The 144,179-nt window shown below is 39.9% G+C and overlaps 1 long non-coding RNA gene across 1 annotated transcript; it reads right to left on the bottom strand.

The window, feature by feature from the left end:
- Positions 1–33,666: 33,666 nt before the first annotated feature.
- Positions 33,667–140,904, bottom strand: LOC136371380 (uncharacterized). The gene is made up of 3 exons (XR_010745333.1): positions 140,837–140,904; positions 118,738–118,828; positions 33,667–33,757 (listed from the first exon to the last, which is right to left on the bottom strand). It is a non-coding gene; the product is annotated as an uncharacterized lncRNA (long non-coding RNA).
- Between the last annotated feature and the right edge of the window lie 3,275 nt (positions 140,905–144,179).

Genomic DNA, 144,179 nt, shown 5'->3' with positions numbered 1-144,179 from the left:
GCTCCTTTGGTGAACACTCAGTGTTCAGATGGTCTTACAGGAAACAAATGGCCAGTATGTCACAGGCTGGAGATTGCTGCTTTGTATCAAAGTTGACCTAATTATCTAGTTTTAACTTCTCCAAGTAAAGGATTTTGTTGTATCCAAAATCTCTCTCTATATTCTTTCTCTTTGTGGCCTGTCGTGTTTACAGAAATCAAATAGATATAGAAACTCTCTATGAAAAGACACACACACTTCAGCATTGAATGTAACTACTTTGGTGCTTTTTTGGTTAGGAGTCCTAACCAGAAAATGACATGTTTTCATTCAAGCATTCCCTCAGGGCTTTTCTATGACTTCATTATTGTTAAACATTTTTGCAAAAGACCAAGACAGTATTTTGAAGAAATAGTATTGCAATGTATTTGGACGGGTTTTCTGAGTTGCTCTGAGATATTTTTATTATAACAGATGAATTGTCTCTAGATTCAACTTTTTCATATTTAAATATCTCAATTCTAGTGAGTTTGTCAGCCATGAAGGTGATAAAGTAAAAGCAAAATCAGGAAAACCACAGGCATTTCTACCAATATAGTCAGAAAAATTGTATCTGATTCTGTGGTTCTAGCTGTCTACTTCAAGATAACTGTCCTCTCCACAGTCCTTTTTCTTTTGTGGAAAATTGTTTTAAAATCAAATACACTTATTTCACAAATAGAGAAATTATTTAAGACATGAACCCCTTGTCAATCCTGTAGACATTTTTATTCAAAGCAGTGTTTTAAAAACAAAATTACACAATGCTCTGAATGGTTTCCTTCACTGTTTTTTGCTGTTATTCAGGTACTGACATTTAACAGGTGACACAGATGACCAGAAACTTTTACCTTTGGTGGAATGTTTTCTGGTATATACACAAATTTTCCTTTGGAGGCAGGTTTTACAACACATTACCAGCAATTCTAAGCATTTAGTGAGACCAACAACCAAAGGTGTGATTCCTTCCTAAACATCACGCTCCCAAAGCAGGAGATCAAACTGGAATTCCAGCATTCATTTACAAAAGGAATAAAAAACTATTTACATATCTAGATACTACAGTCATAGAGGAAAGCTGAAAATCTTGGCTCAAGGCAAGAAGCCAGACAAGCACAACTGCTTGCTAATTAGTTCTTTTGTGCTGGCAATGCTTCGGAGCGCAAACTCATAATTTTTTAAGTAGCTCGGGCTGACAATACCAGTTTTGGGATACAATATAAATACAAGTGTAAGGACTGCCTGCACCATCATGTTCTGGTTATGTTCATAGCAGCATGGGCAAAAAAAGGGAAAGTATTTCAGTGTTGAGAGTTTTTGCATCGTAGACTGAAACATAGTTTGGGTGTGAGTAATTGCCGTCGGAGGCACAAGGGGCCAGGGTAATAACCCAGAGCCCTAGTGGGTTAAACCAGGGACATGCACAAGCCATCTGCTGTGCAGATGGGAGCAAGGATGGGCCCATGTCCTGATCTTCCACAAATTGAAGACTGTCTCTGGTCATTGAATAACAGATGAAAGGATGTGCCTGTAGGTCTGAAACCCACTGCTTCCATAACCCACAATAAATCTTATATATAAAGCACAGGTAAGGAATGCTTCCCAAAGACACCTGTCTCCAAAAAGGAAGAGAGAGCAATCCAGCACAAGGTCATATGCCCATTAGATCTGGGCTTCCAGCTCTAGTTTACATCAGTAGCAAAGGATCCAAGATGCCATTCCTAAGCCTTCTGTACCCACTCCAGGGCAAGCAGCAAATTTCTCCAACTCTGCAGACCTGAGTTTCCTGGTCTAAAATGAAGGCTGTGATAGTGATATAAATTCTTGAGCCTCTTCTTTGAAAGAGAGGAGCTAAACACGTGCATAAGAAAATCTAAATAACAGGGAAAACACTGATGAGAGAGCATGGCTGGCAACAAGGCAGAAAAGTTACGAGTGAGGATAATGCAGTAGGGAAATCTGCAGCTGTGAGAGGGAGGGGAGTGTGTGAAGAGAAGATAGCTTTTATTTGAAACACATGTGAGTGCTGCTTAATCATGGCTGGAACCTGGGATCGGGTGAGATTCTGTAGTGGAGAAAGGGTGGTAGACACAGGGAAATTATTTTTTATTTCAAACAGATGTATTAACAATGGCCTTATGCTGATGAAACTCAATAAAGAAGAGATTTAAAAAGGGGTATACCATGATGGGAATTTGTAGCTGGGAGGCAGAAGGGAAAATGATCATTTGCAATAGTGTGTAATCACTGTGTGCTCTTGGTGCTGGGAGGAGGGTGGGACTGCAGCTGCCAGAGCAAGTGAAAGGAAAAGCCTGACTGCTGTTACAGCAGAAAATGGGAAGAAGGGATAGATAGGCTGGTCCAGTAGGAAGGGAGGAGGAAACATGTGGTAGAGAATGTACACGTATATTTATAATCGACTCCTCATCAAGCTAAAACTCTTAGTTTAATTTGCCACATTAAAGAAATGCTCTGCTAAGTCCTCTAAATCTTTTCTCTCTAATTGTGGGATGTCTTATGCCTCAGCATTTATAGATCTATGCCTGAACATGTTTTCATAAATTCAGGATCTTTGTCACTCAATGTGAAGTTAGAATTTTGCTTCCTCTTCACATTTTTTAATTTGCTTCTTTTTTTTTTTTTTTTTTTAACACTGTGTTAGAAACTCATGCTCCTAATTTGGCTTAAGGTGAAAGCTGTTATGAGTTTTGCTTCCCTGGGGAATCTCCAATCACAAGCAGCAAGAGATTTTACTTATAAACATAAATGCATATTACAATGCGAGAATGAAAACCAAGTTCAGTACAGGAAAGATTTGGATAGTATACCTATGACTGCAGCAGAAAATTGGTGAAAACCACAGTTATATAGGTAACACGTTGAAAACTAAGTAAATAACTACACATAATTTAAATTTTAACTTTGAGAATGCTAGCAGGCACAATGGAGGTGAAAAAATCTTCTCCAGTTTCAGGGGGTTTCCAGATGAGTGCAAGGAGTCTCAGCCTTCATGACCATCAGTGAAGATCTCATCAGCAGTGCCACTGCAGAATAGGGTGAGATGCCATGCCACCTGTAGGTGTTTAGGTTAGGATGAAATGAATCTCACTACATCCCCTTGACCGCATTAACTTTTGCTTTCTCACAAAGCTGTGTTTTGTAAGGTAGGAAGACACACAACCCTAACATTTTTCGGCACCCAAGGTCTCAGTACCCAGTCGAGTTTCAATGACAAAGAGCACAGGCTCAGCTACCGTGGCTTGGTGTATATGATGATGTGCTAGACCTAGAAAAGTCATTGCAGCTCTGTCATAAAAACAACTGCATTTTCAAAAACTTTCAGACAGGCCGCAGCCATAGAGCTGCACAAAAATAAAATTGTGATCCAATTAACACTCCTTTATTCTCGTGCAAGGGTGAAAAGTGCATTTTTCCTATGACTTGCCACTGACTCAATAAAAAGAAGGAGCTAGAATTGCATGATGCTGGGCTGCCCTGGAACAGGAAATAGCTGCTCTGGCCCACCAGGGTGCAGACTCCAACTTTGGGGGGCTCTGTTGTACTCCATGCTCTAAAGAAAGATCTCTAAAGACTTTTATAGAGACAATTTTTTCCCCAGGCTTTTGGGTATCAGAGAAAAAGTACAGCGTACAGAAAGAAATTAGTATTTAAAGGATATTTCTGAGTTTCATTGTTTTCCTGCCTTTTTCAATAGTGCTGCCATCTTGCAGCAGAAGGCAAAGTACAGACCATGGGAAAGCAAACTAAAATTATATTTGAGAAAAACTGTTTGGTATCAGCTTCTGCTGGTTTCAATCCACTGCATGACTAGAACAAGGCCATTTTATGCTCTAGGTTTTCCTTTCAAAATCCAGACACAAGGGAAGTGCTTGTCAAAAATTATTAACATCCTTAGCAGGGTTTACTATAGACAAAGACATTAAGATTTGTTCGAAAATGCCCATATATGTTATAAAAGTTGAAGAAATGTGCTTTTTCCAATGTTCTTTTAGGACAGAAATGAGAAGTGTGCATTGCATGTTTCTCTTGGGACAGATTCACCAGCAGTGATTTGAACTGAAAGAAATCTCCTTCACTTCTGCAATCTATAATGAAGGAAAACTGAGCTGTTAGTTAAAGATGAAGGTAAAAGCCTGACTCCAATGAAATTAATGGGAATTCTGCCATTGATTTCAAAGTGGACAGTGTTTCAACCAAGATATAAACTTTGTTTTGTTCTGCCTCATTCTGGGAATTACTCAGGAGCAGTGCTGTGTAGGAAATTAATGATTTTTTTTTAATGCTCTGCCCAAACTGAAAAATTAGAAAGAAAATAACCTTCAGTCAACCAAAACCCATTGTTTATTTTGCTAAACCAACAGAAACTCAGAATACATATTTTGTCAGCAGAGGTATTTCTTCAAACACAAAATGTATTGTTTGTGCAACTCAGATCTCTCAGTCTTCTGTCTTCATTTATTATCAAAAACAGTTTTTCAAGCAAAACCAAATAAATGTCTTTGTTTAAAGATGTCAAAACAAATTGTTTAGGATTTTCTAAATCTTTTGTCACCCAATGCTTTTGTCCAAAACCACTCACTAATATCAAAAGAGATTCTTTTGAGTTCTTCAGGAACATCACGTTTTTTGAATAAACTCCGTTTCTGGGAACAAACCAAAATAAAACAAAACAAAACAAAATCTCTTCAGGATTACAACATGGTCAGGACTGCAAAGAGAATTTAAATCAAATTTGAAAGAATGATCATATTAAAACTACTTACCTGATAATTAATTGCAAATAATATTTTTAGTATTAAAAGTTGACATTTATTTTTCATATGAGCCCCAAATAAGAGAGGGGAGTGGATGAACATTTGATGCAAACACAATCAAATACACTTGAGATGATGGTGCTTCTAGTTCTGAAAATATACTCTACTTCTAATTACATTAAAAACTTCCATAAAAAATCTCCCATTTCATTCAATTATGGACTTGAAGGAGCAATGTCACGGTAGCAGATGGACATGCACAGGGTCATAGCATCAGTACATAACCCAACTTGCAGATATGTGAACTGGCATGGGTTCAGAGTTTGGGACTGACAGGGATTTTTGATAGGTTTTTGTTTTTTTGTTTTTTTTTTTTTTTTTTTTTTTTTTTGTATGTCAGAATAATGTAAGTTTGAGTAGTTCAGACTTTACACAGCTCTAGTAGAAATGGAAAGTCCTAACCACAGATTAAATCATCTGTATTGTATTATGAATAGTCAGCTCTGTTGAGAAAGGACATTTGACTTTGCAATGTGGTAGATATTAGCAAACACTTAAGAGAAACCACAAAACTTCATGTATTTGCCTGGAGTAAGCCTGCAACATCTGCTTGAACCCTTCTGGGTCTACACTGTTAAGAACATAAGTCAGCTTGTTGGTCATTCCTCTGAACTTGAAGCCAGATGAGCAAATCCAAGCCATTTCATGGTACAATCACTCTAATCATTTCAGCATGGTTACTAGGGTTTTTTGCAGAGGACATGAGCTTCAGAAAAATATTAGGCAGCATTTGCAACACTTCGCTCCCTTACAAAGATTAAGTTGTGTGAGTTGCAGAGCTCTGAGGAAAAAGCCTCTTCTTATCTGTCTGTCTGGTTTGTTATTCATTTATTAGGTCACATTCCCAGGCCTCGCAGTTCAGTTTCATGTATTTAGCACCACTGACTTTCTCCTTCATGACCTGAAATTGCCCACTTTACATTTTCACCCAAAAGACTTGCACATGAATTACAATTTATGAGGATATTTTCTTATTGTAGAATATTTTTATAACTGCTCTAAGAGTACAGATATCTCTGCTGGGTGGGACTGGATTTTTCCAGCTGGCAGGGTCAGTCCTAACAGGTGAATGAGAAATGTTTCCTTTGGCTGTTGGTGTTTGTTGGATGCTGTTTCTAAAGTAACAATGCAGACATAGAAGCCAGAGACCACCACCCATAATGACTGTGAACATAGAGGCAGCCATAATCATATGGCCATATTTATGCAGAATTAATGATATACGTGTCAACCTGCAAAATTTTAAAGAGAGGCTCCGGTTCTGCATATCTCACAGTCAAAAAAGGACAAAGGGTGGTAAGAGATGATCACAGCCAATGATGTATGGCAGGAATGAGAGAGATTTCCAGGAGATAAAAACCAGATTTGTTTTATATGGTTTCAGTTGTCGTCTTTGCTATTGTTCAAATCTACCCTTTTAGTCTATTTCTTTTGGATCATTTATGTTTCTTCTTCACACAAGTATAAAGTATTGGTAATGGGAACAAAATTTGTTGTCCACTAAATACAAAAAAAAGAAATTCTCTGACAAAAGAATGATAAGTTTTTCCAGTTCTTTGTCATTTTAGAAATAATATTTTTCATGTGTCTACACACAACTTTCTAGTTTGAAGTAAGGTAGGCAAAGTGATGTTATGTTTCTTGAAACCTGAGTATTGATGATAAATTCTTGGGGGAAATTTTAAAATCTGATCCAACCACTTTATATGGGAATTTGGTCAAGGTTTTTACAGGCACTGAAGTCAAATTAGAATTTGATTTGTCAAGAAAAATCTTTCTGTATGAAGTAAAAATTCAAAACTCTCCTTAAGTTTTCTTCTAGTGCAGCAAAATTGAGAAAATTAAAAATGCCTTTATTTGTCCCAAAAAGGAAAACTAGGAGAGGAAAAAGGAACAAAAAAATTTGAAAACATATTTTAAAATATGTTTTAAGCATTCTCTTGTAACTAAAAGAATTAAGTTAATTTATGTTTCAAAAATGCTTTTACTCACAATGACCACTTTTGGAGCTTTGCAAGCAAGTGGATGTCTCATACAAGCAATAGCAATGACTGAGTATGAATGAAGTAGAATAAAAATTGTCTCTTCAATGTTCATCAAAATCAAAAGGAGTTCTTACAAAGAATTTGATACCTTTCAGTAAAGTAAGAAATCTTATATTTTCCAATTATCCTTTGCCAAAAAGAGGCAGCCAGGACCATTTCTTTCAATATTTTCCAGAAAAAAAATGGTTTGGACCCAAGTCTAAACAAAGGGATTTTGCTGAAAAGAAATCAAGAGAAGCTGTGGTTATATGAATATAAATTTGAGTTAAAAGAGATCTGGTAAACAATTATATCCTTATATCACTGCAGTTAGTGACAAAAATTGAAAGTCTCAATAAGTACAAACTAAGGATCAGTATGATCAAAAGGGAAGATACAGAAAGACAACAAAGATCCAAATGCTGGCAGTGTTTGTGCTGGAAAGAAACAGCAGCAGAACCATGTGTTGGAATCGTGCTGTTGAGTGACATCCTGCCAAGCACAAACCTTCAAGAGAATTTGCACATTGTAGAGATAAAAATAGTGCACTGGTGGCTTCTGTGCTGCAGCTGCCCTGGGAATGCCCCACAGGAGCAAAGCTCTCCCAGAGGAGAGGGGGAGCAGGTCCTTCAGAGCCCACAGGGATGGAGAGTTCCTCCAGGCAGTGCCCGGCTGTGCCACAGAGGTGGCCAGGACACATCACCTCCTCCCTGGGGCATTCAGGAAACATCAGAAATGGGGAGAACTTGGATTTAATCTGTCAATCCTGCTGGTTTTGCAAGAGTCTTGCGTGATTTTTCCAGAGGAACATCTGAAGAACTGAACACAGATGCACACACCTTCTGGTCGGTTTTGAGTTCAGTTAGATGTTTTCTTTTTTCACATCTCGTGCCCTATTTCTGCCAGCTGAGAGAGTATATTTCAGCTATTACTATTGATCCTTTACCCTTCCTGACTACAGGAGGAGGAGAACATTTGAGCCCCACATCATTCCCTGCAGAAGGCAATTCACCTGGAAATTGTGGAATAGTCTGTTCCATGTCCTTTTGATAGTTTCAGGAGACCTACACTGTTAACTTGGGTTTTTCCTGCACAGGAAAAAGATACAAAAATACAAATGATCAGCTCTTTACTGTCCAGCTCTGAAGGCAGCTCCCAGTTTATTGCTCATTGTTTCTGGACCACTTTTATCTGTTCTTATCGCCCGTTCAATACCACAAGGGAATCACTGCAGACAGCAGCCACAACCCATATTTTCCGTATTCCTCTCACAGCTTCAAATAAAGCCAATTCCTAATAGCTAATAATGAAACCTTATAAAGAAACATCTTCCTCTGATGAAATGATCCTTAAATGCAGGTACTAGAGCTGGAGGTCTGAAACAGAAAGAAATGTAAACTTCCCCCAGGAGGCAATGCAGAACCAGTGCTTGATGATAAAACAGGGTGGATGAGCAGCCTCAAGATTAGTGACTGGATTTGCTCATTGATTGCAGATAGCCACAATATGATGTGATGATGTGCTCGTGTGAGCAGCCCACAGCACAGCAGGGTAAGAGGGAACATTGTGCACGTGTGTTTCGTGCTGCAGGAGTGAGTTACAGGCCATCTAAGCATCCCACAATTGCTCTAAAATTAATGGCCCTCCTGGTCTCCTAAGGGCTCCCCCACTTTGGTTGCCAGCCACCATCTCACTCAAGAGCACTAAACTGAAGTTCCTTTAGCTCCAGGAGGGGTTTTAAGGGTACAGTCCCCTTCCAGTTCAACGTGATTATCTCATCAGGTCTCAGTTGAATTTGGCAGATCTGCTCTTTTTCAAAGAAAATAAGGAAGTTAACCACTGATGAGCTGCTTTTCACAAAGCAGACTATTCACTTAGAAAAAGACTGGAAATAGAGCTTGCATACATGAGGATCAGGCACCACCTTCAGCACAGGTCTCTCTCAAATAAAGGACAACATTTTATAAGCACTCAAAATCAGTGTAAGACATCATTATGGAAATGTTTAATGTATGTTCAGTTCTTTCTTTATTTTTCTATTTTTTAAAAAGCCAATACAAATCAATCACTCAAACAACCAAACAAAAGCCTAAAAAAACAAAACCACAATTTTGTTATTCTTCCCCTCCTTCAGAATGAAGTTTTCAATGACTGGTTACCAGTCACATGAAGCTTCCTACCTGTGAGGACAGGAATACAAATCCCCACTTAAGGGATTTTATCACTGACAGATTATTCAGCAAATGCTCTTTTGTAGAGTTGGCATTGCCTGTTACAGGAAATGTGCCTTTAAACAGAACATGTTTTCTTCCATGTGTATTTCTATATATTTTTCCTTTTTTGCAGAACAAAACATATTGAGAAGTCATAAAGACACTGCCTGAAAGGTTTCAAGGTCTTTTGCGGTAAATTAACCAGAAATCTGCTTCTCTCGGATATTTGAAAGTTAAGTGTGAAGTTAATGCCTGTGTGCCCTTCATAGCCAGCAGAGGAGGAATGGCCTGCCAGTCTCCAGAGGGAGAACATATGCCAAACTTATAGATCAAGGCCAGATCCCACCCTAGATTTCCAGTCTGATTTTAGCCCAATGCAGAGAGCTCATACATTTTTAGGATACAATTAAAATCAGAACTTATCCATTTTTTTGCTTCATGATCCATGTATTTTACCTTGCTTGTAAAAGACAAATGCATCACCTTCCATTTTCACAGCATTGAAAGCCACCAGATACTCAGAAAACTTAATGAATTTAAGCTTTTTTAAAAAAAGGAAAACCTTGTCTGAGGGACAGTGAGAAATTGTAAGCACTGAAAGTCTCTGTAACTTCATCCCTCAAGTTACTTGTCTTACAGAAAACAATCAGAATCTTCTTAATAGTCCAGTACCATGAATAATTCATGGTAAGAAACTTGTCTGAACCCAAACTACTGTTTTCAACACACCCTAACTTTGGCGGATTTTTCAGTCCAACTGATCTCAATGTCTGGTTTTGTCATAATTCCAGTGGAATACATCCAAATTTCCTTTTCCAAAAGGTTCCAGGTTACATTCTGAGGTTTAGGCTGCCTTTCTAATACCTATGGCAGACTGAAAAATACCAGACTAAAAATCAGATTTCTTTAGGGGCAGACACGATATAACAAATGTTTAGAGAAATTGATACCTGAGCCAGCAACATGGGTTTTACTTAGCAGTTGCATTTCGCTTCTAAACATAAAAGGAATTTAGGAGAAGGTCTGAAGTGAGACTATGGTATCTAAAGCAGTAGCCAGGTAGACTTTTTAGGTGCAAAAAGCCAGACTGTTCAGAAATTCCCTTCCCAGCTGGTTCTGTGTTAGCTACTGCCTTTGGCTGACCTGAGAGCATCAGGTCTGTGCTGCTCTGCACCACCTCATTCTCCGAGTCCTCTCTGGGGGCTGCTCCCAGACTTGGGGACACAGAGGAAAAAACACCTAAAAATCAGGTTCCTCCAAACCAACCATCATACAGCCCTAGTCCTTCTCGCAGTGAAGACTGCAGAGAGGCAGAACAAACAGTAAGTACTCATTTCTGAAACCAAGGCAGTCCTCTGTGTTTGGCCAGGAAAAGTGGGAATACTTTCATTGGCAATGTAGTGCAGTGAGCAGGCAAAACGCTTCAAGACCTTCACAAGTATTCTCATTAAAAGCACTGTCTGTAAAGTCCTGGTGCTCGTCAGAGCTGAGACTCAGCCTTTGAGATACCATTCATCTTCCAAATACAAAAGTCTCCAACCATTATTAGTTAGTCCTGTGCCAGCAACTGAATTGGAGACACCTCTGTGCACTGGGAGCTGCAGCCAAAGGGGCAGCCAAGCCAGGCCTTTGTACCTGAAAAGATTTTCATGAGGAATTGAATTACTCTTGGACACATTTATTTGCTTTGACTAAACAGTCATGTTGTGCAATTTCCCCTTTCCAAATGCAGTTTCCATGTACAGCCTGTTATCAGAGAAGTGCTGACACAGTTTCTGTTATCACAGATTCAGAGGAGGATTCAGTGTTGCATGTACATAAAAACAGTAATTTCCAACTGGATTGGTTGGACTTTCATGTAACAGTTAATATTTAAATAGTGGTTCTCTTTACCCAGTCACTTGTAAGTATCATAAGGGTCCTCTTGATGAGTTTCATCATTTTAGGTAGCTCTTTTCAGAAAGTGATTGGGTTACATGTATAAACCCTGGGAGCATGGCAAGTACTAGGCATGTGTTCATTTGTTAAGGTTTTATACTTGCTTTAGAAGAACCAAGAGAATATCCACACATAAACTTCCTTGAGAAGTTTACTTTTTTTCTCCCTCCCCCAGGCTAATGAAAATCTACAAATGTTCTGACATGTTTTCTGTGTGAGAAATTATTTGCTGAGATCCAGGCAAAGATAAACCTTTTATGTATTGGGACCATACCTGCAGTTTTGATAACCATAATGATCAGTACAAGGCTTAACAAACCTTCTGCTTTAGGACTTAAATTAAGTGGCTCAGTAAAACCATCTTTTAATTAATTGAAAATATTTCTGGTAGTTTCAGATGGAGTTGTTTAAGTCCAAGCCTGGCAAAGACTTTTCTCCTCAAATGAAATTATAGCTGGGCTGGAGAGCAGCTTTACCACAAGATAATATTTCTTCATTTAGAATTACCACTACTGATTTTTTGCTAAGTGTCATAGAATGAAACAATGGCCCTATTCAATGAAACATGTTTTCTAAATCAGAATAAGAAGATTTTAACTAAGGTAAGCTATGAAAATGTATCAAGAAATAAAGCCATTTTCTATTTCATGGCTTAACTTTTTGGTAAAATATTTATTTCCCATATATCCCATATATTCCCATATCAGAAGAAATAATGAGTAAACAAGAAAATTGCAACAAATTTTGAGCTGTGAATAATTTCTAGGCTAATCTAAAATTATAACCTTGTAAAAGAATGAACTACATTTTTTCACAGTGCTTGGTCAGTATCATTGGAATAGGAAATAATAGTATTTACTGGTCAAATAAGATCAAATAGTTTCATTAGTGGTCTGTATTTTTTCCAGCTACACTCTGATCTCTATTAATGGCAGTAGACCATACAAAGATGCTGAGGGTGTTGTTCCTGGGGATCCAGGAATAGATGTGGGTAAAACATAAGGTTACAGAAGAAATAAAAGCTCTTCAACACAGTCAGTTTCTGGCAGTGTCCATGTCTGGCTTATCTCTGTTTCAAACTGATTTAAAATTTCTGTGATTGCAACACATGTTAATAATCCAAGCACTGCTGATGAGTTTCCTGCCAGAATAGGAAAATGTTGCCTCTCTGCTCGGTGTCAGAAAAGCAGACCTTACCAGAGCACAGGACCCAGGCCGTCAGCCCCAGGCAGTTCATGCTTCTTATCAACTTCTACATAGCCCTGTAATACTAAAACTAACCTTTGGAAGACATTAAAAAGGGTTGATTTCCTGGTTTTTCTTCTACATTCAGTACTGCAATTTTTTTTCTTTGACTGATTCAGATCTGAATTCTTGATCAGCTTGAATAGACATTTAATTTCCTTATAGGCCACAGTATGCTATTTAAAAAAAAAAAAAAAAAAGATAGAAAAAAGCAGCAAAACTGAAGGAAATAGAAAATGAAAGTTGCAGATGAAGCTTTTCACATTAATTAAGATTCATGATCAATTGCCCTGTAAAAATAAGTTAATCATCATGGAATCATAGATTCATCAAAGTTGGAAGAGATCTACGAGGTTGTCCAATCCAACCCTTCACTCAGCACTATCACTGTAACCCCTAAACCACTAAACTATCACCCAGCACCAGATCCAGACACCTTTTAAACATCTCCAGGGATGGTACCTCAGCTACCTCCCTGGGCAACCTATTCTAAAGCCTGATCACATTATATTGTCCACAGAATGACAGAGTATACTGCAGGGGCTGTAAAGTCCTCCTGATAGGGTAGGGTAGGGTTTGTCACTGATGTTTGACCAACTTTTTTCTCTGGATTCTTTTGAGCAGAATGTAAGATGAAATGAGTAGCATAAACTATAGGAAGCAATTTATATTTAAAAGTTTTTTTCTCCATAACTTAAGACAGAGAATAGCAAAAGAAATTCAGGATTTATCATTATAGTGTTTGCAGGCACATCAGAAGCCAAAATAATCTATCTGGATGGATCTGTGCATGCATGCAACTGATAAACCAGGATGTCTTCTGAAATTACAATTTTTGTAATCCCACAGTTTCTACCACAATGGTATGTGAGCACCTCCTAAAGTAGTTTTACATCCAGAGAGGTGGAAAAAGGCAATCTTCGTTTCTAGTGTGGGAAACTGCAGAACAAACAGCTACTTTCTTAAAGACTCACCAAGCTGATACCCCCTTTAAAAATGTGTATAATTTTAGGGCAATTAGCTGAATATTTCCAAGAACACAGTGTGCATGACATGGACCAGGAGCCATATGTTTTAATTCTTGACCATTTCCCTAGAAATTATCTTTATGAGGTGAGTCTAAACCATGCTGTATTAACATCTCTTAGCTCTCTGTCACATGAAGTTACTGATTCAACAAGATATTTTCAAATGATAAAATTATTCATTACATTCATGATCCCAGATGACGGTATTTCCAGCCAAAACAAGTAAGATTTCTATCAGCACTATACCTTAAGAAGCTCATGCCTGAACAAGATGAGCAGGAACCAGGCATGTTCTCAGGAAGTGCTGTTACAAACAATCTTTGTCAACGCAGACCGTTCTGCCTCTAGAATGGCTTCTGCTTCCTCCAGTCAGGACACTTACAACGACTTCTGAGATCCTAAATATAAAGAGTATAACATTATTAAGAATTTAAGTACTATAGAAATTCCTGGCATCTTAAATATTAAGAATAATTCATAGTAACTCTTTAATATCAAAACTGAAGTTCTAGTCAATGATGCCAATGTACTGGGGACATTGGTCTCTGCATTTGAGTGGCCCAGACACATTGGGAAGAATCATCTCCAAATGGTTATGTACAACATGAATGTATTTCAGTGCCTGACAGATTTTTGGTGCTGCTGCCCAGTGAAGAGTCAGACCCAGAGCAAAGCATTTACTTACACAGACTCTGAATTTGGTCCCAAGACTCTCTCAAGCACACTTAAAATTTTTTTACAGCAGTTTACCAAAAAAGAATCAACAACAACAAAAAATACCCCAGAAAACCAGAACCCTCAACGCTGTAACTAATCAAATCAAATGGAAATTCAAGAAGATGAATTACTTTCAGATTTAAAGAAAATGCGGGCAGACAAAAATCCAGGCTCTTTTGCCTGAAGGCAGGGGGTTATTCATCCTCTGCATTTTAATGACAATTTCAATGAAAAGCTAAGGAAATTATTGGTTTTCAGGCCCTCTTCTATAGTACTTTGCAAAATTAGTATAAGTTTTAGAAATTTTTTAATTAAAAAAACCCTGCCTGCCACAGCCAGAGTAACAGCCACTTTAACAGACTCACAGCCTGGTTACTGTCAATTTAACCACTTGGAAAAACAACCATCTAATATTAATTATGGATCACCCTCAAATCTTTGTGGTATGAAAACAGAAACACACTTATAGTCTGTGCTTGCTAATATCTGATTTTATGTTCAGAGAAAAAAGAGTCAAGGGAGTTCCCCCTTGTCCCTGGTCTCAAAATGGTAATAAACTGCACCACAGCAGAACAATTACATGATTTTTTTTCACTTTTAATTGGTTTTATGAAGTTTACCTGGATAGATTCTGGGAAGATATTTTTTCAAAGGAAGTGTCCCATCTGGTAAGAGTTTTCAGGAGGGAAATCTTCTGTGTTGTTCTGCTTCTGTCGCACTTGTCTGTGTTAAAATTCTAACTGTGTTTCAATTTTGTGCCATGGTGTAAACCCTCATCAGTTTCCTGCATGAGTAGAGAACCCAGTGATTTGGGATTTTACAGAAATAATTATCCACAGAGAGACTTCCCACACATTTTCAGGGTCACACCCTGAAAATTTTTGGAGACTTTTCCTTTTATACCTATGCTATTCTAGTTTCCAAGCAGTGGTGTTTAACCTGTGGCTGATCCTATGGTGAAAGAAAATGACACATTTTTTTCAGACCAGATAGAAGTGATATTTATCTCATTTAATATAATGTGGACTTTCTCCATCACCTTAAAATAACTAGATAATAATTTCTTGCTACAGACAGTGTCTCTCAGTTGACCCTTTCCCTCCTCCTTCCAAGCTATCTTTATAACTCCATAGTGTGAAGTAGTTAAAGTGTCTTTTCATCCCCCTTAGCCACTAGGATTTATTTCTACCTCTTTTAGGTGCTAAAGAGATCTCCTTAAAGAAGTGGGGATGATGGAGATGACAAAATGGAAGCAGTGGGGAGCTCCTCAGGTCCCTGAAGAGGAAATCTTGACAGTCCAAGATGCATGGAAAAAGTGCAGTGCAGGCGACCTTCAGAGACACCAAATGCAAGTGTTAAAACCTTGGTTTTAACTGCTTTAACTGCTTAAGAACCATTATTTCCTCTGGCAGGCATAGCCAAGGTAGATCAACTAGAGCTCAGGTGTTTCTGTGTTACAATTTGGATTGTGCTATGTAGATAAATAAAAGAAAAAAAAAATCGTCTTGGAGATGGATTTTGAACCAAGACGAAAGTAAATGTAAGTCTTAATTTCATGATTCACAGGAAACCTTCTACATGAATTTGTGCAAAAATTGGTGCTGGACTTGAGGAAATGGACACTGCCTAACTGTAAGCACTAGTAGATTGTTCTGTAGGTACTGGCTACTTCTCCTTCTGGTTGTCGTTGTAACCTATGGAGACTTTACAAGGCCCAAGACATTCTCATATTCGAAAGCACTCAGAAAAGACGTGCCTTCACCCAAATGCACTGTGGGATCTGTCCTGCAGTTCAAGAAAACCATTTTCACTGCTTGGTGAAGGTTTTGAGCACTGATAATAGTCACCACTACATGTTTTCTTTTTCAAGCAAAATGCGACTTCTCTGCTTCGCTTTTTTCCGGCTTTGATCATCCCTCCCACTATTCAATACTTTTTTCCACAGGTTCAGCTAGTGAACTACATTAGACATAAAATTTTTACTCTTCTTTCAGTGGATCAGTTCAGTGTTTTGTCTTCTCCTGGGTCCTCAGTCATAGAAGCAGTAAAAGCGTTTTTTTTTTTGAGCCATATAAACACAAAAAAACCCAAAACCAGGTTCTTAATATCATCATGGTTTTGAGAATTGCAGAGAAACAGCTGCTTTCCACCAAAAGTAGGCAATTGACATAATAATAGTATAGCAGAACATGTTAAGTCTTGCTTGTTTTACACAAGTATTGGTATTGAACAGCTAAGAGTATCTGTAAAAAACCTTTCCAAACATGCTGAGACAGCTGAACTTGCACAATGCACTCTTTACTTGTCAGTAAACCCAACAAATGTGTAACATTCAATATGGAAAGGCAGGTCTCATCTTAACCAGCTGGCAAGCCAAAGCAGCAAAAAGTCTGTTACTGCCCCAGGACATAATCTCAGCTTTCCCCCAGAACTGTGCTGAGGCCAGGGAAGCATTTGAGAAAGCCCCTGCACCCACCCACAGTCACTCTACTGATGTCTTCAATCCATGACATATCTGAGATCTCTTTTAACTACCCTGTTATGTAGAAGCCATGGACTTTCATTCAAAGAGAGAGAAAATACAGTCATCAAAACATTAAGCTCACATAAAATTTCCATTTCCTTACAGGAAAGCCTGTATGGGATCTGAACACTCTCCAAACCATGCAGCCGTTCTGGAGTCACACTTGAACATTTGAGCTCAGACCTATCTGTCCTTGTTGAATATTTTATGTTGACACAAACCACATATGTTATGTATCTGCCTCCTTTTTCCCTTTCAAATTGGTTTCTCTGATCAGTGGAACAAAGATACAAAAGGAAATTAATCTGCTGCACATGAATGTCCTTCATGGTATTTAAAGTCTTTCCCAGATCTTACTCTGAAAGGGCATGAAGATAAGCCCAACATGAACTGCAGCATACAGATTTGGGTGGAAAAATTATGAGAAAAGGAAAACGTTAAATTTTTTAACCTTATTTGCAGAAAATGAAGGTTATCAGCTCAGATATGAATATAAGGACATATTCTTCACAATATTATTTATAGTCATAAATCTCAAATTAGAGGTACAATTTATTTTGTTTGGAAATAAAAATTCTGAACAGTCTTTTATTAAAAATAAGTTAGTTTGGTTAATATTTCTGTATTCATTTCATATTTGTTAGGTTTTGAAATTTTTATGCTTGGTCTATTTTCACAAGAATTTTCAATTCCAAATCCATCATGAAAGATAAATTCTGATTTTCTCCAGTTTTTTGTGAAGCTGAGGGTCAAAATAATTATTTTAAAATTTGAATTAATAGACAGAAATTATTTTAAAGACCAGAAGTTTATTATAATCCTTTTTTAAAGGATGAGGGATGACAGATGAAGAACTGAAGCTGATACTAAAGAGTTGCAAGAACAGTTCTGATGATTCTTTGCTTAGAGTAAACATGGAGTTAAACACAGGAATGTCTGTACCTGATATAGTCACTGGTTTGAGCAATTATTGAAGGATTTGTTAAAATGTCTGCAGGTAAAACTTAAAATGCTTAGAGGTTGTTGAAATTTAGATGGAAGTTGTTGCAGAGATCTTAGAAATATGTGGAGTCACTAAATAAGCCAAATCAACATTCCCTAATTACAGATACACATCAGTGACTGGAAAGAAGTGTTTTTCCTGTAGTTTCTGAAGCAATAATTTATTTAGAGACATTTCTCTTGGGGCAGTCTACTACTGCTTTGGTGCTAGTTTGTCTTTCCCATTTGTGAAAAATTAAGAATAAAATCAGATAATAAAGGTAGAAAAGTATCACGTATGTGATGAAATACCTGTTCTGTAATTTTCCACTGTTGTGGGAAAAAGCAAAGCTCCAGTCTTTGGCAAGGGAGATACAATTCACAGCACATAACTTTTATTCTAATGCATTGACTGTTAGAATCACAGAATCATTATATTGGAAAAATATTTCCAAGATCAAGTCCAACTGTTGAAAACCACCATGACAACTAAACCTAAGTGCCAGGTCCAGTCACTTCCAGGAATGGTTGGAAGTGTCACTTCCCTGGGCAGCTGTTTGAATGCTTTATAACCCTTTCAGGGAAGAAATTCTTCCTGATGTCCAACCTGAACATCACCTGCCACAGCTTTGAGGCCATTTCCTCTTGGCCTGTTGCTAGTTGTCTGGGAGAAGAGGTTAGTTACCTAGGAGAAGTCATGGAGAATGCAGGGAGTGCTTTGATTTATTTATTTATTGTGCACATGATGATGCCCATTGCACCCTACATTTGCCAATTTACCCATGCAGACAATAATTCAGTACCTGCACATAATTTTCTAGCTCCTGACAATTGTGAGTGGATTTATGAAGATCCTGAAACTTTGGTCAGGCTACAGAAACAGGTTTTCGGTGAAACCACAATCCTGGAAAATGTCTTCCAGCTTCTGAGACTACTACATAATAGCAGCCCTTGCTGAAACATCGTGGCTCTTTTTGACCAAGGTGGGGCAGTATCCTTGGGGCAAACCATGAACCTTGTCCAGGAAATGGGAGTGAGGACATTTGCTAACACATTATCTGAAACATCTTCAGAAAACTATAGAGTAGTCTAAAGAAAGCATAAAGGTTGTTCCAAAGCTGACTTCATGGGCCATGCAATAGTGAGGAAAGGGTATTAGAAGAACATAAAATAGGCAGATATAGACCCATTTGAGGTGAGGATGACACCAAGTATAGGGCCTCAAAAATGTGGACTGATAACTGGACCTATAAATGTAACTACAGGCTGTGGCTTATTTTCTTGGCACATCTTCTAGAATTTGGGGTTTTCATATTTATTGCTTAACACACTGCAGATAATTCATCAGCATCAGCTATTTCTCCCCTTCAGAGGCCCTACTAAATGAATCTGTTTAAAGTTAACAAAAGGAATTCTCCCTAGAATATGGAAAAAGCAGTTTCTTGCTTATAAGGAACAAAATTATTTTTTATATTCCAAGTAGTCTATTTTCTGTTTTCAAATTGGCATGCATGAAGTTGAAATTATATTTACATAGGTTATCTTTAACTGCAGGAGTTTGGAGGTATTTCATTAGGGAAAAGAAGACCAAAGTAAATTAAAAATTTATTAAATAGAAGCTGTCCTTGTCTACAAGAGTAAAATTGGAGACAAGTGTGAAATAAATATCTGTTTTGTAAATAAGCTCATAGTTATATAATGGGTTAAAAAGCACATCAGGAAACATAGGCTATGAGCTTTGTTACATTCAGCTCTTCTTATTCTTGTCTTACAAGTAGGTACAAGCTCTACTCACCTTTGTACTGAAAAAAACCCCAACTCTATTAAAACTAAAACAAGGAGCGGCCCCGCAAAAATATAACTTCGCAGTACTTCTTAAAGGAAGGGTTTTTGCAGTTTTACACTAAGAATGGTGAACTCAATCACCATGGCTAGGACACTGGGTACATAGAAATATTTATATTGGAAAACACCTGTAAGACCATCCAGTCCAAGCCTTAGCCCATCACTGCCAAATTCACCACTAAACCATGTCTATAAGTGCCACATCTACATATCTTTTGAACATTTGAAGGAATGGTGACTCTACCACTTCCAGTGCCTGACCACCCTAACAGTGAACCTATTTCTCCTAATATTGAAACTAAACCATCCCTGGCACAACTGGAGGCCATTTCCTCTTGTCCCATCACTTGTTACCTGGGAAAAGAGACCAACCCCAACCTGGATTTAGCCTCCTTTTGGGGAGTTGTAGAGAGCAAGAAGGTTCCTCTGAGCCTCCTTTTCTCCAGGCTAAACACCCCCAGCTCCCTCAGCTGCTCCTCACCTGATTTGTGCTCCAGATTCTTCACCAGCTCCATTGCTCTTCTCTGGACTCACTCCAGCACATTTCTTGTCATGGGGGGCCCAGAACTGAACACAGGATTTGAGGTGTGGCCTCACCAGTAAAGAGTACAGGGTGATCACTGCCCTGGTCCTGCTGAACGCATTATTGCTGGTACAGGCTGGGATGCCATTGGCCTTCTTGGCCACCTGGGCACACAACCAGCTTGGGTTCAGGTCCTTTTCATCCAGGAAGATTCCCAGACACTGGAAATCTGTGCATTTGTAGATGCTGCATAGATGAGTACATCTGCATGCTACATAGGCTCATAGTGACAGGACAAGGGGTAATGGTTTCACATTGAAAGAGAGCAGGTTTAGATTAAGTGTTGGAAAGAAATTTTTTCCTTCAAGGGTGATGAAGCACAGGAACAAGTTCCCCAGGGAGGCTGTGAATGCCCCATCCCTGGAAGTGTTCAAGGCCATGTTGGATGAGACTCTGAACAACCTGATGGCAGGGTTGTTGAAAATAGATGATCTTTAAGGTCCCTTTCAACCCAAACCATTCCATGTTTCCATGGGGTTATTGTGGCCCAATTGCAGGACCTGGAATTAGCCCCATAAAATTGACCTCAGCCCATTAATCCAGATTCCTCCATGGAGCCTTTCTACCCTCCAGCTGATCAGCTTGGTGCTGGCTGCAAATTCACTGAGGGTGCCCTTCATCTCCTCATACAATGCAGATTGTTGATAAAGATATTGTTTAAGGCTGTCCCCTGTACTGAGCCCTGGGGAACACCACTTGTGACCAGTAGCCAACTGGATTTAACTCCATTCACCACCACCCTCTGGGCTGGGCCATCCAGACAGGTTTTTGCCCAGAAAACAATGCATCCATCCAAGCCATGAGCAGCCAGTTTCTCCAGGAAAATGATATGGCAAACAATGAAACACTACCAAGCAACATAAGCAGCTAAAACAACCCCTGCAGATCCTGGGTTAGATGTCCTTTATCTGAGTATTTGTATATACAGCAATTAATTTTCTTATTAGTCCTCCAACATCTTCATGTTCTCTTTGACATTTATAATCTTTTGTGTGTACAGGAAATGCCCATAAAGTGTGTATTTATAGATGCTGGGTAGATGAGTACATTTCCATGCTATGCAGCTTTCCCTCCAGTATGAGCAATTGTCATCAAGTAAGAGAACAATTGTTAAACATTAACAGTGGGATTTCTCTGATCAAAAATTGATGGTTACATTTGCATTACTCTGCCAGATGGATTTTATTTAATACCAACAATATCTAATCCTAAGTAAAGGATATTTGTTTAAACTTAAAGAGAGTTGATTAGGGCTAGATATAAAGACAAAGTTTTTTTACTGTGAGAATGGTGAAACACGGCAACAGGTCTCCCAGAGAGGTGGTAGATGCCCCACCCCTGGAAACATTCATGGTCAGGCAAGACAGGGCTCTGAGCAATCTAATCTTATTGAAGATTTCCCTGCTCACTGCAGAGTGTTGGACTAGATGAACTTTAAATGTTCTTTTCAACCCAAACTCTCGAGTCTATAATTCTACAGTAGGTCAGAAGAAATGTTTCGTAAGAGAGTGTTGTCCCTATGTGGACGGCACAGATCCCACCAGAGACAAGCCAGATGTGGAAAGGTACTTTGTAGGTAACCAAAATAAAGTGAGATTAATCCTTTATTGCTGAAAGTAGTGCATCTCAAGTCAAGATTTGCATTAACAGAACTGTAAAATTAAAATTTGGACAAGTATAGCTTCTAGAAAATCCAGTCTGTTTCTTCCTGAGAAATCCAGCCAGTATTACTAGACACTCTTTAACTTATCAAGGGTTTAATACAACCAGTTCCTTCTATAAACTCTACAATGAGTTCTTAATCTCTTGAGCACAAGAAAGAAAAAGAAGGACAATATCCTTTATTAAAACTGTCCATGTTCTCTGCTCAAGGTCTTTCAGGAAGTGATCCAGAGGATGACCCAAAATGTTGCTGTACAACAAAATGTTGCCTGTTCCCTACATGTGCTGAAATTCACCAGACTTTTTCAGTGGCACCAGACTGATGTGTTGGTAAAGGTTCAGCATGCAGGAGACTGAGACAGAATAAAAAATCATGAGAATATGGTTGAGACTGCAAAATAAGATAAATACTTAATATACTTATTTAGCAGTAGATCTTTTGAGTTTACAGTTCTGATTGAAGAGCAAAATCAGCAATTGTGGCAGTGATACCATTTTCCTGGGGCAGAGAGGCCAAAGACCAGAGTGAAAAGGACTTTCTGCAGCATGTCAATGGACAGCAGCTGGCCCTTGGGTACTGAAATACTGTCCTGAGCACAGGCAATAGGAATGCATGTTCTCTTAAGGCAGAGAGTCCAGAGGTGGCTGCTTCTGCCCCAGGAAATGGACCATAGCACATGGGAATCATAAGAGAGAGATCTTGCCCCTCTGGAGAGGGTGAAGACAACTACTGGTACTTCATTCAGATGTCACTTTCACTGCAAAGTTCAGATTTAAAACAAAATGAGCTAAAAAAAAGCAGACTGTCATAACTTTACTGATGCATTTTGGTGCTCCACAGTTTTGTCCTGCCCCACTGAACTTGCCAGTTCATGTTCCTTCAGTTTAAAACACTTCACAGTTATTGTATATAGTGCCTTTCATCAAAGGACTATGAGTTACTTTGCAAACACTGATTATGCCTTTCAGCCTTACATGAAGAATAATCCTAGTCCAAAGTAATGAATTAGTCAATAAGAGAGAGAGAAATATTGTCTTGGTTCCCAGACTCATGCATCAGATGCTACTTAAGGTCATATTCATCATTTAGACCTGAAGGAAGTAATAAGAAAAAGTATTCTTGAACACAGCACAGACTAATCAATGCTGATGTTAGATAAGAGGAAAATACTTTTTAAAAAGAACAAAAGCTGACTGATTAAAAGTCAAAATAATACCGTATTACAACTTGTCAAATAAAGACAAATGAAACAAAGAAATGCATCTTGGTGGTTTTATTATTGTAGCCTTAGACTCATTAGATATCAGAAGCTGAAAGAAATATATATGATTTAGAAAAGTAGATTAATGATTGGGTTTTTGCCAATGTGCCACAGGAAAAAATGGTGCTAGCAATATAGCTGAAACAATATAGATCTCAATGTATGCCAAGTATTTACCGTGTTTTTGCAATGAAAACTATGTCTAAATTAATGTATTTTAAACATATCTGTGTACTAAATAAGATCTGTATTCTAAAAAGAATTTTGAGCATTCCTACATGGTGTGAATTATGTCATTTCTTATTTTCTAGAGGAAAAAACTAGTTACATATTGCCTTGAGTGCATGTCATTTTTTGCTTAAAAGAATTAGAGGAAAGTAGGTCATCATTAGAAAGTGTAAAGATTTCCATCTGACCCCCAGCAGACTTTTCATTCCTGGATTTCTGCTCCAAAAATAAATCAAGTGTAATGTGTACTATGTCTCTAATCCCTCAATTTTAGCTTCTTACATTCACAGGGCAGTCATTCCCCTTCAACTTACAACAAAACAACTTTTCATCATCATCAGGACTATCTCTTGTGAAAAATGGAATGGAGCTATTCATAAATCTAAAACGGAATTTTGCCCACCTTTCTACCAAAAATATCACTTCCATATCACATGCCACACAATGAGCCCACTCTTTTGGGTGAGCAGCTCCCCTGCTGCCCAAAGGCTGTCAAAATTTGCAATTATGATGCCAGTAGGGCAGATTCCAGCTGTAAGTTCCTCCTGGCCAGATGTGGACTCCTGCATATCCCCTTTTGCATGTCCATGATTATCTGAGAACATATCGTCCAAATGCTATTGAAGCACAGTCGAAGTGAGACGAGTGGTAAAGCAGAGTGTTTGTGTTTTCACACTATGTTGCTAAGGAATGTCAGAACTAGGACTGTTATCTAAGCAGTCACTATGTTTACAAGGAGAAGAACAAAATGATTGAGGTCTTTCTCCCAAGTACCCTAAAAAGACACGATAAGAAATTACAATGGCATTGTTTGCTTTCAGTACATTAATCTCTCTAATGTTACATAGACATTATAAAGGTTATCTTCGCTGAAATTTACCATTTCTGTACCAACATTATGGACTTGGTGAAAATTTGGTCATGAAATTGCCATTTTCTTTCAGTTACCGTTACTTATTTAAAGCAAATTAAAATTTATAATACATCTTTTTCAAATGCAGGTCACTTCAAAAAGATATATTGATTTGCAACCTGAAACATGATGATCTGACATCAGTATTCAGGCCCTTTGCATTCCAAAGCACTCCTTTTTGTGTTTAGAGACCTCATGATGTTATCCCAAGCCATAGACTAAACATCCAATTTTAAATTTAAAAAAGAATGACATATCAATTCATTTGGCAATTTTAACCTATAAATCTACACATACAATCTGTAGTCCATAATGGAAAAATAATCTTGTGATCTTTTGGACTAATTCCTAAAGGCAAAGGTTTTTGTTACAGATGAGAACAATAGAGGACACAGTTCAGAGGGATTAATGAAGTTATTGTTTTGTACAGATGTGAAATCTATGAAAATCTTCATTACATGCCAAAATATCAATTAGTGACTTTCCTTCTCACTCTTTTCCTCCCCTTCATTGTACATAATACTTTCCCATGTTCTCACCAAGTTTTTGTCCTAGCAGAGCTAGAGAGAGGGTGGAGCACCCTTTGCAAGGAAATATCCAAACTGTAATATTATGTGTACGTAATATTATGTGTACAGCTGGTAGCACATAAACACTGGAGGTCGTATGCAGTCCCTGTATAGGTAACCTCAGAGCATTATCCAAAGCCCTTTCACTGACCCCAGGGCATTGGCTGGTGAACTAAAGCATAATTATGAGTACATAAACTTCTGCCACCCACCCTTTGGCCAGATTTGACTCCTCAAGGCATGTTTGACTCCTCACACAGGTCTCACCCAAACGTCTGGAAGCCAAGGGAAGAAACAGTGTAAGTAAACACACATCATGCAAAGCTGATTCAGGTGATTTTCACTTGGATTTTCAGGAGGAAAGAATCAAGAGTTGTATTTGCTAACTAGCTTGCACTGTGTACTTTACAAACAAAACCTCAGCCAAACTGGTCATTTCATAGGACAATAGATAACATTGGCCCAACAGGGCTCATCTCTTGAGAAAAGAAGCATTGACTAGATGAATCTTTTCTTACACTGTGGAGACACAGGGTGGACAGGGAACACATGAGCTCTTTAACCTTCCCTCCTGGGCAACCACAGAATAAAGGCACCAGAGACCTCAGTTTATAACAAACAACTCCTCTGTATTACACTGCATCTAACAATACACCACACACACACTGCTGCTGCTCTGAAATGTCATTATTGGTTACAAGCCCAAATCCCTCTGTGGGACCTGACCATCTGTTACAGACAGCAGGACACAGTTTGATGCACAGTGTTACCTACGGACAGGAAACCAAAAGCAGCAACAGCAGGATGAGGTGGTGCATAAACCATGTGGTGCCTAAAAAAGCAGGGATGTGCCTCATTGTTCTTTCATTTCTTCACCTTTTAACTGCAAAGGGGAGATTCTTGCCCATGTCCTCAAAAGGAGCCTGTGACATCTTTCAACATTTGCACCCAACTTATGTCAGCATATCCATATGTCCAAGTTTTTCACTTTCCCAGGCTGTTATTCAAATCCTTTGATGTGCAACTGGTACTTTGAGAGGGCACATCCTCTTCCAGAGCTACTCCAAACTCATGAAGGCAAGTGAGGTAGAAAAACATCTACGTAAGTTTCAGGCAAAATTCATAACTACTTCCTTTGGGTCTCTGGGGAGAATGGAAAGGAGGTAATGGTACAGCTAAGCTTGTTGAGTTACTGAGTTGCTTTCTATAGCTTAAATCATGAATTTTAGAAGTGACTTTGTTACAGTCATCTTTAACAGACTGGCAGCTTTTGAAGACAAATGAGTAACATTAGAATAATTTTAGGAAAATTGACAAGCAAATTTCTCTCTTGGAAGAAGAAGTGTTGACTTCGAGCAGTTTCTTCATGTAAGAAACAAGAAATCAGATTTCCTTGACCACATTTTCAAGGATATCTCTATACGATTTTTCCAGTTCATCTAAAGAGAAAATTGCAAAACCAGAAAAGTGTTATCCAGTGCAAAGCCAAGATAATGGGATGTGGAATTGCATCCAAATTTTGTGATAATTATGACACAATAAATGTCAAATATGATGAAGTTTTACCATCACTAATTTGTATCACTCAACATGAAAATAAAATATGCAGCTGATTCATGTGGAATAAAGAAACAGCATTTATCCTTCATTTTTGTTTCATCAGGTTTGAAATAATTCTGCTTTGTTCTGTGTCCATAACCAGGCTGAACTCTGTTTTCAGCTGATTTGAATTTTTTAATTCATTATTTTAATTTGACATTACATATTCATTCCATAGCATATTCAATATAGCTATACTGCTTGTGCAAAAGCTGTCACAGACTCTCTGATAGTGTATTTTTGAATAGACCCTCTCTAGGCAGGCTGCAAATGTTCGTCAGCCCTCCAAAACCTACCTACTAGAGAACAGCATTCATTGGCCTGCTTTAGACATGTTGTGCATGCATTTTGAAATATCTTTACTTCCTCTGTTTCAAACCTGCCCTTTCTAATCTTACCCTTTCCTATAGCAAAAAGGCAAGGAAAGTTCAGAGCCCCTGCTGGCCAAGGAACCTGCCCTAGCTTCCCCTACCACTGCAGGACTCCAGCCTGTCATCCAGCCCAGGAAACACTTGTGAGCCTTAAAAACACAATCCATATCCCTCTACTCATGTCACAGGATTCATTCACACTCTGGCAGGGGAAGGGAGGTGAGGTTGAGCTGATAGCAACAGCAAAGTATTGCTCCCACTGAGTATGCATTTTATTTATACAGGCTGTCACAGAAGGGGAAGAGTCCTTGCTTGATCACAGTTCTGCTTACCTTACATTTTTTTCTTTATTCTCTTTCTTTCTTCATCTTCATTCAATCAAATTATTAAACATAAACTTGCAGAAAAGCAAGACAACAATGCTGGGTGAATGCTTTCCTTCCTACATGAGGTATTCAACTCAAATAGCAGACATTAGAGTGGAACGACAGGTTTATAATCATTGCATTACCTCACTGAACCCTTCAGAGTCTCCAAATTTATTTAGAGCCATCTGAAGTCTGTCACCTGTGTGATATCCACCTTTTGTGCAAGTAGGCCAGCTCTTTTCAATCTTGATTTTTAATTTATAGAATCACAGAATTATAGAATCCTTTATACTGGAAAAGACCTCTAAGATCACCAAGTCCAACCATAAACTTAGCACTGCCCCACTAAACCATTCCCCTAAGTGCCACACCTATAGATCTTTTAAATACTTCTGGGGCTGGTGACTTCATCACTTCCCTGGGCAGCCTATTGTAATGCCTGATCACCCATTCAGCAAAGATTTTTTTCCTAATATCCAACCTAAACTTTACCAGCTGCACCTTAAGGCAATTTCCTCTGGTCCTGTCACTTGTTATTTGAAGGAAGTAAAAACCTGCTCAAGATCAAAATAAACTATTGATATACTGATGGCAGAAAGCAGCAATCATTTGAGAAATATGGATGAAGACTCAAGAGAAAAATCACAGCACTGCATGGTTAACCCTGGCTGTTAACCACCTCCACACTGCTAACCACTGGTGTAATGAGCAGAAATCGATAGCAAAGACACACACCCACCTCTGCACACCCCCTGGCCATGGAGCAGCAGGAGGTGTGAGTGCTCCTCCTCTGTGTGCCCACATCGACCCCACAACCTGGCAGAGGAGCCCCAAGAGGTCATGGACGTGGGTCCTCATGTGCAGCCCCATCCCACCACCCCGTCAGCTGGGTACAGAGTCCTGGCAGTGTCTCACAGGAGGGTGCTGTGTCTGGGCAGGGCAGCACTGTGACACTGCTACCCCATGGCAGCATGAAACCAAGTGCTGCTGCTGTTTCCTTCACAAGGATACTCTCCATACCAACCCCCTCCCCCCCAAAAAAACCCAAACAAACAAAAAAACCCAAATCATCCTTATTTCTTTTCGTGCTGACTTCTCCTTTGTTTAACAAAAAACCAAAACCAAAAAAACCCACGTTGTATTTTCCTGGTTAATATTTTGTACACCAGACAATCAGCTTCCTCTTGAGCACTATTGGGTGTGTAAGTTGATGTTTTGGTAACAGGAGTTTACAGGAGAGAATTACATAAGGAGCTGCTAGAAGTTTCACACATATCCCAGTGGAGCACATGCCAGCTTGGCAAGATGACTCTGCCCCTGGCCAAGGCCAAGGCCATCAGCAGCAGTGGTAGCACCTCTGGGATAAGATATTTAAGAAGGGGGGAAAGTCTCTGCACAATTGCAGCCAAGGAGTGGAGAACATGTGAGAGGAGCAGCTCTGCAGACACCCAGGTCAGTGAGGAAGGCAGGGCAGGAGGTGTTCCAGGTGGTGTAGCAGAGGTGCCCTTGGTGCAGCCCATGGTGAGGCAGCCGTGCCCCTGCAGCCCATTAAGGTCCACTGGGGAGCAGAGATCCACCTGTGTCCCATGGAGAACTCACATTGCATGTGGATGTCCAAAGGAGGCTCTGATCCACGGGAAACCTGAATCAGGCTCCTGGCAGGGGCTGTGGTGCAGTGGAGAGAAGAGTCATGTTGGAGCAGGTTTGCTGGCAGGACTTGTGACCCTGTGGAGGTACCCATGCTGGAGCAGTTTGTGGAGAGCTGCTGCAATGGGAAGGACTCACATTGGAGAAGTTTGTGAAGAGCTGTCTGCCATGGGGGAGATTCCAGACTGGAACAAGGAAAGAAATTACAAGTCTTTCCACTGGGGAGGAAAGAGCTGTGGAGACAATATGTGATAAATAGACCATTGTCCCCATTGCCCATCCCTCTGTACCACTGGAGAGAAGATAAGAGAAAATCATGAGGAAAGTGGAGCCTGCAAAGAAGGGAGAGGTGGGGAGAAGGTTTTTAAGATTTGATTTTATTTTTCAATATCTTTACTCTGATTTGCTTGGCAAAAACTTCAGTTAAATTCCCCAAGTCTGTTTTGCCCATGATGATAATTTCTGCATGTTCTGTCCCTGCTCTTATGTCAACTCCTGAGCCCTTTGTTATATTTCCTCTCCCCTTTGCAGTGGAGGAGAGAGAAGATAGAGCAGCTTCAGTGGGCATTGGGTGTCCAGCCAGGGTCAATACCGTTGTCGGTGTCCCATTCACCTGTCACATTTACAAGCCCTTCTGCCTTGGCAGCCACTGCTATCCAGGCTGTTTTGCCAAGGGCAGACCATAAGCCATCCCTACAAGAAGCCCTAGGAGTATTTATATATTCAGGAGGAGTATACTGTATTACAAATACCCTTCCCAGGGCACTGCTCAGGCTAAGAACATTGTTGTCATGCTCTAAAACAGTCAGAAAGCATTTTCTGTCACTTGGTCTCCACTGTCACTAAGCTCCACTAGCAGGAACAAAAGATAATTACTATAAGATTTAATGCAACAGATGTGGTTTTAGAAGTACAGGAATATTTTTAACAAGAATAACCATAGGAACAGCTTACAAACTGGTTGTACATCATCCATCTGTTCGTATCAAGACAAGCTGCTGTTCTTAGAAGACACACTGTAGGTCAAACCAAAATTACAACGTAGGAAACTGAATTTTTTGATCTTTGTTGCAGAAGTCAGAATAAAGGAGACTAAATACAATTGCCATATGTATACATTTTCCAAAGGTATGCTATTTTCCACCTGTAATTTAAGTAAAATTGTATTTGTAATGAAAAGATCTGTGCCTTTTTTCTACCCTGCTGCACATGTAGAAGACTGATAACTTGAGCATGTAATATAAACCCAAAAGACCCCATTGAAGTCTGACTACACAGCCCAGGGCAGCAACACCTTTTTTTATACAGCCCTTCCCAGATGTGTCATGTCCACATGTGCTCTAGAATGCATATTTATAAATAGGAAATCCCAGCTAAAGTTATGGGAACACTTATCATAACAGCTATTTCCACCCTTAGGTAACTGACAGTTTTTAATTCAGTCCTATCCTTTTAAGAGAAACTTTCCTGAGACTTCAGAAAGTGCTGTCAGCCATAGGTGAGAGACTAAAAGGAAGTACTCTGTGAACTGAGTAGAAATTTTGAGGACAGCATGATGTCATTTATACAAGCATAAACGAGGGAAGTAAGATAGCACTCAACAGTTTAAAAAAACCCAAATGATTCATTTCCAGCCCCTTGCTCAGCAGACTACATTTCTTAGTCTGCTTACTGATGAATCTTTAACCTGGATCCATTTCCTCCTGGCTGGCCCTGGTCAGCAGAGTGCAGAGCTCTAAAGAATAGGTGAGGGCACTTGCACAGCTCTGTTTCTCCAGAATAAGCAGGCATAGCTGCCTGACTGGGACTTCTTGTTTGCTCTTTGTGGGTTTTATTTATACTTTCAAGTTCTTCATTCCAGCTGTGCCTGAAAGTGGAGGGGACAGTTTAGTCCCATTTAAGCCAAGTTCATGTGTGGTATCCGCTCCTACTTTCTCCTCTCAAAATGGGAAGACAGCCAAGGGACATCCAATCAGTAGGAAAATGATCTTCAGGGATGCTTGAGTGAGGACCCATCAAAGTAAAGAGCCAACACAGCTGGAAAAAATAGGAGACAGCAAGACCTCACTGAAAGCCAGATGTTCAGTGCACATTTTCCTTTCTAAATTTTTTAATCAGAATTTTTTAACAACAACAGACACATATCCTACTTTTTCTTAAAATACGGTCAGGAAAGGAGACTGCCTATGAGTTTAAATTCTTGTGTTTTATTGCTCTAATTCCTTTGAAAAAAGTTTAGACATAAAATGTTATTAATTGGAGAAGAAACATATGCTTCTTGGCTCGGTAATGCTCAGTGCAGTCAGTGTTGGATTTTTTTCTTTCTGTGTACTTTCACAAGATGTCTGTTGGTTTTGAATTAGTTGCATTGTAGAGTTAAATTTATATTATGGGATTTAGCAGACAAAACAAAGACCCTTTACAAAAAATGTTTTCATGGAGATTTTGATGGAAGAAGAGATATAAAAAAAAATGGGAAAGAGTGTTGCTGAAGCATAAGAAGTCTACAGGGAATGTTTCCCTGCTCAGCTTAAAAGCTTGGTAAATCCAGCACTGAACTAATTTACAAGGGACTGTGACTGAAGCAATGCCAAGAGAAAGAAGAAGGGAGGATCAAATGTCAGAAAACCCCAAGTCCTATTGAAGAAGTCAGTTTAGGGGTAGAGTGGTAAAAGAACTTGGAATCAGAGATGCCTCATTGGGGCCAGATGTCTCAATGTCTCTGTACAGGTGTGACTAATATTTCCCCTGATGCACAACAAACTTGAGAAGAAAGACTACTCAGCAGGGTTTGAAGAGTTCAACCCTTGGCTTCATTGTTAAGCTTTTCTGTGTGTACATCAAGCTCTGATCCTCCCTCTTGGAGCTCTCCTGGAAAGAGACTGTGTCCTGTCATGTTTGCAGCTACTCGACCATTGTGTTGATGAGAAATGTTTTCAGAGGCATGGCTAAACAGTTTTATTCAGAAAAAAAATGAGAAATTTCACAGTTTTTCAGTCAAGATGCAGACACATACTGGCACAACACTGGACATTCCTCATATACATGGTTGTCAGTAAGCTGCTTTTAATGAGAAATTACTAGAATCATCAAGGTTGGAAGAGACCTTTAAGATCATCCAGTGCAACCATCTGCCCAGCAGCACCACTAAAACCCCTAATTACTAAACCACAGCATCCAGACCCAGATCCAGATTCCTCTTACACACCTCCAGGGCTGGTAACTCCACCATGTCCCTGGGCAGCTATTCCAGTGCCTGACCACCTTAACAATGAACATTTCTTTTATAACATCTAATCTGAATCTCCCCTGTCTTGCCTTAAGTCCATTTCCCCTGATCCTCTCACTGCAGGCATGGCAGAAGTAACTGACTCCCATCTCACTACAGTCTCCTGTCAAATGGTTGTAGAGAGTGATGAGGTTCACCCTGAGCCTTCTCAAGACTCCTCAAACCCAGCTCCCTTGGCCATAAGACACATTTTCTAAACCTTTAACAAACCTTGTTACCCTTCTCTGGACATGCTCCAGCACTTCGGAGTCCTAAACCATCATCCACCTACTTTGAGAGAGATTTAGTGAAAACCAAATTAGAAGCAGAAACTTTAGGGATATAAGCAATATACAGCTTGGACACCAAATGGCAGCTAAAAAGCTTAAGAAGTCTGCCCTTGTAAATGAAAAGTCCAGTTAACCAAATAACCCAATTAACACACCCCACACACACTGAGTGAAAAAAACTTACTTGTAATAAAAGCAGTGTCATTTTAAGAACAATGACATAAAGACTAGTGGACAACTGGCAGCCAGAAATTAGAAATCAGAAGAAATAAAAGTTTGAATGTTCCCAACTGTTAGAAAAAGGAATTTATAGCAAGCAATTAGATAGGTCATAGTAAAAATGAAAATTAAAAGCTATGATATATACATCATCTGCTTTTAAGATAGAATTCATTGCATTTATCAAATGGAATTGGGATGACAGGGCCTAGAGAAGAGAATTTAGGGGATCTCACCCTAGATTATCTCTCAGCTTCCCACCACAGCTTCTTTTGTCTTCCAGGAAATGTTCCACTATCTTTTTATCTTCAAACCATATCCAACTCTTAAATTATCATTGGCTTCCTGTCAGTATTTTTATAGCTCTTTCCTCAAGCTACACAATTACCATTCCAATTTGTCCACCTTGAGATCTTCATAGTTCTCCCACTCTGGCTGAACGCTTCCAACTTCAACCCCACCCCTCTTTAACCCCTTCCCCAATGAGGAGACTCTCAGCCCTTCCCCTGGGACATGTGTCCTGGCTGAGGTTTTTTTCCCCCACAGCAACTCTCAGACTAAGCTCAGATTTTCCTGAAGAATCACTCACCCATTATAAGCAGTTTTGGGTTTTCATGCATCCTTCCAGAACACAGGGAATGGGAATCATTTGTGCCAGACACCTCCACTTTTTATGGAGTTGTATCTATCTTTTCATGGCACATTAACTAGTTTATTGTCTGTGAATGTTTGATTTAATATTTACTGAACAATATTTTTCTTGTTTCAGCCCCTGAAAATAAAAAATTGAGGTATATTTGATATGGAATCACAAAAAATATTTTATCTCTCATCATCTCTTGGTAAAGACTTCTGGCAGATTCTAAGTGGTAATCCTGCTAGAAAGAGCGATATGGTTATACTTAGAGTTTGGATTGTAATTATTTTAATTAAGATCAGTTATTTGTAGTACCTGGAGTTCTGTTTCCTAAAGTAGCACATAACCTAAACTGTAAATTTAGAGAACTTCTCTTATATAGGCACTAAGCTGTGTGAAGTGTTACAAGAGTTCTGAGATTATTCTGAACCAAGTGATCCATTTTACCCCCAAAAATATTGTACAAGGTGGGTATTGTGAGATTCCAGGCAAAAAAAAAACCCCAAAAAACCCCCAAAAAACATACACCAACCAACCAACCAAAAAAACAACCCAAAACAAACCAAACAAACAAAAAACCAAAAAACAAAACAAAAAAAACCCCAAAAAACCAAAACCAAAACAAACAAACAAACAAACAAAAAAGACCCCACAACCCAGGAAAAACGATAATTATGGTAGGAAAAAAAAAACAAAAAACAAAAAAAAAACACAAAAAAAACCAAAAAAACACAAAAAAAAAAAAAAAAAAAAAAAAAACCAAACCACAAAAACTGAGGAATAGCAATGCTTTTGCTCTCTCCTGCTTTAAGAAATAACCAGACTGTCCAAGGACTAATTGCAGATCTAACAGTGATGGAGAGTTTACACAGATCATGGTTTCACATGCCCTGTACTACACAATGCAATTTTGTAGATATTTGTCAGAAGTCTTCAGCATCTCTTTGAATAGCTCAGACCTCTAGTCAGACATTTTATGGTATGAAAAGAAATGCTGTCTTTACAAAGAGTGATTTTGTTCTCAGAATCAATGTTTCCAGCCGATTTCTCCAAACCTTTTCTTGAAAACCTCCCAATGCTATTAATGCTACTGCCTTTTCATTACACTTGGGTCACCAGAGCTGTGATTTCATGTAGTGCTGTGACTTCTCTGTGCTGTTTTTAAACTTTGTGTTTTCGTGAAAAGCACGTACCTCACTCAGTGAAAAGCTGGTTATTCCCTGGAGTAAGAGAAAGGACAGAAAAGAAAGAACAAGATCCTGAAAGCATCAGGTCCACAGCAGTAGGTAGGGCATGGCACAGGGACCCTTTGCGACATCCCGTGTTGGCTGGAACTTTGGGAAAGCCACCTCATCTCCCTGGAGTTTAGCGTTTCTAGGCCAGAAAACAAACATAATGTTACTCATAATGAAAACGATGACGTTTTCATGACCTGTTGGAGAAAAAGAAGTGTTGTAGACGTGATTATGATGTACAGAAAACTGAAAAAATGTTCGTATTTTATTGGTATAACCAAAGTAAAATCAGCCATCCTCACACTACTCTGTAAAAACCACGAAGGACTTTATCTCTTGCTTATGTAGCAGGTATAAGCCTAAATTTTGCTGTTTTAAGGAGAAAATATATCTTCCCCTCAAGGGGATAGGATGAAAAGGGGGATGAGGAGAGAAGGGAAATCAGTGGAGCCTTTAGTGAATGTGGCAGCTTTACTAGAGACAAGTAGATTATGCAGGTGAGATAAACAAACCATCTGTCCCACCTAACCTCAGTGTTTCTGGAGTGCCTGCCATTTTTCTTTGCTGGAATATATGCAAAATGCTAAATCTCTGCTGATAAATTGCTCTTGTGCAGAGGGTTCCAACCCTTGCAGGATTTGAAATTTCAGGATTGCATAATTCAAGCACTTTACCCCAAACATAGTCCCAAACATGTAGCTCATGTAAATTATTGTTAAATATAAGGCCCCATGGAAGATAACAATAATCCTGTGCAATTAGTGCACACTGGCTTGCCTGTGCTATCACTTTTCATGGCAGTCCTAGCACCTCCAACTATCCTGTATAACTCTGAAAGCTCAAACTGGCTTTTCCTACATCTTAGTTAGTTTCTAAACCAGTTTTACTTTTTTCTTAATTAAGAAAAAAGCAACAAAAATGAAACAAACAAAACCAAAAAAAAAAACCCAAACAAACAACCAAATACTCCACCAAAACTAACACCCCAAATCAAACTCAAAAAATAAAACAACCCACAAACCCCCACAAAAAAACTCGACACAAACAAAAAAGATGTTTAATATGTATTCACAATCTCAGTGCTCTGTGGGATTTCTGAGATGACTGATGGCTTCCCGCATTAGCAGGTCTAGCACTGAACCATTTCTTCTATAATCCAACATATTTATACATTAGCATCCTAATAATCAAGCCAGTTGGGCAGTATGTGATCACAAGATAGATTTCAAATGGTACAGAGATTTCTTTACTGTAGAAAAAATGTCAGTGGTACCCTTTAAATGACAAAATATTTTAGTGTAGACAGGATAAATGTTTTCATCCTCCCAAAGCTATGTGTAGTACAATGTAGCATATGTGGGTAGTGCAATATTTCCAAAGTGTAAAATCCTGAGTCACTGCATGGAGCACATCTCCATGGATTGGCTCACTCATCCTGCTATAAAATTCTCCCTTCCAGCACTGAAAGTTGTCACTTGCCATACAGATTTGGCTTTTTTCAGTGTGATCACACAAATGTCATCTGAATCATCACTTGAATGCTGGAATCTCTGGCAAGAACTGCTGGTGATTCCCTTAGAAACCTCTCCTTGGGTGGGTAAGTGACCACAAATGATGAAAGAGAGGGGCAAAGACAGATTTTCCTTTCAACAGCAGTGCTTCCTGACACACGTTTGAGGACATGATAACATATTGTAAGCAGAGACTGCACTGCTCTGCTGAAGCTGGGGTTTTAAGCAATAGGGAAAATTGCTCAGGCAAACAGCGTGCTTAGTACTCAAATATCAGTTTCTTCCGTAATCTGAGTTCAGCAAATCTGTACAAGATCCAAGGTACTTTGCTGCCTGTAGTGGAGCTGAGGCACAACTGAACTGCAACGACCATTTCACAGAATTCCTGCCCAACAGCTTAAACCTTCCCTGAAAAGGTTTATTGTGCTAGAAGTTATACTGTGGCACATTTCCAGAGATGCCATTATCTTGGTGAAGAGGTTACAGAAACTCACCAGAGTCCCAAAGCCCTGTATTTTTCAGACTTTGAATCCTGCCCACTGAGGAGTTCATCTTTGCACACAAGAGGTGTCAGGAAATCCTATGCAATGTTTACCACACTGCCACATAGATCTGTGTTCCTATTCTCATGAGACAGCAGCAGTTCTTTCACCATAGGAGTGTAAAAATCAAGTCGTTATTGTCTGCAAGTGTTCATGCTGCCAAGGAATGGCTAATTAGCTTTAACTGCCAGCAGCAGCTCAGCTGGGGCTGGGGGTGTCACCAAAATTTACATTAAGAGTTAATCATTGCAGCTGAGTTTTGCCCTCTGCTACCTCCGAGAAACCAAGTCTTCCAGTAATTATACTTGACCTGAGCTGGTTTTTAATTTAAACACGCAGATGTGGCAAAAATTGTATGAAGATGCATGAGCCAAAAGAGGGTAACACTTTCAAAATGGGGAAAGAAAACTTATGCCTTTGGTGCAGGACTCTAAAGTCCATTGCCAAAACAACAGTGATGTAGCAGTGTTAAGGTTATTATGTGCAAATCCCTTTATGAATCTGGATTTCTGTGCCTAAGATTTGTCCACAAACTATAAAACAGGATATTCCTCTGTAAAAAGTAGAGGAGTCTGAGGTTTCACCTTACTCGATGCAAATTATGCTCTAGTCCTCACGAAAAGGACAACTCTTTCAGGCAATCTGGTGTCAGTGACCAAAATGTTTCATCATCCAAGGAAGAAAACCATAAGTGAATCATAATTAAGTAAAAATAGTAATTTACTACATTAGATCAATTCAGAGGTTACCACTTAAAATTTTAAACTACAATTATCAATTTATAATGGAAAGGGAAGTATGTCTAAGTTACCACATGAGAGTATCTCTTTCACAGAGGACACATTTTTATAATTATTTTAATATGCAATAATGAAACATGTCCATAGGAAAAGATTAACATAACAGAATATATATGCACAGCACTTTACGAATGGTATTTTAAACACCATAATTTTCCTTGTTCTTCTTGATGTTCATCTTATCATATACAGGAGACAATTTAAAATAAAATTACTAATGAGGAAATAAAGATGTACTGGGAGTTATTTTTGGCTAATATTTGAACAGAGCCATAAGGATACGTTTGTCCTCATTTCCTATGTAAAGTTTTAGTGGGTCATAATAATGAGGTTCATTACTACACGATTCGTTTGTGCACAGGGGGTCTCACATGCCCCAAATACAGCTGAGATCCTAATTGGACTACGTGCACAAATCAAGCTTCAGAAATCACAACAAAAAAAGGGATTTTTCTTTACCCTTTAATTTTTTTTCCCCCTACAACCTGCTCAGACCTTGCATTCTCCAGGCTCCTTGACTTTTGGCCTGGACTCACTTAACTCCCTGCTTGCCTCTGTTTTCAAATTTAAAAGCTGTTGGTATTATTTTCAACTACTGACTGTGTTCAATATCACTCTCCTTTTCCTCACCCCTTGTTTGTAAAAGATTCTATACTTTCTGGGTTTGACCTCTACATTTTCTCTTGGGAGAGTTTCTAACCCAGCAGGAGTGTTGGCGCAGAAATAACCTAACATTGCTAGTACTGGTGTTCAGCTCTGTATTTGACTAAACAACTCAGTGATGATTATTTCTATCAGCTTAAAATCATTTTGGAAAAGCCCATTATTGCTACTAAAGACTTCCTGTAGCTTCAGTGGCCCATTATATAATTACTGCAATTAAAGGGAATGAAATCTCTTATTCAGACTTAAAGCTAAACTAGAAAACAGGAAATTTTCTAAATGTTCACCTGTTGTCTCTCAAATCTAATGGGGGCAGGGGAGATTAATCAAGCATTCATTGATAGATATTTTTCCTGTATTTGGAGTCTAACTGCAGGTTCTTTTAATTTTTTTTTGTTTCTGGAACCCTGTGCAATTAACTAGTCTTCATATAGAGTCAAGCAGCGACTTGCACTGTGCTATGAAACGTGCCAGTGAGAATTGCACTCCATGTTGTGTTTTTAACGAATTTTACCCTTAAGAATGCTTTCCTGAAAAACAATCCAAAAAACAATCCAATAAAGAATCATTTGAAAAAGGGACGCAAACAACAGTGGTCGCTTAAGTTTCTTTATTATCCCAAGCTAATTCTCCAGAGGAATTTCCACAAAAGAGTCGACAGACACAATTCATGAATGTGCAACCACAGAACCCAGTTGTATCAGAACTTTGAGATCATCAGTCTCTCTGAGTCAGAACCAAGCAGGCTTGGAGGAGTACAAAAAACGCAACCTTTAATCATGACCAGAGGTCACTTTTCTCCTCTTTCCTTGATTTTCCTCCTTTCGATGAAAAAAGCTGTAAAAACTCCACACTTAAACAGAATTTTGGGAAAAGCCACTCTTAGCTTTTTTCTTATTGTTATTCCTGATGGTCGTTCTTCCACTATTAAAGGAAAAAAGTCAGTTAAAAATAATTTTAAACCAGTGTTACAAACTTGGATATCTTTTGTTCTTCAAAACATAGTTCTCTCCATCAAGAAGAAATACTCATTAGCATTTGTAAGTATCTAGGCTGAAGAAAAGATAACAATAGATACTTTTCCTATTATTTGCAACATATACAGAAAATTATGTCGTATTTGCCACTTCCCAAATAATAATGTTTTCTGCTGTTTGTAAATCATTCTATTACTATTTCTGGTTTTCTAAGGTTTTACACTTAGCCAATGCTCTCAGAAAAAGACAGCTAAATATAACTTGCCATATTGTTCCTCTCCATGAAGCAGATGACCTTGAAAGGCATCAGTAATTCCCTATTACAGAACTCATAATATTATGGTGCATCTTGAGGAAGCATCTGCTAATTAAACTAGAGTAACTTTTTTTAATGTTATGTCTTAAAAAAATTAAGTTTTGTCACATACCATGATAGGGTTAGTCTGTGTCATGGTTACAGGGCTAATAAATAGCAATAACATACAATACATTACATAGATACATGTGTTTAAAAGCCTGTAGTTTCCAGTTTAGGGTCTCTCTTCTTGCTTGTTATTACTTTTCTTTCCGAAGGTTAGTAGAGAGCATTAGGAACACTGCAAACGGCTGATGGTTCATGTACTGCACTGAACTTCCCCATTTGATACTGTGTAGCTCCCCTGAGCATCTTTGGTGGGTTTGGAGCCATATTACAAAGATTAATTTGGCTCAGATACCTTAGACCCTCACTTCTGTGCTGTTGTGTTAAAGAGCTATCTCAAAAGCATGTAATGGGCATGGTTAAACTCATATATATGCTATGGAAAGAAATATTAAAGTTTATGAACTTTCTGAGAAATGTACTTTTGTCAGCCAGCCAACACCCAAATACTAGAAGAATAAAGTGTAATAGAAATGAATGTAGCTGCTGAATACAGTAGCTTAAACCTGTTGTTAGGTTTCTTCCTTCTCAAATGATTAATCAAGGGCCAGTTCATTAAACGCAATTTAGTGCTAGTCATAATTTTGGTCAGCCATAACAGCTGAAATATTTTCCTCTCAATGCTTTGAAACAAACACATGAAATTTCCTGGTCTTACCTTATTAAAACAATTTTTGTCTGAAAAATTGAGGTGGCAAGTAAGTAATGAACACATAGACAAAATGGTTACAGCATGTTGAGTTACCATGGGGCACCTTGGGATATTGTCACAGCCAGAGAAAAATCTACCTCCTGAAGGACATGAAGTGTGTTGTGAAGAGAGTTTGGGCACCAAGGCACCAACACCTACAAGCATAATGCACAAAGGCCTCACTTACAGATAATTCAAAAAGGAAAATTTGGCCTCAAAAATTGCATTTAGCATAATGTAAGAAAACTGTTCCTAACCATAGGTACAGTATGGAAGCTGTATTTGTCTTGGAAGCTTATCAGTGATGGCCTGAGCAAGGAGTGTCTGCTGATCAGTAATAAGATCGAGCAAGGAGGGTCTGCTCTCCTTAGAGAGGAAGAATGCTGAGACCATCTTGACCAAACTATCAAACCCTGCCACAAGGAATGCAGGACACTCTCCGTGACTGAGGCTGGGAGCAGCAAGGATGTGCTGGCCCTGACATGGAACCAAGAGCTAGGAGTGGTGAGCAAACAAGCTAAGGAGCTCATAACACCTTCTCCAGCACAAATTTTTCTTATTAAATCTGATATCACAATCTAAAAAATGCATATGACAGATCGTCAATCACTTTATACTCCAAAAGGCCAGTCCCACTTTTGCACAGGGAGGACTTCTAAGATATCACCCCAGGGTGTGTGAAGATCCTTCCTTGAGTGGGAACATCCCTCAAGGTTACTCCTCAAGGCTGAACAAAAGATGTATGCCCATGGTGTCAGTATGGGGGTGAGTAACATCAAGCTCTCCTTAACAATTTTCCTGCTTTGATATAATTGCTTCAATATTGCTTCAAAAATAGTGCATTATACTAGTAGTTGTGGTTATGCATACTGTGTAGCAAACAATTCTGATTAAGTGTTTTTTCCTTAATCTTTATAATTATTATTATCAGTTAAAATAATTTAATATATTTACATAAATAAATTAGGTTGCCATCCTTAGTCCTGTGGACAAAATTGTATGAAGGTTCAATTACACCTGTGTAATCCTTTAGACATAAACCAATGACAAAATCTGAGACTAAGATTTGATCCAGCTGCACCCAGGTTCCTCTCTGAGAAGGAGTTTAGAAAGCAAAAGAGAGTCCTTTCTGCACCTCGTGACTGAAGAGGAGAATTTCTCTAATAAACTTTGTATGAACCTCCCACTCTGCCCACAACACATATTCTGCATAGCCACAGACAACACTTTCTGCCATGAAGACAGATTTTGCTGGCCTTTCTAGGTAGCAATCTCACTCAGTCACTAAAACATCTCAGCAACGTATTATTTTGGGTTTCAGAATACACTGCTTCTGTCTCCCAAAAAAGGTGCACCAACCCCTGAGCTGAATGCAAGCCTGGAGAAAAGTGAATCCCATCCCACCTCTTGAAGCTGTGCCTGCCCAAAAGAGAGACTGGTTATTTTGTGCAGGAATATAATTCTTTTTTAATTAATTGCTAAAAAAATTGCAGTTCACTGACAGATGGAAAATTTTAGTTATATCTTCCTGATAAAGCCTGAAAAAGCCACAGACATTAAACATTATTCAACAGACTTTGAAGTAATGACAGTGGGTTTGGGGTTGAATTATGGAGATTACAGTTGGTTTCCTGTATCTTCTCTATGCTCACAATTCTTGGTGCAAATACTTTGGAAAAACTCCCCACTGATGTTTGTGGACCTTGTCAGAAGGGATTTTACCTAGATAGCTCTATTACTATCAATTAATCTTTGATATGTTTTCCTGTCTGCCTGAGGGACTTCCAAATACATATGACCGTGTAGGCAGCCTGTAAAGCCATGCCAGGCACAGAGGAAACCACGTGTCTCAGGGCCACAGGCACTTATTTGTGGAACAGTGTGGAGAAAAAGGAGGGGGAAGGATTTTTTGAGGAGGTTCTGCCATGAGAAGTAGTAGTTGAAAAAACGGGACAGAGAACAAACCTGACCCAGACAGGGCTAAAGGCCAATTATGCCTGAATTTTCATTTGACTCAAACTAGTCTTCTTGAAATGAAAGCTGGTCTGAAACAAGAGGCAATCAAATTCTGAATACTGTCATCTCAATTATATAATTTCACAAAGCGTGATTAGCAAATTCTGCTCTTATATGCAGTCTACACTTTGCTCTACTGAAAAAAATACCACCTTGGGATTTTTAAATTGCCCCACCTAAGAGAGGTTGACCTCACAACTAATCGACAAGCAATTTCGATTGAAGCAATCCTCAGCCAAAAGGACATTGCATTTCCAACTCTGAAGGTGAGAGACACAGTGCTTCAGGCCATTGTTAATATGAACTGGTAATAAATAAATGCTGAATAAGGAGGAGGAAATAAATTCTGATTGCGAAGAGATCCCCAAATATGATACTTAAAGAATGACCTGATTCCAAGGTGACATCATCTTCTAAGAAAGAAAAGATGAAGGACTTAGTTGAGAGGTGGTTGCACGTACAGAAAGCTAAATAATATCTTAATGCTCTTCAGCTGCAAAGAGACTTCTAAGGTACACAAAGTGTAAGGGTGTGTAGCATACATAGTTTTCTCTTCATTCACTTTCACTCCTCCCAAGATGTTCACAATCAAGTTGTTTCTATTTCAATTTGTAAATTCTTTCCCTATTTCATTTTACTCCAAATTACCCCGGGATAAGGGCGCTTTTATGGTAGGGAAGTTGGGATAATGGAAATTCCTCACAGCTTGTCAGAAAAAAATTCCCTTAGGCTGTATGTAAGGAACAAAAGCTGTTAAAAAGAAAGGGGCAAAACATGAAATAGAAATGGCAAGGTGGATCTGATAAAATCTAAGGGAGAATTAGGATTTCTGGAATTAAATAGACAAATCCAATGAATCTCATTCTAGCAGGCTATTAGACAAAATGAAATAAGAATATTAGGAAGGTTAAATGCAATTAGAGAATTAATTAAAATTAATGACTATAATAATTCTCAGTAATTATCAGGATACAGTCAGCTAGATACTCACCTATCTCTATGCTGGTTCTTTTACTTGTGAGCAACTCTTTTTTTCCTGCACATATTCTTTTCCCACTTGTGTATTTCTGTCATTTTGACTGAAAAGCCTTTGGGACAGAAGACATCATCCACCTTTTGACTAAAAACCCTGGGCTATGTTATGGTAATGTTCTGAATAATCCCACCAAATGAAATAAAATTTAAAAAACCCTGTTCCCTCTGCAGAAACAATATTTAAATGGGCATTAAAATTATTGAAGAGAAGAAATAATTTTATTCTGGTTCCTTAGTTGCCAAGACAAAAATTGCCTTGTCTCTCCGTAAAACCAGAATTTCACTTCATTTACCTGAGAAGTAACTAGCTCTGGATTCACACCTTTTCATGAAATAATACAACAGGAGAGTCTAGAAATAAGAACACAAATCTCCTGTTCCTGTGTTTTCTGCAGGCAGAAGGGCTGGACGAGGTTGCAGGGACCCCACAGTGTATCCTTGCAGAAATGTGGAAGGCACTGGGACAAGGGGCTGGGATTTCTGAGCTCTTGGATTTCTGACTCTTGGAATCTTGCATCTGCCACGTTTCTAGGCTCCCAAATGAGAGTGAACTGGCCAGGAAGTTTCACAAGAGATGGAATTGAAGTAGGATAATTTGGCCAACCCAACTATGATCTTTCTCTGTTGATGTTCTAAATTACATTTTTAAGTGCATGGAAAGACATAAAGGAATTACTGCTCCAGCAGTAAAAGCTACCTAACTGGATAACTTTTGCAAACCAATGTTTTCCATTCAAGATTTTAAAAAAGAGTTGCTCAAAAATTTTGGAAAACAAAAAGAAAAGTCAAAGTCCTAAAGAACTGGAGAATGGCAAAGACTAAGAAAAGTAACAAACACTAACATTAACTCCTCCACTAGCTCAAATGCAGTAGAGACTGGCTGCAGAACAGTGATTTTCCAACCTACTGAACAGGTTCCATTTGACACAACAGTCAGTTTTGAGGCATGAACACATCCCAAAAAATCAGGATAATTTTTCCTCGTGACTAGATTGGTCATGATTTTTTCCTTGTTCTCAATGCTCATCCAGTTTCCAGATCTATAAAACAAAAGGACATCATCAGCAAATTTCCAAGTTTACCTGCAGCTTGATTGTGGAAGGAATCTCAACAGGCCATTTTATTTATTCCTCATTGGAATAAATGCATCAGTTTTCTCTTTGGCTTTCCTGACTCATCTGTCCACAAATACTTAAAATCCTTGCACGATGGAAACTCCACTATCTCTTTTGTCAAGTAATCTCAGTGTGTATCTCGGAAGTTTGAACTTTCCTTCATGCTTAATAGTATTTTTTTCCCATTTCTCTGATAAATTATAGTTTTTAGAACTTTAAAATCTCTGAGCTACTCAAATTATTAAGGTGAGGAACTCCAAACTGAGCACAACATTCCAGCTGAGGTCTTACCAGATCTGAGTACAGCAGAAAGATTACTTCATGATTTGACAGGCTATTCATGTTCTTTGTACAGCCCAAGGAAGAGTTTAATGTGCTTTGCAATAGCATGATATTTTTTGTGGTAGAAGGTATGTGACCTTCTATAGCTTCAGATCCTTTTCTTAAGTGCCATCAGCTAATGGGTTGTTTCCACCAACTTTTTTTTATACAGTAGACCATTTCAATGGAAATATACTACGTGGAAATTGCCCCTCAGTTTTCCATTATCTGGAGTTCTTTGGATCGTAGAAGCATCATGTCCTCTACAGATTTATAAAGTTTAATCTTTGTTTTGTCACCTATGTCATTAATGAAAATATCAAATAGAAATAGACACAGAACAGATTCTTGCAGGTAGCATTTCATAGAAACTTTGCATCCTATTAGTGAACAATTTGCACTATTTTCTATGGTGCCATTATATAACCAGTTTGCTATCCACTCTGTAATTGTTTCACAAAGAACACATTTTTATGCAGCTTTTGAAATAGTCAAGATTTTACTGAAGCCAACCAGGCCTGTTTGTTGAGGAAACAAAAGTGGAATACTGTGTTTAAAATCTCCAGTTCCCAATAAATTTGTGTAGTTGTCAATCCTTCATATTTCTAAGTTTTTACAAATGGTTGGATCATTTCTAGGACCTCAGCTTCAGTTGAATGGTCCACAATTTCTTCTATTTTCTTTTCTGTTTTAAAGATAAGTTCTATATTTGGCAACATGATTTGGGTTTGGGATTTTTTCCTGTGCTTTCATTGTGATACAATTTCCAATCATCTCCAGGCCTAGAATTTTCTCTCTTCCTGCTGCTTTCCTATAGGCCCCAACATTTGCTATTATTTGCTGTTCTCCATTTCAGGTCTCCTCTCACTGGTGACCATGTCTGTACCTCCCACTGTAGAGTAGTGGAATTACCCTTGCTTTTCTTTCCTCTACTCCCAATGGGCATATAGAATGAATCCCTATGCCCCTTGCTAGTTATATCTCTGTTTTGTGCTTTTCTGGTTTTGTCCCTCCTTTCCCTTTTTTTTCTGTTTTATATCTTTTGCCTGAAGAAATTTTTAGGTTTTTTATGCTTCTGTTTTGTAACTAAGGTCAACAAAACACTCATGAGTTAGCAAAACTGGTCACATAAGATTATTTTCATCTTCTCTTCAATTTGGGATATTTTCTGTTTATGTCCTTCACTTGGGGGAGTAGTGCAAATAATGAGAAAAGATTAATAGTCTCTTGCTTTTATTTAACTTCCATGTTTGATGCATTATCTCTGATAAATGAAGCCCTCATTATGGCAGATCCAGTTAGTTATATTCTTCTAATGTATCCTTTTCTATACGTATATTTGTGCAATGGTTGGTTAACAAGGGAACCCTCAGCCTGTTGATTTCCCCTTTTCCATTTCTCCTTTCTTGAGAGACAAAAAATTTCTTGAGAACAAAAAATTTCAATTGTCTCTTTTTAAATCAGGCAGTTAAATACCCAGTGTCCCTCCTGCCCCTGAAGAGTTGGTTTCAGAATAGGAGAAATGCATCCTGCTGGTATCTGGTATTATCTTTGAACACTCAAGAAGGCAGGCACAAACCACAATAATATTCTCAGATGTTTACAGGGTCTGACTCTGGTTCACTGTGACAGACTTGCTAATAGTTTGTTTTCCCATGACACTGGGGCACCAGCAAAGTGCAGCCGCCCACAGCCTGCCGGGCTGCACACAGTTCGGGAACCTCTGGGGGACACACACAGTGCAAGAACCACGCCATAGCAATTGGGTGGCTGAAACCACCCAAAGGTAGTGTCACCCTTGTCCACAGGGGTCTTCTGAACTTCTCAGGAATAAAATGTTGTCCTGCTTTGTTCAGGGATAGACATGGAGTCTCCTTCCTGTGACAAGCTGAGTCAAAATGGGCACAGATCTGGGTGCAAGATCAAGAACCTATAAAGTAAGGAGAAGAAACATCTAAAAGAGATGAGATTATAAAATTAGCAAATTCTGTGTGAAAGAGAAAATTTACAGGGCTCATGAATTTGTAGGTGTATTTCTAGTTGTAGATCATAAACAGGTATTACTACAACTGCAAGTATAGAAATAAATGCAACAATCTGGACACTTTTATATTCAGAATAAAAACAGTGAAATTGGCAGTACGTTTCATTTGGATTCAAGAACAGTATTGGACCCTTAGGTCCCTAGATAGGGCACCAAGCACACAGACATGCCCAACCATCTTCTCCTTTCTTTGCTTCCACAGCTTTTAAAGAGTGACCAATTCATAGTCTTCAACTGCCTATTTCAGGATTCTCTCACAAAAATTATTATTGGTATAGTCATAAAAAATGAACTCACTGATAGCAGTTATACACTGATCAGTCCATCAAAGACTTTAGGGGCATCTTTCAGTATTTCAACACCTTCTTTCAGACAACTTCCATAAGACAAATTATTACAGGAATATGCTTTTAAAACTGTTGAGGGAGCCCTATGAATTCTGTCTAAACATCTATCCTTAAAACCCCTGCCTTTGTGTTGCTAAAATTGTTACCAGCTTTATTACCAGCAATGTCATGAAACTGTCTTTCCTGGATAAGAAATCCTTTTCAGGTCAGACATTTTTAGAGTGCCTCTTACTTTATTTAAGTGTTAGTTACACTTAACAGGCAAGCTGTGAAACCACAGAATTTGTGAGTTAGTTTTCATTGGTATCTTCTGCAATTGTGTATTAATCAATGCACAGCCTGTTCATATTTGCCCATATTTGAGTGTTCAGTATACTCTGTATACTGAACATTTAGAAAACTCTTACCATGTCCATATTGAGTACAACATGAAATTTGACATTCTTCCTTAGATTTTCATGAGTTAAACTACTCCCATACTGACTTTTAAAAACAATAGCTAAAATGGTGAATTTTCTCTTTCCTTTTCCCCAAGCAGTTAAACAAAAGGCCCTTCCCTGCTAGAGTGCAGAATTTGCACAGTTAAACTGCAGCTGTTTCTCATATGGGTGAGCTCCAGAGATGTTATGAGGGATTCAGACCCTGGGAGGAGTCAGGCACAGAAGAAGAAAGCTCTGTCTCAAGTAATTTCCTGCCTTCTTAGTTATTATAAAATCATACAATAATTATGAAAAAAGCTCTTTAAGGTTTCTTTGAGGCTTTTTATCTGTGCTGTCATTTTTTTTTAAATTGAAGAATTTTAAATACCTGCTATTTTTTGGATTTTAAAAAAAGAGGACAGATAATATCACAGAAATATCTTAGTATATAATTTGGTTTACTGTATAAATTATATGTACTTCTTCAAATAAGAGAAATAAGAGACTTTTCAAATAATATGCAACAATTGCCATCTGTTTGCAACAGAACAAGTACTAGGGAAAAATAATTAGATTACTTCTTTTTAGTTCCACTGATTATGTTTTTTTAAGTGCAGTTTCCTGAGAGAAAAAGGCTGATATAGTACTCTTTATCTCTCTCCTCAATTTTGAAACCATTGCAAATTTCAAATAAATTTCATAGAAAGTGAGAGGTTCCAAAGGTATCTAAGTTCCTCCAGCTTGAACTAAAGACTACAGTGAAATAAACTATGAAATGTCTATAAAATTATGATGAGCTTTACCACTACCCTAGATTCCACTTTTCCTTCAATGAAACACAGTGAGGAAAGCTGCAAATCTGCGCTCAAAGGAGTGAAAAATAGCAAGAAGTTGAAGTGTCCAGGGCAGCCCTGGTTCCTTGGGCTAGAAGCAGAAAGGAAAAGACATCCAGGAAGGGAGATGGGGTGGGAGTTGTCCCTCCTGGCTTATGCCTCATCTCCCAGCATGAAAAGGAAACATCCCTGGGTGACACATCCAGCTTTCATCCTATAGCAATGAAACATTGGTTGAACTCTAACACAAAGCAGTCAAGAATAAGACAGAGAGATCACCCCTTGAGACTTCATCACAGTATGAGTTGGCTTTGTGAAGTTTTATTTTAAAGAATTAGTCATCATAAGCAATGATGGGAAAAGGGTCTTTTCCACCTCCTCCTTCTCACATGACAGAAAGTAGAATTTTTTAATGAACACTTTACACAGTTTGTTTATTTTCTTGTAACAGGACCAAAACCTGATCTCCCTGAAGTGTATTAATGGCCAGAGACACTACTCACCTCCACCAATGCAAATGTTGCACTGTTTCCAGCCTTCTTTCCTTATTTGTCTCCATTTAATTATGACAAATGTCTCACTTCCCATGACTTCAATACACCCAAAGGAATCAATTTGGGGAAAATAGTGGGGAATAAGTGCTAATGATCTCAGAATCAGATTTTTTTAAGAATTATTTATTTAATACAGAGCATAAATTATGCATGGAAGGTGCACTGTCAGAACCTGGAGGTTATTGATATGTGGGACATCCCAGCAGAGCCCTTTTGAGGTCTATATTCTCTCAGTGTTTGCTGACCTACCAGAGGTGCATAAGTTTGTTGACACCTACAACCTACTTAGCATTTATTTCTTATGTAAGCCCAAAGAATATCAGGAGAATAATTATTCTTTCACCAGCCTCAGAGTGCAGACAAGCCAAATCCATGATCCATGTATTCAGCAGTTCAAGCCCTTATCCAGAACATGGGAGTCAGGAAAGCAAAAATATCTGCTCTGATGAAAAGAAAACTTGGTGCACCTTGGTGTAAATGGTTGGAGGAACTTGATGTAGGACTTTCCCCTGCCCAGGCTATTTTACTTGAATGTTCATTTGCTGAGGAGTAAATATGCATCTGGGAGTAAGTTCACATAGTGTTGCATTTGGCCCATTTGACCAGGTGCTATGGAAATAGTTTAATCCCTGCTCCAGTGACTTGGTACAATATTTCAAGATCTGCACATGAACAGTCACATTCTTGATGACTATTGAGGAAAAAATAAGCAGAATGTTTAGGAAAAATACAAAATTACAAAACCTCACCTTCTGGTTTCCAAAATAGCTAAGCATACAAGGCTGGAACAACTTTACCGGGATTATATAAGTGTCTGTAATCTCATATTTTGGAGTATTTCAGAAAGACAGGAGTAAGTTTCCTAAAATGAGTCATTTGGACAAAAGAAGGGGGAAAGAGACATTTCTAAATTTAATGATTATTTAAGAAACCTAATCCTCTTCCCAGTTGTCTGCATGCTTACCAAAGTGGAGATTACCTTAATAAGTCAGGTGGTCTACTTCCAGACATGAAGGGATATCAGTGTTTTCCTTTCTGGAAGACAGAATTATTTGAGCTGATGGTTTATGACAGGACTTGGCTGCTCATATTTTACTCCCTGTAAGTAAGAGGCCCCAGTGCTGGCCTGAGAAGGCAGTGGAGAGCAAGCAAGGTTGAATTAAGTTGAGCAGCTCAACATACGTAGCTCAACATTCTTCCAAAATCAATTAAGACTTCTCAGTTTTGGTCTTGGAAACTTTCCCATGCTTGTGTAGAAATCCCTGAAATAGCTCTTACTGCATGTTGCTCACCTTAAATGTACCTTGGGGTACCTAAAATTAAATGCTATTGAATTTAGAGTCTAGTCTGATCTCTTTGAAACTTCTGCTACCAAATAATGAAGACACAAACCTGCACCTCTTAAGGCAGACTGGTACTCTGTCAATTTTTCAGCCTTATGTCAGCATGAAAAGCCCAAAGGGAGAAGGTTTTTTGTCAGCTACTTCAGAAGCCTGAACAAAAAGCAACACGTTAAAAGGAAAAAAAAAAAAGCCAAAATAACTATGTCATTTAGATATAATTTAAGACAAGGAGCGACAAAGTAGAAGAAAACAGATATTATGAGGGAAGAGAATAATTCATGATGGGACTGAAGGGAAAAAGGAGGGTGTCTTTGGGAGGACAGAAGTTACCAGGATGCAAAGTTGAATGGCACTGGATTACTGAGCAATCACATGTCATTTCTGCCAACAGCATAAAGTGTCCTTGGAAGAAAAAAATAAAATGGGAGCAGTAAGAGAGTGCAGGATCCAGAAAGTTCCATTATCAGTGGATTTGTAACCCATTTTCATGAAGTTTGTTGGTGCCACACTCTCCTGGAGGGGGTCTGTACCTCAGAGAGTCCTCTAAGTTCATGGCAGCACATGCAGGGACACAGCAGAATCCCCCAGAGCAGAGCTGCCTCCCAGGCAGCAATGCAGCTGTTTGCTGGGTAACAGCTGTCTGTGCAACAGTATGGCTGTTGTTATTAATTAACTACAAATTCAGTAGATGGCTTCCAAACAGAGTACAACAGTCTATGAAAATGCTGAATAGTCCCAGATCCACAACAGACAAAATTCTGGAGCCTCACTGATGCACATTGACAGCAAGCTGTTGCCAACAATTTTCTGAGCACAGATTTTTATCTAAGGACATACTATGGTTTTGCCTAGACTAAGTTTCTACAGCTAGCTTGGCAGTATAAAATACAGGGGAGCTGCCTTACAAAATCAAAATGCTTAATAATAATTTCTTGGTTTTTCCCATCAAGCCTGATTTCAAACCAATCTTAATTCATGTGGAACAGTTTGACAAATCCATATGGAAAGAAAGTATCCCATCCTTTCTTCTTTCAGATAAGCACTGTGTTTCAGACAGCTTGGAACAGATGTGTACAAGGTATGCAGAATTATTTGTGCAATCAACCACTTCTGAAAATGCTCTGATTTAGGCCCTGGTGCAGCTGTTTTGTGATGGGTGCCTTACACTCACCTTCACCTTGACAATGGGCTCAGCTCTTTGAGCCAAGGAAGCTTTTTAGGGAAAAAAAATCACCTTTGCACTTGAGATAAATTTTTAACCCAGACAATGAATAAAACAGATGACAAATTTCCCAGTAAAATAGAGCCCAGAGAGCTTCAGTGCAGAAGTGGAGAAAGATTTGTATTGGATAAAACTAACAAAATAATTATTCCTTCTTCTTTGGAGTACTTGCTTTATGAGAGATCAAAAGAGGAAGTGGTCTCATAAGGCTGCCCCCTTTGGAAGAGCTCTGCCAAGAACATTTTAGGCATCTTCACTCTGAGGCTACATAGAAGAGCCCTTGGGAGTTATTCAGCTCCTTAGACAAGAACAAATATAAATAAGGAGCTGAAGATATCTGCCAGTTTATGCCCCTGACTATCCTATGCAGGGATACGTGCCTTACAGGGAAAAGTTCCCAGGGAAAAATTAACTTGCATGGAACCAGGTGGAGAAAGAAAGAGAAAAGCACCCAGTTGGCTGATTTCTTAAATGCTTTGGGACCATTTGGTCAATTTTCAATTTTAAAAGTGTTTGAATTCAACTTGACATTTTTCCCAAGTATCTCTTTATGGCTATGTGAATACACCTGCAGGTCAATAATAAATGCAAGTGGTTTAAAGGACACTTCAAAATTTAAAGATCCATCAACCAAACCCATCTATTTCTTGCATTAGGTGATACTTACCCCTGTGATTCTGACCTTTGAAAGTTGCATTTCTTGGCTGGCTGGGATGAAACCCCCATGCCATTAGCTCTGCATACACAACAGAGAGCATTGCACACTCGAAATTATCTTAGGAATTTTGTTCCTGAGACAAGCATGGAATACAGAAGATGTGATATTAATCTGTGCCTGGGCAGAGAGAAAGAATCAAGAAAGATTTTTCCATGTCTCATCATTTTGCCATGTTTCACCATTTTACTCTTCTTTGCAGCTGCAATCTGGAGCAGCCCCCTTTTCCTTGGGTAGTGTCAGCTTCTGCTGTGTCCTCTGGAAGAAAAATTATACCTAGAGAAATACAGTCCAAATCAGGGGAGGCAGAGACAGCATAACTTCTGTTCTGATTTAATTCATGATGAGTTACTACTTCAGGTTACAAAACAGGTTTTTGGCAAAATCTTTGTAAAGGAGCAGGTGGGAGGATGTACAGGGTCAAATGTGATGATTAGAATTCTCTGTCCTAAAAGGAAAAAAAAAAGGAAAGACAAAAGGAAGAAGAAAATTAACAGGAAATAGAAAAATTCCTCTTCATAAGGTAGTTTAATTTACTTCTTCTAAAAGAAAGGGGGGGGCGGTGCGGGAAAGAAAGAGCCCAGAGCAAATAGCCTACCATAGACTTGAAATGACAACAAATAACCTCCATGCAGATATTATATCACATAATTGCTGGGACAACAATTAATGACTCTTTATGCAATACTTCAAAACCTTTTTTTAATTAAAAACTTTTTTTTGGTGCAAGTTATTAGGCTTTTCCCTTTCAAATGGCTTGGCTTGTCTGTGGCCCTTAGTGAGAGATGTGAATCCAATTTGTTTTCATCTGGCAACAAAGAGGAGCTGCAAAAAGAGAAATCCTTCCTTCTGTGAGGAGATGGGAAGGTTGCTCCTGGATAAGTGTTGACACAGAGCAGTGAAACAAATGCTGTAAAAATCTCAAAATACAGCAAAGATTACCATTTATTCCAATAGGGTTTAGGTCAGGATCCTAATGCTGTTGGAGTCTGCTAACCTGGGGTTTGAAGTTCCTACTCAAACCCCAACAAGGGCATGCTCTGTGAATGCTGTGAATGTAAATTCCTATCACTGCTCTCTCCTGTGATGTGTTCCTGCCTCTTGGGAGCACACCAGCATGCCCTCAGGAGTTACAGCAGGTTAGTTTGTAATCAGAGATATTCTCCAGCACCAGCTGTGAAGCCTTCCAAGACCTGAACTCCTACTGATGTAAGATCTGCATGCTGGGAAATGTGTTAGAGAGGTCCAGAAGGATGTATATCTTGCCACACTGTCTGGATTGTGCTTTGACCTGCTCAAGAGCAGCACTACATTCACAGTTGGAATGGGCATGAATGAAACTGCTCTCAGCAGATCAGGACAAATGTCCTAAAGGGAATTAGAGGGTTTCAGCATCAGAAGGCACAGTGTCCAGGTGATTATCAGCACTGTGCAGTCCTCCCATTTTGGGGGGATGAATCCACAGTTTATGATTCCAAAAGTGCCAGTTACAGAAGGAAGAGAAAAAACAGTGACCCAAACACTGCAGCACTGCGACACATTACAGAGAGACCTGCAGATGGCTGCTCACCTGGGTACCTGTGGTCTCAAGTCTAAAGAGACAAAATCTTCCTGCTTTTGAAGATCTCCTGCCTTTTCCAAGGTGTAGAGGAAAACAAGGATTATAATCCTCATTGTGAAAAGACTTCAATAAATATAAAATTGTCTTTACTCATCCTTACATTGTTCTTCCTTGATGGTCCTCTGTTTATTTCAGCGGTAAAGAGCACGGCAAGGTGAGATGTTAGAACCTTGGAAGCACCAGCAAACCACTCATGGCTCTATCAGGGACTATATGAGAAGATCTGGAACAGCCTGCCAGCTGCTCTGAATTGTATTTAGGCACAAATATCACTAGAAAAAAAAGCAGTAATCTCCTTTGTTTGCCTTAGAGAGGTGTTAAAGTTGGGAAAGAATATGACTTTTACATTTTAGAATAACTTAATCGTATGTAGGATATGAACAAGCAGAAAGTCAAGGTGATACTATACTGAAAGACAATGCTAAGGCATGTCAGCTGTTTTCCTGATGTATGGTCAACAAGACATGATGCTTTTAATTTAAACTGTGTTGGAATGCAGCTTTGTGGAAAAGGACCTTGAGGTCCCAGTGGACAATAAGATGTCCCTGAGCCAGCACTGTGCTCAAGAAGGTCAGGAAGGCTGGTGGTATCCTGGGGTGCATCAGGAAAACATTGCCAGCAGGTCAAGACTGCCTCTCTACTCTGCCCTAGTGAAGCCACATCTGGAGTGCAGCACCCACTTGTAGGTTCTTCAGTACAAGAGAGACATGGAGGTCCTGGAGCAGGTCCAGCAGAGGCTATGGAGATTATCAAGGGACAGGAGCATATCTTTTACAAGGATAGGCTGAGGAAGGTGGGCCTGTTCAGCCTCGAGAAGAGACAACCAAAAGAAGACCTTATCCATGTCTGTCAGTATCTGAAGGGAGAGTATGAAGAGGGCAGAGCCAGTCTCTGCTTGCTGGTGTTGAGCAATAGGACAAGAGGAACAGGCAGAAACTGATGCCCAGAAAGTTCCACCTGAACATGTGGAAGAACTTCTCTATTGTGTGAGTCACCACGTGCTAGTACAGATTTCCCAGAGAGGCTGGGGTCTCTCACTGGAGATATTCAAGAGTTGTGACCATAACTGAAGTGTGGCTGTCGGTGGCTGCAGGCTGCTCAGGAAAGACAGAAGTTGGGAGAGGGAACACCTACATCAAGAGGTGGATTGAGTGTGAAGAGTTGTCTCTGAAGAACAGCCAAAAGTCAAAAGCCTATGGGTAAGAATCAGAAACCAAAGCAGCAAAGGGAGTCTAGTTGTTGGTGTCTGCTGCAGGCCACCTGATCAAAGGGAGTCTGACAAATCCTGCTTGCTCCATCTACAGGCTTGCAGGACCATGCATTTGTGGAGTTTGCATCCTGAGGGATGTGGGTCAAGGAAGGAGTAAAGTTAAATCACTGAGCCTTAGGAAAGGAAACTTCCAGCTCTTCAAGGACATAGTCAATGGGATTCCCTGGGAGACTGCCCTCAGGAACAAAGAAATGGAACAAAGCTGGAAGATCTTTAAGGAAATCTTCCATCACAGGAGGTGACAATCCCCTGAAGCAAGAAATCAGGCAAGAAAGGCAAGAGATGGAATGTCTGAATAGGGAACTGCTGGTCAAACTAGAGGGAAAGAAGCAAATATACTGGCAGTAACAGTGACAGGTAACCTGGGAAACATACAGGGATAAGATTCTGTTGTGTAGGGACACATCAGGAAGGTGAAGGCACAGCTGGAACTGAACTTGGCAAGGGGTGCCAAAGAAGGCCTTCTACAGGTGTGTTAACCAGAAAAGGAACATTGAAAATGCTGTAGCCTCTCTGACAAAAAAATGCTGGAAAGCTGGTAACACGAGGAAAGCTGGTAACCCATCAGGAAAAGGCAGAGGTACTCAACAACATTTTTGCCTCAGTCTTCAATGGCAATCTCTCTTCCCACACCTCTTGAGTGGATGGACAACAGGATAGAGACTAGGGGAGAAAAGTGCTTTCCACTGTAAGAAAAGATAAGTTTTGTGACCACCTGAGGAACCTGAACATACAGAAGTTTGTGGGACCCAGCAAGACGCCTGACAGAGTCCTGAGAGAATTAGCTGATGTAGTTGCCAAGCCACTCTCCATGACATCCAAAATGTCATGGCAGTCAGGCACAATCCCATATGACTGGAAAAGGGGAAATGTAACCATCTTAAAAACTGGTAGAAAGGAGGCTTCTGGGAGCTACCAACCCTTCAGCCTCACCTCTGTACCTGGGAAGATCATGGAGTAGATCTTTATAAAAGCTATGCTAAAGCACATGGAAAACAGGGAGGTGATTCAGGACAGCCCAAGCAGCTTCAACAAGGAAAAGTCCTGCCTGACCAACCCTGTGGCCAGAAGATAGAGGGAGGTGATTCTACCCCTATACTTCATTCTGATGAGATCTAGGATCTAAAGTCCTTCATGCAGCTCTAGGATCCCTAGCACAGGACATGGCCAAGGTGGAGTGAATCCAGAGGAGACCACCAAGTTGATCAGAGGGATAGAGCACCTCACCTATGAGGAAAGGTTGATGGAATTAGGATTGTTCCATCTGGAAAAAAGAAGGTACTTGGATGACCTAATTGTGGCTTTCCAGTACCTGAAGGGAGTTTGCAAGAAAGATGGAAAGAAACTTTTTACAAGGGTTTGTAATAACAGGATAAGGGGAGATGGGTTTAAACTGAAAAAGAGTGAGTTGAATTAGATATTAGGAAGAAAATCTTTACTCTGAGGGTGGTGAGGAACTGGAACAGGCTGCCCAGAGAAGGATGTTCCTTCCTTGGAAGTGTTCAAGGCCGGGTTGGATGGGGCTCTGAGCAACCTGATCTTGTGGAAGGTGTCCTTGCCTTTGGCATAGGGGTTGGAACTAGGTGGTCTTAAAGGCCCCTTCCAACCCAGACCATTCTATGAGTACCCACTGTGGTTACTTCCAACTTTACCCATTCTGTGCTTGTGTATTTTAATACCTTTGGATCATTGTGTCCCAAAGACATTTTTCTGTAACTTGGGAAAAGCACGGCATTTTCCAACAGAGGTAAGAAGATTTCTGGTACTATTGCATGGACTCTAGTGTCTTTGAAAGCATTGAAAGGACAGACATTGTATTAAAAAAGTGGAAAAATGCCACATTGAATATTCACAAGGTTAGGGTAATTAAAACAAGAATTTTAAATCATGCCAGGTGTTCAGTCACACCTGTATATTCAGGGCTTTGAGAGAGAGCAATAGGGAGTTAAGCACAACATATATAAATGAAAGCCTTTATGTGGATATACTCCAGGTTTAGATATTTTGGAAGTATAAAGAAGAGAATTGAGATTAAAGAGTGTATGCAGAAGAGTCACATTGAAACTCAGCAGCCTCCTTATAAATTTTAGATCAGAAATACAAACTTGTGTCAAGAGAAATGCTTGTCTGAGGTGTTGTTTGGACAGGATCTGAAGAATCACAGACTGTGATGTATGAACAACGAAACAGATTACAGACTCACAACACTAATTGCCAAGGCCTCCGGTTACCATTCCCCATGTTTTGATGTATTCTGTAGATTTATAATGGCCAGGGGCCTGATTCCCATTTGCATCACCCGACAGTATAAAGTGAAATAACAGTGGAATAAAGGGATGTGAATGCAAGTGAGAATCTGGCCAAATACCTATATCTTTTGAAGTTTTGGCTGGCACCCAGAAATAATCTGGACACTGAATCTTCCTGGTTATTATCCAGTTGTTGTAACCAGATGTGCTCAAAAAAGGGCACAAGCATCCAGCTGGGGGCAGGACAGTCTCCAGAGGGATAACAAACCTGCCAGGAGTGTATTGATCATGCTGGTGTTCAGCTGGTGAGCCGGAAGATTAGTACCAGGGGGTTAGTACCAGGCATAGGAGTGATCAGAAACAGCATGGTGCTATGGACCTTGGGTGGGTCTTCACCTCCCTCACAAGAAATCAGAGGTGTTTTGAAAAAATGATCACCACATTTTCCCCTAGGATCACAGACCTTCTGAAAGCACTGGAATCAAGCTGTATCACATAACAAATTTATCAAAATCAGAAAAGCCAGTCTACAAGGTACAGTGAAGCTTTTCTCCATGTTTGTGAAATGCTTCCAAACCAAATTGTTGCATATTATCCTATACAATAGGCTTTACAATAATTGCCTGTTCAAAAGTTGTCTTTTTTCCCGAACATCTCTCCTGATGAATTCAAAGAATTGAATCTTCCAATCTCAAATAGTAGCTGCATATACATAGTCCTGACTACTTAACTCAGGAAAGTAGAGTATTTTCTTCAAGGTAAAGTTTTCTGAGTTAAAACCAACTCTGAGCTCATAGCTCTAATTTATAAGGTTCACATTATTCTTCTGCATGAAAAGACAAATGCAGAAGATTTATATGCTCTACCTGGCTTGTATATCTGAAGAAGGTCCCACATATAGAAAAAAATATTTTTGAGTTATATCCAGTGTGGTGATAAAAGATCCTAGCTCTTCGTATGAACTTTAATTTGAATTTTCAGATCACCACAACAAAGTGGAGGTTGAGGGCACCCTCAGTAAATTTGCAGACATCACCAACCTGGGTATGAGTGTTGGTGTGCTGGAGGGTAGGAGAGCTCTGCAGAGGGATCTGGACAGGCTGGATCAGTGGCCCAAGGACAGTGGTGTGAGGTTCAACAAGGCCGAGTGCTGAGTCCTGTATTTGGGTCACAACAAGCCCATGCAGACCCCCATAGGGGCTGGGGGAAGAGTGTCTAGAAAACTGTTTGGCAGAAAGGGGGGTGAGCGTGCTGTTTGACAGTGACTGAACATGAGTCAGTGTGTGCCCACGTGGCCAAGAAGGCAAATGGCATCTTCACTGGTATCAAGAAGAGTGCAGCCAGCAAGAATAGGGCAGTGATCCTATACGGAGCGCTGGTGAGGCTGCACCTCAAGTGCTACGTTCAGCTCTGGGCACCTCACTTCAAAAAGGTCATTGGGGTGCTGAGGTGTGTCCAACAAAGGGCAACAAGGATCACGAAGGGTCTAGAGAAGAAGGCTTGTGAGGAGCAGCTGAGAGAGCTGTGATTGTTTAGTCTCCATAAGAGGAGGCTCAGGGTGGGGGGGGACCTGATTGCTCTCTACAACCATTTGTAAGGAGGGTGTAGTGAGGTGGGTGCCGGTCTGTTCTGCCATTCCTGCAGTGACAGAAAAAGATGAGATGGCCCTAGACTGAGGGGACAGGAAGATTAGATACTAGAAGAAAAAAAACCCTTTTAGGGTGATCAGGCACTGGAATAGGGTGCCCAGGAACATGGTGGAGTGACCATCTCTGGAGATGTATAAGAGGAGCCTAGATCTGGTTCAGGATGTGGTTCTGAAAGATCTGGTTTAGTAGTTTAGGCTTTACAGTGGTAGTGCTGGGCAGATGGTTGGACTGCATGACCTTAAAGGTCTTTTCCAACCTTGATGGTTCTAGGAAAGCTAGACACTTATTAGTGTTCTTAAATAATCTCTGCTTTACCAGGAAGGAGTGCTCTAAGTCTTTCAAAATAGGCTGCATGACGTCTGCTAGACTATCTTAAGCACTTCAAGTCAGCTTTTCCCTGTTACATAGTGTTTGAGGATCATTTTCCACTGCCTTCATCATTTTCAGGGAGACTACAAGATGACACAGTTCTCTTTCCCCATGTAATGTCACAAGAAGAGACAAGAAGTGACCTTTCAAGAGCTGAACCCTGTCTAGATGCCCTGATCTATCTGGACCAGAGTCTCAGCTCCTGCTGGGACACTGTATACAAGACCAGTAACACCAAACCTTAGGCTACATAGTACACCAAAACTCATTAAAAATTAATTTATCACTTAGTTAACAAGTAAGAAAAGCAGTGACCATGAGGATTTTTCAGGGAAAGAAACTGGCTGATAAAGCATTTGTTTGCTCTTCTTACATCCACTCCTGTGAGTGTTGACTTCTGTTATCAACTTGCCATGGTGACACATGCTATAATGTGAAGCACTTCTTGCTGAGAACTGTGTTTCCAATTTATCTATTTACTCATTTCCCAACTTTGGGCCCAGATGACCCTACCAGTGACAAATCTTGGCAGTCCCTGTAGGGAAGCAAGTATATAAATGTCTATGGACTGTAACAATCTTAATTGAGTAAAAAAAAGTGTCAGAACCTTCGTGCAGTGTCAGTGATGATAAAATTCTTCAATGTCACGTGGAAGGAGAGCATATGGTGGCCACAATTCTTAGCTTTGTTTAAAATAAAAGAAAAAAATTAGTATGTCTTTATGGGAGATATTAAGAAATTGATAGCAATTCCCAGTGCTAGTGGTAGTGACTCCTAATGTTCAGAAAAACTAAGTCATAGGTTTTGATCAGCAAAAGACAGATGTTACCCCTTAAAGTGATGAGTTTCTGAGACACTTTCCATGGCCTACATTGAAAACACACTGCCTTGAAGGAAATGCTGCCTTTTTTTTTAGGAATCTAGGATGACACTCAGTACACCTAACATAATGGAAGACCAGGAAAGAAATCCTCTTATAGTTCAGCAGGAGAAGGTATCTTGGGTAGCATTTTGTGATTGCTGTTAGAGCATGACACGTAATTCCAAATGCTTTCCCAGACCCTACAGTAGGATGGCTATGATTTCAAGAGTGCTACATTGCAGTGGGGGAGCTGCATGGGACCCTACAGGCCATGCAACAGCAGCTCCAGTGGAGAAGAAACACATTCTGTTCTTGCTTCACTTGTCCTAGCAAAAATCTATAAAAAGGAAGTAGATGACCATTGTATTGACAGCTCAACAGTTTCTTGTACAACTAAACAAACATTAATAAGGTAAATATGCATAGATGGCATTTTCAAAAATTATTTATTCATTTACAGTAAAAATTATTCTTCATATGGAAACATATGAAATTATGGAACATGGAATATATGAAACAGGGCTTCCTTTTTGAAAATCCTGAGGATCTGAATGAAAGCCTTCTTTGTCTCCTGGCAAGTTCCTGACTGACTGCTGTGTTTACTCTAATAGATTTTATTTAGGGGATTGTTTTCACATGGATTTCTGGTTTGACCCACTATACCTTATAAATGATGATGAATTGATTGAATACCATTGGGGTGTTGATAAGTGAGTGTGTACTCATACCTTTACGAGTCAGAGACCCCTTGCAAAATTCAAACATTCATGAATAAAAGAGAAACTCAGATCCTGGGTTTTGATCACAGCCCAAATGTTATTTACGGAGCTATCACATGCAGAGAGCTGGACTCTGATCTCATGGTCAGAGGGGAAAAAGACCAGTCCTTCTTTTTGCTCTGAGGTAATATCCATATTCCCAACAAGAGTTGCAGCTTAGCCATGACAGGGGGTGGGGCACCTTGAGGCCTGAACCTCAGTTCTGGGCCCCTCCATTCAGGAAGGATGTTGAGATCTAGAGCATGTCCAGAGAAGAGCCAAAAGGCTGGTGAAGAGTCTGGAACAGAAGTCCTATGAGGAGTGGCTGAGAGAACTGGAGTTGTTTAGCCTGGAGAAAAGGAGACTCAGGGCAGACCTTATCCCTCTCTACAACTCCCTGAAAGGAGGCTGCAGCCAGCTGAGGATTGGTCTTTTCTCCCAGACAACAATGACAGGACAAGAGGGCACAGCCTTCAGCTGTAGCAGGGGAGGTTTAGGTTGGACATTAGGAACTTCTTCACAGGAAGAGTGATTAAATGTTAGATTGGGCTGCCCTCAGAGGTGGTGGAGTCATTGTTCCTGGGAGTATTTAAGAAAAGACTGGATGTGGCACTTAGTGCCATGGTCTGGTTGACAAGGTGGTGTCGGATCATAGGTTGAACTCGATGATCTCACAGGTCTTTTCCAACCTAGCTGATTATGTGATTCTGTGAACAGTAGATATTTCTTCAGTGCTGTCACTGAAGAAATATCTCCCTTGTCAAGGCTGAATATCCCAACCACTGAATGTCAGCACACATTTTTTTTGTCCTTTATTAAAAGTTAGGTGTCCCCATCTATCCACAAGTAGTTTTGAACAAAAAAATGTGGGCTAGGATGTAGAGCTAGGGAGAAGCACGAGCTATTCAGGGGCTTCCAAATCCAGCAAGAAAGAGGAATTGTCCTTGCCCTTTGTCTTCCTGTAATGAGCAGGTCTTTGTACAGGTTGCACCGTATTTTGTGGGTCAGAGGCCACACACACACACTGTATCCAGACATAGCTCTAGATTTTCCCTGGATGGTTACAACTGGATGGTTAAAAATTGGTGCAATCAGACTCCTAGCAGAAGCATGTCCACAACAAAACACCAAAAAAATTCTTTCAGCCTGGAGGTCAGGCTTTCACAATTTCTTTTCATTTTGACTTCCCTGGTTCCCTCTGTTTCTGTCTTGAAATCAGCTTTTACTTATGGCTAATCTGGCTCTCAGTTCTGCTGCAGCATCCATCTCATTTTTTTCTCCGTAACAGAAAGTAAAATCATGTCCAGTGTTCTCTCAGTGTTTATTAGCAGACCTCCCAGTGCTGTATTTGACTCATATCCCTGATAGAAAAGCTTTTCCTAGCAGCCTTGCCCTGCACACTTAGTGCTATTTTATTATTCCTGATGGGTTTGCTCTTTTCTTGCTCCTTGTGAATGTCACAACATCCCTGTGCTCGTTTCTTTCATGTGTGGACTGGGGCCAAGCCTGGCTCAGGTGCAGCTCTCTCACAGGGCTTGCCCTTCCTCCTCCTCCAGCCTGATTCATTCAGATGTCACAATCCAATGTTTATGAAACATCGCCATGGCAGTGAGTCAAACGTCACTGACACTGCATCATGGAGTGAATCAGGCAGGGGAAGGATATAAAAAGGGAGAGCTACTATTTATATACAGGCATTATAGGAATCAGCAAAGATGAAAACCCACATGGAAAGTGCTCGCTAAATGTCTTATACAGCACCTTTGGGTGTTCTCCAGTGGGTACTTAGAGCAGCAGGAGAGCTCTCCAAGGCTCACCAGACTCCACAGGCAGCTCTTTTTTACAGAGTTTGTGAAAAAGTGAAAAACAGCTGGCTCAAATAAACACTAAAGCCGCTGAGCGTGACTGAGCGTGGGGAGCAGCTCAGATGGAGGCAGGTTGTGGGAGCAAGACTGAAGTGTCCTGTGAGACTCGTGGCTGTCTTGTTTCATGGTATCTGTCACTGAGAGATTTGTTTCCATTTGGAGTGCTCACTGATTGTGACAGAAGGACTTTTCTCTCTTTTGCCATCAACATTGATGGTTAAAACATGTAAGTCTGTGGAGGAAGAGGGAAATAGACACCCCTTTCAGAATCTGCTTTTCTCACTTGAACTGCTGTCATACTGGAATAATGCCACCCAACTCCATGCACGTATTACTGAATTACACCAGGAGAAGCCAGGACCAGGCCAGTTGCTAGTAAAAAATATTGCTTCCAATTTCATCCCTCATCTGTGACACACAATATGTTTCTCTCACAGTGTTTGTATGGAACACAGTGGATGGGATGTGACAACCCAGAGGTCCACCCCAGTTCCAGGTTTCCATGCTAGTTACCAGGATTATTGATAAAAGAAAGGAGAAAAGTAAAGAGAGGAAACAACAGCCAACATCATATGTAGCCAGTCTTATGTGCTCCTTTTGGGACCATCTTTAAGCTCAGAATAGTCTCTCCTTCGAAGCAACTTTGAAAGGACTAAGTCATGTTTGTCAAACAAGGACTGCTAATAGTTAAAAATATCACTTAAATAGATAAAAGTTACCATTTTTAAAAAATTCAAATAGAAGGAGATTAGGACAGTCTTTTTGATTATTTTTCCTGATACAGATACGGAAGGAACTGGATTGAATTTAAGATTTGACTTGATAATATCCTAAATCAGAAAAGAATACACTATGTAATTGTTCTTTGATTTAAAAAAAAAATCAACCACATGTGACCACAAACAAAAAGAAGAGTTTAGAGCTTGAAAGGAAATAATATTTAGACTCTGACATGTGCCACTGAGCATAGGAGTGGTCCATTCTAAATTCAAATCTTGTATTTATTTAAACAAAATCTTTTTGGAAAAGTAATGCAACATTCACGTGTTCAGGCAAACAACCTTTGACCTGAATTCCAGGCAGAAGACCTCACTGAGATACAGCACAAGCTGGGATTGTCTTGAATGAGGCTTTTTTTGTTGTTGTTTAGCACAGGATTAAAAGGTCTGTCCCCACAAATTATATTAAATTATTTTAGGAAAAATAAATCAGTTGGAATAAAAAGTCCTTCCTCATCAAAGATAATAGAATTAGGCCTGCTATCTTTAATATAATTGATTTCTCCCTTACCCAGTCCCAACTGTAATAAACTCACATTGTTATCCCAAAGTGGTATAGCAGGATGGATGCCAAATGGAGAGAAGTCTGCCAGAAGGCAATTAAGTGCAAATGAAAGTGCCATGGATAGTTACAAACACACAGCTCCACCTCCTGCTGTGAACAGAGCAGGAGCAAAGCCATGCTGGTTACCTAAGAAAGCCACAGGGAACCGGCCAAAGCAGCTGTGGCACCTCTGCGGAGGATGTGGGACACTCCCACCTGCACTGCCCATGCTCCCAGACTGCAGCAGCCAGCAGCACTCTGCAGGGACGGATCCTGGAGAGTCAGACTGATCCTGCCCCTGGGCAGGATCTGCACTTCCAGCTTCACAGCTACACAGTGGAGCTGCACAGGTTCCTGCCAAGGTGTCCTCTGCCAGAGGGCAAGAATTGCATGAAAGCAGACACCATGCTGCTTTTCATTCTATTACCTGACTCATGTAAGGCAGTCGGGATGTTTCTATGGGCAGGGTTAAGATACATCCACATGACAATTTGCCCTGTAGATGAGGGTGAGCTCTGACATAGAAGCTGTGGGGCACAGCAGTGAGCTGGGTCAGTCAGCCCTGCACACACACACGGGAGCTGGGGACCACCACTGCTCTACTCTGTTGGTAAAGCTGCCACAGCATGGCAGGGCATGGGGACTCTTACCTCTGCTATTGCTTTTTGTCTCAATTCTTTAGGGTTTTCCCCCAACACAGCCATGCAAGAGCAAGTGGACAGGCAGCCAGAGAGTGAAGCTGAGTCCATCCAGGGGTGGCTCAACACCTCGCTACAGCGAGTGCTTTTACCGTCACTATGCATTAGTCAGGTCTCCAACCCAGAAAAGGACATCACTGGAATCCACATCCCCCCCTTATAACTCTGTGAGCTGTGGGAGTTTCCATGTACACACACAGCTTTTTTTGTTTGCTGTGCAGCAGAAGGAATGTGTCTGGGACAGACATCCTTCCTGGGAACACTTCAGTGAAGGACATCCTACTTGACCGATCAAACAGAGGGGTGCAAACACTGGCAGAGATCTGATCTTGAAGGAGGACTTGCAAGGTCAGCTCCAGAGAAGGAAATGAACTAGGTCTCAAGCACTCAGGAGATAAGGGACTTCAGAATACTCAAAACCAGTGAAAAGTGCACTCCAAAAGAAGTAGATATGGATATTTAGTTGTGGACAGTTCTTGTTGAATGCTTGCCTTAATAAGGAAATTCCTACTGATACCAAACAACTGGAGACAACAAATTTTATCAGTAAACATAAATCTATATTTAAAATATTTACATTTTTAATTTTCTACATCAAAACATCAAATGTTTCAGTTGAAAATTAATCCCTCTCAGAGGCTGATAACAAAGTCTAAAAGTTTTTCACAGCTTCTGAGACTTACTCACAGCTACAGTGTAACTTCTGCAGCATCTCTGTCTTTCCACAGATCACCTTGCTCCGCAAATAGAATTACATCTCTGAAGAAAGATAATTATGAAGATTTTACTCAGATACGTATTGCTATTTTACCTGGGTGCTTCCCACAGCATTGATCTCAATTTTCAGGCTTTTTTCTCCACCACATTCAGGGATTTTATACATTACTCAGTTTCATCTGTTCAGAGATTGTTCAGGTACATCAGCTGAATCATCAGCACTTGCTGTGGTACTGGCTTTTCACCTTTCAGCAGCCAGACAGAGGGAGATCCCAGGAAACTATTGTTTTTCACTGTGTTTGCAATCCACAAGATCAATTTCAAGACTCGTTTTCTCTGGCTGTTCTACCCCTGATTCTACAGTGAATCCTCAAAGTCTTACTTCTTTCTTCTATACTTTTTTCAAACCCGAGCTTTTCGGGGTTTGGCGAATTTTTTTAAAGGGCTTTATATATAATTTTAGTGTCATCTTCCTTTTATTTAGCTGGAATAATTTTCTCAGATATTGGAGAAAGATGCAACTCTAAACCACTTTAAATAATTGTATAGGCTTTTTCCTTTTTTTCTCATTTCTAATAAATACTGTGATGGTTTCAATGAGAAACTATTTAAATGTTCATCACCAAGTTAGTGAATAAGTTATTATAATACAAAAGCAGTGAATATTTTGCCTTACTCAATTTCTCACTAAAATTCAGAATTTTTAAAGACTTTTATGAAAACCATAGCCATTATCCCTTTTCTAAGCTGAAGATTTCAACTACTTCCTATTTCAATTCTCCCAGTGTGGAAAACAGTCTCTGCATCTGAATGTTTGTTGCTACTTTACTTAGTACCTCTTCAACATATTGGGAGACATAACTCTCTGAATCCCAAATTCTGATCTGTTTTAGACTTACAAACAATTTTCATGGGGTTTTTTGCCATCCAATCTCAAATGCTTTTGAAATCTATTTATCTTTATTTTTGCTTACAGTTTCAGAAAGTTATCAACAATTCTTTTTCAATTTCTTTGCCAAGCAATATTTGATGATCTCGTTTGAATGTCAGTGGCATTTTTCTAAACATGGCTTATTTTGTTTTGACATTTCCTCTGCTTGCAGACACTTATAATTGCAAGATTATTCCGCATCTTTTGATGCTTTGCTTTTGGTTTGACTGTCCAAACCCACTTCCTAAAGTGTTTGTGCAATCATAAAACTGAAAATTAGTGGAAAGACCTACCATACTGCTTGAGATAAGAAGGTCTCAGAATTCACAGAGAGTGACCACAGCTGAGACATAGAAGTCACCTAAAAGCCAAACTGTCAGCTATAAAATAGCTATTATTTAAATCTATTCTACTCAATCTGGTATTTCTTATTTTGTTTATTTGTTATAGTTATTGTTCCTTTCTCTTCCACGTAGTTACTTTTGACTGCTTTTTTGTTGTATGAAATGCTTAACAGGTGTTATATTATTATGAATGTAATTTTCTATTAAAGATTTAATTGTGACTGTTCTTTGGAGGAATAGTGTATATAAACAATGGTAAGGAAGTTTACATTTAAGAAAACCAAATAAAGGTGGTTTATTCTCCTTATATGTAGCAGACCATAACTGCACCCATGTAGCCTAATGTCTTAGTCAGATGATGTTTCTGCACATGGAGATTACCCTGAGAGTATTTTCCTGAGAGTATTTTCATATAAACAAAGTTCAGTGGATATCCACTGCCAAATTGCACACAGATAAGGACAGTATGTAGAATATTATCAGCATAATTTGGTGATCAGATAGACTCAGAATTTCTCCTACTGAGAAGCTCAGAAAAACAACAGCTGTAACAGTACAAACCATCCCTGTCAGTCATGAAGTATCAGAAATTCTCTTGAAATTTGTCTATTTGCACATTTTTCTCATTCTAAGAAACAGATTCAATGAGCCACCTATGGGCATCTTCTATCCATGACCAGTGAAGGTGATCTTAATCTCCCTGACACTGCAACTTCAATTTAGCCCAGTGATAAAGAATTTCTGAGAACTGCAGGTTCAAAGTCAATTGGGGAAGCTGGTATAATCTGTTGTGCTTAATTTCTGCAAGATTGGAGACATTTCCCAGACTACCAACCTTCTCTTTACTTGTTCACTGAGCAACCACTCCTTTCAGTGCTGAAGGATCCAGAATGGGGTGAATTTTTTCTGTGCAGATCTGAACACAAATTGTATTCCTGCAGGATCAGGGTGGGGAATATCCAGCACACAAACTTTGCTTCACAATGAGCATGGACTGGCATGCACTTTCCTTGAACCCCACTTGGAGGAAGGAAGAATTTCAAAGCTCAGTTAACAACTCAGAGGAGGTGATGTAATTTGTTTTGGTGATATTTCTCAGTTACCACCTATTTAAGGCTGGCAGTTTTAGATGATTTGTGGTGAACAAATGGGCTTTAATCAAACTTCCTTTTTAAAAAATAACAGAATCAGGTACGGCAAGTTGACAGGGAAAATATATAAGTTTAATTCTCTGTGTATATAATGCTGGCTGGAACACTAATTCACTTCTAAGCAAAAGACTATCATTTGTGCATAATGGTTAGGCATATAGAAAAGCTGCCAGAAAAAGCATATTTAAAAACATTCATTTCGGGGGAAAAAAAAAAAAAAAAGAAAAAAAAAAGATATATGTGTCCAAATCATTCAGCATTTACAAAACATAACTGATTTTTTTTTTTTTTTTTTTTTTTTTTTTTTTTTTTTTTTTTTTAAGTTCAGAACCCCCAAGGAACATCAATTGGTGGACTCAGAACCTCAGCTGTACCATCTCAATATTTTTGTTAACTGTGAGGAAGACAAGCTTATGGAAAACTAGTCGCTGAAGTCAACTCCATTGCTGAACGAGTTCTTGAAATTCTGGGTAGTGGTCTGGAGCTCTCTGCCATCTCCTCAACATCTCCTCAAGGAGCTGCACTGCTGGGTTCAGCTCAAAGGAAAGCTCCTTGCACACTTCCTCACCTGCGCCCGTCTTGCTCTTGCTCTCCTTGTTTGCCTGGGGTCAGGTCATTGTAGAACCCCACCACTGACTTGTCCCCACACTGTCCTTAGCTACCTTCCACTCCTGGCCCCTCCTTGGGACAGCTTCTTGGTCTTTTGGCAGGGCACATCTGACCACAGAAGAACGTCCCCTAACCGAAGAACTCATGACCTCTTCACTACTTTTCAAGTCTCTGAAGAGGTATATTCACAAAAGCACCTCTGTGTTCTATTATTTAAGACAATTGTGCAACATTTAGGTCTTCAGCCTCCCACTTTCCTTCCTCAACAGCTCCTCAATTCTGGAATTGCTTAAAATTTCAGATGATTCTCCCGGTAAAATTCCCCAGATACTAAACTGTCTCTTGCCAGTCACACCCAGAATTGCTTAATTCTTGACGGTGCTGAGAAGCCAGGCACTGAATTCATGCCTGAATTTTGTCAGAATTTATAGTCTAAGCTTAATCCCCCATGTCTGGCAGTACAGCACTGCATTTTCTGGGGGCACACTGTCAGACAGGGTCTGACACAAAGCAGCAAGGTAGGAAGGTTCTACATCTCTTCTTCTGCTTGACCCCAGCAACCAGGTTGCTCAGCTAAGACATGGGAAGATTTCTCAGCAAACTAAAGGAGCTGTAGTTTCTCCTACTCTGCACAGAAATCCCCAGTGTTGTAGCACCACCCAGCACAGCACAACAGCTTCTGTAATACGTGACGCTGTCGGGGCCCAGCAGCCACCCCAGTCACACAGCCTGCGTCTGACTCAGTGGTGCAATGTGAGTCCTTAACCCCACACAGGTCACAAACTTTCCAAGTAGCTGCATAGGAAATTCTCCTACTGGCTGGCCTCAGCCTTTCTTGCCAAGACAATAGACAGCCCGCTGCCCTTATGCCTGATGGCCACAAGGTTCTGGACCACTTGTCACACTTGTGCTCTTCTTCCGTCCCAATACATATTACATGGTTTTCCCTAAAGTTAAAACTGTGCAGTTATAAGACAGTACTCTGACTTTAGCAGGGCAAAAAGTATCTGGGAGCTAGGTTCTCCAAAATCTGTTCACTTTCATGGGTCTAGGCCATTCCAGTGTATTAGTGCATTTTGCAAAGGATGTTTCTGTCTTCACACTTGCAGTTTAGAATTGGGAAATGGGGCTTAATCTCCTTAGCTGTTTTTGAAAACCTGACTAGGCAGTCATTTGGACTTTTTGCTTTGCATTTTAACTCAGATTCTTTCAGGATCTGACTAAGGAGCATTTTTGAATATTTTATCCACGCAACTTTTCATCCTGTAGACCAATTCCCAAGCATGGTATACCAGTAAGAAAGTGCTCTTGTCTACCTAAGTGACTTAAAGTGCATAAAGATTGCCATACCTGTTTGGCTTCAGCAAGAAACTTTTGACTTCTGATACCATTATCTTACCAAGAAAGATATCTCACAGGCATCTTTCCCATCAGTGCAGTTTCCTGCCTATTTCAGACAGATGTGAGGTTGAAACATCAAGCAGTAAGTCTTTCACTCTGTTATGCAGATTTATGTGAAGACAAATGCATTCAATGCCAAATTAACATACTGAGTTTTATACAGAAAGGCATGAAAATGAATGGAGGTGTTCAACTTTCACTTCCAGGGCTGCTGTGCAAGCTGACATGTGGACTTTCATGAGAGAAATGTTTCCTGCAATGATCCTGATGTTCTTAATTAACTGATTTATTGCAATCCTTCCCCCTGTTTCATGTAAATTCTTCCTCTGCCTTGTGTTTTATCTTCTTTTGTCCAGGTTTCTCAAGATTTCTCATCAGCAGCCAGAGAGTATATTTGTTTGCAGTATGAATGAAATTCTAGTGTTAGATTTACCTGTCTCTGTCCTGCTGTCTATTTGGTCTGATTGTTTCTGGGGTTTAAAGTGCTTTTAGTTTGGTCTTATTATCCAGTGCTTTATTATCCAGTGCTACGATATCTGAAGTAATCACATAATCATAGGAGTGTTGTATGGAAGAAATGTCTGAAGTTTGTGGTCCTACTCCACTTGCAGCAGGAGTATCACCAATCTGATGAGGTCAGCTGAGGTTTGCCTAACACAGCATGGAAGCCCTCCTAGTATAGATTTCACAACCTCCCTGTGTAGACTGCTCCACCTCTGTTCCACTCACACAGCAGAAGAGGACAGCAGCTTCCCTTGATCTGCCAACCAAGGTCCCCATCACGTATCTCAACATGAAGTTTGCTCTGTTTGCAATGACAGTGCAGCCATGGCTCATGTTCAACCCGGCATCTGCCTCCTCAATCTGTCACTGAGCCAGAACTACAGCTGAGCAAGGGTAATTCCTCTGTGCTGAGACTCACAGGAGCTTTGCTGGAGCAGCCAACTTTACTGAGGTGCCTGGGCTGAGGGGCTGAGTGCTGGGGCAAGTTTGCTGCCTGTGTTCTTGCTGTCCAGGCTGCTGGGGACACTCAACAACCATGGGCCTCAGTAGCATCCCTGGCATGCTCTCCCCTTTCTGACACAACAAGATATGCTGTGAGACTTCACCATGGTTACCCCATGAAAGATCCAAAGCCTAGCAAAGCAAGAGGGAATATTTTCAATGGCTCTGCCAATTTTCCGGCATTTGGGATTCCCCAATATAATTAAGCTTTGTTTTGTAGTTCCAAGCCTCCTGAGCACAGGCAGAAGAAGTTTCAAGCAATTATTCTCATGACTGAGCCACAGACAACAGTGTATAACGTGTTGGGCCAGAAATTTTACTTTTCCGGGCTAAGGGCCAGGTATTTAGCAACTAGAGGTACCTTGTGCCAAAACACATCTCCACCTATTATGGAAGGTGATAGAACAAATATTACACTAGAACTTTGCTATTCCTGGCTGAAGTGTGGAACACTGAAAGATTACATTTTGTTCATTACCAGATGAAGTTACAATCACCAGCATCTGTATGAGTTTTTTCTATCAGTTAAAAGAGAGAGCAAGATCACATGATAAATTAATAAAGCAACAGTTAATGCATCATATTCTGAACCATCCTACTTAATTTTTTAAACAAGTTCATTTTAATTCTCCATAGGCATAGATGAATCTGAACTCATATATTTTGCTTGAAGTGATAAAATTTTGCTTTGAGGACCTCATTTAGATATTCCTTTACCATTTCCTGAAAAGAAAATTTTTTTGTGTGTTGTGAAAAACTTCATGCAGTAGGAACAGCTCTGTGCTATGCTCAGGACTATGAGTTAGTTGTTCCACTTCAATACTCTCTATGCTTAAGCTCACATGCTTTGACAAGCTGCCTAAGTTTAAAAGAACAGGGCTCTGCTATTCTATACATGAAATAAATACTTATCTGTTACTCATTTGCCATTAAACAGAGCATGAGGTAGAGCTCAGCAACTCAGCACAAAATTGTACCTTCCTGCTTGCACTGTGAACCCCATTTTTCTGTGGCAACTGCTTGATCTCAGTAATAACAAATTTTCCTGTTCACCTACAGGGGAGAAGGAGAGAGGGGCACGCGTGATAGTGGATTCTCAACATGAGTCCTATCAAGGCCACCTTGAATCCAAGCCACATTTGTTGGGATGGGTCCATCTCCATCTGGTGGCTGAAATTCAACTGTTTGAAAGCTCTGGGAAGAGATCAGCAAAACAGAGTTAAATTCAATAAGGGAATCTGCCTGATAAAAGAGAGCAACCAGGCCACATGCCAGAGGACCAACCTGGAGGAAGAAAAAAGAGAAGCAAACCTGCCAAGTGTAGGACACTCTCCAAGGAAAGACTCACAGGAAGAGTGAGATCAGAATTGGAGCAGGGTGTGCAGAGTCTAGGAAAGGGGTCTGCAACTTTTCTAGCACTTTAAAAAAAATATTAGTGAAAGTGAATGTGTTTCAGTAACTATTCTGGTAGTATTGTCTGCCTCATACATCTGGCACACAACCGCTGCTGATCAAGAACCAGGAGATAATAAACAAATCCCTGGCCTTGGGGTTTTAGAGTCACATTCCAAAAACACCTTAGAAACCTGGACTAAGCAAAACTGACTTGGTTTTTCCCAGGCCCATTTGGCTTACAAGTACATGGGATCCAGCAGTGATTCAGAGCACTATATTCATCCAGGGCCAACTGCAACTTCTGCACATCATGTTCCTTGGATGGATACATGATCTACTCCAGTCAGTTAACAAACTGAAAGCATCATTCAGCTCATTGTAGCACTACAGCAGAGCTGGGTGAGGCTGCATTGGACCCATGCCAGGTCATAGCCAATGCATTCTGGCTCCTCTAAGTTCATGAGGGTGGAAAATTTAATTCTATTGCTTCAAAGCAGCTAAATTCTGATTATTTTCTTAATAGAAGTATTAATTGCTGTGAACACTTGGGACTGAAGCTAAAACTCTTAAAAATATAACTAAACCAGAATATTTCAAACGGCTACACCAGCATCACAGACAACCAAACTACACTAACATATATTTTTCTCTCTATGCTGTCCTTTCTTGGAATGTCATCTCAGCCTAAGGACTTAATGTTTATCAAGATTGCCCATAAATTTTCTAGATCATAACCAATATCATCACACCAGAGTTTTTGATATACAGTAAGGTTATCCATCCATCTAGGAATGGACATTTGTCAGGAGTTGATCCAGGGTTGCAGAATAAGTCTTGGGACATGCACTAAGCTGCAGGTATTCTAAAGTCTTATTCTGTGGAGCCATTCATGGAGTGAAGAATTTGAAACTGGGTACAAGGCTTCCAGATCAGCTTTATAAGAGACAGTGAAATTGCTCAGTTGTGAAGTTGTGGTTTTCTCTTTCAGTTTTCATTTTGTCCACTTCCCTTGGAACATGATTGGCAAGGCTGCAAAATACTGCTTATATGCTACATAGGGAAAAACTGCTCTCTACAGGTTTTTTTCCCGTATTTAAACCCTCAGCAATGCTAAAATATGTCTACAGTGTCCAGGTGTTTCCTACAGCAACACATACCTGATACAGACCTCAGACCCCACAGGCTGCCACTTTTATATCCAGAATGCAAGGGAAGGATCTGGACCAACAATACCATTTTGCACAATGCTAAAATCTATGCTCTGGAGAGAAAACAGCTGCATTGTAAATATCAACCTGGCTGCCAGCTGGCTCTACTTGTTGAAACAAGAGCAAATCCCTCCCAATATAATCTTTATCTCAGGAAGGGTGGAAAAAAGAGACACATCAAACAATGTGATGTATGCCTGCATTGTACAGCTAGCCAGGGAACAGCACTGTAAAGTTGGTTATCAACAATTCAGATTTAAATACACATTAAATTATAGGACTACAAGCATGGAAAACAAATGCTTTTCCATATTTTTTCTCTTGTCTCTCAAAGGAGTGATTGCCCTTTTCATTCAGAAATAACCTACCATGGGCAATTCCTTACAGATAACAAAGCATCATGTTTCACAGGTGGTTCTGGAAGGGTCTGAGGATGTTTATGAGTGATGAGTAGCTGAAAATGAGGACAGGAGTGCTGAATATACTTAATGTTAGTGCTGAATATACCTAATTTTCAATCTGATGAGCTCCAGGGTGCCTGCAACAGCTGAAGCTTGCCAGGCGTGCCCTCCATCTCCTCACCGCTGGAGGCCACTCTGTGATGGGAAGCAGGGCTTGGCTGGCTGGGAAGAGCTGGGGATAACCCTGGAACCTGACCCAAACTGGAAGGCACAACTGAGCAACTGCTGCTGTGAAATTTGGCACATAAACACTCTCATTTCCAGAGGAAGAGGTTGCAAGAAAATTAGGAAGTGTATCTGTTGCAAATCAATGAAAACATTGATAAGAGGAAGCCTTTCTTCGCTCTCTCCTTAATTATATTCTACTTCCACTGCTTTGTTTTTTCCTATATGTCCTAAGAGCAAAATTAAGGGTGTTCTCCTTTTCCTTAGCAAAGGACTTTTTTTTTTTTTAACACAGGAAAGAACTATGAAATAAAATTTTAGCAGATAGCTAGGTCTTTTTGTACAATGGAGACAAGTGGCTAGGTGTGATTTTTAAACAAAAACTTATTTAAAAGATTGTATGCAAAGGGGAAGGAAAATATTTTCTAGTTAAATATTATTTTCTTTTCTTTTCAGGTACTTTATTTCTCTTTGTTTTTAGCAGAGAAAAGCTACTGATGTCTTTGCAAGGTTGCATGCAGGCTATTTAGAGCTGACCAGAGATAGGCAGTGGTGAAACCAAGCAGAGCAGCACCAACTTTAAACTGTAATTGCTCAGGGTCTGACACCTCTCTGGCCCATTGTTGCAACCTGGCAGGAGGCTGAGGAATCCCTGAAAGACCCAAGCCCAGATGATGGAGACAGCCAAAAATTCAGGCACTGATGAGACCAGAAAAGAAGCTGGCAGAAGTCAGACCCTTAGGGGAACCTCAGTTTGGAAACGTAGTTCTTCATACACCATATTTTGGATTTGACAAATCAAAAAACCTCCAAGGAGAAAAAATGTGATTGTTTCTCTAGACCTATTACTATTGAATAGCACTTATAGCTATGGCAAAGACACTTCTACCACAAGCAGAGAGAAGCAAAGAGAAGTCTTCTGCCTCTCTTCTGCTGCATTTTTGCACTATGATTTTCACCTTGCAGGGCTTTTATTACTAGGAGGTTTACCCCACCCTAGTGAGAATGAATATGTAATATTTATCCCAAAATACTGCATGGAAATAAAAAAGAAAATGACACTCATCAGTGATATTCAAAACAAATTGAAGATTCATGTCTGATACCTATAGCTTGACAACATTTTCACTGAATCCTCAGAATAATTTAAAAATACTCCTGACCAGGTTTTATTGCTGAATGGATTCAGCAGCAATGCCAGCTTAAGGAATTACATTTTGCCTCTCACAAAGTTTCTCTGAAGTTTTCTGATTTCAAAATAGTTTTGGAATACATAAAAATGTCAGAAACAGATTTCATTGCTAATTGTACCCCAAATACCTGTTAAAAGTGATGAGCTTACTTAATGTGAAATAGCCTGCCATATGCAGTGCCAGATACAATTCCCTTATATATCCATGCATGAACCCAGTTTCTTTTTTGAAAACATTTTTTCTCACAGTACTAACTGGTCAGCCAAAGGGCTTGGGTAAGGAGCTCTTTAATGTCTTTAAACATTTAAACAAAATTAAATGTAGACTAACTCAATTTAAAACAATAAAGGGAAGAAAGAAAAACAGGAATTTGCCACCAACGCCTGAAAGCTTTTGTTTTGTGCAACCTCGTTGAAGTTCTTGTTATTCTATTTTCATCAGTTGCCTGACAGGGCTCTCTGGGCAGTGTGGGGCTGGCTTTTAAAGAGACTGTGTGATGCAGTTTGCCAGAATTTTAAATGCCATAACTATCATTAGTGCAATTATGAGTGGGTGAGGTGGTGGTTATGAACTCACAGCCCTTCCAGCCTCTAATACAATCCAGATATTTGTTTTATCAAGGGGATTCATTTCACCCTCTTGCAACTTTATACCTATCTGAGCAGAGAGAAGCAAACTCCTCTTTCTTTTAGTCTTTTAGTGCTATTATACTGGTCAAGACATAAAAATATTTTTGTTTTTAAAATAGAATGAAAAAAATGGGCAACATGCAAATAAAATTAATTAAACTTTGCGTGACAGCACTCAGAGAGCTTGCATCCCCTCATAATTCCTGGGCCACAGAACCACACTGATTTCCAGCCCAAATGCTCACACCCAAAAATCTGCAGAACTCAGTGAGGCTTGAGGGAGATGTGGTTGTGACATCTCCAACTGTTCCAGGAGAGCCCAAGGTGACTCTGACCATCAAAGACGACAAAGTTAATCTATGCCTTGGAATTAAAAGCAAATATATAATTTCTGTTGTTTTTTGGGGAGTTTTTTGTTGTTGTTTGCTTTTTGGTTATCTTGGGACTTAGGGTCTACAGAAAATAACCCCTGTGTTATTCATTGGCTGTTTCCTACTGAGAGCTTAATCTGATTGAAAAAGTGAAGCAATAAAAAAATAACATGCATCTATGGAAAAAATGACAGAATCATGGAATTTATGAATTTTCTGCTCATCTGGTTGTGGCCACTGAAAGGCAATGGTACAAAGATATCTTTCTGGAAAAACATGACTATGCCCTCAGTGTTCTTACAGAACATAGAAACGTTTAAGTTGGAAAAGGCGCTGAATCTCATAAAGTATAACTATTAAACCAGCACTGCCAAATCCACCACTACACCATGTCCACAAGTGCCACATCTGCACTCTTTTTAAACACCTCCAGGGCTGCCATTCCACTACTTGCCTGTGCAGCCTGTTCCAGTGGTTGACAATGCTTTCAGTGAAGAAAATTTCCCTAACATCCAAACTAAAACTCCCCTGGTGCAACCTGAGGACATTTCCTCTGATCCTGCCACTTGGGAGAAGAGATCGACCCCACCTGGCTACAGCCTCCTTTCAGGAAGCTGTAGAGAGTGATAAGCTCTCCCCTGGGTCTCCTTTTCTCCAAGATAAAGACCCCCACTTCCCTCAGGCAGTCCTCATCAGACTTGTGCTCCAGACCTTTCACCAGCCTTGTTGTCCTTCTCTGGACACAGTCCAGCCTCTTAAAATAGCTGAGGCAGCCAAGTCAGACGGGCAGTTCTCCTCAGGCACAACGGTGATGTTTCCTTCCACGGGTTCTTTGCACCTTTGCTTGCAGAGGTTCAAATGGATTTCAGATTTCAAAATGAGATGCTAAAATTTGACATGTTGTGACTTATGAGAAAAAAAGGCAAAAAAATTACATTTTAAAGACACTTTTTTAAAAATTTGATGTAACAGAAAGAAAGAACTTCTGGAAAATCTGCACTGAGGAAGCTTATGTTCTCTAGTCCTGAGAGCTCTAGGGGAACATCAGAAATTGTGAGCACCGTTATGAGCTCTTTTCTTTCATAATTTGGTTCCATCTCACCTCTGCTTGCAAAGACTAGACTCTCTCTATCCCCTACACTGTGCTCTCACCTCTCCTGCAGCATCCACATGCTGATGAGCCCCTTCTACCCTGGGGTCATGCACTGGAGCAGAGCTGTGGTCACACTGTGTCTCATACTCCCATGCACAGTCACCCTCAGAGCAGTCTGCTCCCTGCTCCTGAGTCAGCTACACGGACAGATAATGGATGAGGCAAGCAGACAAAACGATGCCCACAGCTGCTCCAGGGTCAACACGTGTACAAGTGATGGTTGATTGCCATAACCTTGTGTTCCACCAGCACAGGAGAAAATATTGGTTAACTCCCTAGCATGATACATGCTTATGCATATATGAGGAGATAGGGTCACAAGCATCTTCTGACTTTTAAGTGGCATCTGGGAGCCTTTTGGGTTAAATTGGCAGTAATTTCATGTTCCTAGTGGACTTCCCATAGCTGTAAAAATGTTTAGATTATCTAAGGTAGTAGAAAACTTCCATCTGTATGAACTTGGTGCTCACCATCTTTCACTGGTGGGATACACTTTGGAATTTCAAGGTGTGATTTATGCTCTGCAAAAGCTGTAGGAGCATTCACTAGTCAACAACAATTTACTGTACTCCCATATGGAAAAATGAAATTTGGAAAGAGAAAAGAGAAAGATGATCTCAGAATGGAGCCTATTAGAAGATAAGAATCATGATTCACCATCATCCTCCTGAGAGATTTCATTCAGACCTGCATTTTGTACATAACTCACAGAATAAGCTTGAAATTAGGGTCAGTCTCATTGAAGAAGAGGAAGAGGGAATTGGAGTTATATCCCTGGAGTAAAAGTCAGTACTCTGGGCTTGTATAGCCACATTGTACATAGCAGTCCCAGCCATCATTGATCCCAGCAGGAAGGGGAAGATGAGTATTTCAGAGCAAAAGGGGAAAGAAATCAAATCCAGATAGAACAAGATCACACATTTCAATTTGCATCTGCATAATCTTTGAAGTTGTGGTTGCAGTTATTGAACGGAGATGACTGGAAATGTCTTTCATACCAAAATGTCTTGGTTGCACTGGGTTTCTCTTTTAGCATGTCAAATCAATTAGCTGGTGTTTGGACAATGCTTTGAAAAGAGGAAGTGAGATATTACATACACACACAGAGGCACATGTTTAGCCCCACAACCTTCTGTGCAATTAGTATTTGTAAGAAATGGAAATTGATGTTTTAACTAGAAGAAGAAAGATATAAAACAGATACTTAAAACTTAAGTTACTTTGCGGATCTTATTAAACTTAAAAGAACAAAGAAGCATGTCAATTGGGAAAAAACCCAACAAAATGAATGAGAGCAATATACTGAAAAGTAAGGGATTTTAAAATTATTCATTTTAAAGTTTAAGTTTATAATGAAAGTTTAAGACTATATAGATATACTCTATATAAACTAAATCTGCAGCTCACTACAGTATTACAGGCATTGGAAAGTAATGTTTCTGTATCTTATTTCCTCACTCCATTTTGTCCTATCAATTTACTAGTCTGATAGTACCAAAGCAAATGTATAATTTTCCTTCAATTACCATAATAAAAAAGTAAATGGCAGTGGAAATAGTTATTAATTCATATATCAGCACAAGTCAAATAACAAAATAAGAAATATGTTACAGCTGTTGATGGCACTTATATCGATACCTCTTTTTTTCCCTTTCTCTTCTCCCCAGTTTCATTACCATTCATGGCTGGTGATGTGTCAGATTTTAGCTAGGTGAAACCTATGGTGAAATTTTGAGAGAATTAGATGTTGTGGTCCTAGATTGCTACAAAACACCCTATGATTCAAGAAGACTAGGCAAATCTTTAAAATCTGTTGCATTTAAGATGTTCTTGGTTGGCATACTTTAATGTCTTCTACTGTAGGTTTAAACTAAACCTGTGACTCCGGTGTTGTTCTATCAGTTTTTCCATAGTGTTCCATTCATTGGACTCTACAAAGCTACCCCCTCTCAGTAAGGTATACAGAAGGAAATAATTTGTCTCTTCTGATAAATCTCTCTAGACTGATAAACATGAATTTATAATTCACATCTCAATCAGAAAAAAAAATTACCTTGGAGTAATATTTATACATTTTGATAATTTGATGTCATAATGAAAAAGTTGTGCTAAAAATACTCTGACAATGAGTGTGTGCCTACATAATCACTTTGCTTTAGCTCAGGAGGACATGTCTGATATTAACACACCAGTGCTCCTCCAACATCACTTGTGTTTCACCTCACAGAGCAGCCTCAGAGCACACATTGTGTCCCCCAAATGAAACAAAACCAGAAAGTGAGCTCCAGCTGTTAATGAGCTTCCAGACAGTGTGGCCAGACTGGAGCTATCTGGAACCAATCCCCCATCTGGTACACACCTCATGCAGCACATCCACAGCACCAATTCTTTGCTTATCAGCTGCTGCTAGGCATCACTACCAGTTAATGTGGAAAGCCCTAGGGTATTGCTTTAATTCTTCTCCCTTCTCCATCCTTCTGCCTAAGACTGTATTTACTATTTCATATTTTATTAATTTATATTTTTGAAGAGCCTGGGATTCCCAGTGGAATCCAGTATGTAACTGTACTCACTGCCAACAGAGAAACAAGAGCTTCTCCCTGGAGAGCTTCTAATGAGCTAAATAAAGGACATGGGATTAGATGGAGATGGATAGACCAGTGACTGTGAAGTGACAGTGCAAGAACACGAGTCAAACAAACTGGGCTGATCAGAAAAAGAGGACACCTTCTCAGCACTGAAAATCTCATAAGTGATGGAGATTAGGCCAAGAAAACTCTGAGGAAAAAAAAAAAAAAAAAAAAAAAAAGCATTTGATGTGACAGAAGTTGCAGCAGAGAGGACAGAAAGAGGAATCAAAGCTATGCTTTAGAAAAATGAGTTTTACAACACTAGTACACATGGATATAAATGGTCCAAAGCTACAAAAAAGCCAACACTGTACCCAAAATGTTCTGCATGACCTGAACTAAGACACCATCCTTCAGCACATGATGATAACAATTCTTTCTTCTATCCAGAATCACTTCAGAGATGGAAACATCCCCTTTAACACTTCCATTACCACATGTATTCCATGTCAACAGCGGAAACATAATCTTAAAATAAAAATAGAAATTTCCCTTTTCACTTGAAGTACTTGGACAGTGGTGCTTTCAGCTGGAGAAATCTTGTGACTAAAAGGGACCTGTGAGTACTAAAACAAAAAAGACTATGTAGCAGACAAGTGAAAGAGGATATTGATAGTGCTGTTATCACCACAGTGAAGTGATTTAGAAGGCATGAATTTAAAGTACCAGCTGTTCCATTTACTTTTCCTGCTTTCAACACAGCACACATTAGTGAGGACACTGAGGAGCTGTCTTGCCCAGAACAGGAACATGTCCTGATCTATGAGCAAGGGAAAATAAGAACTCTGAAGACACTGAGCTAGCTTGGATTTCTTCTGGTGACTGAGCCTCCTTTAAACTCACAGCTATTCAGCTAAGGAGATCCTCAGCAAAATGAGCACTTGCTTCAAGTGCTAAGTATACTTCAAGACTCACACAAAAGAGCTTTAGTATGAACGAGAATCAGGACTGTAAGTGCAAAGCACTTTACTTGGTAGAATATTCCTTATTTTCAGTGCACATAAATGAGGAACCACATTATACTACAAACATTCAGCACAGGAAACATTTCAGCTGGCCAGACAGCTGCCAAAAGGAAGTGACACCATTCCCCATTTTGAATCCAGACAATACAGATGGTCCATCTTTTACATCTGCAGGAGAAGATCATCAGCTTTATCAAATTGGGTTTGTTGCTTTGGTTTTTGATTAGCAGTTTGTGGCAAGAACTACTGAATTTAATTTATGAGTTAAGGATGAAATTCAGGTTTGTCCTGTAGTGACAGTTGTGCTGCAGCTGGTGTCAGGACGCAAAGTTAGGCATTAGCTCCCTGGATGGTCCCAGAACTGATTTCTGCAGAGGTGACATAAGGGACTGAACTGAGACACAATGATTGATCTCTCTGCCAGCCTCAAAGTAAAGCCTTTGCCTGATTTCCTCAGGAGGTGTCCAGATGGAAATTTTGGACAGTCATGGAGATTTCACCAGACAGTCCCTACTGTGTTTAGAGCATTTGACATGCACTACTCTTGTGCTGCAACGTGTTAGCACCCAGGATGGAGAATCTGACAAGGCTGAAGGACTTCTCCAGGCAAATCCTGCTGTAAGATTAAGAAATGTGTACATGGATATTTGTAAACAGTAAATAGAAACCATTCCAATAGGTGCAGAAAGGCTCCTCAGGGAAGTGACCACAGCACTAAGCCTAGCAGAGCTCAAGGAAAGTTTGGGCAGTGCTCTCAGACACATGGTGTGATTCTTGGGGCTGTCCAGTTCAGAGCCAGGATCTGGGCTTCAATTATTCTTGTGAGTCCTTCCACCTCATTATATTCTGCATTTCTCTGTTGGCCAGCATGGTCACATGAGCAGACCAAAAGAGAGGCAGAGAATCTCACTCTGTCAAGCTGAAGATACCCTTGCAAGGACCCTTGCAGCAGAGGCTTTTATCATCATTTTGGCAGGGACTGGCCTTCCTGTTCAACAGATTTGATTATTTTGGTGAATGCTACCCTGTGCAAAGATCTCAGTAAATTACTTTAGCAAATGCCCATGAATGTCTGTGTAGTAACTCAGTCTCTCTGACTGTGACCCCTCTCATCCTGACAGCTCCAGTGATTCACAGGAAGGACTGCTTTCCCTGGCCTTCAACTTCACACAGACAGGCTTTACAAGACATCTCTGGAACATGGCAAAAAATATCAGATGTCTTTCTTTTGATACACCCATAGGAATTTTTAATTCTTTTGTATGTACACAGAGTGTGCCACCCAATCAGCTTGCTGACCCTAAATTCACATTGATAACCACAGAAAGACATACATAGCCTGCAAGTGAACTTTTAGCTCTATTTCTGTTTTGGACAAAGATAATTATTGCTCTTACTGGTATTTGGTGAAGGTGTTTATCTACTTTATGTTGTCATGCTGAACGAAAAGGTACAGGACTACTAAGCAAGTTTCATCCAGTTCCATCACACAAATTCAATGAAAAATCCAATAGAGAATATCGTGGCCAAAGTCTAATTAACATTGTGCTGGTTTACATCACTGCATTATTATAATTGACAAAGGATAATGGATCAAGTTTAAAACTTAATGAGTAATCCTGACTTTCTTTGGCAGCTTCAGCCGGAACAGACCAAAGGTGTTTGTTGTAAACATTAGAATCACTAAGGATTGTTGCTCAGGTTAGATACAGATTAATTAATTGTCCTAAGCAGTATTTTAGCTGAACTGATGCAGTAAGAACCAGTTTGCCCGTGGAATTTGCTCTAAAGCAATAGCGTAAAAGGAATTCTTTTGTGAAGTTGTCTGTGGATGGGAGGATTATGTTCACTGCATCCATCTCTGCTACAAAGTAAAGGCTCTCTGTACAAAAATCTATCTGTCTCCAAAGCTCCTACCAGCCCTCAGAGTCTGAGGAACACAAAACTTTCCCAGAGGCTTCTTTTTGCCATCTCCCTTGTTAATTACAGCAGCAGTATCACAGTAGTAGTTTCACAATTAATAACTGTATGTCTATTGTCCTGGCAGCTCTCATCAGTAGAAGTGGTCCTGGTTTCATGTTACAGCATATGACAAATGGCCAATTTTAAATGCCAGTGTCATTAAAAGCAAAACAAAACAAACAACTCACAAGTTCCTCTAACGTTAAGTCTTAAAACACAAGTGTTTGAAAACACAGTACACAAACATGATAGAAGAAGCACAGAAATTCCACACCAATGCCTGAATTCCCTCTGAAATGAGGTACACAAAACTTTTATTTACCATCTGATGTAAAAAGGACAGGACTAATTTTTTTTTTTAGCCATCTAATTTGTCACTTATTTTACATTTTAAAGTGTATTCGCACACCCACAAAAAAGTCTATTAATAAGATGTAATGTAATTTTTTCCTGATATCTCTACATAGCATGGGTATCTTATCATTCTGAGCACTGTGCATTTATTATAGGAGGTGAAAATCCATATGCCTCCAGAAGATCCATTCCTATGTCAGTGTAAAGTCACAATCTATCCCAAAAGGAAAATAGAAAGAACGAGGATCTGGTAGAAAAGCAGGACCAAACAAGACCTTAAGCTTTGTCCCATGAAAAAGACAGGATTGATATCAGCACAACTGCCACCACCACCCACGTACTAAGGGAGTGTACATACTTTTGTAACAATACCACTAATCTCTGGAACAGCCAGTTGACCAACAATACTGTAATTAATAACAGATGATCACACCAAACAGCTATCACAAACAAACAAAAACTGCAGGGTGCTTGATACATATAGCTTTAAAAAGAAGCTTTAGAATAACAGCTAACATGTCACAGTTTGTTTACCATCGAATTTTTAACCCCTAAAAGACACCAAGACAAAATAAAATCTAGGAGTCCTCTGGGCTTTCTTATTATATTTCTGTAGGAAGCAATTTCACCACTTGGAAAAACGAGTGAAACTTTTAATAAAAAAATATACATTATACAGTGTGATAAAACCAGGATCTTCACAGTGATTAATAAGAACATAAATATCTGCCCAAATAGCAGGTTACAAAGAAATTCACACTGGATTTAAATTAGCAACAAATTCAAAACATGAACTTTCTTCAATTTCTCATATTTTCCCCAAGGGTCCTATCTTCACTGGACCATGCTCTGTCCTATTGTCCGAATGTTACAGTCGTCTCTGGTTTAGACCAGAAATTTCATCCTGAAAACAAGCACCTTTTCTCCCAAAATCACATCCACATATTGGTCTTTTCCCACACACAACGGGGAAAAAAGGAAAAGAGTATTGACTTTATTGATTTCACATTGCAAAAGTAATTTCCTCAGAAAAATCTGACTAGTTCCTAGAATTAGTTCACAGCAGGTGATAAAATAGCGTCATCATCATTAACTCAGGGTCTTCCTCTGGGCTTAGCAAGCAGTCTGGCAGAAGTACACCCTTTTATAACTAAGCTATAAATCATCAAGGAAGGCAGCTTAGTAATTGTTTACAGCTGCTCATAGAAACTAACTATTGCTCTGAAGAAATAGTAATTTTGTATTACTGCAGAAACAAGGAAAATGGATTTTTTTTCTACATGTAAGACACATGGTGTGATCCTCTGTGACTTTACAACAGTTTCAAATTGGCCTAACAGTTTATGTCAGCTAGCTGACAATGGTATAAAACTGGTGTGCTCAAACAAGGAATGGCCTGATGGAAAGGTCAACACTAAATACGGGAGAAATTATATTTCTGACAATATAAATCAGCAAGATAAACAGTGGCATACGGTAGGTAAGGGAGCTGATGTGGGCTCTACCTTCACCCCATTTCTAGTTTCCAGCCAGAGATCACATGATTATTTACTACAGTCAGATTTTATTCTGGATACAGACGGAGAAGGAGGGAAATGAGGACCTCTTTCTTTTGCGCACCACGGTACAATGTGTCTTGTCACTGCTAGCCACTTCCAGGCTGGAGTGTTGATGTTATCATTTTGGCCATTGTAACAGAGAATGACACCACAGTAATGAGCTTGAAGCCCTGCTTACGGTGCAACTCCAAGCATCACTCAGGCCCTAGTGGCCAGATGCCTGTGCACAGTCCTCATCTTCCTGTTTCTCCAGATCAGAGGTCTGCATCTCCTCTTCAAAGGTGCTTTCCACACCTTCATGCTCCACCGCTGTTTTTTTGCAAGGAAAAGTTCAGAAGTGTCTGTCTGGGAAGTGCTTGCACAGACGTGCCTGAATGTGTATCCTTGGAGTCCATTTCTCAGCTATCATATTCCTTCATTGCATGGGAAGTACAAAACTAACAGCTCTCAGGAGGCAAACAAATTTTAAGGAGCTCATCAGCCACTCCACCAACTTTTACCTTCTTTCCAATACACATCAAGGTCCTGTGCCAAAAAGTGCCTTTGTTTGCAGTGCAATCTCATTTAAGTAAGAGGGAACACAGAGGGATGCACTATGAATATATGTTGCTGAAGAAAAGGTGTTAGATTAACTCACTAAAGAGTCAAACATTCTCAGTCTCCAGTATGAGGTATTGCTAGTACAAAGAAAATTTAAATTGGCAAGGCTCAGAAGTTCTAGATAATTTGTTAAATAAAGAATGTGAAAGACAATCTTTCTTGCTCATTGCGTCCCTGCATGTTAGAACCTATACTCATCTTTGCTCTGCACCCCATCCTTTTTTGATGTTATTTTAGCTTGGATAAGAGTCTCACAATCCTCTCTGTGTCCCTAAGAAAATTTCCTCCTCACAATTAATTTGTCTTAGAAGGTTCTGGGCCCTTCTCCTGAAGGGTTTCCATTGCTCTAGGCAGACTAAGCAAACAGGTAAAAGAAAATGCCACCAGTGCATCTCTATTAGAGCATCCAGAACAGGGTACCTGCACAGCAAGCTGAAAAACACATTAAAGAGCTTCAGCAAACCTTCTGTCTAATGTCTCCTTCATGTCATTTAAAGACTAAAGCCAAGTACTTCAGTGGACCCTCTTTCCTGGCTTCAGTGCAGAAACTGAAATAATCTTACATTTTACTCAAAGATGAAGCTCTGTATGTTGTCCATTTACAGTGATTTAGAAGTCATTGCAAATGACACCAATGGAAACCACTTAGATGTGCATGCCCAGCCTTGTCATATACAAAATAATTCGATAAAAGCTTTTATCTAAATCACGTAACTTCATAGTAATTTGTGCTACATATGCAAGAATTATGACTTCTCAGCTGATCTGTGGTAACTTGTTTAGACTTGGTAACTTGATCATGTGTCTAGGTTTCTACACAGTATAAGAAGTATGCAGAGGCTTGATAAAAATGTGAGGAAAAACTACAGAAGTCACTACTACAAACATTCAGGAGTCATACTGAAATTTTACTCACTCTCCCCTTGTTCTTCAAGCAGAATCACTGCAATGACTACATCAGGATGAAATTAGGAATTTGGAATTCATACAGTAAGTTTTCAAGGTAAAAATCAGATGACGAGAGAGATGGATAAGATCCAGTGCTATTAGACAGTAAAATAAGATCGGCAAACATATAGCTCTGTAAAATAAACATTAAGAGTGTCTGCAAGTATATGTAGCCAAATTAGACCTATTGGCTAAGCACTGGAGGAAGTTTAATACAGACAAATTATTCTTTTAGAATACAGGCTTTAGTAAATGTGTATTTTCAATGAGTTCAAAATTTGTTACCCAAAAGAAAAATACAAATTAAGCCTCCTCCACACACACTATTCACTCAGGCAGGCTTTGCAGTGCTGAAAAGATGTCCAACTTGGGCACTGTCTGGATGCTGCAGATGTAAGCAGTATAAGCAGTGTCTGTGTCCTAGAACAGCTCTATTGCTCCTCAGGTCCTCCTGCTTTTCAGATGTTTCCCCAACTGCTCCTTCTGGCAAACTGCTAGGTAACACTCACTCTCTGCACTCTGTTGGGTGTGCAGCACCCCGGGAACCCTTTCACACAGCCTCCTGCCCAGCTCCCCCTGATGGCCAGGGGCAGTGGGCTGTAAGATCACTTGCCTAGAGGAAACTGTGAGCAGGAGGCTTAGGTGAAGCAGCACTGTGTTAGTAGAATATTATTGCTCCTGGTCAATAGGCTGGTAATAGGTAATTCAGAGTTGTCTGGGGTATTTATGTGTGACATTGCACTGGGCCATGTCACTCGGGGGACGCAGCATTCCTCCTGGTGCAGGTTCATCCCCATCTCTAAAGAGCTCTTTTCCTGAACAAGGCTAAATTGAACTGGTCATGTCCCAGCAGAAGAGCTGACATGGATATAGGAAAAATGGTGATCTTTTCAGTTTACTCTTTTCTTCAGCTCTGAATCAAAAATTAAAATATCTTGTGGCAGGTTGGAAACCACTTACTGACAAGTTTTCAAACAGAATGGATATATTTTAACAGCAAGGAGAGCTAATACCTGCTACAGCATAACAAGGCTGCTGGTGAAATGTGTAATTACATCATGTGTAATGGTTTTAAATCTAGGTTTTGGTGAAGGCAGACAAGAATTCAAAGAAGGACTTGTTCAAAACAGCCTGGATCCTACTGTCCTTCCTGGTCCTTGTGGGCTGTCCTGGCCATCAAATCCAAGATGTTGATAAACTTACTAAGGGCAGAAGCTTCAAGACTATGGCTTGAGTGCGGTGCCAGAGGAGAGGGAGAGCAGTTTAGGAAAGGATGGTGTGGAATTCTCAAGGCACTCCCTGTAGAAAGGCAGGTGGGTTCAGGCTGACAGGGGGAGTGGCATGCAGAGATATTTCTTTGGCCCCCAAACTCCCCGCAAAAGTTCAAGCCTTTAATCCAGTCCTTCCAGCAACTCTCATCACTCTGGCATTTGAGATACATTTTTTGCTTTTCTAGGGATCTTATGAAGCTAACCTTCTCTCCTCCTTTCCTAGTTTTCTCTCTTTTTGTTTTTGTGGGTTTGTTGTTTTTTTTTTTTTCTAATTAAAAGTTCCATTTTGAGATTTTCTTTTCTCCAGGATGACAGGCCAATCCATCTGGCTGTTCCTTTTGACTACACTTCAAAATGAAACATAGTAGGCTGAAAATTACTTCCAGGCCCTCCAAGAATCAGGTGGCCCCAGCACATTCAGGGGACTCTGGCTAGGACTGAGTCAGCAGAAGCACCCACATGTCTTCCTGGGGGGAATGCAGCTGCAAGGCAGAACACAAAAACAAAAACACCAACAAATGAGAGCTTCCATGTCAGCCAGCTGAGTAATAGGAACATTTCCATAGCACACAGGACACTCTGCTCTTATTCACAGTGTCCAAGAAACACAATATTCAACAGGTCTCCATAATTACCATGTAGTACTTTTGCTGCTTGATGCCATTTCAAAGGCACAGTAGAAAGTTTTAGAATTAAAAAAGAGTTCCTTAAAAGTGTGGGGGGAATTGTATCCTTTTCTTTAGCCTGTTAAGAGCCTGAAAGCCAACCTCTGAAAGTTACACGCAGCTCCTTTTATTAACTCAGATACCTTGATAAGTCTTGCAGGAACTTCTCAGTCCCTGGGGGGAATAATGTGATGAAGAACAAACACTAGTGAACAGCATTTGGACCTGATGCCTTGAGCTTAGGAATCTTATGTAAAACTTCTTCTTTCCTCCCCCTGAGCCCTGCCACTCTTGCCAGTAGATGCATTGCTTCCAGACTTGCCACAGGACAGCTCCTGCCTCCAGAGACATCAAATGACATCTAGAAGTTCCTCCAAAATAAAACCACGGTGAAGTGTGAAGAGACTGATTTTTTTAACAAAGACCAACTTTGCTTTTTTGTCCTCATTTTTTTTTGCTTGTCGTCTTTCTGCTCCTTTTCATTTATTGAGGAATGTTAGGGGAAATGTGTGTGCTCAGCTGTTTTTCTCTTTCCAGAAGCAGAATAACTCCCCTAAGGCATCCCCATTTCCTTCCTCTTTCTTGGTCTTCACAAACCTGACCAAACAGCCCATCTCCAAATACACAGGTTCACCTGGGACCACTGCACCAGCCAGCATTTCAGTCTGCAATGACAGTAGTCAGTAAATACTCAGATAAATAAAATTATTTTTCCTCTAAAGCATCTGAAAGTCCCATGACTTTCATCAGACTAAAATTTCATATATATTTCATTATTTCTACATGAGAAAAAAATCGCTGTTATAATTCCTTTAATACCCAGTGAAGATAATCAGTAAGTCGCTGAAATTTATGAAAAAATTCTCTGTTAATAAAATAATTTTTCTGACCAGGCTGTCAGTTCTTTCTGCTTAGATAAAAAGAACTTTCTGTGTCTGTCTTCTCACAAAAGAAGTTTGGTTCATCTATCACAGAGCACAAGGTAAAGCCACTACAGTGATGAGAATAAAAACTGATAGATCCAAAGGACTTTCGACTGCAAATATTTTGACTGCCCTGTGTATTGCTAAAAACAGAGGAATTTACAGAAGTGTCAGTTCTTTTATTGTGTCATTATCAAAACTAATATTTATTGACTGTCATAGGAGTATCTGTTATTCTACATGTTCTGTGCAATAGAACTGAAAATAGTTAAAAATAAATGTATGTGGATTATATTCCTTATAAAGCATTTCAATGAGAATATTGAAACATTTGCTGTTGGTACTATATTCTTTATGTTGTTGGCAGAACTGGCACACATTCAGGCTCCCAGGAGTTACATGCATCCCTAAACTCCATTGATATCCCTGTGTGTTCTTTGGTGACAGAACTGTACAATAAATTGCTTGGTTGTAGAAATGAAGCAAGTTAGCCTTTCATGTAAGCCTGAAGTGCCTGAGAAAAAACAAGACTGCAGCACAAATGTTTGTTCAGCTCCCATGGTTTTCAAAAACATTGACCTAAAAATGAGGCGTTTGCGCTGGAAACAGCAGCCAAGCCCCACAGCAGAGCACAGTATACGCAGCGGTCAGACTGTGCACTGCCTTTTGCATAACTGCAGGCCGGGGAAGCCAACATCTGTGATGCAAGATAGAGCCCTGGAAACACCAACGGGTTTGGCATATTTTAGGAAGAGGGAGACATCTCCTGGAAGAACCGTGAATTTGCTACTCACTCTTTAATAACACATGAAAAAAGTTACAACTATGTGCACTATAATTATATACCAGATAAGAGGAGTACTCCTGGTTCCATATTTTATGATTTTAAATGGATTTCAAAGTACCGTGTATTTGCTATCAAGAGGAAAATAACAGTGTGTCCACAAAGAAAAGGTAAATGTGTTTTAGAACCCCATATGGATTCTTGAAAAGAAACACTGAGTCCATGCATGCCCTGTCTGAATTACCTTGTCTCATGGCCAACATTACTGCAGAACAGGAGGCAAACATCAATATTGGGTCTGGACTCGACTAAGGAGCAATTGTGAAAAGTTGTTCTACTGCACATGGCAATTCATGCAGAATTTCCAGATATTTACAATGAAAAATAATGAACATATGGACGATGAGTTGAGAGTCATTGCTGACTGTTTGTGGATATCAAGGACTTACACACAGATCCCTCCCATCAGGGTTTACCAGGATGAAATTACTGCACTTTAAGGACCCTCACAATTGAAGCTATCAAGGGAGACAGAGAGGCACCTATGTACCAGCTTGTTTCCCTGAGGAGCACCAGTGTGCTCAGTCATCCCCCACTAACACCACCTCATCTTCACTATGGCTGCAGCCTAGGAATCCTCCCTCTGCATTAAGATTTTTGGTAAAGCATCTAAATAACTGTGTGAAAAATCTCAGCTTTTGCTGTCAGTCCAGAAACAAAAGCACACAAGACAACCCAGACAGCAAGTTATTGCACTTTCTTTAATGTTTAGGTTGATAATAATGTTTATTTATACTTTCTAAAGCAAATTATTAGATAAAAACACAGTAAGACTAATGTAGTATTAGTATTAGTATTAGTATTAGTATTAGTATTAGCATCAGTATTAGTATTAGTATTAGTATTAGTATTAGTATTAGTATTCACACCACTCACCTGACCAAAGTGAATCTGGATTGTAGATGAAACTATTTGCAGTGAGTTCAGAATATTAGAGTGCAACTAATTTATTAAGTAGCAGCTTATTTTTCCAAGGGCTTTCAAATTAATGGGTACTCTCACGATTTCTTCAAAATTCTCTTTCCCTCATCAAACTTCCAATCAGGCTTCCTTGATTTGTTACAATATTTTTCAATGAGTTTCCAAGATACATTATGGGCTCTGTGCACTGGGTATCAGTTGTCTGCTTGTGGCTCAAATCTCTCCAGTTTAGTCACACACTATGGTTTCATCTTGGCACACACTGACACTGGTCAAAAGACTACTTAAAAAGTCACAAATGTATTGACTGCAGAAGATGCCTTTCTAGTATCTCTTGCCACAAAGAGACACGACAGAATCAAGGCAATTGGTGAGGGACTGATCTCAAGGTGGTGCAGCCTCTGAAAATTATATCCATGTGCTGACAGGGCAATTCCTATCCTGCCGGTATCAGCATACTTGAAAATTCTGCTCCCGGATGCACCTAAGCTGGTACACCCCAAGCAAGGGAATTTGGCCAGACCCTGCTGCCTGGCTGTGACCCAGACTCATGAAAATCCCATTTCTTACAGCCTTATATGCAAAACCAGGCTATGCTGAGGACCACAAATGAGACAATCTCTTTAAGAATCAGTCATGGTATGGCTGGGCACTGGAACAGGTTCCCCAGGGAAGTGGTCACAGCACCAAGCCTGACAAAGTTGAGGAAGTGTTTGGACAATATTCTTGGACTCATGATATGTCTCTTGGGGATGGTCCTGTACAAAACCAGGATCAGGACTTGAGATCCTTGTGAGTCCTTTCCCACCAAGCATATTCTGTGATTCAGTGACAGACAGTGAGAGACAGCTCTTTGTGGGCACAAGCTGTATATTTTTATGTTTATCTCTATCTCTATCTATACATCTCCTACAGGACAGACAGGGCACTATCTACTACCAGAAATTCTTGCCTTCCACTATAACATATCTCCAACTCTTAGAGCCAAGATTTATATCTCTGAAGTACTAATTTTCCTCCTACTATGGAAGCTCCTACACCCATTCCTAGTACTTGTTGCACAAATCTTCCTAGACTTTTTTTTGTTGCTGCTTTTATCAGCCAACAAAGATAAATAAAGGTCTCATTCCTTATCCCTCTCCCTAGGACTTCAGTCATTTTATTTCTGTTTAATAGCAACAGTCCTAACAGCAGTTTTGCTAACTGCAGTAATTGTCAGTTTGGGATTTTTTTGCTAGAAGAATAGAAGTGTGAAGGGTATTGTAGTGATGCCTGTGGTTTGCTTTCTTGCATAACCATTTATCATTTGCATTTTATGATCTTTTTGATTAACGATTTATTCTACTTGACTTGTAAAAAGTTGCAGCAGTTTCCAAATTTCGTTCTCTATGTGCCATTAAATGTCATGCTGGCTTTCCATTTCTCTGCTTGATAATGATGGATTCTTGTAGCAAAGTCTCATAGTGAATTAATGCATTGGCCATACTGGCTTGTAATTCTTAACAGGCCTGTAAATGGAACAATCTTAGGTTTCAAGACTTTATGAGTGACGGGATATTTTTAAATATTGTGTAGTCTATGAGATAGTTTGTATGTGATTTTAATAAAGCCATTATACTGGTCTGCAACATTTTCCTGATGGGGTCCCTTCCAACTCAGCATATTCTGTGATCCTGATTGTGAATAGTCAATTCCTCTCCTTTTCTCTGAGAACGTACATTAAAACCTCACATTCTGAAGATTTCAGAGTCAGTCCTGAATAACAGAGGAACTGTTGCTTTCAGTGATCAAGAAGGATATTTGGTGTTGCACAAAATGGAGAGCAGCAAGCAGATCTCTCTTCTCAAAGTGCTGTCAGATCTCATCCAGATGTGATAGAAGTTCAATTATCTGAAAGCCACCGTCCTTACCCCTTATGAATAGTAATGGCCTCATGACATTTTTCTGCAATGAAATGCCTTAATCAGTCTTTCACTCAGGTCTGTATACTGACAGGTTTCCTGTGCACAGCTTGGCTCACTGGATACAGCACCAAGTACCAGGGTAAGGCATTCTCAATGCTTTCTCATTTTAATCCATTTCCCGTGCAAACCTCTTTGTCCAAATGTCTTCTTGGAGACCAGGTAGACTGCTAACTACCTTTAAACTCAGAGTTTTGAGTTCCCACTAGCTCTCTCATAAACATGCATTGTACATCACTTGGAGCCATTTGTCACTAGGTCTGGCAGACCAGGACAAGAGTAGCCCCACCAAGAGATATGGGCTGTACAGGCTGGTGGCTGGTTTTGCACGTACAGGCAGTTGACACTCCAGGGGCACTGCTGTAATTTCTGTCATTCACCCAGCAGCAGGAACAGCAATGCTGTTAGACCCTCCTGTCTCCCTGGCAGGAGGGGCTGGCCCCAGCCCCTCATCCTTGTTAAACTCAGGAGTCTGAAGCCAGCTTCATTCTCCCCATAGGCAAGCCATGACTCATTATGTTTAATTGAAACCATTCTAAGAACTATAGGGTTGCCATGAGAAGTAGCCTGAAATATTTTACCAGTCACACTGAATGCATTTTTTTGAAGTGGTCCACCCAGTAATTTTGAAATGGTATTTGCTCTAACTGAACTGATTCTTGGGGACAGGTTGCTCTCAAGGCTTGGCTTATTAATTTAATTTCATGGAAAAAATAGCATATCACATATCATAAAAAGAGAAAATTGCGTTCAATTCTACTTTTGAACCTATGGCGTAACTAAGGAAATATTTTGTGGGAAAGTATTTCTTGAGACCTAGCACTTTCCCTCTGGGCCCAGCAAAATCCCATCAGAGCTGATGTCACTCTGAATTGATAAAGTGCATGTTCAGTTGTGCAGTCACAGACCCGTCACTGAAGCATTCCTATCACTGGATAGATCTCTGCACCATCTTCTTTAATCCTGCCTCATTGGAGTAAAATCTGCTTTCTCGGGAGTACTTCATTTCTAATGGCTCTTTTTTGCTTGGTGTTAGATACAAAGGATAAAGAACAAGGGACGCCATGAGGGAACAGTGCCCAAATCCTACTCTGGCCAATCTGAGAATTTGACAGGTTTTCTGGTAGATGTTAACTACTCCTATTCATTGCAAACTCAGCGAAACTGAAATAACAGTCTTATACTTTTAAAATGCTCTCAGGGGACAGTGAAGAACAGTGTCCATATCTGTGTGTCAGTGGCTCTCTATAATGCCTCTCCAATATCAGAATCAATGGGCTATTTCAGAGTTGCAGAACCACACTCATGCAACAGTCCACATGTGGGCTCAGATTTCCCCAGCTACTGTGCCAAGGCAATCTTGAATTTCAGGCACAATATATCAAGGGCTTATTTCTGGAGTTGAAAATCTTAATTATTTTTTATAATTTAAGATCACCTTGGAGTAGGAGTTTCTGAATACCCTTGACAAAATCTAAATAAAACTATGTGATGAAATATAGAGGAACAAATCTGATAGAAAGAAAAAGAGAAATAACTACAACCTTGAATTTGACACACAGAAAAAATTCCAGACAATACTTAATACATCATCAGGAGCAGGAAATTAGAATATATTTCTTTATATATTTGGCATGCTGCCCTATATATTTATCTCTATGTTATACATAAAAGGATGCAAGATGTCCATGGAATAACCAGGCATACAGCAGTTACAAAAATATACACAGAGAATCATATTGCAGAAGTGTATTTGTTTCTACACTGTGCTCCCTAGTGCTCCAGGCTTTTGACTGTGTTCTAGTTCAGTTGAATGTTATATCCACAAGCAGCCAAAGCAAATAAATCAAGCTGGGCCCAAGCTGCCTGTACAGAACCATCTGGAAGTCTCTTGAAGGTGTTCCCTTGTGGTCCTTTTCTGCTCTGCCTGTGTGCCAAGATATAAAGGATTATTGGGCAGATCACCTGCACTTTATGACATGGCACCTGAGTACATACCTCCTCCAGACCACACCTGACCCTGCACAAAGCCAATTTATGTTTTCTCATCTGCAGAAAATTGAGCTGAAGACTGGATAAACCGTCTGTTAGTAATCATATCTGAACTCCATGACAATATGCAATTACATCTTCTCTATTGATAGCCACCAGAGGCAGAGATGGAGTTTTTGGAGGGTTTAGGTTTCAAAAATGTTGGTACTTGCTAATAACGATTTTATTGCTTACTTTCCCATACTTTCCTCTGTCAACACGAAAGTCAAAAAACAACCTTGAACTCCTGGTAGCCTGTCTTTTTCAAGGATGTTGAATATAAAGAAGCACATATTAAATCTCAGATGTAATGTAGCTCTAACACAGGTCCTAATCTTCCAAAGAATCAAATAGTTTTGAGATGAGAAATGCCACTTTCTAACTGAGCATGAAACTGCAGGTTTGAGTCCTTGATAAAATGTGACTACCCAGGTGTGTCAACATTTCCCCTCTGCCTGAGGCAGGACCTATCAGTTCACAGTATCACAGCTGCCTGACTCACTTGCCTAGACAATGATATGTGTCATATCAGATTTAGTTGACATTCACAGTCACGTTTCTGCTTCACTGCTTTGGACAGGAAACAGGATACCTTTGAACAGAAATTATGACTTGTAGTAATACATTTTTGCAGTTATTTAGTAATTTTAATACATAGTGTCAACAAAATTCTGCAGTGTACAGAACAGAAAAAATAATTTCTTGTTTTCTCAAAGTTTGAACTACATGAAATGAATCTTTCATGAGAGTTTCTAAGGTATCTCTCACCATGGTGTATCAGTATAATTTAAGAGTTTTGACATAGAAATGAACTAAACTAAAATTATCTTATAAACTGACAACTAATGCCTTCACATTGGCAATACCAGCAGCATTAGACATGTCAGGCATTTAATATTATCATCAGAACAGTCTCGACCAATTTTAATAAAAACATTGCAAACTCTCCATCCTGCCATCTGGAGTTTCTCAAAAAAATAAACAAACAAAAACCCAAACCAAATGCAAACAAACAAACAGAACAAAACAAAAACACACGAACACCCCCCCCAACCAACCAACCAAAAAAAAAAAAAAAAAAACCAGAAACAAAAAACCCAACCCTGAGCATGCAATAATTCAATAGAGTGAATTTACATCTCATTATGAGTCAAATCTGGATGTATTTTAGCAGTTTCCTTTAAAGGAGGCACTAGTATTAATGTCCATATCATGAAATGCTTGCTCCCTCTATCCCTTGTAGAAATAATGATGGCCACACGATATTAGGAACTCTGAACACTACAGAAACCTGTTAAGTAATCCTATTTACAAAATGACAAAGAAGATAGCAAAGATTTCCATTTTTTTTCAGGTGAACACAATACTGGAAGCACAGGAATACTCAGGTAAGATTGATCTCAAGATGCCTCAGGGCACTTGGTTTGAAAGTTTTCTTTATCACAGAATGGTTTGGATTGGAAAGGGCCTTAAGGAGCATGTAGCTCCAACTCCGCTGCCATGAGCAGGGACACCTTTCACCAGACCAGGTTATTCAAAGCCCCATCCAGCTTGGTTTTGAGCACTGACAGGGATGGGACATCCACAGCTTCTCTGGATAATTTGTTCTAATGCCCAGAGAATTTATTTCTAATTTCTAACATAAAGCTATTTTATTTCAGTGTGAAGACATTACTCCTTAATACTACATGTCTCTTAAGAAAGTGCCTCTCCATCTTCCTTGTAGGCCTCTTTAGGTACTGGACAGTGCTCAAAGGTGTTTGTGGAGCCTTCTCTTCTCCAGGCTGGACAGTCCCAAGTTTCGCCCCTGTCCTCATAGGAGAGGTGCTCTAACTCTTCTGATCATATTCAGGACTTCCTCTGGACTCCAACAAGTCCATGTTCCTCCTGTGCTGGGGACCCCAGAGCTGGACACAGCACTGCAGGTGGAGTCTCACAAGGGCAGAGTCGAGGGGCAGAATCCCCTCCCTCACCTGCTGCTCACTCTGCTTTTGATGTAGCCCAGGAAAAGTTTGGCTTTCTGGACTGCAGGAGCACACTGCCAGCTCATGTTGTGCTTCTAGTCCACCAACACTCCAAGTCTTTCTCCTCAGGACTGCTTCCAATCCATGCTCCACCCTGCCTGCATTCATACTTGGGGTTGCCCCAGCCCAGGTGCAGGACCTTGCACTTGACCTTTTTGAACTTCATGAAGTTTGCACAGGCTCACCTCTCAGGTGGTGGTGCCTTGGTGTCCATGGCAAACTTGCTGAGAGTGCCCTGGATCCCACTGTCCATGTCACCCACAGTCCCAATACCAACTGCTGAGAACAGCACTTATCACTCTCTCTACTCGGACATTTAGTAGCTTCTTCTTGTTTTAAATGCTCAGTGAACAAAACAATCTGAGGAGACAGAATTAGAATGAAGGTCTCTTTGGCATGAACCTGATGCTGTTGGCAGCATTTCAACATGACTTCAGCAAGACTGAATATCTAAGATGCTGATTTGAATTTAGATGATATCTGCATACTTAAACTTCTAAAGGCTGAACAAAGAATGGAAGACAAGTCTTCCTCCTCTGGGGTGTGCACCACTAGGTCAGTGTATCAGTGTCAGCCACAAGCCAGCATTTTAGAAACAGTGAGTCATTCATCTAAATCCAAACCCCAATTTAGACCTCAAAGTGCAGGAAATGCATTGGACTTCTCAGTGGCAGTCTCATTGAGACACCTAATCCATAATCCAGGGCACAGATGGACAACCTCTTTCTCATCTGTTGGTCAGTTAAGATATCTTCCCACCAACCAAATCCACTGAGACTGTTTTAGACAATTAATTTCCCAGCTGTAACATCAAGTTAGATGCTTGGCACTGGAAAATTCTGCTGTGAAAGCAGGACAGATACAATTCAGGGAGATCTTAGTTAAGCCAACAAACATTAGCAGAAAAAAAATTAAAGCTGCTTGGCTACTCTTATGCAGATCTTAATGCTAAGGTTCCTTCAACCAGAAGTCACACTTAGGTCCCTGAACACATCTCTCAAGCTTACTGTCAAGATAGATGTGGGCTTTTTTAGTCTCCCCATACTTCTACTCAGCATCCAAACTTGGATGCAGATGTGTTTTCATTATGTTGGACTCCTTTCCATTTGCTTTCCAACCTTTGTCTTCTTTTCTGCATTGAGTTCAGCCAAAATCCACTATAAGTTACAGTGTTATCAGCTGAGGAAAAGTCATATGGTGTAAATGTGTTGATGGTTCTGGTGACTCTATCACATTACAAATCAATTTGCTTTGCTCACGGATTTTTGAAAAATTATTGCATCAAATCTAAAACCACTACTGCCAAACATATCTTTGAGAGATATAAAAAATCTTATTTTTTATTTTCCTTCAGTCTCTGTGAGGTACTTACCTACCATCTCCCACTGTAATCCATACCCTGTCTACAAAAGCAAGGAACTCTCTGTTTTGGAATGATCCTTCTGGTTTTATTACTTTCTATTTCTGATCTGTGCTTAAACTTGCTCTTCATTGAGGTCCTTCTCATTTTCCCACATTCTACCTAAGTTTCAGTGTCAAACAAATGCATACAGTGCTTTTTCTGTTTCTTTGAATTTAAGCATGTTCTGAACAAAAATACTCATACTGTGCCTTAGAAAGTTTTGTACCTGGCATTTACAACTGACTTCCTCTACAAATTTTGGTGGCTCCTAGGGCTGCTGGGGCTGCAGAACCAGAAAAGGGGAACATCCATTCAGCTTGGTGTGGCTATAGTGCTAAGCAGGAGAGCTAAACAAGGAGTTAAGATAGCTGGCACTGCACTTGACACTAATACATGGAACCTCATGAAAGCAATTATATTTGCTAAAACTTCATGTGCCTTCGTGTGCCTTCGTTTCCCTACCACCATGCTGTAGAGGAACATGAACATTCTGAAATACCAGCAATGAAGGTTTCTTGTTGCACACCCATGGTAAATGAGGGACAGGGAATAATTACAACAGATTTCCAATTAAGTGTTTCACCAATATCTCTTACATGCTTTGGAAATTTTCTTTCCACCATGGACAATATGACAAACTGACTGAAGTTTACTTCTCCCTGTTCCTATTTCTCTGCCAAATGAAAGCTGTGTGATATACACTAAGGACAGCTGAGAAATGCTTAGCAGTAATATCATATGTTTGAATGTTCCCTTAGAAAAAACAGAAATATATATCATAATGTAGTTTACAATTTCAGCACATTCTTCAGGGAAAATATACATCAGTATATTCATTCATTTCACCTTTTTTATTTCTACACCATTTAATACAGTTAAAAGCACCATTGTTTTTTGCAACAACTCCATTAGGATATATGTGCAAACTTATCCCCAGTGTTTCCTCAACACAAGTGCTGAAACAGCCCTAACAAAATTTTGTTCCCTTTCCAGCTATGCCTATAAAAGTTCTCTACAGGCAGGATTAACAGAACTGACTCGAGTTCTCCCAGTTAAATCTGCCCTTTGTGCTTTGGCAGACACTTGCAATTTGGGTCTGGGTTTGTCAGGCAGAGGGTTGAACATATTCGGGCCCTTTACGTGAACCTGGCATGCTTGGACTGATAATCACATGCAAAATTAGTATCTATATCCTTATGAAGAAACTGTGAAATTCTGGGCAAAGTTTTCTCCCATCCTGACTTGTCAGTTGATCTGGTATAACCCAATGAAGAAGAATTGCATAAGGAAGCTTGTATAACTTTTCAAATGAGGGGAAAAAAAAATCTCAGAGTCTAGGATGAACTTGGAACACCTGCAACAATCCAAACAGGCCAGGCATAAACTGAAAGAAGGCCATGGAATGATTTATACTGTCATATCGTTGGTGCAGAGGACAAAGGAAGCATGTCCCGGCAGCTGGCATTGTGAAGAAACGAGGGCACTAATTTCTGCTCATACCCTGGTGGACTCCAGGAGGCAACTTTCCTAATAGTCCATGTCAAACAGGAGATCCCAGAAAAAGTGCAGTCTTTTAAAAAAGCTCTGCCCTAGCTTGGCAGTGGGTTAGCTGCACTCAGAATTTGTTATTCCTGCCAACAGCAGCTGTTCTCCAAGCAGCAATGGGCAGAGTGTGGGAGCTCACTCAGCTTCCCAGGTGGCCCTCTGAGCTGTTGTGGTCCAGTGGGGAAGCATCAGATAATCTGCAAGCTATAGCACTTCCCACTGGTGGAAGGTCAGGTGGGAACTGTTTTGGGGAATTCAGAAAGCCACTTGCTAACTACATCAGTCCGAAATTTCTAGGGTGTAAATTTCCCCCAAGACACACTTTTTAAAAAAGCTACAACTGTACAATAAATGATAAAGTTATCATCAAACAGAACCCAGCTGCAACAATATGCCCAGAGGTGTAGCACAGCATGAGCTGTAGGCACCAAACACAAGCAAAATACTTGGACCTATGTACCATTATAACAGTATAGTCAATAGGATAAATGAATATAAATTAACAGCTGCAGCCATTTGTCCTAAGCAAATGAATATTCCACTGAATTATTAGCTGTTCAAGTGGAAAAGCTACAACAGCTACAAGGACAAGATGAGAGTGATATAAAAAACAGGCTGGAAGAAGAAGGCTATAGAGATGTGGATTTTACCCTTTCCTTTATAAACATAGGTGTGTTAAAACAGGAAAAGTGAGAATGGCACCTTCATATAGGGAGTCCCACTTGGTATATGTGAGATGGGAGTGATGTTTTTATAGCAGTACTGCAAGGCAAAAATTTAATTTGCTGGGGAAATTACAGGAAATTACTAAAAGTTTTCATTCTTTGCGGGTAATTTTGTTTTAGTTGTAACTTCGTGATTTGGAGTAGATTTTACTTTTCACTGGAATCTGTGCAGTAAATGTTCCCACTCTGATTAAAAAAAATTACATTGGAAAGTAAATAAATGAATGGAGTCTTGTTTAACTATACATTGAAGTATCACAGGGAGACTGTTCCCTGTGATTAATGAGTTTTGGCCTGCTGAATAATTCCATTAAACCACTTATCAGCACAATTCACTGTCACTTTTCTCAGCACTGGTTTCAGATGCATATGCAAACTAATTGCCATGTAGAACAATAGCTTGTGGTGCAGAAACTGAGATTGTCTAACCCAATTCAGAAATTTCCATCTAGTTTTTACATTTAATTTTTAAGGAAAATTTCACTGTCATGAAAACCCTTCTAGTCTTACGGAAACTGTGTTTACAGGACTATAAAAACTTTTAAACAGATTTTCTGCGTAAGAAACAAAAATTTTAAAAAGTGTCCTGTACCCACTAGATGGAAAACAGGAAATTAAATATTGGCCACAAGATATTTTTTACAGTTTTATTGAAATAAGGGTTTTAACAATGTGTTTAACTATGCAACACATTCAGCAATTGTTAGCATGAAGCTCCTGCTTTTCTGCACAGCATTTGCTTCCTCCGCTTTAGAAGTCTCCATATCACAGGGGGTGTAAATGTTCTTTTTAAATTTAAACTATGCTTATTAAAAGCTTCAGAATTACCAGGAGATCCACTGTGATGAAAACTCTCTTATATATTTTTCCAAGAAGATTTACAACCTGCATTAGACACAGCACTCAGCCATAAAATCTAGAGAAATGTGCAGACCTGACACACTTCCTCTGTGCAACAGAAATTAAAATATATATCCCATGAATGTTGTCATAGTAACATGTGGGAAGCATTAAAAGAAGTTAACATGAGGAACAGGTATAATTTATATTTCTCTAAAATCTTACCCCACACATGGCTCATAAATCATCCAGTGTGAGTCTGTATTATAGAGTTGTTCAACTTTCCATCCTCTAGTCATATTGTTCCAACTCACAAAATAAGTGCTGGAAAAAATGGCTCAGCATCAACTGGGTATTACAATCTGCTCAGTAACAGAGATATACAAACTTAAAAGCAAAACCAAAAAGGCTGACACCAGTTTTATCTGGTATTTACAAGTATCTGTGAGGGAGCTTCTGCAAGAGGGGAACTCAAAACCTGCAGCTCTTGAAGCCTAGGTGAGCAAATATTTCCCAAATTATTTAGCTAAATTATTGGTTCCTTTAGAAAGCACTAAAAGGAAAGCTGTTCAAGACTTCCCTATTTTCCTGGAAAATGAAAATAAAAAATTACTCAAATGACCTGTAGCCTCACCTTATAGGGAGTTCCATATGGTCCTATAAGTTCAAAACCAATACACTGACAGGATCAAGCTCTGGTCTGTAAGGGTCCCCCTTGAAAATAAAAGTCTACTTCCTGTTTTTATGCCCAAAATAATTTAGTCCAGTTTACTTTGAATGTATTTTATAGTCTATAGTGACAGTAAAATAACTTTATACAGTTATTTTACATAAAAAACTTCTTCCTAGACAATCAAGTGAATAAAATATTTAAAAATACCCAGCCATTATTTCCCAGGCTATAACAGTTCTTAAAAAACAGTCAAGCACTTGACAGATATACAGAAGTATTTGAACTGCTTTGTAGAGGATACTTTGCATATTATGTGATGTGTAATAATAGCTATGACCTTTTTTTCCAGTTTTTAAATTACTATGAGGCTAAAAAAAAAGAAGAAAATAATACCACCAGAGATACAGCAAAGATATAAAAGATCTTCCTTAGTCCAGCTGAAGTCTGCCTGTTCAAGGCTGAGCATGAGAATCCAAATTCAACTCAATCTGTTTGAGTTGAGGTAATTTTTCAGGAATAGAGGGGATGTGGGCAGTGGGAAAGACTCTGGGGCAGCCTCCATTAGAGTGAGTGGCACAGCTATGGAATATCTACAACATGGAAATCTTGTGGAGCTGCTGACCAGGCATCAGCCCAAGGGAAGGTGAGGACAGCCCAGGCAGATACAGGGGCAGGGGAGGTTGGCAGTGGTGCCATACCAGTATACCAGTTTTGGCCTAGTGGTATCTGGGGGATTTACAGCAGTGCAGTGATCTCAGGTATGACTTTGCAAGGAAAGGAGACACCTCTGAATTTTCTTTAAAATGGGAGAGGACAGGGCAAGCCTACAAATTTGTCCAGAGTAATCCAAGTTATGCTGCTGCTTGCTTGTGGTGCTTGTGGCATTCAGTGTACCCTGAATGTACAGACTCCCCAAAAACCATCCCAGGTTTTTCTGAGGGTTCATCTGAATTGGGTGGGAATTTAAACACTGATTTCAGCAGGACCAGGAGGCCTCTTGTGCAGAAATCCACTGTAGTCAGATCAAGACCTTCTTTGTGGAAGGTCCTTTCCGCAGTAGGGGTCATCAGCAACTACTAAGAAATGTTTATGAATATAAGAGTTTAGGCGTATAAGAAGGGTAAATATACTAAATATACATAAAGATGCTCTTTACGTTGCAGTGATCAATTTTCTGAGTAAAACCTTAGTATTTTAGCCTATATTTAATGTGACCGAATATCTTTAGAAGACTTTAAAAGCCATTTTCTCATACAATATAAGGATTGGAAGAAGTCATCAAGGAATATTTTTGAAAAAATCCTGAGTAAGATATCTCAGGCTTTTAAACATAAGTTTAAGATAACTTTGGTCTTTCCAAAAAAGCCTATACTAAAATAATCTGTAAAGTAATTTTGTCATTAAATTGCCACATTTCTTAACATAGACCTGTATTTCTCTTCACCATATTCTTTTAAAGTTTGCAAAACGGTTCAGTGTATTAAAAAAAAAAATAAAATTAAAGTAAGTATAAGCCTTCCTTTTGCTTTTCATCAGTATCTAATATGACTAATTTTATGGAGAGTCTTTCATAAAGGATTACTTGTGTTATGGAAGCACACAGTTCTGCTGGGATTTTGTCTTTTTTTTAAGGAGTTCTGTTGGGGTTTTGTAATTTTTTTAAAATTAGTTCTTTATGCAAATGTCTCTGAAGAATATAACACTTCACACAACGTTTTGTACAAAAGTACAAGCTTTAAATGTGCTGCTTGATCTATGTTCTCCAAAAGACCCATCTTTTCCTGGCAATCCTCACTGAAATAAAATTACTTTTGTGTGACTTTAATTATGTTGAAAGCAATTAACCACAGCATTTTTCTACCTATAAAGATGAAAATCCTAGAAGACCACATAACATATACACGATCAAACCATTAAGCTATACTGATTTCTGTCATCTAAACTGCTTTGCTCTATTTTGAATGCTTTTGTCCATTTTCAACAGGTTTAGAGTTTTCTTTTGTTTTTCCATCAGAAATAAATGGAATTATGAAATTCTAATTTTCATTCAACTGCATAAGTTGGAAAAAATAGCGAAATGTAAGCCATCTAATCACTGGGATCTTACCCCTTGTTGCAAAGAAACCACAGAGTTTGGACAATGTCCAGCCTTAAAATTAATGACTAAGTGTGATCCACAGAGAAATAACTTTAACCACAATTTGGCTAGACCTTAAAGTCTTCATTTTTATTGGTTTTGGCACCTGGAACCTTATTTCTAGTGGATTCACATCCCTTGAGATAAGCAATGAAAGAAAGGTGGCTAGTTCTAAACTTGAATGTTTTGTGCTTTCTCTGCTTTCTTTTCTGAGATTTCAATAGCATTAATTACAGTGTAAGCAGAAAAGCCAATTGTCTTACAGTCTGACAGGACTTGGGTTTGTTCCCAAGACGTGAGTCCTTGTGCTAAGAAGAAATTATATTCAAATGGAACTTGTTCCAACACTGACAACAGCCATGGGATCAACATGGTAATGGCTTTTGGCTCTCCCCTTAAATATGGCTTGTGTAAGCTCAAAGGACCTGTTGAACACAAGAATCAGTACCTTCAGCATGGAAATTAATCAGACATAAATGAAGAAATCAGAGTAGTATAGAACAACTAATCTGGAGAAGCCTTGACCTTCTCTTCCAGATGGACAGAAATGCTGAGAAGAGGACAACTGCAGGTAACCACCATGTTTTATTTTCTACGACATTTCACACAGCAACATGACCATCAAAAGGTCAAGGAGACCTTTGAGAACAGTACCTGACCCATGAGAAATGAACTGCAACCACTGAACCAACACACAGGGAGATTAGTGGACGTCTTCAGTAAACCTGGCACTGGATGGATGAAGTTTTTGCTTTCTCTACAGCAAACTGAGTCATGCAAAACACAAGGCTTGGTGCTAATGGGACTTTTCCCCCAGGCATACATGTGTCATCCCCACTCCTAAGGTGGGAATTCCTAAGATTCCTTGTGGTCAGAGAAATGACAAAAGTCAGAGGGTCAACAAAAGCTTTCAAAGTTTTATTAATAAATTATATACTTGGCATGGAAATTGGTATATTAGCCTCTTATCTCCTAAAATAAGGAAATAATACAATGAACTAGCAACCCATGGCTTGCTTTGTACTTTCTGGTAAGAAACGGGCACTTTTAGGGCATCTTTCGTTGATTCAGATGCCAGCTTAGGATGGGATGCAAAAAAAATTGCAAGTGCTGCTTACTACAAATTCCCTTTTAATACTGCCTTTAATATGTAAATACATAAAGAAAATCAGACTGTGATCTGTACTTACATTCATTTACTCACATACATCTCTATTGGTTTTGAAGAATCTCCCCCAGATTTCCCAGCAGGTGTTATGGGTAAATTTTAGAAAACAGGCTTTTTTTAGATCTGCTTTTCACCAGCAGGGAAGTCATGAAAGTTGTAGGCAGGAGGTTAGAGTGACTAGGAAGGGTTAGGGGATCTCATGTAGATGATATATAGAATAAAAGCCTTCAGGAAAAAATCAGCAGAATAAATTCAGGAAGCTGGCAGTTAACATTCTATAGGAATACCTGTAAAGGAAAGAGAGAATAAGAAGCATTGGAATAAAGTATCCTGAAGCAAAGACAAAAGCAGAAAAAGCAAAGGAAACAGGAGATACTCAGCTGAATCAGTTCTCAGTAACTTGAAGTATAAAGAGGAACCAAAGAGCAAAGCATAACTCAAACAGCTAAAGACAAGGACAAGGGAGAAGCACACAAAGGCATGAAAATCAACACAGATACAATTAGCAACTAGGGTAAGAGGAAATATGTATCTATTAGATAGTCTGAGGAGGGTCATGGAAATGGTATTTCTACCCTCAGGAAAAAAGGAAAAGCCAGGAACAAAAGGTATCAAGAAATAATACCTGTATGGTTTGACCCACACATCTGGCTCTCAACAGAGAGCAAGCCCATGGTAAACCACTGCAGCCCACCTAGTGACAGATTAAAGAAAGAGCAAATCAGAGAGAACTCAGAGAATTTAAGATTACCTAGATGAATGAGGTTCACGAGTGATCAGGGAGGAACACACATCTGCCTCGTCTGTGCTCTGAGCTGACCCATCACACAGAACCTTCAGCCTCAGTGGCCTCATGGCTTGATCAGCTTGAGCTGTGAGCCCAAAACTTCAGAGACCTAACCTGAGAAACCCACCAAGCCTCCTGCTTCTTCTTATCAAATACCCAAGAAAGTAACCTTCTGGTTAGTTTTACCTTGGTTCAAAAATTCTAAGTCAAGTAGAGATTAGAAATACAAAATATCTCTAAATACCTTTAATTTCTAGAAAGTTAACAAACCATTAATAGCATCATATACATTCTGTCTTCAAGCTGTCTTCAAGACATTTGGGTTAACCATCAATTTCAATATAGTTTATTGCTTAGAAATGCTTGGTCTTTGTACATGTTGTTTTTAAACAGGAAGCACTTTGTTGCCTGTAACTGGTTCCTATTAAAAAAAAAAAAAAAACAAAAAAAAAAACCAAACAAACAAACAAAAAACCAAAAACAACTTCACCCTTGCTAACTTGATACAGTGGGGTTTTTGAAAATCATATTATTTTCTTTTTTCTAGAATGCATTTTCTGAGTCTGTACTAGCCTTCTACCCCATACCCTTGCTAGAACAGGTCAAAACAGTTTTCTTGAAATTTATTTAAAAAGCTCACATTTGATGGAAATATTTCAGCTGAAACTCCTCAAGTCTCTGACACTCTTGGTCGGCCTGAGGCATCTCTCCCACAGAAACTTGCATGGCTTCAGAAAGGAATGGCGAGGACTCAAGGCTTCTACAGGAAGGTGGAGAGACTGAGGCACGCACACCTCCCCAGCCCTGCCCTCCAGCCCCTTGGAGACCTTGGGCTCCCTTGGGTCCCCAGGGCAGGTGGGAGCTCCCCGGACATGGCTCCCTAGAGTGGAGCCGGGATGGGAGAGGGCAGTGCTGGGAACTGGGCTCACTGGGGACCAGGATGTCCTGGCTCCAGCCACAGGTCTCCATGTTCACACCTTCAGATGGCAGAAACAGGGTGCTGGAGCTGGAAGCGGCTGCACGAGTTCTGCTGGACTATTCCAGGAAAGAAAATCAATTCCTTGATCTTTAAAGCTTCACAGCCTACCATACAAGCCCTAAAAGCAGAAGAGATGATCCAGAAACCGAGGAGTCTTTTATCCTGCCCAGGGAATTTGGAGGACAGTCAATCTGGAGACCTCTGGAGCCTGTGCATTCAACTAACACTCCTCTCTTGGCAGTTGGAAAAGAAGCAGAAACACCACTTTCTTTCACACCATGGGACCTCTGTGAGCAATTTTTCTTTTCGAAGTTCCAGCTCATTTGATATTTTTGAGCAATGATTACTATTGTCTGCCAACTTGAAATTCTGTAATTTGTCCAACTCCGAATAAACCTAAATTGATGTAATACCTGATGACTGACAATATGTAAGTGACAAATACATCTAGACTGGCAAAGTTGTAGTCATTGTGAAGGCAATAGATGGTGTATAGGGTGACAATCATGCTTACTAATTTTCTTAAAGCAACGGATGGCTGGTAACAATAAATTGGGGTCTCCAAAGGGCACTGAAATTACTGAGATGTCTTTTTTTCCACCCCTCTTCCACTTTTAACATCTATTCACAATATTAAGTGCCTAAGTGGATGCAGAAACCACATTATGTGCCAGAGTTCATCTATAGCACAAGCAGCAGGCAATTTAGATTACCAATTTGGTTATTACTAACAGTGCAAAATTGCTGTAAATGAGGCAAAGTAAAAATACTCTCACAGACTTTTCCATTCTATTCCATTTCCTGCATTTATTTTGGAGATGAATTCTGCTGTGTCTATAGCTGAATCTTATGGATAATTGTATACTGTCAGTATTTAGTTTCATTATTTAGATACAAATCCTTCTAGCATTTATGCATAAGCATAACTTTATTCATTTTGAAGTTCTGTGGGATAATCCATTGTACATGAAAGCAAGCGTTTGAATAAATCCTCACAGGATCAAGAGCCTAAAGTTGTACAAGAAGAATTAGATGTTAGAGTAATTTATTCCTGTTCAGTGAATGTTAAGTTCTTCCCAAAATACCAGATGTGAGGAAGAATGCCCAAAGAACAAAGCAGGCATGACATCACCTAAATGTCATTGTAGAAATAACAGCATGCATGGAACATAATCCAAAACGTGGGAGATATGGACAATTTGATTTAATCTTTTTGCAAAACCAAAGTAAAATTAATGTAAACTGTAGCTAAATAGACAAATCATTACCAGTGCACCAAGTCCATTCTTAAACAATGGCAGATTGTTTAAAATCAAAATGTCTTCACTTAAAAGTGAGTTTCAATTTTCCAAATAAAACCAGTTTATTTCAAACCAGAATACTGATCTTGCCCAGAGCAGGTAACACATTTTAGTGAACTAGCAGCCCAATTGCCCCCAGACAGGACCATTTCACCCTCCTGACCAGGAGCAAAGGAAAATGTTCTTATTTAGAAGTCATGGGGCCACCTTGAGCCCCTCTACAACCAACCTCAAGTTCCTCTTTATTATTTTTCCCCATCCAGTAATCACTGGAAACATCAGCTTTTCCTGAAGACCAAGATGAGCCCAGCACAGGGGATGAGCCCTGGATGCCTAAGAGAGTTAGCAAGGCTGCAAGTCCATTTCTCTGAACAAACAGTACTGGAAAATGCTTCATCTATTTCTAAATCCTTATTGGAATGAAAATATTTTTATTTGATATTTGCCTTATCTTAGTAGATTTCAGAGGCGCCTGAGGAGGTTTCATCCTCTTAGCACTGAACAAATGGTAAAGTTGCCCCTGAATTTGTGAGTACAGGACCCAGCCTGAGGAACTTTTGTGCTGTGAATTACAAAGGAATAATGTAGCTATTATTCTTGGTTTTTTTCTAATGCCCTTTTTTTTTTCTTTTTTTTAATTAATGATTTGGCCAACTTATCTGGTTCACTTCTCTTAAATCCATTTTTTAGTCACTCGAATATACAAAAAAGGTGAATAGTGACTGGTATATCCCAGTTGAGATTTCAGTTCAACTTTCTTCTTTTTAAATCTTGCTTGATTTGGCAATATTTCATAACATTTGGGAACTGAGAATTAAAAAAGACTGTATTGTTGTGATAAGGAAAATATCTGTTGAAGCCTTACAGGCATCTAAAGTTGTTTCTAGCTCTTTCAAGTTTTAAATAACAGGCCACAGTAAAAGCAGAGGTTTAAATTATTAATGTAGTAATAGCCAGAATAAATACCCCCAATAACCTGTGAGAAATGCAAAAGAGTTTTAAAGTTTTTATTTAAAAGATGCATTTTAAAAGATTTATTAATACCTGAAAGTTTAACCTCTATTATATGGATGCTCTTAATTTTTTCACTTTGAAAAAACATTTATTCATTGCAATAAAGTTAGAGGCTCATATGTGTATTATGTATGTGATTACATTGAGAGTAAAGCAAAGGTGGCTGGAGTTGGAATTACAGTTCCAGCCTATAACCTGCTGGGCAGATCTGCAGCGAGTTTGTGGTGGAACCTTATTATAATTCTGGCTGGGGGATTGCACCTGTACCAAGAGAAATATTTCTTCCCAGAGGTAGAGATATCCCAGGGACACTATCCCAAAACTTGGTCCCAGTTTGCACCCTCCTTGAACACCCAGGGGTCTGAGTCCTCCGTCTTGATGGTCACCTTTCCTTAAAAAAACACAACTGAGTCTCAGGGAAAATTCTTCTCGATGAGAAAGCCAAATTTTGTCCATTATTCTCATTCTTTAACTTTATGTCATCCCAGATGAACATTTTGCTGTCCAGCAGTCCCTCACTCCTCTGAGCACACACCTGGCCAGAGGGTGCAGTGCACACATATGTGAACATATATCCCCACAGAAAAATGTTGCAATAAGCAGCTTTCACAGAGTTCCTTTGCTGTCTGTCCTACTCAAGGGTTATCTAAAATAGCAGCTTCCCATTCTGAGAATCATCTATATTTCATTTTGACTTGTTTTTAATTTCCAGAAGCTTTCAGACATATTCCTGTCCTTTGGGGAGGAGGCCTGTGCACATTGCAGCTGCTGTGAGCCCATTACACCTATAAAGGATTTACCACCTCTGTTTAAATGAGCAATTTGCTTCTTTTGGGGATTCTCTGAAGTTAATGGGTGATTTATTAGTTACTTCAACAGCAGCAGGATCAGGCCCTTGTCTTCATCAGGCATGTCATCCATCTTCACATGAACAGGCTGACAGGAGAGGAATTGAAATTTCACAGTCTGTGATATATTTAGAGATTGTTTGGATTGCATTAGGCTATGGAAAATACTGTGCTGACCAAGATAATCATCCTTCAGATATTGATCTAACCCCTGTCTGCTCAAATTTGTTCTTCCAAATCACACTGCCTGCAGCTACCTATCTTAAAGCAATATTGCAGTCACTCTGGTGGGATCCTTGGTTTTTCCCCAGTGGAAATCAACACTGAAGCACCAACTAATTTCAGCAGTGAAGGATTGCATGTACTAAGATGGAATGCTGAAAATCAGACAGGAATATCCCACCTTAGCCCAATAAGGCATAGTTTAGGTTTGGGGTGTAGGAAGGAGAATACATCCATGGAAATCATACCTACAAGGTTATATAGCACTACCTAGACTACTCTGAACAAATTAGTGGGAATGATCAGGGGATGTGCCAGATTCCAGAAACATTGTGACAAGTGTAACACACGTGTCCCCAACAGAGCTGAGACATCCCCAGGAGACAGGCACTGCCGTGACTCTCCTGCTTCCAGCATAGCATTCACTTGTTCCAAGACAGCTCCACAACCTCTGGGTGGTGCTGCCGCCTTGCCAAGTTTTGGTTTGGACACACTTTTAGACCTTTGCTGTGCTGGCTCTAAATATATATGAATATATGGAATGAGGTATGGATTTGAGAAATTCTAACTGATCATTGATAGTAGATTAAAGAGCATATACTGTGTGTTAGAATGTATTCCAAGTAGTATTTTAGTATTTTTTAGTATTTTAGTAGTATTTTTAGTATTTATGAGATGGCACTTAGTGAATACCGAATACTGTTTCTGTTACCCTTTTGCACATATTTATGAACTAGAAGAACTAGCTCAAACAACAGAATAACAGAGCTAAGGGCACAGATAAAGAGAAGAACACAGACTCCAAGATGATACGTGAACAGCTACATAATATAGATCTTCATTATAACCACAGATTTGGAATACAACTCTAGACACTTGGGATGGCTGAAAAGGACACACAAAGTGAATTACTACCAGCAGCCTGGAAAACTGGGGGATTCTTCCAGCAAGGCATAAGGTGGAACAAGACCAACAGGAATCTTAAAGCTTTGCCATTGTCTTTTAGGTGTAAAGCAGGCCTAGCAAAGAACTAATTGCAGAAAGAAATAACAAAATATTTTTTCAGCTCTGTAAGTGTACTTCCTTCAGCAACAAAGAGATACAGGTCACAAGACATGGAGTTAGCACAGGACCTCAGTGAACAGTTCAAAGGATGCTGTGAAAGTTAAATTCTATTTGATTTCCACAATGTGCTTTGACTAAAATGTTATGTGAACTCAAAGCACCCTTTGTCCTTAAGGAAGAGAATGGAATTAAGATAAATTGAGTTTCTTCTTCTAATACTTTACACATCACACAAAATAAATGTAAGACTCTATGAAAACTATAAAGATCTGGGATTTTGCAGTACTGTAAATTATTGTCCCCAGAGCAGTAGGCTGCCTGATCCTTCTTCCTACAGTTTTCTGCTAATTCAAATAGCACTAGTCTCCTAAGTCATGTTACTTTTTTTAGAATCTAAAATTTTACTTTTAGCAGACCACATGAGAAATGAAGGATTATTTTTTTAATTTATTTTCATAGTAATCTCACAAACAAGACAATTAAGAGAAGCAGCCAGGCAGCAACAGGTTTTGGTGTAACATTACTAGATTTTTACTGAGGTCCTGTGCTAGCTCCAGATCTTGTGATTCATATTTCTTTGTTACTGGAGGTGACAAAGCTTTTGCTGTTTTTTGGACTCTTATTCCAGTTTGTGAAGTTCAGGGCCCACATCAGCAGCACACACAGTGCAGTTCAGTGCTCCGGGTTCAATAGGCTTCATCCATAGATCATCAACACCTTTTGTCCCCAAAGCAGCAAATTCCCCTCAAAACTCTCAGCACACTCCCACCCAGCATTACTTTAAACTATAAAACCTTGTGTTCACAGTTTCTGTTCTCCTGAATTCCATGGCAAGGATAACATATTCTGCTAAAACACAGGGTTTTCTCCTCAAAGCCTTGTAAATCCATATAAAGCCACCAAAATTTCTTATAATAAATAAACTCTCTTGAACAATTCCTCTCCAAATTATCAATAGCTTGCCAATTTTCATCAATTCTTTTAAAGGCATCTCTTTAGCTTCTACATCCTCCCAAAACAGTGGCAAGGAGGGAATATTCAGACAATCCTTTATCTAGAAATTTTCTGTATTAAGGTGAAGTGGATTTTAAAACACATAAATAACATTTTTAATAAACCAATAAAAGATCTAACTACAACATTGGCTCACACTCATTTATGAGTTTGACTATTTGTGCATGAAAAATTAATCCAAATCAGTCATTTTTGACATCAGAAAAAAAAATAAAATGGAAGTCTAGAAAGTAATCTTAGAAGGATAAAAACTCATATTGCATCAATTTTTCTGAAATTGGAGGTTAATTACATGTAACATTTTCCAAGTATACTCACAGTATTTCATTTCTGATATTTTTCGTTCTTAGATTTTGCAGTAATGTAACTAATTCCAAGAATTTTCTTCATTGGTTTATGTATAATTAGGTTACATATTTGAGATAACCATAGCATAAAGGTTTAATTTTCTGTATTAAAGAAAGTGTGTTATTGGAATGTAATTTAGGATTGCTACTGCTAAATAGATGGGATGCCTAAGGTCATAAAGCTGTGACAGAACAGGCAGATATGGACAGACATGAGAAGAGAAGCTGAAAATATGCAAACACCTATCAATTTAGCAATAAAAATGACAATTATCTTTCTCCTAACTTGAGCTTTAGATGGGTTGGTTATCGTTTTGCTTTGTTCTTGTACCATTCAGCAGTCAGAGAGCTGAATGGAAAATAGTTATCATCCTTCCCCAAAGGCTGCTTTGATGTCAGAAATGGATCTTGGTCTATAGGAAAAGGTCCAGACATCCTGGATGTGACTAAGAGAGTAAGACACTCAAATATTCTTGGGATGATCAGCATGGAAGTTTTGTGCTGGGGAGCTCTGCAAGGCTTGGGTCAAAGATTTTGGAATTGCAGTCACGCCTTGCCTGTCACCACTCCATTGGCCACCTTCATGTGGTTCCGTACAAAGGTCCAACATCCAGCTCCTGCCACTGCCTGCCCAGAGGGAAACCAGACCCACTCCTCTCACTGACTCTTCAGGCATGCTCAGCAGCTAAAACCTGACATCTCCTGTCCCCAGATCTGACAGAAAGCAGGTGCCTGCCTAATTCTGCCTCCCTGTGGGTCCCAGCTCCAGCATCCTTCACCGCTCTCAGCCAGCTCACAGCTCCTCTGAACACACAGATAACACTCCAGGCCATGGTGAGGCCTCCCTTTCCTTGAAGCAAGCACAAAGATACAGAAAGTGTTTAAAGCCTCCAGGAAGTCATGGCAGAGTCCTTCTGAGCCAGGACCTAAGTGGCAGAGGGAGAAGGCATGTTGCAAGTAGGTGAGGCACAGAGCTCCCATCCTTGGTGGGAGTACAGCTGGGCTAGGGGTTGAGGAACTATGAAGAGAAGCTGGGAGAGAGAAGGGGATGTAGCAGGTCCCCAGATCATGGTATGACCACGTCATAGACTCAACTCATCCACACATGGGTAAAGTGCCACCCTATAAGGCCTAGCTGAATGGATAAGAGAGGTTGGGTTTAGGAGCTGGCATCCTGGACCAGGGTAAAGAAAAATGCACTCTGAAAAATCAAGGACAGAGCTGAAGAGGTCAGCAGCCGCGGGCTGGAGTTTATAAATAGAAACCTTTCCCTTTTCCAGGCTTGCAGGTGGAGTCAGATTTGAGCACCGACAAAGTTGCTGGTGCTGTCACACAACACTGCCCAATACCACTCTCCAAAAGGAGAGGCACGGGGGCATTGCTCTCAGCACAGAGCTGAGAGGTGACTGACACAGAGGTGACTTACACATCCACAGCAGGCAGGGCTGCTGCTCTCTTCCCACAAGAGGGCCCTACAGCATTACTTTCCAGACTGAGAAAGCTGGAGTGTTTGGTGCATAACCAGCCCCACTCTCCCTGTAAGAGGCCACCACGGGCTATAGATTGTCAAATACCCAGCACAAAACCACTCCTGCCTGCTGTGAATGTGTAAGTCACCTCTGTGACTCCTTCTAAGTCATAGGAGCAGTATTTAAGCCACAGCAGGAAAGTAAGCCCTGAGTAGAGTTGTTCTCAAGGACCCCCACTAGAGTTGAAGAATGCAATTACACAGCACCCATTCCCCGTGTATCACCATGTGAAAGGATCTGTCCCAGATTGCTTTGTGGAGTTACAAACACAGGCAACAACAAGCTGGAGATAAAGCACACAGCATAAGCAGGACTGATCTCAGCAAGGTGTGCTGCAGAAATGCATGCACTGGTGGGATGAAAACCAGAAATGTCAGCCATGTGGAGCAGATGGTGGCAGCCAGGCTCACTGAGGTTTCCTCAGCCGGCAATGATGCTGTTGTCACTGGGTGGAAAACAACTGGAAGAAGCACAAATCCTGGCTGGTGCGTCTCAGCCTCACAGGGCTTCCTGGGGAGATTTTGGCTGGGAGCACTCCTGAGAAGGTTTACAGAGAAGAGCAGCCAGGCAAGGTGAGACACCCAGAAGAGAGATGTGTCCCCTAGGAGAACTCAGTCCTAGGTCCTTGCAAATTACAGACACAAAACTTGGCTGCTGCTGCAGATCCTAGAGGGAACACATAGGAGCAGTGTCTTAAGCAGTCTAATGCTGGTAAAAGCCTTCCATTTCCCCAAGTGTTTCTTGAAACTAGGAGCTGGGTCCAGGCCTTCCCACAGTGAGCTGTAAGTGAAAACATCATGGCATATTTTCACTCTGACACTTCTTCTCATTGGTGTGTTCTGGTCTTGGTTTATCTAAAAGGAAGCAGGATCAGGCTTCAAAAAGAAGCTCCAAACCATGTAAATAAACTTATTTTTTTCCTCCCCAAGTGCACTATTTGTGCTACTTTTAATACCAACCAAGTGATTCTCCTACAATTACTTTTTTCTCTGCTGGAAGGAAATTATTTTTTACAGAAAACCTGTCAAAAACACATTTCATACTTTGTATGTCAGATTCTTCAGCTACATTCTTATTTTTTTCTCCCTTAACTTCAGTAAATCATTAAAAATAATTTTAAGGATGACTACCACAATTGGAGTCATATGCAATCACCTGACATAAGCCACAAAACACAGTCACACCACTAACTCCCCGAGCCCTCTTGAACCTCAGTAACTCCTTTTCACAAAACCAATGGGATGGCTCAGCCTCAATCAGACCATTAAATGTCTCTTGTTGCCTAACAGTTACAAAGAAGATAAAAAGGCAGCAACAACTGTGCAATAGAGCTTTGGGGAGTTGCAGCAACTCTTAGGAGCACAGATCAGAACAGATACTTAAGAGTGTTTGCACAACAGATGAACAAGAGACTCTTGAGGAGTAAAACAAGCAAGAGAGCAGAACAGTCAGCCACGTTCAATACACATCAGTCCCTGGAAAAATAAATGTTTGTACAAAGCTGCACAACCAGCATGGTCAGTGAGAGGTTTTTTTCATCAAGTGTTTTGATTATTGACTAATTCCAAACATATTTTTCTTGGGTTCACTTCCAGGTGCAAGGATGAACATTAACTTACCTCAAAAACAACTAAGGGCTCACCTAGGCATGGTTGAAAATGGTCCCGAATATTGGCTTGTTCAAAGCTTGCAGAAGTAATATTGTTGCCAGATTATTCGTGCAGTGCATTTGTCAACCATTTTCTGCTGCATTGCTGCGTATCAAGTATTTATTTTTATTTTAAATATTTTTTTGTTTATCAGTCACTGAAAGGTCATTGTGAAGATACACTCTGGAAAGAAGTAGGGTAACAACAGCTCATAATGAAGTTATTTTAATGCACCATTTCCTTCAGACTCAGATTCCTGTTTCTATATAGTTCCTTTTACATCAGCTACCCTCACAAATCCTTGCCAAAGGCAAATAAAAAAAAAAAAAGTTGCAGTTTCCTCTTCACGTTGTAGTCCAAATTTAGGAAGCCATGTGTGAACTACCTCTAGCCAGCAACAAATTTAAGACAGCATTTGATTCTAAATGCTTGTTAATGTCCCACTGAAAGAAAAATAAAACACACTGCCATGCTGAAGTGGATCGTGTATATGGCTACAGAGGGATTTTTCCATTTAAAATATAATGGTGAGTTTAAATTAGAGATTTCCTCAGCCATGAGGGGAGAGATGTTAAACAGTTCCCTTGACCACTCCTGATCCACCTGCATCAGGCAGGCTGAGGGCTCCCTGGGTGTCTCAGCCTATCCCTGGCAGACAGGCAAGCCAAGGCTGTCCCCTCTCCCAGCTGATATCTCCAGTGTGGGGTTTTGCAGGGGCACACGTCTCTGCCCAGTGCTGCACATGGCTCTATCTGCTCAAGACACTCCTCTTAAAAACCAGAGCAGCCACAACAGAAGAACAGAAGTAGCAGCTTGTTCAATGAAAATGTCAAATTGATTGCTATGCCAAGTTGTGCCACTTCAGTGTATTCTACAATTTGGCCATGGGGTCATTCCCATATAGGCAGTGCCTGCCACAGCCCCTTCCAGCTCTCCTTTATTAGCTTTTCATAGAAATAACATGGTACAAATGATATTACATTTGCCAGAACCAAACTGAAAATATAACAGGTCAGTTTTAAGGCCACAATTTTAGTTCAGAATTTTCTTCCACTTCCAATATTGTCTTCAGCTCCTACTACTTTGACTAAGATTCAGAATCCTACTGGAATAAATATGTTGTAAAGAGATTTCCCTGGCCCATGCTGACAGATTCAGAAGGTTATTAGAAGAAGTAGAATCAACTGATATTTAGAATAAGTTTGCAAGCACTTCTGCCAGCTTTGTTACCCCTAGACAATTTCTGTCTACATTACGGTTCACTGTTGGTTATTTAGGTCAGGTTTATAAGCTACTCTCATTTCGTGCTTCCCTTAAGCATGCTATGAATTCTGTGCAGGATTCAATTTGTTAAAGATTTATGAGTCCTTCCCATTCCAGAGTCATATGTATCATATGGAAAGTACTGTGCAATGGAGAGCTTCGAAGAAGTCTCTCCCTGGCTTTCTCCAGAAAGGTGCTTCAAAATAATAGCTTCTGAAAAAAACACCATAAGAGTACCACAGTCTATTTTCTTGTGGGTTTTAAAAATTTTAATTTAAGCCCATTTTGTCTCTCTATCTGAATATTTTCTAACCCAGTCCTTGAACATCAACAGGGAAGAAGGAGAGGGAAAAAAAATAGAAGCTGTTCCTTAGTTTCAGCACTGGCTCCCAGTTAGAGTGAATGGACTGAAATGTCCAAAAATTGAACCCCTCTGAGGTGGTAGTCAGAATACTGGGATGTGTGTCTTTTAGCACATTGTGTCTTTGAAAAGGCACAGTAGATACATGGCTTTTCAATTACCTAACTTCTTGTAACCAAGTTGTTAGCTGGTCTGTAAGGCATATACAGTGCAAAGAAAGCAGTAGATGAAGCGCATTCAGGTGGAGTTTGTAGTGGGACACCCTCTGTACTCAGACAACAGACCCACCTGGCTCAGCAGCCAGCAGTCATCACAAGCACATGGCACAGAATTCATATAAATCAGGATCTATATAAAGTGGTTATTGCCTGCTCAGCATTACAACTGAAAGCATTCAAAAGAGTAATGCCCAAACCATTATTTTTACTAACTGCAGACTAGTGTTTAATAACACTATTTAATCCTCCTTAAATTTGTCTTTACACATCTTCAGCTTACACAAACATCTGAGCTAAAATAATGCATTTTCAAAACACAGTAAAATGAACATAAAATTCTATAGTAAGTTACATTTAAAAGGCTGAAATGTTGTTTTTTCACAAGATCTGAGTTATTTTGTGTACTAGAGTACAAGTATGAGTCTAGGAGGGTTTGGCTTTTTTGAAGCACAACAATATCTCCTCTCAATATTTTGCCAGAATATTTCAGAACCTATTTTAAAAACAGAATTAAACTTGTGAAATCACTGCATATTTTAATGTAGATAAAAGTGTTTTTTCTCATTGCCATCTCATTCAAAGGTAAAGCAATGACTCATGCAAGAGTGCAAGAGTCAGTATCAGAGCCAGGAATAAATATAGACATCTCATCACTCAGGACCTTGCACTAGACATTAAGCTGCATTTACTTTCCCAATTTATTACACTGCAAGATTGAAAAAAACTAGAAAGCCTTTAAATGCATCCCTGCTTTACAATACAATGAACCCCTCCTTCTATTCATGGTTGTGGCAATGCCAACTACACAAAAAAAAAAAAAAAAAAAAAAAAAAAAAAAAAAAAAAAAAAAAAAAAAAAAAAAAAAAAAAAAAAAAAAAAACCACCAGCAAAAAATCAACTCACACCAAACTACTTTAATTTCTTCTGCACATGACAGCCTTAATGAGATAAGCCCCCATCTAGGAACTGTTTCTTTCCTAATCTAACATTTTTAGTTAGGCTGACCAAAATTTACCTCCATTGATATACTGGCATGTGGTTAATATTGCCAGCAAAATTGTTTTTTGACTGAGATAGGGTATGAGCTTTTTTTGTCTCAGACAAAAGAAGATATGTACCTAACCTGAAAAGTCTGGGACAAAACAGGAGACTGCCTGAGAATTAATAAATGGACTAGCAGCTCAGATTCTAATCTTGGTGCAAGAAGAGTTCTGATAAATCTCTCTCTTAACCTGGTCAGAAATGCATTCTTACATGTGTTTGATGTACAAAGCTCATAGCAAGAATTCTGTATTTGCTGAACAAGGATATTTGGCATTCTCTTGGTAATGATGCAGAGCACATGGAACAAGAAGTAAATCAGACTCTGCATTTCTTATTGGATTCTTCTCAATTTGACATCAACGAATTATTTACAAAATTTCCTTTGGCTTTCTTCATTTGTAATTTACCATGGAATTTCCAGATGCCCTCTCTTTTGTGACAGAAGGCTACAGGTGCTCTGCCGACTGCTCGGTTCTTCTAACCAAGCAGTAAGTATTTACAACACATAGTCAAGATGGATGTATCATGGTAACTTCATACCAGCGTTCCCAATTTAACACACTGGCCCTTTTCCAGATGGTGCAGCAGAACAAATAAATTTCATGTCAGATTTATGGTTTGCCCACTCTTTACATTATTAACTGTCAAAATATTTTTTCCAGGAATAACAGACTGCAAGTAGCACTTGCACAAGATTTCACACGCAATGACTTGATCCACACAGGACTCTTTATGGGTTTGGATATTTTCTTGCTGTTAAGAGCACCAGAGGAGATATTGCTTTTCTAATTATTACTATGGAGAGCTTTCTCACCAAGAGAAGTGAGGCAAAGGTGGGCAAGAGCACAAAAAGGGAAATTATTATTAAAATAGCTCTGCCTGTGTACATGCTGTACCCTCTTCCTTAAGGCTTGTATTTGAAGGTCAAGAGCTGGCATGTCAAAACCTTTTGGCTTTTTCAATACTTGTAAACACTGCTCTGGTATCCCTGTAATATATACAAGTAAAGGTTGCCAACTTTTGCAATTCTATATCCAGTCTCATCTTATTCTGTAATTTCCTGCCCAAAGGCCTCAGTGGTAGAACTGAGATCTTCCCCAAAGCTTCAGCTTTAATTTCTAAGGTAAATTTCCATCCCCCATGACTAGAGAAAGAACCTTTAATTGGAGGAAGAAGTGCCACCAAAGAATGGGGAGAGATTGGCAACTAAACAAAATTCAGAATATGCTATTGTGAAATAATTGTGTGATTCTGCCAGGCTGGGTTTGCTTATGCACATCTGCAGATCCTACTTGGCATCTGTCAGTCAGAGAGTGTGCCTCAAAATGTGCACAAGTCCAGAGGTGTCCATACTCTCCTTTTCACCAAATAACATCTGTCTCTAAATTTATGGGGAGATAAACTGATTATCTAAAATATCATATAACTTCAGTCAAAATTTGAAGAGCATTCAAGTTACTGGAGATAGATAAGGAACTATCTTCAAATGCCCCTTCTCTAATTTAAGATTTTGGTTCATGTCTATCATGTAGTTGGAAAGCAAACTTTTCAATCACTCCTATTTACTGCTTGTTAGCTCAGTTGTTTTGGTGTACATAAATTAGACTCCTTCCAGGACAGATTAAACCACACATGCACCAGAGTTCTACATCCCCTCATGGAAGTGGGAGGTGCAGACAGAATCAATTCCTGCACAGGGCACCAGTCAGGTCAGACCACCAGACTGAGCCTAGTCCCAAACAAAAGTCCAGAACTACACAAAGTGCAGATGAAAAACCTCAGCATCCACTGCTTTATACACTGACCCTCTCTCACTGCTCTCAATTATTCTCCACCACTAAGAATTACTGATTAAAAAATCTAACATATTATTCCATTGACCATTTAACTCAAGGAATGCAAATAAGCTAACCAATAAACCCACAAAACCATGCTGATCCAAACCAGGCTTGCTCCCTTGCCCACCTGCTCCAGCCCTGGAGTCAGCAGCCTGGCAAGGGCAGTACTGGGCACTCTCAGAAAATTATCCAAGAAACACAAATTCCTCACTTGGGAACCTCCAACTACTTTAGACATCTGTTTTTAGACAGCTAAGTCCAGCCCTACCTGACTACTGTGACAAAATTAGAGCCATCTGGAAAGGAATGCAACTGAGTTCTTTCTTCCTCACTTGGGACTGTTGAAAGAGTGGTTAACATTTTGCTCCAAAGCTCTTAGAGCATGAGGAGTCATCTGTCCCTCTGTGCTGCACGTCCCCAACAGTCCCACTCTGCCCTCCTGCTGCTTTATCCCTGCCCTGTGCAGATGCACCAGGTGCAAGGTGGGGGATATTAGAGAACCAGGCAGGAGAGCATCTGAGCCATTAACTCAGATTTCCTCTTCCAGAGTCAGAAGATTCAGCCAAATAATTACACCACACAGCTGGTGCCTGCTAATACACTTTAAATTTGATAATCTGTCCAGAAGCAAAGAACATTTTTTATTCAGCGCAGGTTGAAAAGACAAGGCAAGAGAATTGGATGAGACAAGGTATTTTCAACATGATCTTTTTCATTACTGTGCTTCAGCTCTTTTGACTTTAAGACTAGAGCACAAACTAGGCGAATGAAAGACTTCTCTTTATTCTTCAGAAGTTACATAATTTAGCAATACTGTCTCTTTTTTTCCCTCCAGATTGGCAAAGTCTTAGCAACTCTTTTTTGTCAAAACAGTGTCTGCTCTCAACACCAAATTTTTTAATTGCCCCACCTCAAGCAAAAATGTGCCAATTAAATTTTGTCCTGATTATCAGACAACTCACTGGAATATGTTGTACCAAGAGAAACTAACTTCTGAAGACAAGCCTATGGGATGAACATTTTAAAGTTATCTATATATCTCTATAAATATATAGATATATAGATAATAAAAAAGTATAAAATCAACATTCATAGGAGACGTTGGGAAAGAGAAGACAAAGCAGCTCTGTTCTGCCGTGGAGCTTGGTGCTCAAGGAGGATGGGATGGACCTCCCTGTCATTCTGGAACCTCACCAGATCCATACCCTGCCCTCAGAGCAACCAAAGGCTTCAGCCCTTGGAGAGGACACATGAACTAGAGATCCAAAAAGCCTTTGTAGAAATGTTTTTCCAGTGTCCTGTATTATAAAGTGTCCTGTATCCAGTGTCTCTCAGCAACTGGCATTGCTGAGAGATACAAACAGGTGCCACCTTGCCCTCTGCACTGATGGGCAAGCAGCAGTCAGAGAAACAGAACAAGAAACAAAAAGGCAGAATTTCCCATGGAAGCACAGACTCACACCTGCACACTGTGTCCCTCTTTCTGGGTGACACACCCCAGAGGATGGAGGTGCCCAGTGCTGAGAACCCCTGGTGGGGCTGAGAGGGTTCTCCTCATCCTGCATTTTCGCAGTTTGAATGAATGCTGCAAAGGCACTTCTGAAATCAATTGGCAAGCTTTAAAACTCTTTAGTAAACTGTGTGGATAAACCTTCTGGGAGCCTTTTCCTGATAAAACCAGCCATCATGTAGCTGTAGATGCATGCATAGACAGTGAACTATGTGTATAGAGAGCAGAATTTACTATCCCATTATTAAGGCAGTGCAGTTAAAAAATAGTCCACATGAGAACACTGGTCTTAAACTATGGAGAAGAACTAATCTTTATTTGGATATCCAGATGCAATTTAAATGTCTTAATATCACCACTTTATATGAAGTGTCGTGGGGTCCTGCTGGGAACAGCCCAGTGCAGAGTCACTCTCATGGCAGGAACATTAACTGATAATAAACCATTACTTCCTGACGCTGACCCTCCCCAGACTGACCTGCCATAACTTCAGCTCTTCCTGCTCAAAATGCTACAGGATGAGATGAAGCTCAGGGTGAAGGCCATCCCCAGAAGGATGAGCAGGAAGTGCCAGCATGGCATCTGAGGCGTCTGAGAGTCCAGCAAACTCACTGGTTACAGGCAGCCTCTGACAGCAAGGCAGAGGATCTGATGATACTGAGCATTGCCTGTGAAGCACTTGCCTGGCAAGATGTTCTTTCACTGGGAGTTGTGAAGGAGCATTGTAAAGTATTAGCCTTTGTGTTTGGGCTTAGGAAATGTTTTAAAATAGATCAATGGGATATTAAATGAAAGTAGAAAAGCTTGCTAAAATACATATAATAATAATTGAATCTTTGCATGAGAAAAAGATTTGCAAAGTTTCAGCTATTTAAAAATAGGCAATTTCATAGCTGCATGAAAATGCTTATATCCACAAAGGAAAAATAAAATAAAGATATTTTACTTCATTATATGATATATTTAAAGGTTGATTATTAAACAGTTATTTTAACTAACCAATGAAAACGGCAGGATATCAAATGTTACTGGGTACAGATGATCTAGAGAGGTAAAAGACATCTTAAAGCTGCCTGGTTTTTGTTGTAATTGTTCAAACCTCAAAGCCTCAGAACTGCTCCCAGCTCAAGGAAATTGCTGACCCAGTGTTTCCCATCCTTGGAGGGTGGACCCCTCTTTAGATGAGATTTTTTTTTTCCAACCCCTTTTTATAGTTCTTCTCTGCAGCACCTATATTGTAAACCCCATTTGCCAGAGACAGCCCATGTAAGGGGGCACAAACCAGCTGAGATGTGAAGCAGTTCAAGGTTCTATTGCTCTGATCAGGGATATAAAGCTCAGTGTAGCAAACACTCCCTGTCCTTCCTATGGCATTTCTGTACTTGAGCCCAAGGACCCCACCCTGCACTGGCCATTTATCTCCTCCACCACACAAGCCCCCAGACACACACATAGAATCCTCACTCCTCTTGCACTGCAGAACTTCCATTAACAGCAGGAGCTTACAGAATAAAAAAGGGAAATTTACAATAGCAAACACATATGCACAAAGAAAGGGAGGAGCAGATGATGGCATGGAAAAATATTTTCCACAAAGGAGTGGTGAGACCATTTGAAACCTGGGGTAATAAAGTAGTCAAAAAAATGTGAAGCAAAACTGGGGAAGTCATCTTTGCAAGGAAGGAGAAATCAGGCTTCTGTGATCCTACGTGGCATGCAGAGACTAGCAAACCCCATGCAGAGACTAGCAAACCCCAGAAGAAAAAGATATATTTTAAAAACAACTTATTTCAGATCACTTTTTCCTTTGCTTATCTGTCATGATCAGAGAATGGACCTAAGGCTATCTATCATAGAACATAATATCTTTGTTACTGTCTGAAGTAGCTCCACAGGCTCTGGAAGAGAGCACTGCACTGTTTAAAGTGTTAGTGATGGGCATGACACAGATCTTGGCACCTAACAAAAATTTTAGTTTGCTTTCAAGACGTGCTTAGAAGTGAATTCAAATGCCATTTATCCAGCTAAACAAGCTTCAGCTCTCTTGATGGTTTCTCTGCTCCACTTTCATTATTTATTAGTATCTCTTACTGGGATATAGGAATGCTTAACAGCTTGAACCAAGAAGGAATTCTCATTATAAGAGGTGTTGTACAAGCACACAGCAACAGACAGCTCCTGCTCAGAGAGTTCCTGATCTGACCAGAAAAAACTGGCATGTGCTGGGAAAGGCAAATTGACACAGGGATAGAAAGAAGTTTGTTTTGCAGCGAAGCCAGGAATGGTGACTGAACAGTAAGCATTATTTTTACATTTAGGCACAGGCTTTTCAAGTATTTTCTGCCTTTCTGAGGCAATCTTCATGCAAAATATCCCACTTTTGTTTTCCCACCTAAGACCAACCATGATTATGAACATCATTAGTGAGTTGGCTGAATGTTTCAGCATTCCTCAGTGCATTTTTGGGCCAATATCCAGCTGAATTATGTCATTAATTTGTGTTTGTTGAACAGTCAGCTCCTCCCAAATACTTTTTGAATCTTTTGGCTCACAGCAGTCAAATTTAGTAGAGGGATAAAGGTTTCAACATTACTAAACTTCTAATGAGTTCTGTAAAAGTACTAAGTAACCAGATAGAGGGGAGAGACTTCATTAATACCCCACCAAGACAAAGAAAATAATGTAATTCAGTTTTTCAGTTTCAGAAATGGGGTAATTTCCAAAGAAGTTCAGCCTGAGAAGACAGACCCTTAGAAAATGTTTTGCTACTAGTTCTGCTGGTCTTGGGGCAATCTGGCTGTGCAAATGCTGATATTTGCATGACTGGGCTGACAAAAGCATAAGAACAGAAAAACATGTCATGCTTGTTGCAAAGATGTCATTTTGCCTTCTCTTCTGAGGGTCCCACACTTTGTCGAAGAAGATACCATGATAAATCCTTCTTCTGGCTGCAAACGGACAATCAGAGATGTCTAAAGGCTTTCCAATCATGTATCAATAGTTGATTTTTTTTTCCCAGCCATAAGGATAAATATTACAGTCGTATCCTCAAGAAAGCCCAAAGGGAAAGGGAGACTTTGGAGAAGGTTGCTCTGCTGGGTATTGCAGAGCTGGAATGGTTTAGGGTTTCCATCCTTCCCTGCTCAACTGTAAGCTCCTCCTGACCCAGCCCCTCCATCTGGAGCCAGCCCCCACTGCCCCACATGCCTCCCACCAAAGCTGGCCCCCTCTGCCTGCTGTGTAGAGCAGGTGGTGGAACAGCTCTGCCTTCCCTCATTCCTTGTCTCATGCCTGCCACCATTTCCCTCAGCAGGATCTGCTTTGCTGAAGATTGAATTGGTCCTGGGTGCAACCCCAGCAGGAACCAATTTAAGTATGTCAAAGTATAACTCAGCCCGATGTGGGAATACCTGCTTACATGGATTTATGGCCTGAATTTTGATTACTCAATGCCATGCCTTGCTGCCTTTCAGAGCACCCCAAAACATCCCCCAGAGTGGCAGTGGATGCATCCCTGAAAGAATGATGTAAACACCACATGCAAACCACCTGCCTCCTCCTCCTCCACAGCCAGAAGAGCTGGATACTGGTATCAAGGCTGATGAACATCTGTTCAGTGCTTCCACTATTTTTTCAGATGCTTCATGTGCAGTGGTGAAGCAGAAGAGGAATGTTTTGAAGATGAGCCAGCTACAGATGGAAACTCCTGAGGGTCACAGAGTTTTCAGCATTTCTTCTCACGGATGACAGCACAAAGCATTTGGTGTAGGAAAGCAACAGCTCATCTTAGCCAGAAAAAGCCATGCCTTGTGGGTGAGGAACAGAAAAACTTTGTATATGGGAGACTTTGGGAGGGAAACTGAAGGGTTGATGTGGCTCAGCAGAGGAACAGAGACAAACAGCATGATCAAAATATGCTGATTTGTTTAAAGCTACAGCCTTAATGATAAAGGAAACTTCAGAATAAAGGCACCTTCTTGTTGCTTCACTGTCCCATAATACTCATTTCTCTCCCATTTGAGCAACTGAAAACGTGAAGTCTCTGTGACACCAAAAAAAATTTTGTGCCTGTGTTTCAGGAGAGTGGGACACATTCTGCACAATTCTGAGTGCAAAATTCAGCACACAGCATCACCTTTTCAGCTCAGTTGACCTTCCTCAGCAAAGTATTGTCCTCAGCAAGCAAACAACAAGTTCCATTTCTGAAAAATAATGGATTACACATAGGGAAAGGATTATGAAAAAATGAAAGGTAGATGGATTTACTTGTACAAAATCTGCTCAGATGGGTATTATTTTTGCTTTTTTTTTTTTTTTTTTTTTTTTTTTTTTTTTTTTTTTTTTTTTTTTTTTTAATACAGAGTTTACTTTAGCTCCAGTGTTGGGACCAACAGAGGGGCACTCTGGTAATGGAGGGATTTTGAGTGAGAAGGTCCAGCACTGACCTTTCTCCCAAAGGCAGCCAACTGCAAGTGAATCAGCCACTATACCAACAAAAATGACCAAGAATAGAAGGTAGATTTCCAGCCTTCCTGCTCTGCAGCAGTTTTGTTTTTCCTTGCAGTGGCAGTGGTGATTACCTTATCTGTACATACCAGCCTGCCGAACAATACAGGAAAACCACCATCCAAGAAATACCCATTTAATAAGCCTTGGCATCTTTCATGCAGACCTGGGAAGGCAGGATGCTGCACAAGAGTATCTTCCTTCAGACAGGCTCCACGGTGACAAAAACAAATCTGCAGATAGGAGGTAAACCACATTCCCAAGAAAGGAACATAGTGTAGGAAATCTATCCTCTCTGGGAGAGCTCTGCAAAAGTACTCATTTCTCCAGCAGTGGAAGTTTTTTCCAGTCACTGTCATAGGATTTTTGTCTCCAAAAGCACATCCCAAGGTTGTAGCATATTTCTGAGTACCCATAGAGGCTCAGTAGATGGGTGTGTGAGCTGTATCCTCCTTTCCATGTCCCAGTTCATCAGGTGTCCCCATGGTATGGCTATAAGAGTGCTGAATGACCTTCAACTATTTTATGAATTTGGTAGCCAAAATTTAACAGTACCAAGGCACCTAGAAAAGCTTGGCCAAATACAGACAGATATTACATGATTATCCTGTATAAATACATTGGTAAGTTAATTGCCAGTAGAGGGAAAAAACTATTTAATGAAAAGAGTATGTTGGTAGGAGAGGAAACAGTTATAAACTATATATCCATTAATAGATTTAGGCTGGAAATTAGATGAAGGATTCCACTCATTAAGGAAATATGAATCCAAAACAATCCCAAAAAGGGAAGACTGAGATGAAAATCCCAAGACAGTACTTGATCCGCTGATGAGGGGATTACCTGAAATGAAATCCTGAAAAGGACCTGACCCAGAAGCACACAAGATTCCTCCCTTTCCTATGCTATTATGCTCTCGATTCCATTTTGCAAGGAAAAACATATACTCCTAACTTTCTGATCTCAGTGCTAAGGATATGCCCTGAAATGATAGACAGGACTTGCATCTCAACAAGAAAAGCAGAGAAACACAGAGGAGTGCTGTCACAGACTAAGGATGTGCTGAACCTTCTCCTCTTGCTAGTTGCATCCCAAATGCACTTTGTAGTGGTCCAAGACCACTGTAAAAACAATAGAATGAGCACTCTGATTCCTGACTACTCTGCTGTATGAGTGACTACCTCTTTATTTACCTATAATGCCTGTATTTCACAAGGGGCTATCATATCATTGAAGTAGTGATTTTTCCTTCATTACTATTAATCTTGATAGGACATTGCATTTCTATTACTTACCATTTATATTGCAGTGGAATCTAAACATCTCCATTATGTCAGAATCCCGTGTGCTGAGCTCTATATAAACATGAGCAACAATTTTCCCTCTCCCCAGAAATGTCTAAAGCCTCTAGGATTTCCCATCCCTAATAGTGTACCAGTTAAAGCTCAACCCTCGCAAGCAGCTCTGCATCTGTGAAAACAGAACTATATCTATTTTTGTTTCACAGAACTGTAGAACAGCTTTGGTTGGAAGGGACCTTAATCTAATGTATTTCATTGTGGTATGGCCAAGAAGTCACTACTGCTCAGACAGTACAGTACTGAACAACTCTTGGTTTTCCCATCTTTGGAGCTGCTGGTCCCAGCAAAGCCTTCAGCAAGGACACTTTATTCTGCAGTGGCTCAGCAATATCAGGCTGTCTCTCAGCAGAGCACAGCTCAAAGCCAGGACCATCATATTTCCCAGGAGTTCAACTGACCTCACCACTGGAGCTGGAGTCCTCCTGAGCTAAGGCACAACATACCTGAGAGCTCAGTGCATGCACAGGGCTGCCACATCAGCATTTATATGTTTGCATTGATTAGAGCTGAACTAGCAAAACTTTAATTTCTCGTTGGATGAGAAAAGACAGAATCAACAAATGCACGAATGCTGAGAGAACAGTGTAAAGATACTGCTGGAATGTGGGAAATGGATTTGTAGAGAATTCTCAAAGCCTGACAGAAGGCTCACATAGTCTTGTGCATCTGTATGCAAACTTTGAGATAAAGTATGCTGGCTAGAAAGGCCATGGAATAGGACAGATATTGTTGAGAGAGAAATTGAACTAGAAACAAGTTTCAAATTATGACCTTGCAAATAGACTAGATAGTTCAGAGGAATAGAACTATGAAAGGTGTATTGTAGCAAGACCCTCGTGGAGTGTGGGAGTGGGCTGTATTTTAATAGATGGCTGGCTTAGAAGCACTAGAAGCATTGTGTGGCAAAAGCTGATAGGCCAAAAAAATACACTTATATTGTACTGTATTTATATAATAATAATAGTTTGCTTCTGGTTTTGATGGCGTGAATTGTAATTTCTGTACCGTCTCACCCTTCTCATGAGACTGAAAATGGAATAAAAGTCTTTAAAACACCTCTCAGGAGCCCCGTCTCTGGGTCAGAAAAAGGCCTTTCTGGCACTGGAAGTGAGATTCTCTGTCACCTTGTATCTTGCTGAGTGTCTCAGGTGAACATTGCCATTAGACAGTGTTATGTACAGCACTTTGCCCTGGAGAAAATGACTGCATGAGTGGAGATCTGAACCCACAATGCTCTGGCCCAGCAGAGTGTGCCTGAAGCCTTTAATGAAGCCACTAAATCCCACCTGCTATCTGTCAGCAGCAGGTTTCCTCCCCACTTACTACAGAGGTGAACTTAAAATCCAAGCTAAAACTTACTATATTTTTACCAGAGATGATTATACCAGGAGCCAGTATCATCAGAAATTGGCTGCCTAAAGAGAGCATCTTTGAGGAAGAGTGTCTGATATTGAAACAAAACGCACAGATTTCTTAGTGGAAAAAAACCTTAATGCAGCTCATCAGGGAGACAGATGGCAGCTTCCCTCCTGACAAGCACCATGGGGGCTGAGTTTGCTCAACTCCCTCTTGCTGCACTTTGTATTTCAGCAGCTGTATGAAATTAATTCCAATAAATTAAACCTCTTTGAGGAACAAATGATCTGGATGAAAACTATAGTGCTAGGGGCAATCAGCCATTTGAAACTTGGTGATCTCAGAGACAGGGAAGCAGCACCCTTGTTGTCTGTATCATAGGCATTTGCTGAGGCAGCCAGAAAAGGCTATTTCAGCATAAGAAACCAAATCAGGATCCAAAGCTCCTTCTCCAAAGCCACAGTAGTGCCAAGCCAATCATCTATGGTGATAAAAAATGAGCTCAGCACATGCAGACCCTGAGAGCTGACCTTCTCTAAGCACCTTGGGAAGGCTCCATGCCATAACTCACTCAGCCCTTCAAGAGCCACTCCAAGAGGAACCTTAGCTGAAGGAAGAGCAGCTCAGCCTATTTGAAACACACATGCCTAAGGCTGATATTCAGCTTAATTATTGGTAATTTAACTTGGAGCCCACCATTGTCTTTCCTGGGCTTATCCAGCTGGTTATGTCAGTTGTTTGCTCTAGTTTAGGACTCCAGTGAATATGACAATGCACAAAGGCTCTGGGTGTTGAACAATGAAAGATCATCTGGAGCAGGTACCCGTGTGCTGCAATTTCTGTGCTGTCAGCAGCAACCTTTCCCAAGCCATTCAGTAGCCAACCCTCACACTCTACAGGGATATTGCTGGATGGCTTTTCTCCTAAACTTTAAGAGCAGGACAATTTTTCAGGAAGCTTGTGCTCACTAATTTCAAACTTGTTTTTTGTGAACATCACAGTAATGTGCCCAAGGATACCAAATCTTCAAAACAAGCAAGAATCTCTATTGATTTTTTTCCTGATATTGCTTAATATCAATCTCCATATTTAAACATCCTTTCATTTTTCACCTAGATGATCCTTTACAACTATGGAATTTTTAATATTCTATTGCATGAAATACCTCAAATAGAGAATATATTAATTTCTCAGAGCAAAAACAATAATATAGTGATAGAACACAAGGATTGGAAATCTTGGGTACTGGTTGTGTTTCACCCCAGCTCTGCTTCAGTTTGTCTGGCTATTAACTGGGACCAAAAGCCTTAAGCATCCACTCATGGTATGTTCTGTTCCTGGTTATATGATATCCTAAAGTTCCTTGACAGTTATTGAGAACTTATTTCCCTTTCCTGTTCCTTTCCAGGAAAAGTGAGTTAAATATGCAAATTATTTCCCCTTATACCTCTTCTATATGGAGACTTTAACTCTTTCCTTTCCTGTAAGAACTAAAGCATAGAGTTGCTGGGAAAGCATAAGGGATGTGTGTCTCAGGGACAAATGGCCAAATAAAGTAACCTGCCAGAGACAAATTTAGCCTAACAGACCCTTACAGAAGTACCTAAATATAAACTCATAGGCTATTTTTGTTATCATTAATCACCATCAAACATGGCAGGAATCATAAACATAAACCTTTAAGAGATAGAAAAAGGGAGTTTGTGTATCTTAATGTGACATAGCATTTCAACCAGAGACCCTGATGGGATCTATCTCTGCGTATGGTACCCTGGCTCACATTTTTCCAAAAGACTTGACTGAAAATTACCAAAGTTTAAATAGGTTATCATTTTAAGCATAAAGCCTAGATTTTCTATATGAGTAGGAATTTTGTGTTTTTAATCATGTGCTTCTGTAACTCACACAGCTACTGATGGAAGGTTTTATTCATTGGTATTAAGTGGACTTAACAGTCTTGCTCTCATTCAAGGGGTCAGAGATGTCACCCTGAAATGACCATCTGAACAAGCATCAGAATAGTCTGTGTGAGAAATGAGGCCCCTGGATTTTGAAGCTTGATTATAATCTATTTGAAGCTCTCCAGGCCAATAATTCAGCCTGGTTGCTCACTGAAGTAGATTCCTCTGGTACCAAAGGAAATGATCACCCTCCACGTAGACACAGCAGAAGAAATATGAGTCAGAGGGACAGCAAATATGACATGTGACAGGAAATAGCCCCATCCAATGACCCCCATCAACAAATGAGTGTGCAGAGATCAGTGAGTAGAATGTCCTTGTGCAAACAGCCACAAATTACACAACTAATTGCAGTTCCAGACAGGAAAGCTCTTGGCAGCACCTAGTCCTATTCTGCGATTTGTCCCCTGCCCAGCAGGGAAGTGGTATTGAGCTGTAAGGGATCACACACCTGTGTCCCAAGAGCAATGAGCTATGGGCAAGCCTTCCTTTCAAATCTTACGTGTCCTCTCACCATTTGTCTCCAAAAAGGAGAGGAAAAGTTACAACTCCCCTTTTTTCCTTTCCATTCTGTTTCTTTATTTTATCCAATGAGCCACTAGAATGGCATCTTCCCACCACTGGGAGATTTACTCGCTGTGGGACAGATGTTTAGAGAAACATTATTTCTGGCAGGCAAATCTGAAATTTGGAGCTCTCTTCAGCTCCTTTCTCTGAGCGTATGACTGCCTCCCAGAAGTTATTTGACAGCACATATCTCCCAGCAATGCTGAGATACATTAAAAATCCAGCAATTTCATGTCCTTGATATGCAGTGGGATCACCTGGTGTGCCAATCTGAGCTGCATTTGACCCTAAGTCTTAAAGGATTTGTTACTCCACCAAGTCTTGACCCAGCCAGGGTCTTTTAATGTTGTCACTAACACCTGCTTCAAACAATGCCCACTTGTATGTTTTCTATTAACAATAAACAATATTCCATTATTAAGCTTAAAATTTCCTATTATCTTGCTAAGCATATTTTTCTGCAGCCTCAAGGTCTATCCTAGCCAAACCTAAGACTCAGACTGTTGTTCCATGTCCTTGCTTGCTGTACTATTGTAACTTTTCCTACTTCCAAACTTTGCAGTTGCAGCTGACAAACCACGCTCCACACAGGAGCTTGCTACTGGATAACTAATACTGCTATAACATGCACTGTATATAAATAAATATATATTTATAAATATATATAAATAGGTGTCGTTGTCTCACCCCACATCAGGCACCAGGGTTATCCATCCTTTCAGGAACCTGCTGGGACCAAGTTCAATAACAGCCTACAGGAGTGAGATGGGAGGGGGAATTCTGAGATAGGATCCACAGCTCTAGTCCCAAAGGCCCAGCTGATATCTCCTCTCAAATCTGCAGAGGACGAGATTTCACTGTCCTGGCCACCCTGATCTCACCATCAACCAGGAATTTCTCCTAAAAAGCACCACCAGTGTTGTTCTGACATTTCTCAGTCTGACTGCACCCCTTAACAGCTGGACACTGAGGAGATTGTGTCCCATGTAACTCACAGCAGCCAGGTGGGCAGAGGGCTCACGAGAGAAATAGGATGTCACACAACAGTCATGTCACCCATGAAACCTATCTGCATCTTGGTTTTCAGATAAGCCCCAACATGAGACCTCAATTATTTTATGAATCGTGACTTTTGAATAAAGGTACTGTGAAGAGTCTAGCACCAACACAGGTGTAATTCATCCTCTGAAAAAATTCATCCTTGGTACCAATAATTCCAGCTAGGTCTGAGGGGAGAGGTCTGAGAAAGAAATTGAAACATTTGATAAGTTAATCACACACGAAAACAAGGAGATAGGTGGATATTGAGCACAAAAAATTAAATATGTAATTGCCTTTATTCCATTTAATTACTTTCGGGAGGCAAGGGTATGAATATATTTAATTTGGTCTTAATTTGGCAAATCAAGTTAATCAATTAATACCTACTCAGAGAGGTACTGTGAATGATGAAGGGAGAGAAAGACAGGAGAATTGAGAAGAAAAAGAGTCAGTTTACAAAAACTTACAAGGGTTCCATAAATCTAGTATTAATCCTCATGCCTCTTTCTTGTGTTTTGGTACCCAAATTTCCCATACCTTAAGCACTGAGTGCACTGGGTGGGATTTAGGGCTAAGCAAGCCCCAGGGGTGGAAGTGGGGAAGGCAGAGGCAGAGAATGTGACAGAATAAGTCCAGAAAGGTGGAGTACAGTGATCTTTAAAAGGCAAGTGAAGTAAAAACAGGAAACTTTAGTCATCTAAATATTTGATACAAGATTCCAGGATCTATCATTGAGATGCAGGGGAAAAATATAGAATTATCAAATTTAGCATAAAAAATATTTAATAATAACCATTAGGATTATGGAACAAAAAGTGTGGTCAAGGGTTTATAAATTAACCAAAATTCAAGATTGTTTTATTTCTAAAAGTTCATCACTGACCCCGTGAAAATTGCAAAATATGATTCAATTTACCAGCCTCTAAAATAATTTTTTACTCATGCCTCATTCCTATACATATATTATTTTGTCCCCCCCACTAGAAATACTACAACATTCAACTTGATGATGCAATTACAGACAATACAGTGCAAATTCTACTGGAATAAACCCCTCAGGATATAGCCATTTGACAGCCTCACTATGGCATTATAAGTTTGACATAAAAGCTAAAATTATGTGGATGTAATCCATATAAATGATGTAATAACAGATGCAGGAAAAATAAAGGAAGAAGAAACTGAAAAATCTCTGGGCTTTTCTCCAAAAGAATTTGCTGTGGATGAAGCTATTACAGGAAAATAGAACTAAATGTGACAAATATATACTTTAAAACACTAGGAAACTGGAAGAACAGAAATATCAAGAAAAATAACCATGAGATGAAAACACAGAGAAGGACCTGATAAAACTGCCTGTGCTTTGCTGCAAGAGTGTCTCTTTGGTCTTCCTGCACCTATTGCAACATGGAAGATAATGTTTGCTCCCTGGATTGGAGTTGCAGAAGACAGGCATGTGTGGAATTCCCAGGCTATCCTCAGGGCATCAGCCTGACTCACTGCTTCTTTTTGTTTTTCATAGACGAAGTGTGGCTTAGTAACTTTTGCATGCTTGAAATTGCCAAGTTTAATCCACAGGGCCCTAAATCCACACATATTACACAGCATTACAAAGCCCTTCTTCGTTACAAGAGTATCGTGGTGTTTTCATTCCAGATGACTTACAGCAAGTAATTAAAGGGATCATTAGCAAGAAGTGTACAAAAATCCTTAAGCTTCTCATGAGCAGTCTGCTTTATTAATAAGAAGAATTGATGCTTTAACTGCCCCATTTAATGCAGATTGTTTTGAGCATGTGCCATATTTTCTTCCTAGACTAAAAACCAAAACATCTGATTAGATCTGAGTGTCTCCACCTTACTTGAGTAATGAGTCTGTCCTTAAAATATTGACAGCTCCATCAAGGACTTCCTGAGTTACAACTTGGGGTAAACCATGACTTTTGTCATTGTTGCACTGAAGAATGATCAGTTTTGTCTATTCAGAAGCTCTTCTAGGCAGAGACGGTCTCCCTCAAAGTATGTCCTGTACATAGCAAAAAGAAGTTTCAACACAGTTTGAGCCTCAGGATGATTCTGCAGTGCAAACAGTAATAAGTGAATGATCTACTGATGTGATAACAACAGCATCTGCCATTTGCCTTTAAATAGAAAATTACAGCCTTGTCCTATGTTAGTGAGAAAGGAAGGAATAATCACAATATCCTTGTCCTGCAACAGCTCTGCCATGTGTCCCCATGCAATGCTTCTCAGCAGTTTCCCTGACTCCTAAAGAGCTCAAAACAAATAATCTGAGTCAACTGAAGTTATAAACCCGTAGTATTAGTACTTTCTTCAGGGTAGTCTCTTGCAAGTGGTTGAACAGTAGAAGCAGAATCGCGGTGCCACTGAGAGACCCGACTTAAAAAGAGGGGGTACAAAAGTAATCCAAAAAAAAAGAGGAGGTGCTACCATGTCTCTCCACCACTCTTCAGCCACTTAGCTGGTGACAATCACATTGTCACCAAAGCCACCAAGTAGGGGCCATAGTCAGACATAATCAAGGACCAGACTGCATGAAGGCCTTTTGGGCATAGTCCTGACCATAGCAAGGTGCCTGTTCAGAAATTATCAAATTATCCCTCTCTCTGAGCTGGAGCACCTCGAGCCTTCTTTTGTTCCTGTCCTCTGCTCTAGGATCATCTCTCGTGAGCCTGTCTCATCCCCTTCCCCCATCAAACCTAATTTAAAGCCTCTCAACCAGCCCTGTCAAGCCATGTTTTGCCCCAACTAGAGAGGTGAACCCCATCTGTCTCCAGCATGCCTGATGCTTTATAAACCATCCCATGATTGAAAGTCCCAAAATTCCACAATAGCACCACTCTTGGGTTTTCCAGTTCCTTTTGGCATTCATCCCTGTTTATCAAAGGAATCAAGAAGAACACCACCTGTGCTTCCATCTGTCCAAGCAGGCAACCTAGTGCCTGCAAGTTCCTCTTGGCTGTCCTGGTTCTTATCTCATCAGCCTCATTGCTGCCATGGACAACCAGTAGTGGGTAATAAACAGAACAGGGGAACTGAAAGTCAAACCCCTTTTCCAAGCTGGACTCTCCTATACAGAGGGGATTTTCACTGGGGAGGGTGAAAAGGCAGGAAGGTCTGACTGCACGAGAGAAGGGACATTTTGCCCATGGAAATTGCCTGGTACAGTTATAATCCAGTGTTCATTTGGACAATTTCAATGGCCACTCTGCAAAATCTCCCTGCAGCAGCAAGGTCTGACTGATGGGATTTTGTACAGTGTTGAGGGGAAGTGAAATCTCTGAACCATAACAAAATGCACCTATTTCTTAACTCAGGCAAAACACCCACCCCCTTCCACTTGACCCTATCTGGCAAAGTCCGTGTTGTCCTCACTGAAGGTTTCAGCTGAGTAAAGATTCCCTGCAAGTTTTAGTTCACAAACAGAGAGGAATTAATGACAGGCACTTTTCAATGATTAACTCATACAATTAATGCAGTTGATAGTCATCTCCCATTCCTGTAATTAAAGAGATAAAGGTGATATGGTTAATGAGTGCTTTAGCATGAGCTTAATTGCAAATCCTCTCATCAATGAAGTGATTTATTGAAACACTTGTGGAGCAGTGAATAACTTGTCTTCCCTTTGGAAGTGAAAACTCTGAGACATAAAAGAGTCAGGAAAATTCACAACCACTGTCAATATTCCCATGCAGCCACTCCATATCCTAGGTCTTGCACAGCTACCCATTGAGTACTGAATATATTTCTGCAATTATCAGACCTTGCATAATGAGGTGAAGGAGAACAAAAGGAAAATAACTGATATTAAATTATTAGTATTATTTCATTCCTATTACTGTCTTTCTACTCTTCAGTCTGAAAAAACATGGTTCAAACAAATTCAGAACAAACCTTTGAAAAATCAGTATCAACAGTGTATAAGCCTTTGGGATAAAAACCAATTTTTTTCCTAGTTTTCACAGAACATATGAGCTTCCTTGGCTGTCATATTGTATCTTCATAATATCTTCTAGAAGGCTTAAAAGGTCATTTGAATGATCTCTGATCTGATGTACATTTGAAGTAACCAACAAAGCATATATTTTTTCATAAAGAAAATATGAAAATGAAGGAAAAGGGTCTCCTGGTGACCACCTCACAATAAAAAACTAAGCAGGAAAGTTTAGACGCATTTCTTTTCTGCAAAGAGGCAGCAGTGTTTATATTTGTTGTCTAGCAAAGGCTATTTAAATAGCTTGTCTAAGAAAATTTGTTTGAGTGCACTAAAGCCTGTGAGCTGCTTGCAGACTGAACATTTATTTCTGGTATTCAAGCTCTGTCCTTGGCCACCTAAGATACATGATATTGATTCCTTCCCTGACTGGAAAACTTAAAATCCACAAACTCTTACTATTTCTATTCAAAACAGATTTAATTTTTGTCACCAGAATGAATAAGTGACATGATTAAACAAGCCCTGTCTGTGAGCTCAGGCTGCAGGCTTTTTCATGCACCCGTCCACACACAAAAGTCTCTTCACAGAAATGGCCATGAAAAGTACATGGTCTGAGTGATAACAGCCACCTGGAGCCTCCCATTAACCCTGGCCAAGACAGGCTTCCAAAAGCCTACTGAGAAAACACAGAAATGCCAGTGAGTAAACTGGTATGCCTCGCAGAGGAAATCAGGATGGCGCTTACACGAAGGAGTTCAACTCAGTGCGGACTGGAATTTCTGAGAAAAAACTGAGAATTTGACCAATGCTTTTTTTTTTTTTTTTTTTTTTTTTTTTTTTTTTTTTTTAAAGAGAAAGAAAAGGGAATGTGGCTGAACTGTGCAGTGGATGCTGATCTGAAATGGAAGAAAAAAATAAAAAAAAAAGCAAAAAAGTTTTAAAACAAAGCAAGGGAAAGTTTGACCAAAAAGTTTCATCTATAGCAAGCTGCAGAAGCAGAGCCTACTGCCTTCAGCATCAGGGGATGGGGTTGGCCTTGACCAGACTTACCGCTGAACACAGCTGCAAAACCAAGGCTCAGAGCTGGGGCTGTGGGTGGAGTCTGGGGAAGCACAGTACTAACACCAGCCCAGCACCTCCATGTTCCCTCAGAAGGTTTGCTTGTGGAGGACCACCAGTAACGTTCTCTGTCCCATCGTCTTTCTCCTCCTCTTCTCTTCTCTTCTCTTCTCTTCTCTTCTCTTCTCTTCTCTTCTCTTCTCTTCTCTTCTCTTCTCTTCTCTTCTCTCTCTCTTCTCTTCTCTTCTCTTCTCTTCTCTTCTCTTCTCTTCTCTTCTCTTCTCTTCTCTTCTCTTCTCTTCTCTTCTCTTCTCTTCTCTTCTCTTTTCTCTTCTCTTCCCTTCCCTTCCCTTCCCTTCCCTTCCCTTCCCTTCCCTTCCCTTCCCTTCCCTTCCCTTCCCTTCCCTTCCCTTCCCTTCCCTTCCCTTCCCTTCCCTTCCCTTCCCTTCCCTTCCCTTCCCTTCCCTTCCCTTCCCTTCCCTTCCCTTCCCTTCCCTTCCCTTCCCTTCCCTTCCCTTCCCTTCCCTTCCCTTCCCTTCTTGTGAAAGTTAGAGCCTTTCCTGGTTTAATAATGGAAGAAACAACCCTATCCAAAGCATTTAATTAAATGCTTTTAATCACTTGGAGGTTGCAGGATTTTCTGGCCTGTGAAAGTATGAAAAAGGGGAAAAGAAGCATGTGACCATCCTTTGACTAATATCCACAGTAGTCTGGGACAGATGTCTCAGCAAAAGGTCAAGGAGTGATATTCCTTTCACTTCACTAAAAGGCATTTCACTAACCATGGCATCCACCACTGCAAAATGTCACCAGCCACTGCCCAGGCAGAGCTGCTAGGTACAGCATGATCTGTAATAATAACCAGAAAATAATACACCGGGGGGAAAAAGCCCTCTACTTTTTTCCTCTGGAGCCCATGGTTCCAGCCAGAAGCTGCTTGCTATAAAAACAGCAGCTGGCAGCTCCTACTTCTTGATCCTGCCTCTGCAGATGCTTCACTGCACAGACCTTAGCAAGCTGCTCAGCCTATCTGCACCTGTCATTTTTCTTCATCTCTTAAATTTTAATTTTATTTTGTGCCCATGCTTCCCACTGCAAAAGCCCTGCACTACTCTGCTCATCCTCATCAGAATGCCCCTCTGTGGCAGACGAATATCAGTGTTCCTGTTTCAATAAGATGGAGAAATTGAAGCATGGAAATTAAATTACTATTCCATGGTCTCAGACCTCTCTGAATCAAAGCAATATCTTTTTGGTTTGTAGAGGTGTCCTCTTACTACAAGATCATTTCTTTCCATCTATTTCAGAGATAATAATATCTCTGTAACTAATCCCTATGGTTGTTGTGAAGAATCCTCTGTTCATTGTGTTAAAAATGTAAAGCAGTATAAAATATATTACTGCTTAAAGATATATTACTGATTAAAGCCACAGTGCAGATGGAAAATGAGAGTTATTTCTCTTAATTTTTAGGTTTTCATCTGCAGCAACATGACATGCCTCCTGGACACTTGCTCTCCATTCTGTTATTGGAATAATGCTTTTCCAGAGGAACTGCACAGGTGGACACTGCTCAAGGAGAGGACATTAAAAGACAAAGGGTTATTCAGAACAGGAGTGGACTATCACAGTCAGGTAAATTTTTAAGACACAGACAGAAGAAATGCATGTCATAAGCTGCAAGGGATAGTGGTAAGTTTCCATTGATTTGAAGTAATTCAAGAACACTGTTTCCATAATCAAGAAAATACATTCTAAACTTTCCTGTCCTTCCCTGTTGAGTCCTCCAAAGGTTAAGCCGCCAGCACAGCTCTGCCAATAGGACCAAATTCCAGGGAGCTTATGTAAAAAAACCCTGGGGACCCAAGGAGGGCTGGGCTGTACCAAAATGACAGGATGAGAGAAGAGACTGGAGCTCTGGTTGGTGATTTTTAGACCCCAGACCAGAAATGACCCAGAGTTTCTCCAGATGTCAGCCAGCATCTGGACCTGCTTACAGCAGCCTGCTGTCCCCATGGTCAGGGAGGAGCCAATTTTAGCACAAAATGTAGAGAAAATTAGGCAGCTTGGTGTACAGACAGCAAGCAAGCAAACACACAGGATCCACAAAAGTAAAGTGAATTTTCTTTTTTAACCAGACCATGTAAAAATTGGCCTTTAAGACAGACAGGTGGTGTTAAATTTGTTTAGGAGATCAAGTCAGAGGTTTGTCATGTTTATGGCTAAAATTTTTGCTGGCAAGAACTATGTTGTTTAAAAGCATGAAGAACTCATACCCCTAAACAGTACATATTTGTATTAAAGTTTTTTAATAACACAAGTAATAAGTTATTTCACAGGGCATTGGGCTTTTTCTTTCTTCTCACTCCCCTCCCCTATTTCCCAAGTATTTCATTATGGCCAATTACTTTCATAGAATAAGAAAGTGTACAGGGACCTTGTATGCACCAGGGGAAGTTTGCCAATCAGTTGAACCATGTAGACACTCAAATCCTCCAGGTGGAAACACAGTTTATAAAGGCAAAGGAGATGTATATCTAAATGGCCTGCTCTAAACAGCAAACTCCTTCTAATGTAGACAAAACTACTGTTTGTTTTGTTATTCTGATAAGCACTAGTGATAAAATACTGAAGTATTAAACCAGAAGTTAATAAAGTTTGGCCTCTAGTTGCTCTGCCATTTGAGAGAACAAATCTAAGAAATACCAATTAGTAAGGGAAAAAAAAAAAAAAAAAAAAAAAAAAAAAAAAAAAAAAAAAAAAAAAAAAAAAGGCAGGCACCAAAATGAGAGTTAGATTCCAAACAGTTCCATCATGGATGAGATATAGCCTTTCATCATTTTTGGAAACTTCCCTTCCCAATTAGGGAATACAGCTGCTCGAATAGTGTCATGTCTGTTCAGCAACTAGCAGGCACAATGTGTAAGCATTTGTAGCATCAATAGGGACCATTGTTCAGAAAATATTGCCATTGAAATCTTGTAAATGTGAATAGAATTAACTTCCCATTCATCTCTTGCTGTCACACTCTGTTTATTTTACTGTATTGTCTGAATGAACGTGCAGCCTCTCATATGCTCATAAGTCCAATTTCACCTAACAAACGTCTGATTGTATTCACTGCTCTTCCCTTCCTCCCCGCTGGGTTTCCTGTAGAGATTGGGACATTAATGAAACCCCTCCCCAAATTGTCCTTTTCCTGCCGAGAATGTTATATAAGGCCTAATTCTTCTTTACATTATTCTGTGCAAAGCCCTTTTTATCACTCTTCTACTCAAGGAACAAAAGACACTTGTTCAGCCACAGCAGAGGAGAATCAAAAGATCATATTCTTTCAGGTAATGGCACATTTCTGCTGATTGGTTACTTGGTTCTTGCTACAAAAGAAAGTAACATGTCAGATCCCAGAAAAAGTTAATCACACCTGACTAACTACACTCTGTACTGAATTAGGACTGTCATGAAAAAACACAAGTTGATGAAACCAATATTCTTTGATCTCTTCATATCTTTTATAACCTCAACCTTCCAGCTTTCCCATGGTGTTCTTGAAGGTTCAAAACATTTTTATGTGTAATGAACAGTCTTATTCTCTTTTTGAGAGTAGATATGCATCTCCCTTTTAATTAATTTTAGCGCTGTAGGATTTACAGTGCAGAACTGCAGACACCACAGAGGAGGTTGCATGTGTGTGGGAATGAGTGTGTGTGTATGTGATAGGGCACTGGGAAAGGGCAGAGGGAAGGTTCTGTATGAGCTACTATGACTTCTGCCTCTAATGCTGCAGCTTTTTTAAATCCTACTGTTTTTATGGGACCTTTATCAAATCCCATTATATGGGTGGGAATCTTATAATGCACTTCAGTGGGAGGTCGATTAGATTCATGGCACTGAACAATGTTGATGGACAGTCAGTGTGGTTGTATCTATCCCTTACTCATTTCCCAGTATTTGCTAAAAATAGGAGATAGACAGCTGATGTGCAGTAGAGAGTGCTCTGCAGAGAACAAGCTGACATGGCTAGGAAAGCACAGGTCTTTCCTGGCTCTATCTTCCCTTCAGCTAACTCAGTCACAAAACCACAGAACTGCTGGAGGTGTCTAGTCCAGCCTTCTGTTCAGAGCAGTGTTAGGGCCAGTGCAGCCCGCTCAGGGCTCTGTCCAGTTGATATTTACAATGTCTACAAGGACGGAGATTCAGAGTCTTTCTGGGTCACTGTTTAAAAATTTGACCACCCTTGCTGGGTTTCCACCCTGCCCCTTAGGACTCCTCATATCAATTTCCCACATTTCTAGTTGTGTCCATCACTTCCCTGGGCACGCCAAGAGGAGTCTGTATGTGTCTACTCCACACCCTCCCATCAGGGGGCTGTAAATGGCACTAAGAACCCCTGAGCCTCCTCCAGGCTGAACAAGCCCAACTCTCTCATCCTCTCCTCTTATACTCTATGCTTCAGCCCCTGAACATCTCACTGAATCTCTGTGGGACTCAATCTGGTTTGTTAATGTTTTGCTTGCTCCAGGGAGCCCAAAACCGGTCACACTGCTCCAGATGCAGTCTTAGAGATGCTAATAAATGGCAGAAAAATCACTTCCCTCCTGCTAGCTACTGTTTTGGTAACACAGCCCATGATGACATTGCTACAAGGACACACTCCACACTTCAGCTAGACTCCCAGGTCTTTTCTGCAAAGCTGCTTCCATGTCAGTTGGCCCCAGCCTGTACTGGTGCAGTGGGTTTTTCTGGCCCAGTTGCAGGAAAGTGCATTGACATTTGCTGAACTTCACGAGTACCTGTCAGCTCACCTCCCCTGCCTGTCCAGGCCCTCTGAATAGAAGCCCTTCCCTCCAGGTTATTGATTACTTGTCTACAAACTCACTGAGAGTGCACTTTATCCCCATGTGCCATTAATAAAGACATTAAACAACACTGGCTTCAACATCAATCCCTGAGATACACCACTAGTAACTGGCTGACAGTTATTCCAGGTCATGGATCACTAACAATCTAATTTTCCACCCCCCTTTCATCCGCTCATCCAGTCTGTAACTCAGCACTTGGGCAATTTTAGTGATAAGCTGATCATGGGCAACACAGGGAAACCTGCTGTGGGCAAAGATGTATGGGGGGGGGAAAAATTATGAGTCTTGTAGGCCAGGGAAGCACAGAAAGGGAATTTGCTTTATTTGTGATTTTATACTCCCTTCTGCAACACTCATCTGTTGAACAGTAGTGTTCCCTTCAAAGCCCCTCAGGAATCAAAGTAATATTTCAAGAAAATTAATATGAACCTTGAATTTTCTTTTTCTACTGGGGAAAACCTTCTGAGAATAATTCCAAGGATCAGAAGAGAAGCATAAATCCTCCATGTTTCTCAATAAATGAGTTTCAACAAAAGCTGACACATTTCTTATCCAAACATGTCAATGCACTGGGCCCAGATGTAATGGCAGTTCACCACAACCAAAGTTGTATTTCAAACAGAATTGAAAAGTGGTACAGTGACCACAACAGATGCATTTATAGTCTTCCTGCTTTTCTAAACCCATTCTTAAACACACTAAATGAGTTGTCTTAAAAATAATTCCCAAGGAACTCTTGCAGCAACATGATGGAAACAGAAATTTTTGTCTTGAGTTTTTCACTAAAACTGACCTAAAAGAGAGTGCAGAGACAGAGTTCCACTTCCAGAATCTTTGAGTTTTCTCTCAGGGTTTCATCTGGGACTTGGAAGAAATTTAAAATGCCAAGATATCCTGACTTCCTGCTATGGAGCCAGAAGCCTCATGTGCTTGTGAGCAATGGAATTTAAGTTTATAGACATTCAAGTGTGTCCTATATTTACATCTATGGTGGAGCTGGTGTCAGGGCTGCACCTGGGTGCACACCCTGCACAATTTGACATTGGTTCCCTGGGTGGTCCCAGAGCTCTCAGCTGGTCCCTGCAGGGGTGACACACGGGACTGACCTTAGGTGAGGTGATTGCCTAAGCTCACTAACATCCTCACAGTAAAGTCTTTGTCTAATTCCTTCAGGAGGAATTAGGTGG

This window comes from Sylvia atricapilla, chromosome 1 (assembly GCF_009819655.1).
Source record: "Sylvia atricapilla isolate bSylAtr1 chromosome 1, bSylAtr1.pri, whole genome shotgun sequence".
NCBI lineage: Eukaryota > Metazoa > Chordata > Aves > Passeriformes > Sylviidae > Sylvia > Sylvia atricapilla.
Note: the sequence above shows the minus strand (reverse complement) of the source record. Positions and strands in the feature narration are given on the sequence as shown.